The following is a 121,896-nucleotide window of genomic DNA, read 5'->3' as shown; positions in this document are numbered from 1 at the left end:
TATCCTTTAGTAAGTTGCATGCTTAGGTTAAGGTTCATTGCCGGCCACATACTGGTATTCTTAACGTCTTATTTCTTTATTCATTCGGAAAAGATAACACTGCTGTTTGTCAGTGCCGTGCCGTGGAAAATCAGCGCCCAGGGTGAGAGTACACAACGGCGCCCCCTCCCCCGGTACATATGAGTGAAAATGAAATTTTTGACTTTTATGTCCCATGTTTATGCCGGCTAGGCTAAAGGAGACGGTGTCGATGAGAAATGAATGAAATGGTGGAATGAAGAAAGTGGGAGGAAATGGGAGAACTCCTAGGAAACCCACGCACATGGTGTTTGTCTACCACATAATTCACTTGGCAGGCGCAGGGTTTCAACCCGGGACCCAATGAACCAGAGGTGAATTCTCTACCGCCTTTTATATTGCAACTTAATATTAATACAAGTCAATAACCAAAATAAGGAAGGTGATATAAATTGGCAGGGAAAGGAAAAGGTACATCATGTATGTAGCACTAAAAAAAATTGCAAATAACATATTGTGCGTGGCAAAAGAAATTTGGGTTAGTTGAGCATATGTATAAAAACATAGTATAGGAAGTTTGAACAAGCTTCTGAGATTCTGCTAACAAATATAAGACAGTGTTTCCAATCAACCAAGTAACAGCTTAGTATTTAGTTCTTGGAATAAAAGTAAAGTCGGTAAAAAGAATTGAGTCTATTGAAATAGCCGTGGGAGTAGAGCGACACATGTGCGCCATATGGCGACAAAACTGAGGCCACACCACTGTTGCCTCACCACATAATGTAAGACGATGTTGAATAGTGTCCTTTACATTGCAAAAAGCACAGAGATCAGAGTCATTAAACCGAAGTGAATGTCGTTGGCCTACATTATCAACACTTTGATGCATCGCAATAAATCACACGGATCTTGTATACCACTGAGACACCGCGGCCCCTATGTAATATTAGTGAGGTCGACAGAGCAATCGCGAAGCGCCATCATGCTTGGCACGAAGCGTAAGAAAATTTTCAAAAATAAACCCTGCTTTTCCTTGATTTTGAGCACTTTTTATTACTTTTCATTCCAATATATATATATATATATATATAATCTTTTTTTCTTCCAGAATTTTGCTCCTTCTTACTTCGGCGTCTGAGGCCGTCGCCCCGCTCGCCCTCCACATGGCACGGTATTGCAGTTTGTTTTTGGTGGCTTACGTGGTTAATGTTCGTCATTTTTGCTGCTGGCATGGTATTAGATTTTGCAGGTTGTGCTTTATACAATACCAACGTTATGAAGAACAGGACCTAGTACTACTGTGGACTCCAAACTATGATGGGGGCTTGAATCCAGTCGAGTTGGCGGGTTGATCACAACTTACAATACTCTACCAAAACCGGAAGTGGTTGAAATGTACTACTACTTCCGGTTTCAAAACTGATTTTTTTTCTTAGAGCAAAATCCTTAAGAAATATTGATTGTGTTTCTTTGCAATTGATTCAGCATCCCATTGATAGGTCCCGTCCCTTCCGTTAACTCTTTATTCAAAGCGGAAGTGGTTCAAATTAAGGATGTCCGGTTTCAACATTTATCGTCATGGAACAAAAATGGTAAGTTGTTTTCTGCAAGTGTTTCAGGGTGTTAAGAGAACTTACCACCACAACCTACAACACTACCAAAACCAGAAATGGTTGGAATTTAATAATACTTCCGGTTTCGATACTGATTTCCATATCGCCAGAGAACAAAATCAGTAAAACGTAGCGAGTAATGGCTTTTGATATGGATTCGGCGCCCAAGAAACAGGTTCTATCTTTGATATTATTAATCTATTGCAACCAGTAGATTATAAGTGTAGGCTACTACTTCAAATTTGAATATGGAATTCCCATAGTTTGGATATCTACCGTCGTTTCACACTGTTAAAGGACATGCATTTGCTTTCTTCTAATTATAATTGGTGTCTAGTAATACTGCGATATTATTATTAGCTTGTCTTAAACGATATCTATAGTTTTGGAATGTGTTACTGAAAATTCTCTCTCATTTCTTAGTTGATCACATGAAAAAAATAATTTTAGGTCACCAGGGATTTTGGGGGTGGTTTTCCCATATCTTGCTGAATTCAATACTCTTGAGAGGCAAGGAAAACTTTTGTGTAGTATGGAAGTCTTCTGGGATATTGGAATGCTTCTAGTTACAGGTAAAATATAGTACGTTTTATATTTGTTTTTGCAAGAACTTTCTATTGAGTCATAACAGAAGTTTGATTTCAGAGAAACACAGTTTCTTATGTTTAAAAGATAGGTAAGATCTTATTATACATTTTACAAATGAAATGCAACAAAATACAACATGATATATTTTACACAACTATATGTCATAGATTCAGCAGAGCGTTGAAGATGTGCAGGTGAGGCAAATCCGTCCATAGCAACATATGAGCGTAAGTGACTACTAGTTTGAGAGTCATGAACAGATATTTAGTAAGAAGTAGATTCACACACACATGTGAGCGAGATATTCAAAAAACGTACCAGCGGTCTGATTACAACATTTACACCGATATTTCAGAATTCTACCCGTAGTTATTAACAGCTTAAATCCGATTAATCTAATTAATTGATTTCATAACGAACAAAGACCAGAGACGGGAAAAATGTATAGAAAGTTGATCTACGAATTAATAAAAGGAAATAGTCTAAAGACAGAGGAATACACAATAGAAGTAAAGGTGACAAGAGAAATTTAAAAAATAGTAAAATTTTAATAATGTAGATGAAGGTAAATTTCATAAAAATAGAAGCCAGCAATGGGAAACTACAATGTCAATATAGGAACTAAAGATAGAAATGAACTTTTAATGAGAAGATTGCAGCTTGAGAAAGATGAAAAGAATACACTGAGAAACTGGATGTTAGCAAAAATAAATTTCATATCATAGTTATTAAAATGGAAACGAAGTAAATGAGGATACCAAAGGAATAAGGATGTTAAATGACAAGTTCAAAACCACATAGAGAAATTTAGGACGAAAAGTTAGACAGCATACACTACTTCATTAAGAATACAGATTAAAATTTCATCACTATTACACTAAACCTAAGTGCAAGGATCTAAAACTCACATTTTCGGTTCCAAACAATGCATTTGGTACGTACAGAAAGCGTAGTCTAGTGGATGTTCCATATTTTCATGCAAATAAATTTCCCAACTTTACTTATCTTTGATCAATTTGATCTTCAAAGTTCCCTCTTTCAGAAACTGAAAAAAATGTAATTCTATCTCATAATATTCATAGGTCAAGTAAAATATAAAGTTAACCAAGTAAGTTTTGCAGCTTTGTGTGGAGGTATGTATTCAATTCGACCTCACACCGGGAGTTGAATACAAATACAGATAAGGCGAAGGTCAGTTGTTGGTGTGGGTATATCCAACACACTACCTGGTTGAGGAAGTTCAGTTACAACTTGCGTAATGACAGAGTGAACATGGGATAACCACAGAGCGCCATATGGATATGTATGATGTACGAGTTCAAACTGGGGTCAAACAATGCTGCAGCGGGGCGGAAGATATGCCAGGTTTTTGGTGAGGGTGTCGTGACTACGCGGACAGTGCAGCGATAGTTTAACAAGTTTAACGACGGTGACGAAACACTCGAAGACGCACCACGTGTCAGAAGACCAACACATCTACAAAATGAAGATCCTCAGGCAGCAATTGAGTCAAACAGTGGCCATACAAGTGAGGAGCTGAGACTACGATTCAATGTGACTGGAGAAATCATTCGGCAGCACCTCCATCAACTTGTATAGCATTACAAGTTGGATCGATGTGTTCTACATGATTTGACTCCGGACCAGAAGCAAACGCGACCAGACACCTGTGTTTCTTTGCTGACTCGTCTGAGGAAGGATCCATTTCTGTGCGGGGTGTCGACATGTAATAAGTAGGTCGTGTACGAAGGTCCTTGGCGCCGTCATCATTGGTTAGCATCCCATGAACCCGTTCCGAAACAGCCGAGAACAGTTCTGCACCAGAAGGAGGTCTTCATGTGTGTTTGGTGGACTGCTCGAGGCATCGTGCATCGCTACCAGCTAGTTAGATGCATCCGGAACTGCTACCAGCTGGTTAGAGCGTCAATGCAACTGTGTACTGACAGCAGTTGAGCCGTGTTCAACAAAAACTCAAAACTCTGGAGCCAGCACTTCTGAGTCGCAAGGTATTCCTCCTGTTACAGGACAACGCTAAGCCCCACGTGGGTAGGATGACCGGGAACACCATTCCTTGGATGGAAAACATTATTGTATCCACCATACTTCCCAGAAATTGCACCGTCCAATTATCGCCTGTTCCATTCCTTGGATAATCACTTTAGAGGAAGCCAGTTAAAATTTCTACTAGAGGTGCAAAATGCATTTGATAACTTCTTCGCTTCACAGCCCACCAAGTTCTACCGTGATGGAATTCATCGCCTTCCAGAATGTTGGCATTAGGTCGTCAACGCTGATGGGGACTACTTTTGAACTTTCAGGTAAATCTCTCTGGGTTAGTGAGAAGGGATTGACATGTAAAAGGAATAAAAAACTACTACATTATTGCGAGGTATGAAAAATAAAATGTGTGATATGTCTGAGATTAGTGTCGAATTAATAATTTGGGTTCATTAAGCTATTAGATTACAATCACAGTGACATTTGATGCCACGCTTAGGGATGGACGAGCATGTCAACTGGATTTTGAATTTACAGGGACGTTTCTAGCATAGTTCTAAATATTTTAATTTATATGTGTAAATGTATATTCCAGAGTAACTCCGGATTGTCTGGAGTAACTTTTACCAAACGCGGTAGTCATATTGCATTCAATCTAAAAAAAATATACTGTAGTACTCCAAAGGATGGAAGTTGGGCGAAATGACATATAAAAACAATGTAAAACTACTGATTGTAGCGTGTTATCCATAGCTTTCTGGGCCGTTGAGATAAGTAGTGATGACCTCTATGGCTTTTACGTTCAAATGTTTCTCCATCATCAGAGGATGAGGTCTGGGAGATCTTAATATTAGTGCTGAGGAGCTCGGAAAAATAAAATGTTAAAAATTACTGAAATATTTGTCGAATTCATAGTTTTCGGGGTCGGGAAATCATTTCCAATAACTTTGGAAGGTAGTTTACTCACTTCAAGATGGGCATTTTAATCATAAAAATTTCTTACCGTGAGAAGAAATGATCATCTCAACTAATTTATGTATCAAGACAATATTCGTAATCGAGAAAAAATGTGTAGATGTATGTTACGTCTTTGAAATGAAGTAAGACGTTAAAATCAGAGTTGGATTTTGTCGGTGTGACAAATGGATCAAGATTTGGGAGTAGGTCAGTGGTTCGTGGGTCAACAGAACATGGCCTACTGCGAAACGCCATTCATCGTTACCCACACTGACACACTGTCAAAGTAAATTTATATTACCCATCGACCCATTCTACTCAGTGTATTGTAGACAGCATCTTGTGAACACTGGTGAATTTGTCTACGTTTTACTTTCAAGAATCCATTTTTCTTCTTTTTTTCAATTGTATTTAAGGAAAAAGAAGTTCAAGCACTTTTAGATTTTGATATTTGCAATTGTAATAATAGCAATAGGACTTACTACTTGGCTTTTGATATGCAGTCTGTGAGTTTTTAGAGAAGCTAACTACTGGAAAAAATTGTGTTATTGCAAGTGTAATCTCTTTAGTTAGTGAAGAGGAGGGTGTGAATCGTGGGTCAGAGTTGATGAAGATGGGTTTTAGTGGATCTGAGTTGGTCACAATGAGTCATATTCTTTCTTAGTGTGTGGTGGGTCATCGTGGGTTACGATGGGTCAATGAGTCACGGTGGGTGGTGGGGCATCGTGGGTCACGATGGGTCATGCGTCACGATGCTTCGTGGGTCAGTGTGTCGTAAATCGTTTTGATTGTCCCACGCCATCTCTGGTTGAAATTGTATTAAAGAGGAGAGACTCCGAATGTGCACAAGCGCGAATTTGCTCAAATTTTGCATATGAATGGTATCCCACCAAAAAGCAATAAATCTGAAACAGTTCAAGGTACCACCTCATAAAACTTAAGATTTAGTGATTTGTCTGATTGCGTAAATTAAGACCTCAATGATTTATCCTTCTATAAGCGAGGTTTGGGCATCAATCATGATGGTGTAGCCAAGTGCTTGAGAAAGATAAAAGCAAACAAATATAAACAAACTGTGGATGTTGTTGAATTTTGTCGAATTGTCTCTCCTGTTGATAAATAAAACTCGCCTTGCCCCAGTATTCTTTCCATTTCTATATTATGCCAGTAATTTCATCATTCATAATCACCTGGGTCCTTTAGCCTAAAGGACGCAACCGGGAACAGAGAATTTAACATTAGTAATATGATAAGCATAAATGGGGTACTTTTTGTTTTACCTTGGTACATTATACTTTTCCAATGATACGATAAGTATTTACCTCTTCTGATGTCGATTTCACAGTCTTACAATTCTAAAGGTGGCCACGGAGTTTTCAATGAATTATTTATTACCATCTTGAACGCTCGCTGTTTTGCACTAGTTTAGCTTAGATACTCGAGACTCTTTCCGTCTTCTTTCTTTTAGCAACACTTTTAGCAACACTCTTAAACGATATACTTTATTCCCCTTGCCATTTGCAAATTTTGAGTCGGACCCCAATTGGGACCGTCCGGGGAACTCTGGGGGAAAAGTTTCTCCCTCGATACGGGATATTTCTTGAAATGATGAAATACGTGTTTTCCGGCTTAGACATCTGTTTAATCGTTTCAGTCATTTACACTCTGTACACACATTAACCAATATGAGTTTTTACATAAATTGTTTCAGGTTTTTTATATGCATATAATGAATTTATATCCATATATTAGCAGCTATGTGTGTTTCCAGCAAAAACTGCTGTGTTAAGAACTATACATAAAAGTATGAAAGATCAACAATAATAGCACAAAACAAAAAATGTAATTTCTTAAGAGTAAGATATATTGTGTACGAACATTGAGAGATACAATACATCTAACTAGATTTCATATATGGACCATTGGCTTTAGGAAGTGCAGGGAATCGTCCAGGCAGGCCTTTTGGTGACAAGGCTATTGCAAAATGCAACCTTGATTTCATGGAATCACTCCCGGATTATATGTTCCGTGAGTTCCATTCTATCCGAGATAGTTGTCTATTGACTCCTCCGCTCATATTGATTCAAACTTTACAATTGGATTCATGTTAGGTGAATTTGGAGGCCTGTATTCGAACTTTGGACCCCTTTACCTCCAGCCCTGTTTACGGTCTGCCCCTAAAAAGTTGTCTTTCTCGGTTTCTTTGGGTGCTGCATACGATGTTAGCAAGCATTTTCAGAAATCGAATTGTCAAAAAAGGAATAGTCCCTTGTCAGTACATTGTGGACGGCATCTTCTGAACACTGGTGAATTTGTCTACGTTTTACTTTCAAGGCCTAAATTTTTCTTCTTTTTTCATTTGTTTCTATTTACTTACGTGACAAGGAAAGATCACGCAGTGGCTCCGCTGAGATCCGAACGAGACAATTGTGTTTGCATTTGATATGTTATAACTGATGAATCCCAAAGTTATACGTGCCACAGGGCGGACTATCGTGAGTTACAACATATTTTGTAATGTAAGAACTACAAAAAATTACCTGGCAGAATAGTTTGAACCGAGTCATTTGTTCGGAAACGGTTGTGTAAGTGGAAAACTCGGCCAACACGTATCCCATCATTTTCAACGACAAACATTTTGGAATAAAAAGCTTTGTCCCAGGGTCCCCCGCAGAGTCCTAAACGGGGTCCAACTCAAAATTTTCAAATGACAAGGGGGTTAAGTAGCACATCACTTGAAAGCTGTTGTAAAATGAAAGAAAATGCAGCAAGTCTCGACTTTCTACAACAAACCTGAGCAAAATGGAGACGGGTCAAAATGTAAACAAAAACTTAATTGAAAAGTCCATGGTTACCCCTATAAATCGGAAACGGTGAGATAAATGTGAAAATAGGAAAGGAAGTGTGGCATTATTATCCAAGTATAGCGATTTAAGTGAGAACGTTGTGTCCCAGGGTCCCCACATGATCCCAGGTGGGGTCCAACTAAAAAGTTTCAAATGGCAAGAGAGGTCGTTTAAAAGCCGTTGTTAAATGATGGAGCAAGTCTCGACTTTCTACGACAACCCTGTCTAAAATTGCGGCTGCTCAAAATGTAAACAAAAGCTTAATTGAAAATCTATGGCCACCTTGAATACAAGATGGCCGCTTAAAACCTATAGCGAAAGAATAATCATACCAAACTGCTGAAGCTAGGAAAACCAAATTTGGCGTTAATGTTGATCAGTATGTGAAAAAAAAATATGCGAAATGTTCAAAAACGCGACATCTTGAGTTGAAAATGACGCATTATGTATCAAACACATGTTCAGCTAAAACCACTGGTGTTGGAGAAGCGAAATATGGTGTTTATGTTTATGGTTAATAGTAGATATCCACAAAGTATCAAAGAGTATATCTGTAATCAAATATAGCTTCCAGCGTGAAAAATGAGTTTGTACATAAGCATGTTATTACTTGGAATACTGTGACCCAACCACCAAAGTTTGACGCAGCTCGATGTACTGAAATGACTTACACATGGCTTGGTGCTACTCGGCAATCTTGCAATTTTTTTTTTTTTTTTTTTTGTATATTTGATATTGCTTGAAGTATTATGATCAAACCAACGAATGACATACAAATGTAACCATCACGAATACGTTACAAAGGAGCCCCCAACCTACTGGTGCAGCAAGTCCTTTATGCATAAACTACCTATGACAAAATTAGAAAAATACTCGAAGGTATTCAACTTTTGTTTAGCAGTATGAGTAGGAAGTCAGAGTTGTGTGTTCATCGCATATTCGTTATATTCAAGTAAATGATGTCGAGAGAACCGAGACGAACGTGCATTAAGAACAAAACATATATGTGTTGTTACCGAATGAAATAATATTTGAAGTGAATCGAAATTCAATTGTTCTTTAGTCTTCCTATTGTTTCTAAATACATAATAGAGAAAAATATAGATTTAGATTTGTACCGTTATGAATGGCATAGGTTTTAAGCGGACATCTTGGATTCAAGGTGGCCATAGTTTTTCAATTAAGCTTTTGTTTCATTTTGACCAGCCGCAATTTTAGAGAGTTTTGTCGTAGAAAGTCGAGACTTGCTGTATCTACTTTCATTTAACAAGATCTTGCAAACGATGAGCTACTTAACCCCTCTTGTCATTTGAAACTTTTTAATTGGACCCCACCTGAGAGCTTGTGGGGACCCTGGAACAAGACGTATTGACTTAAATTATTGTACTTTGAAAATTTTCTTATTGGTCTCACCGTTTCCGATTTATAGGGGTGATCAAGTACTTTTCAATTAAGTTCTTGTTTACATTTTGACTCTCCGCCATTTTGCACAGGGTTGTCATAGAGAGTCAAGACTTGCTGCATTTTCTTTCATTTTACAACAGCTTTAAACGATGTGGTACTCAACCGACTTTGTCATTTAAAAATTTTGAGTTGGACCTCGTTTGGGACCCTGCGAGGACCCTGGGGCAAAATTTTTATCCGTAAAAGTGTGCCCTTGAAAATGATGGGATATTTATTGTCTGAGTTTTCCATTTATCCAACTGTTTCCGAACAAATGGCTCGGTTCAAACTATTCTACCAGCGTTGTAGCTTTTATATTACAAAATACGTTGTAACTCATGACATTCCACCCTGTGACACGTATAGCTTTGGAATTCGTCTAGTTACAACATATCAAATGCAAACACAATTGTCTCGTTCGGATCCCAGCGGAGCCACTGCGTGACCTTTCCTTGTGAGATGAGTATATCACATCACATCGATAAGGGAAAAAATGAACTTCAGACACTTTTGGATATTGATATTTGTAATTGTAATCACAGCAATAGCATTTACTATTTGGTTTCGAGATACAGCCCAATTTTACATTGTTTTTTTCTTCCTTTACATAGGCCTACTTTACCTTGATTTGAGACTTTCAAATTGCATCCTATTTTCTACTGAAAAGTATCTGTAACGCAAGAAGGAAATAATTATATATGATAGTTAAGTTGAAATTCGTCGTAATATGACACATGATAAACAATTTTTCATCTCATATTGTAAAGATCAGATCCACCGGTATTGTAACAGAGCGGTGCTTAAACGATGGACCGTAGAAATTCAAATTCCGATTAGTGATAAATGATTTATTACAAGTGTAAAGTCCTTAGTCAGTGAAGAGGAGGTCATGGACCATGGATCAGAGTTGATGACGATGGGTCTTAGTGGGTGGTGGGTCAGAGCGGATCACGGTGGGTGGTGGGTCATATATATCAAGTTTTCATTGATCCACGTCATCCCTGAAGGGTGGGACACCAGGACCAAAATGTACAATTCGAGACTCTCTGGTTCACATGAGATGTATGGTACTACTATTTTTATCACATAAAAAACTATTATTTTAATGTATATGTAGATGCCAAATATTTTTTTAGTGTTTGCATACTTTTGGATTACAGTGTATACCTGTAATTAAAATTTACTTCCTTTTAATTGTTGTAGGAATTGCATGGTTGACAATACCTCGACAACAATGGTTAACAGAGATATTTAGTTTCCATGTGGCTTCATGGAGAATTTTCGTTTTATTGATGGGCATTCCATGCTTAGTCACGTGTGCTTTACTATTATTTTTTCCGATGTCACCTAGATTTCTTTTCAATAGTGGACAATACTCAGAAGCCCTTTTAGTATTGCAGAAAATGTATGATATGAATAACAGGAAAGAGAAGGGAAATTATAAGGTTAGTAAGTTAGTTATACTAATACTATTGCAGTTCAATACTATAAGTAGTTTGTGTATATTTTCTTCTTTAAATTTGGTTAAAGAAATATTACGCAATTTTTTAGTAAGGCTTTCATGTTGATCAGCGTAAGATTTGTGTAGACTTTGACTCGCTACTGAGATAGTTCATAACTTTAGTGAGCTGGGAAGATGTAAAAGCCACTTACATGTTATAGTACGGAAGATATAATGTCGTTGGTTTCCCGCAAAAAGTTGTAGTGACGTTTATGGGGAGTTGCCAGCTTGGTTATTTGTGGCTCGCTGAGCGCAGTAGACGGTTGAGGTTGACTGACCTTGCGATGAATAAGTTAGGCAAATATGTATGGTGGTAATTGGCTATCCTCTTACCACACCTCCAGTGACAAGCAGGTCTAAGCGCAGGAAGCCAATGATTTTATGCATTCTGGATTATAGTGGTGTGTTCCGGATTTGTTCCCTCAGAAATTGCAGTCTTCGTCTCACTTCCTGAGTATCACCTGCAAGTGAAAAAGATTGACTGGACGTCTCAAGGGATGGTATCATTTGATGCATTTCCACCCGTCTTGCTTTCTTGTCTGGATGAAATGGTGCATCATCCAGGTGAGATCTATTGTGGTTGACCTGTCCGGTGATCCGGTCGTGAATGTTGTCTCTAGACGTTTGCATTAGATATATCGACCTTAGGCAGGAAGGCAGGAATTTGTTTGACTATTTTAGATAAGGGGTGGAAATTGCTCTTAATTGAAAAATTTGCCTGTGTATAGCACACGGCCAGTTCGTACGTTCGAAGCAATAATTACATTGCAATGTACTTCATGCATAAGACTGTCAAGTCGATGTAATCATTCCTTCGACGTTTTACCGTTGATTTTTACAAGCACATCAAATATATGTCCGTTCTGTTCGGATGCTGTAGTCATTACATATTATGAAATTATTAAACACTAATTTATTGGAGATAATAAGAAAATTGTGAATCTACATTAAACTTACAAACTATACTAACTCGAGTTCCAAGGCAGAAAAAAAGCTATACATGGAGTCCATTCTTGGAACACTGAATTCTCATATAAAAATATATCTATCTATAATTCATTGTTTTAATTATATGAAGATTGGTAATTCCACTTCTGGTTTCAGTATGACACGGAAGGAGATGGAAGCTATTCATGGTACGCTTATTCCACATCTTTTGTTTTTAATCTTGCAATATCTTAACGTTTTTGTTACATGAGAATCTATTATTATAATACTCCCAGTTTCAATACACACAATCACTCAAATATTTTTGTATTTTGATTATTTCTTTTAAAAATACTTAAATGATTGAAAACTATTACACAACTAGTGTGCTTCAAAAAAAATTGAAACCAGTTACAAAAATACTGTGTATGTACAATCATAACTAAAGAGATTTCTGTTGGAAATAGGAAAAGAACGCATTTGTGTGCTTTCGGAGCATACTTTGGTACATATGTTGTGTACATCCACTTATTTGTAAATTTCTAATATAATGTTTCCTTCTTTTTTCCAGGTTGAGAAGCTTTATGATGTTTTACCTGGTTTAAAAATATACACTAATGGCAACACAGAAAGTTCTAAAATAAATGGACCAGAAGTAACTGGATGTTTAAGAAATACTATTTTAAAACAAGTTCTTAAAAATATCTGGATTTTGATCAAGGAACTATTTAGTCGACAACACATTAAAGCTATAGTAATAATATACATTATATCATTTTCTTTGTACGGATGGTATGTATTATATAATCTATAACGATATAAATATTTTAATACTATATTCACTTACTTGTATGCTATGTAGAAACGTAATGTTAATCAAACTGAAATGTTGAAAACCAGAGTCCACCTTATCTTCAGTTCAATATGAAGAATATGATAATGTACTTGAAATTGAACATTTGTACAACATTGTAACTCTAAAATTGAGAAACTTGTTAATAATTTTAGCAAACCTGTTCACGATTCGCAGACAGAGGGTGGTGATTCTGTGTTGGTGGGTCAACCGTAATAGTACCGGTATTTACTATGTAAATAGAAAATGTGGTATCGCTTATTTAGAACGTTAGAACAGAATTTACCTGAGACCCAAAAATTACATTACGTTTTACACCACTGAACGGAGGTCTTCACATTGGAACTTGCTCTGTAAATAAGCGTGTACATTCCGAATCTGGAAACCGTTTACTCTTTTCGTTCTAGAGATGATTTGTATTAACTGTCATTAAAGACATCATAGCAAACAAAACACCATAACAAGTGCAAGAGCGGATTTTTCATTCCCGACTCACTAGAGTTGCTAACTGACCGCTATTTTTCGTTGTGCTCAACTATATATTTCAAGGCTTAAAATATAATTGTTCTTCGTCTGTTTTGTAGATTATGAGCGAGTAATTTTTATTCTTCAGAGCAGGCAACCCTACCGAGTCAGTACATGGAACATTGCAAATCGTGATTATAAATTAAATACTTCAAATTAAGAATTAAGCCTGAAAAATAAAACAATTCTACAAATAATCTGTATCAAATAGTGCTATACTTGTAATAATTGTGAATTATAGATACATATTGAGCATAAGGTACAGAAAATCAATCTTTATACACTTAGCAATTAATTGTTAAGATTATGTAATCTAATTTCTGGAGAATGTTGATATTGAACAGTATTTGAACTGCTTATAAAAAAACGATATATGTGATCTTAAACGAACAGATTTTAGATTTAGGTCCATATATTGCGTAAAGTCTTGAATACCAACAAAATAACTAATAATTTCATAGAATAAAATACTTTGAACAAACAATCAAGGGGTAATTAAAGTAGGAAGAAAGTGCCCGCAATATAGCAGAATATACTATCCTATTTATTTTAGCTTATCTATTGTATTTTATAAAATACAAATCATAAAGAAATTTATATTGAGTATGCTCTACGTTATGAATGTGAATATGAAATATAGGCCTCCAGATTTAACAAGTATATTCTAATTTAGTACGTAAAAATGTATAATATAATATTTTGATTACAGAAATGTCAGTAATAAATTTCATTGTTCTTATAATAAATCGAAGACGTTTATACGAATCGGAAATTAAGTATTTCAAACGTAGATTAAATGTTGGTTTAGTATCAAGTGTAATACCCAAATCAATAACGAAATCGTTCTTTTCCAGCTGAGTTTCATTGATACTATATTTATATTTTATAAAGAGGTTTTCTAAGTAAAAGTCAAAAAGGAGCATAATTTGTTAGTTGTTAATTATACTCCAATGATAACATGAATTAAGGCCCTGTTGTAGTTTGTCAGAATCAATAGTTGAATTAACCTCTTATAAATTTGTAGATCATCAGCATAAAGTAATGATTGATTATTTATCAGCAGATGACAAATCGTTAATAAAAGTAAGAATAATAAAATGTCTAAATTAGATCTTTGAGGAAAGCTGGATGATGCAATATATTAGAACACGATACATTTATTTTATTTATTTATTTATTTATTTATTTAAGAAGAACATAAAAGGTAATTCTACTCAATTTCAGTGTTCATATCAGAGTTACATAGAATAGCTGTAATATATTTGCGAAATCTATTGATTCATATCTTGTATATCCAGAACTTTTTTACATTTACTCAGTTTGTTGTACACTGCACCCATCCTCCACGTTGGTGGCTGTTTCCTTGCATTTGTTCGAGATTTCTTACAATAAAATAAATTTCCATTGCGCACACATATGTTTCCATTGGGTACCCTGAGGCGAAAGGCAGAGACCAAATCCTTACTATTTAATTTGTTATTTAATATTTTGTACAAGAATATCATGTCATTTAACATTCTTCTGTGATTGAGAGACATTATGTTAAAATTTTCATTAAGAGAAGTACCATTTTCATATCTGGGGAAGATGCCTGTTCTCTTGTACATCAGTAACCGCAGAAATTTATTTTTATTTCTTTTTATTCTAATAGAGTCTTTCTTCGTGTGGGGGTTCCATATAATAGACGCATATTCTAATTTTGATCTAACAAATGAAAAATATAATTCCAGTAAAGCATTCTACTTATTAAATTCCCGTCCCATTCTCAAAATTAATCCAAGATTCCTGTTTGCGTCATTTAGAATTTGATTTATATGATGCACAAATGATAGTTTGTTATAGTATATTACACCTAAATCTTTGGCAGTTTGACACTTTGTTCCCCCTTTTATTGTTTACCATCTATCTTATATTGATATTTAACAACATTCCGTTTCTTAGTGAAGGACACGGTTTTGTATTTATATGAATTTACGTTTAACAAGTTGCTCTTGCACCATTCATTTACTCTGTCTAGATCCTCCTGCAAACTGACAGTCCTGTGCTGTTGTTATTCTCCTATATAATTTTAGATCGTCTGCATAGAGTAGTTTATGTGATGTTTTAACACAATTAGGAAGGTCGTTAATGAGTATTATAAAAAGTAAAGGCCCTAAATTAGATCCTTGTGGGACTCCAGAAAATTGAATGTATTCGAATGATCTACAGGATTTATCTAAGTATAAACCACTTATTGTTCTCTGTCCATCAAATATGACTTCATAAGAGCAATTAACTGATCAGAAAAGTTAAGAAATTTAAGTTTATTCACTAACAACGTGTGGTTTTCCTTATCAAATGCTTTCGCATTATCTGTATAAACTACATCTATTTGATTATTACTCTTCAATGTATCAACTAGATGGTCAGTGAAGACAGCGAGATTTGTTACGTTGGATCTGCCAGGAACGAACCCATGTTGATAATCCGATATTACTGGTTTAATGTTATTTTCAACTCGCCTATAAATTATGCTTTCAAATATCTTTGCCAATGAGTTTAGAATACAATCCGACCTATAATTTTGAATTTCTTTACTGTCATTATTTTTAGGAATAGGGCACACTTTTGTAAGTTTCCATTTTGCTGGAAACGTGTTGGTTTGGATTATTAGGTTAAATAGCATGTGTAAAGGTAATAAGAAACTCTATTCACAACCTTTTATTACATATGATGGTACATCATCGATACCTATCAAACACTTTGATTTTAGTTTTCTGATTTGCCATTCTAATCTCGTCCACTCCTATTACCGCTATTTGTAACATATAATTTTTTTTATACATTTCAACTAATGCCGAATCATCTCTTTCAACTAGCAGTGGCGCTCCGACTGCATACACTGATTTAAAGTAAGTTGTAAATGCGCTTACTATATCTTTATCACGGGATACGAACAAAATCTCGCGGCCGAAACATCGCCGCACAAAATCTCACCAGGCCAAAACTTCGCCTTGCCAAAACCTCGCCACCCAAAACATCGCGTGGCCAAAACCTCGCCGCGAATGAAACTTTTCTTTAAAATCTTCTCTCTGAGTTTCTTAATATGCAATTCCACATTACAAATAATAATAATAATCAAAATAATAATAATAATAATAACAATAAGAAGAAGAAGATACAAAACATCGTGTGCGTGGGCTTTCTCGGGTTATTCCCGTTTCCTCCCACTTTCTTTATTCGATCATTTCCTTCATCCTGGTCGTCTACGTCTCCTTTAATCTACAGGACATAATCAAGGGACGTCGTAAAAACTCATATATTATTTCATATTTTCATAAATATTATTAGATTTTTGTTAAACTTTTAAGTTTGTAGATGTTCCAAAGTTCACGAAACTAACCCCGTTAGTTGTCATTACTTTCCTTATGCAGACATTCTTTCCCTATTACCAGTTTAAAAACATCCTCTCGCCCTACCTTAACATTGAACTCCTCTATTCGCTTTTTCACAAACCTTTGCACTCTTCAAAAACAAACCGCGTAACTCAATTTGTATCACTCTTCGCACGAGTATTCAGCGATTGGTGCAGGAGAAAATGCTTCGTCTGTTTCCCGCAATATTTCTGCTTCTGCACGTGCATGTAATCCTTCACTGGTAACCTTCCTGCCTGCATGGTCATCATCAAATATAGCGCGCGCTCTGCGTATTTGTCAGTGGATGTAGCTCTTTTCCTGTTAAATTTAAATTTTTGTGTAAGATGTCAATCCGCATATAAAAATGTGCTTTTAATTGAAACTAAAATGTTCTTAGTGTGATTTAAAAATACAATAATTGCTACTTAGGTTGAACAAGTGGAATTTCTTGGGGACTATTTTCTTATGGAAGAATAATGGTCATTTGGCTCATTGCAAGTGTTGCTCACTTCTGATTATATTTCGTTTTTTTTTCGTTTTTTTTAAGAATCGTAGACTGTTTAGTCAGTTTCAGAGAACTGGGATGCAAATGTTCATTATGTTACCCAAAAGAATAACTGAGCCCTTGTACTAAATTTCTATTTAATATATTAAATGCATTATACTTCAAATAATTGGAGAGCCTTTCATTGGATATAAAAAGTTGTAGGCCTATTATTTTAAAGATAAGTAAGAAATAAAGATAAAAGCAATTTCACCGATTCGAAGTAGCGTAACGTCTGATGTTAATTCTGTATGTTATAATCAGGGGTAAAAGTGGATCTGAAAAGGTAGGGGTACGGTAGCAAGCGGCATGACGTCACGCCGTTCCCCCGCCTATCCTTGCCCATTTTAATTTCTTAAGAACTGGGGGACGTCGTACATATTTTTCCGAGGTCAGGGATGGCGTTCTTCCTCGTTCTCCCACTTTTACCCCTGGTTATAATTCGCATATCGATTAAAAGAAACGATCGGGTTTAACTCTTAACATACCAAGCGGGGTCCTCTAGGAACCCCAGAGGGCGATATTTGGTGATACTCCTGCAACTATAATAATCAATTTATTCTGGATGTTTATGTGTGTCCTGCATCCGTTTGGGATATACTATCTATTACCTAATTAGATCAACGATGCGTTCGTTAAAAAAAAAAAAATACAAGAAAAAAAAAGAACACTTGAAAATGTAAAAGCTCCATTGTTAAACTTGTATTTCAGATTTACGAACACAAAAGTATAAAATTGTACGAAAAACTGAATATTGCTCAAGTAAACACAATATTTGATGTAAACAATGCTCATTTAACTTATGTGTGTTTTTAGACATCCAAAAAATAATAATTTGAGTTGCATTAGTATGTTGAGATATTAAAATAATACTTGGGGTCCCAAGAAGACCCCAGCTTGGTAAACAACGTTGACGAGTTAGGCTTGGTACGTTAAGAGTTAAATGAACATTTAAGAGTCGTAAGAATGATTGTCCGTTCTCAGGAGTAACAAAATATCTGAAAAAATCTTCAAGGGATACTAAAATTGTAATCCATTCAATAAATAAACTCTTTCGCTTTTTTTTTTAATGAACAATTATCCACATGTTCTCTTGCCTCTACTTGAGAGTCACGTAGTGATCCGAAACACAGTTTTGAAATGAATGGGGGTAAAAGAGCATATGTTTTAGTACATCTGCTAGTCAAGCTAATAAATATAGTAAGACAACAAAGACTAGAGAACATAGTAAGATCCAATAGCTATGATTCTAATTTTCCATGTTATCCCTTGACGCTATGGGCAGGCTAAATAAAATTTAGTAGTGATAGATTGAATATTTTGAACAATTAATGCGAACTCCCTGATATATAGAGGACGAAGATTTATGGTCAACCACGATTAGCCATGATTTGCAGTTACAGGGAAAATTTAAGAGATTGTTCAGCCCGGCTTCCAGGCATGGAGGTCCGCAGGACTTTTTCAAGGAGGTAAAATACTGATTCCACGGGGGAAGGGGGGACAAAAGACCGGCACACAAACTCAGTCGCGAATACACAATATTTTGACACACGAGGGCACATAATACATCAAGTAAAACAACAGTTATTTACGCGCATATGCTTATTAACTACAGTAAATAATCTATAATACCAGATACTATATTATTTAATATGAATATATTAAGTGTTATAACATTTAAGTAAGCAAATTAGTATCTCTTGACATGCACTTCCAAAAACCTTTCAAAACCCTGGGAGGCAACATCCCCTTTGCCCCTTCCCCGCTGCGGGCAGCCATGCTTCCTAGTGTTCTGTGTCTATATTTATATCCTGCTTCAAAGATTCAGGAGAGAGAAAATGCATCTTGGTAATCTATCAGAAGTCCATGCCATTTCATTTTCAATCTCCCGCTCTTCGGTTTGTTTCTTAATTTGTTAGCTCGAGGTTTTCTATAAACTTTTTAGTCTGTTAGTTGGCAACATTTACACACTGCCGTCGGCGTTGTTTACAAGAGCTGCAAAGCTTCGTGAAAAAACGATTAATAATGAAATAGAATTTTCATATGGTATCGCGGGACTTGGTCAAATACCCGTGATACTTCTTCTGAAACAGCGTCTTGTATACCGTCATCCTTATCATCTGTTGGAATAACATTTACATTTTGATCAGGCGAGATTTTGGGTATGGCGACATTTTGGGGCGCGAGGTTTTGCAAGGCGAGGTTTTGGGTGGCGAGGTTTTGGTCCCGCGAGATTTTGGCCCGCGACATTTTGGGCGGCGACGTTTTGGCCAGGCGGGATTTTGGCCAGGCGAGATTTTGTCCCGCAAGGTTTTGGGCGGCGAGGTTTTGGACGGCTAGGTTTTGGCCAGGCGAGGTTTCGGCCCGGCGAGATTTTGGGCCGCGAGGTTTTGGGAGGCGAGGTTTTGGTCCGTGAGGTCGCTGCGAGGTTCTGGCCGCGAGGTTTCGTACCCAAACCCTTTATCACATGCTAACTCTTTACCCTTTACCCTCTTGGATTGAATATTCCGCTGCTTAACGAAGTTTGCGTATGCGACTAGTATATCTTTCTTAATTATTTTTCGAAGTTTATTAAATTCGCGTTTATGTAAATCTATATTTGATTTTCTGAGTCGTATCGCTTTGCGGTGACGAACTTTCATTTTAATTTTTTGTAATGTCTAGCGTGAACCAACTAGGATAGATTCCCGTGCTCTGTTTCTTTTTCGGAACGCATTTGTCAAATATATTATATAGAAAGCTGGGCCTTTTAAAACTTGCCGATAGACGTGATTTGCATCGACTCACACTTCTCTTTAAGACTTTGCGCTTTCAACAACCTTCCTACTTATTTCAACGATTGCAACCACTAAATGCTTACCACGACCACAATACAAGATCAGGTGTAAATAAACTACTTTCTCTTCCTCCACATTCGTCAAAATTCTACTCGAATGCGTTCTTTGCATCCACTATCTGTGCGTGGAATGACTTTCCATCCAACACAAGACAATTTCAGTCAATCAACCTATTTAAGAAGTCGGTTGAGCAGATCCTCCATAAGTCTACTAAGCAGAGGCTTACTAATATCTGAAAAAAATGCTGGTTTTTATACTTCGTACCTTTTATTTCTTTTGTTCGCTAAATGTATGTGATTATATTATGTGGTTATTTGAAGTAATCTAAGTAATCTAGGTGTGCATGTGAGGTGATGCGTGTGTGTGTGTGTGTGTGTGTGTGTGTGTGTGTGTGTGTGTGTGTACGTTTGATTGGCAGTGTTTTATATATCTTATTATTTTTATTGTATTACTAATTATGATACTATTGTATTGCATGGTCAAGTGGGAGACAAGGCAGGAGCCTTAACTTCGCCATGTAAAATAAGACTACATAAATAAATAAAAATAAAATAAATAAATAAAAACTTTTCACAGTGCCATCAACGTTAGTATAGTCACCCAGTACCTCCCACTTTACCTTTCCCAATTCGTGATATAGTAGATTGTACTTGGCCATACTGAAATTATAACCTATTACTTTACTTTGGCTTTTTATCTTTACCTTATTGTTCTGTTTGATTTTAATTAATAGCGCAGGGTGGTGTTTATCCTCTCTAAGTACGGGGTGTTCTTCTCTTTGAACCACTTCATTATCTAAATTTGTTAGTATCAAATCTAGTGTTCTACCTAAACTATTCTGAACATCATTGAATGATTTCAAGTCGTATAATGACTTGATTGAAGATAACTGTATATTTCCGATTGAGTAAATATGAAGATAGGAATTTAACAAATTATCAGATAAATAAAAGGAATCTAACTTAGTCAATAAAAGAGAATGGTCCAGTTTATCAGATACTGTAGAAAAACAGTATATACCACATCAACCGTGCGATTACCATTTAATGATTATGATAGGAACTGAGTAAATGTAAGAATATTGGTTAAAATTGGTCGTTCATGATGAAAGCTATACTAGGATGAAGTTATATAGGATTACACCTGCTCAAATATTCTATTATGTAGAACTTGTTCATGATTTTCGAAGTGTTGAAATTAAAGCAATAGCCCTGTAATTTTCAATTTGGTTTGGGTTACCTTTCTTAAGAATTGGAGTAACTTTGCTATGTTTCCAAAGATTAGGATAAGGACCTATGAGATTATAGGTGAGAGTTAGTTAATATTGAGGAATATGCGCACAAACTTCAAAAATGTAAGAAGGAACGCCATCGGATTTACTAGAATGAGATGCACTCCATTTCCTTGCTGATTCTATACATTCTTTAACAGATATATCTTTTATATTGACACATTGCAGAATTTTTTTTTCAAACATCTTTCATCTCTGATTAAAATGTTTAGGTATAAACACACTCCCAAGGTAATGAGCAAACGCATTAACTGTTAGCTTGTCACTATTAAGAACAGTTGAAGTATTTTTCATTTGATTACAAGTTGTATGTTGCTGTCCCTTACCCTTTATAAAGGATCAAAATTGTTTCGGATCAGTTTCAATAGATTTCTGAAAACTATGTATACATATATTTTCTATAAGCAGAAACTATCATCGACTATGTTACATTTTTTACGCAACTGAATAAAATTCTCCTTATGAAATAATGATGTATGTTTGAGTCGTCTATTGTATTCTTTAGATTCTGAAGTTTGAATTATCTCTTAAATAAACCAGGGAGGATAATTCATCTAGACTTTGATTCATCTAGTTCTCAAGCAGTTCAATGGTATGTTACCATTAGTAAACCTATCATGGTCACCCGCAGAGTAAGGCAACTGTGGAGGTCGATATTGTCCTCTTTGAATTTTCGAATGGTGTTTAGTTCTTCGAAATGTGTGTCAAAACATATTAGATGTGCTTACTCACACATATAGCATTTAATATTGATATAAGATATAGATACTATAGTTATTGTAATTAATAAAGTTTGCAATAGTTATACAGTGCGTCCCACTAGGAGACTAGGCGAATAGGCGAACTCGAAAAAATGTTATAATTTCCGAACAAATGTACCTAAGAAAATGAAATTCACAATACACGTACCTTGCTTCATGCTAAACACGAGAAAGGGTTGAACATAAGCGCACACGTCAAAACAAAGGCGATAGGTGGCTTCAGGGGAAGTGCTGCTTGGCGTGGGCGCGTGCGTTAGTGTGACTCGAGTCGCTGTATCGCGAGGATGGTTCTGTACACCGTACAGAAACGCGTGTTCATTGTTAAAAAATATTGGATATCGGGATCGTATCAGACCGTTCAACGTGAATTTTGCCGTGAATTTGGATGCCGAAAAGGACCATCGAAATCATCAATACATTATTGGGTGAACAAGTTCGAAACAACAGGCACGTTGCTTACGGGACATGGAGGCGCGCGTCTACGGATGTCCGAGGAGACAGTACAGAATGTGCGGCCTCCTGCGGAACGTCTTTTGCAGTCTCCTAAGAAGAGCCTGCGTCGATCATTACAAGAGATAGGGATGTCAAAGTCAACTGTGCAAAGATCCGCCAAAAGAGCCAAGCTCTTTGCATATCGCGTTACAGTCGTCCAGGAGTTGAAGACTACAGATTGGGAAAAGTGCGTGATGTATTGTAGTAGGTTGCAAGCTTTGTTGCATGACAATCCAGGAATCCTAGACTATACTTGATTCACAGATGAAGCTTGGTTCCATCTCTCCGGTTATGTGAACTCGCAGAATACTTGGGTGTGGGCCGCCGAAAATCCGCATGTGTACCATGAGATTCCACTTCATCCTTTGAAGGTGGGAGTTTGCTGTGCAATTTCCCGACAGCGTATCATTGGACCCATCTTCTTTGAAGATACAGTAAACACACAAGTTTACTTACACATCTTCAGTGAATTTGTGAATCAGCTGGACGACCAAGAACTGTTATTTCCAACAAGACGGAGCAACATGCCATACTTCCAATGTGGCCATGGCAGAAATTGAGTCCTTTTTTGTGACAGGATAATCTCCAAAGGATTGTGGCCGCAAAGATCCCCGGATTTGACACCACCTGATTTCTTCTTATGGGGTTTTCTTAAAGGTTTTGTCTACAGAAACTACCCACGATCATTTCAAGAGTTGGGAAACAACATTGAGAATGCGATTCATGAGATCACAACGGTGCAACCTCCAAAAGTTCGTCCCTCCTATTACTAATTCACCATTCCTCATTTAAAGGAATCACCCCGAGAACCGAACTTGTGTCCACAGATTAAAAGCGGCTCATTAACATCTGTGTGCACCCAGGAGGAATAGCATAATTGAATAAAACAGAAAAATCAAATAATAACGAGCCCCCAAAAATCTCTCTCCAAGCAATGTACCGAATCCGGTTTAGATGCACCAGATTCAAACAAAAACTTTAATACACCAAAACAGCAATCAAATAGGTAGATCCAAAAAACCTTAATGAGGAAGTTAATAATAAGAAAGGATTACGCCCAAGGGTTAACTTATAATAAACCTTTATTCATACTAATAAATAAAAAAATTCTCGCATCGTTCATTTCGAAGAAAAGAATCCTGGCCTTTATAGGAGAGAACCATTTTTCGCGCATATCTCCCCAAAATTGGCCGAAGGATGCTAAACGAACTATTTTAACGAAAAAATTGGGTAAGTCTAATTTCGCCCCCTACGTGAGGTGTCAAACGGGACTTGAACCCCTAGCCTCTCCTCCCACTAAAGGAGTGGCGTGGCCCCGAAGCCAGCTAAAAAAACGGTTCAGTGACTTAATTCGCTTCCCCCTTCACACAACCCTCTTGCTGTGTGGTACAGTTTAAGACCAACAATTTCCGTAGCCCCCCAGACTCTCTTCCTCTTAAGAGAGTTGTGGTCTGAAATTATGTCAAAAACTAAACCTTTTGCATCGCGGCGATACAGCCCTCTTGCTGTACCATGTCAATCTCTAGCCGTCTCTTCGGCCAAGAATCTGAGAATTCCAGAAAAGAGATCCCGTCCCCTCTTTGGACAGAACCCTAACCATCTACCTCTTTAGACGGTCGAGCTGGAATCCTCCCCCACCTATGATTCTCCTGCTCTTATATAGAAGATACAACCAACGATCACCAGACAGACGCTTGGTTTAAATATTTTAAAATTAACGAAGAAAAAATATAAACGGGCAAGATAGCGTTAGTTTCTGGCTCTCCCCTAAATGAGCTGTTTAAAAAAAAAAAAGAAATCCTGTTGGGAAAGAAGGAAACTGCATGTTAGTTAAGAAGCAATAGAAACAAAATCACACAAACACAAAAATAAAAATATAGATTATATGAAATGTAAGAATAATTTTAGCCGGCCGGGATTTCTCTCTAAATCTATATTAACCGATAATACAATACACAAGAATAATTAAACAAGGTAGTAAATACAAATATAAATAGCAGCTCCCTAAGAGGGGACTGCATGTTACTTACGTTCCAAAAAAAAATGATGAAAAAGAAACACTTAACTTTGCACTTATAAAAAAGAAAAGAGCCATTAGTCCAAATCTCTTGTTCAGACTCTTTTAGTTCTCTGAAATATCGAAAAGATTTTCTTTTTTTTTTCTAAACACACACACAAAACACAATTAAACGAGAGCCCATTGTCCGCAAGCGTGCACTCTCTGCTGTCCTTTTTGAATATGTATTATATATATATATATATTTGGTCTAGGAATTATTTCGTGCGGGTGGACAAGAGATGGCGCAACGAACGGAGCGTCCCACAGTTCCGTGTATCCACACATGTGTTGCAAACCCCTGTCATCGCGTATCGTTCGTAGTATAGGGCAGTGGATTAAAGCGTCAACAACACCAGTTTGTAGTTAAGTGAACATGGCGCAATTTGTGCCTGATAAAGTGTTTGCGGGGTGTCCTGCTGCATTACTTTAACATGCAGAAAAGTGCGACTGAAAGTCATCGTATTTTGGTGGAAGTGTATGGTGACCATGCTCTAGCTGAGCGAACGTGTCAGAAGTGGTTTGCACGGTTTAGAAGTGGTGATTTCGGCTTGGCAGACCAAGAGCGAGCTGGACAGCCAAAAAAATTTCAAGACGAAGAATTGACAGCATTGCTCGAGCAGGATTCGTGTCAAACGCAGAAACAACTTGCAGCAGCATTAGGCGTTGATCAAACAACAGTCTCCAAACGCTTGAAAGCCATGGGAATGATTCAAAAGATGTCACATTGGGTTCCACATGAATTGAAACACAGAGACGTTGAAAGACGAAAAACCATTTGCGAATTGCTGCTTCAACGACAGAGCAGAAAGGGGTTTCTGCATCGAATTATTACAGGTGATGAGAAGTGGATCCATTACGAGAACCCTAAACGAAAAAAGGCCTGGTTGAAACCAGGTGAACCAGGTCCATCACAACCAAAATGAGATATTCACTGTGCAAAGGTTATGCTGTGCATATGGTGGGATATGAAAGGTGTGGTGTACTATGAGCTGCTGCAACCGGGTGAAACTATGAATGGAGAACGTTATCGACGACAATTAATGCGTTTGAAGCAAGCTCTGGCCAGAACACGACCAGAATGGGAGAACAGACATGATAAACTTATTGTTCAACATGATAACGCTCGCCCACATGTCGCAAAACCGGTCAAAACCTATTTAGAAAATGTCGGATGGGAAGTTTTACCCCACCCGCCGTATTCACCAGACGTTGCTCCTTCGGACTACTACTTGTTCGATTGCATGAACAACGATTTGATTGGACAGCGGTTTACTTCTTCAGAAGATATCGAAACATGGGTCTCTGACTGGATCGCTTCCAAGGATGAGGACTTCTTTCGCCACGGAATCCGTACATTGCCTGACAGATGGGCGAAAGTGGTGGCTAGCGATGGACAATATTTTCTTGAGGTATTTATGTATTTTGTGTTTGTACTACAGCTTCAATGTGTGCGTACCAACCGCACGAATTAATTCCTAGACCAATATATATATATATATATATATATATATATATATATATATATATATATATATATATATATATATATATATATATATATATATATATATTCACAAAATCAAAAAACAAACAAATCAAAAAAGCACTGCTATGTCCGATCCTTAAACACATCACAATTTTGAGGTCCGTCCAGAAATAGTCCTTTTTATTTTAAAACTTCAGTCTCTTCTTCGCCGGGCAGGCTTCCCAGTGGTCCCCGTCGTTCACTCCTTTACCTGGAGTGAGTCGGAGTCCCTCGCCATTGGTAAAGATTTCAATGTAATCCACCGGATCATCCTCCTGGCAACTTGTCGATGGTTCGGAACACGAACCCGGAGCCTCCGCTACCGATGCAGGCCTCTTTTGTAGTGTTTGATATTCTCTCAGGTCCTTGAGAGAAAAGTTGCTTGGGTCACCTTGCAGAATACGTTCTGGGTTCGGTCGCGACTTCTGTCTCGCGGCCCGGTACTGGTCTCGCTTCTTATTGCTTTTCTCATCGTTGATGTTGAACATCAACTGAAGTTCGGTGGGATTCCACGCCTTTGGTCTGGCCCCGCAATAAACACTTCTTGTGGGGCCCTTTGGTTCCTTAAACTTGAAATCCATCGGGAACGTGCAAAAACTAGGAAAAATCTCTAAAAAGACGTTCTTCTTCACGAAGCTGAATTTAACTGGCGAAGTCAAGTATCCTTTCCTTGTTCATTTCCATTTTATTGATTTATTTTTTTAACTCTCCCTCTCTCTCCTTCCCTCTACCAGCGTGGTTGGGCCAATCTGTCACCATGGGTCAATGTCTTGCTCTGATGTTAAATTAGCAACAAAAAAGCGGAGTTCCAAATCTCTGCGGAATAGCCTGAAAACAAGAGCTAAAAAAAAGAAAGTCTTTCGCAGCCTAAGCTGTATCTTCGGGAATCTCTCTAACACAGGAGATCTGTTGTTGTTTTACATTCCTGGCAAAAGCAGGGGTGGAATAACTCTCTTAAAGGAATCCACATTATCTTTTATCTCTCGGTTACTAAGAGAGTGTCGTAACATAAACGTGTTCTCTGCTAATTTCTTACAAATGACGTATGGTCCCCCAAATTTGGGGAGCATTTTTCGGTTATCCCCTTGCTAGCATCAGAAGATCTAACTGCACGGAGCCAGACAGAATCCCCCTCTCTGAAAATATGGGGTTTCCTGTTCTTGTTATATTCTCGACACATTTTTTTGTGTCTTTTTTCCTGAGTTCTGTTGGCTACCTCCATGGCTTTCTTTATGCTCTGGATTCTTTCATTTACGAAGTCAGGGATCGGATTCCCACCTTCACCCACTACTTCTTCTCTCTTCTGGGTTTCAAATGGCAATTTTACATGTCTTCCCATATGCAAGAAAAAAGGTGTATGGTTTGTGGCTTTTGAGACTACTGTTAATGGCAAAGGAAAGAAAATCAAGGTTCTTTGACCATTCCGAGTGTTTTCTAAAGTACATGGACACCAGTTTTTTAACTTCCTTCACCCCCTCTCGGCCCGATTCGCTTTTGGCCTGTAAGCAGATATGAACGTAACTCTTGTTCTTAAAATTGTGAGCAGGTTTCTCCAGATCTTTTCCGTAAACACACTTTGGTTGTCGTTTACAATGCGGTCATACCATCCATTTCTCGAAAAGAAAGTTAACAAACAATTAGCTACAGACCAAGCTGTGACCTTTGGAAGGGGAAACAAAGCAACAAAACGACTGAAAGCATCAATGATTATCAAGCAGAATTAATAACCTCCCCCCTTCGACCTAATTAAGGGCCCCATAAGATCCAAATAAGCAGTAGATCCTGGCTTCTTCACTAGACTGTTGGCCATAAAACCTAACTTACTATTTGACGAGTCCTTATAAATTGCGCAGGGAACAGAGGATTGACAAAATCTTCTAATATCCTTTCCCATCCGAAAGGACTGAATTTTATTATCATCTTTGTTGAAAGAAGAAAGTCTCGGCCCATGATAATACACCTCGAAAAATTACTAATTACATGGAATTTCTGCTCTAACTGTAGTCTAAAAAAGTTAAGAGGAACAACCATAAAACTAATTGTCTTTGCCCCTCCTCTAGCAAACCTCACATTTACAGAATGATCCTGCAACGTTATTCCTAGCTTTGACCATTTTCCCGCAATCTCCTCATTTATAGCCGACAGCGAGCTTCCCGTATCAATATACAATTGATACTTATCATTTAAAATCGAACAATTTATTAATAGCGGCCTCTGGGGTATGGATCCTTTGTCCCCCCCCCTCGACAGCGCCATTCACGTTTTTTGAAGTAGTCTTCTTAACTCGACTAGCTTTGGGTTTCCTATTCAAAGAATCATTTACGCTGTGGTCTGAAAGATTTTTTCTTTCTTCTTCTTGTTTTCCTCTCCAAAATGATTTTTTCCTGTTCGCATGTCGAGATTTACGACGCGGACACTCTTGGGTGGACTGTTTGTCTTTTTCTCCCCCCTGACCGCTCTTCTTACCCCTACCCCTTCTCCGTCCTGTTTTATTGCAAACGAACTCGGTAGGGGCGGGGATAATAGACAACATGTGGTTTTCAGCTAAAAGTTCCTCACTTTGGTCTGTAGGATAAACAAAGTGTGTTCTTTCTTTTTCATCGCTAAACATCCATGATCTGCTTGCCATATCCAAACTAATTTTTGCTTCTCTTAGGATATCTTGGCCAACGATAATGGGAGTTACGAGGTGGTCCAGAACGTAAAAGAAGTAGGAGAATTTTCTTCTCTTGGTACAAAAATCTACAAATATCTTTCCCACAGTCTTTACTTCTCCCGTTGCTAGGCTTAGGGGCAAAGAACAAGATTCGAACCGGGCCCCTCTCCGTCTCCACTAATCGGCTACTCTCTTGTGGACGATGCTAATTTCAAATCCAGAATCGAGGTAAAAATAATAACGTTCACGATGTACAAAGCCATAAATAAAAGGGTTCTTGTTTCCCCTTCTTCTCCTTTCTTTTTTCTCCTCTCTGTTTCGCACTACGGCCAAGACGGGCTTCGAACCTGAATCCTTTCTCTTTAAAACACAATCCGCTGCTAGGTGATTCAGTTCTTTGCAATTGAAACATCTTATTGACCTTTTTGACTGACTTTGCCTCCCACCAGGCTTCATATCCTTTTGGTCTCTTCTTCGAGACCGTGCTGGATCGAGAGCGCTTAACGGCGGTATCGAATCTCTCGAAACTGCTGTTGCGTCTTGTCTCTTAAAATCCGGAGCCGAATATCCCTGACCTCCTGTCCAACCCCTGGATAGTTCCATGTAAGACAATTCACCCAATAAAATGGACTGAATATGCAGGGACTCCTTTTCCAATTCCTTAACATCTTCAAATTCTTTTCCATACAGGAATTGCCTAAAACGAGGGTGCGTCTTCGAAATTATCTTTCTAACCTGATCCTTTTGAGATGGTACGGATTCTAACCTCTGAAAGAGTTCGCTCATCTTTTTAATAAAAACAGAGACTTTCGTATGTATATTTAAGTCTATTGGCAATCATATTCTCAACTTCCTCGGCATAGTTAAAACTGAAAAAAGCTTTCAAAAATGAGTCTCTGTAGGTCCCAAAGGACTCAAATGGCCTCTTAAACTCCCATCACCTGCGAGCTGGACCAAGAAGTAGCCTAGGTATGAGAATGTTCAGTCGATCACTTTCGCTAATACAATTCTGAGAAGCGTAAGACTTAAGCGCCTCTAAAAACTGAAACGGACAATTATCTCCTTCACCACTCAAACCGGAGGTTCTAACCTAACTTCCTCAAGCCCAGATTTCTGAGAGCAACACCCTGTATGAGACGACCTATTTTCAGAACGACTTTTTAGTCTTCTAATAGCGTCTATTGCTATATCAGAATTAAGTTCGACGTTCTTTTCTATATCCAAGAGGTTACGTACTGTTTCCTCTTAAATTGGCATGGTGTTCTGCCTGACCATTGAAGCAGCATGCTTCAATCTTGTAATTTCAGCCAAAATAGTCTCCCGATTCAAATCCTGTTCCTCAGAAAACCCTAGGACCTCTCTAAGACTATCTACTTCAATATGAGAGTCCATCTTCGAAAAAGTGTACCTTCCTGATCTCAAAAACATAAACGTAAGAATCCAAAGGAGAACTAAACAAAAACTCTAATGAGAGAGAACCAAAACAACAAAACAAATCCAATCCCGGACGAGCTAACCCACTTTATGCAACCTCCAAAAGTTCGTCCCTCCTATTACTAATTCACCATTCCTCATTTAAAGGAATCATCCCGAGAACCGAACTTGTGTCCACAGATTAAAAGCGGCTCATTAACATCTGTGTGCACCCAGGAGGAATAGCATTATTGAATAAAACAGAAAAATCAAATAAAAACGAGCCCCCAAAAATCTCTCTCCAAGCATTGTACCGAATCCGGTTTAGATGCACCAGATTCAAACAAAAACTTTAATACACCAAAACAGCAATCAAATAGGTAGATCCAAAAAACCTTAATGAGGAAGTTAATAATAAGAAAGGATTACGCCCAAGGATTAACTTATAATAAATCTTTATTCATACTAATAAATAAAAAATTCTCGCATCGTTCATTTCGAAGAAAAGAATCCTGCCCTTTATAGGAGAGAACCATTTTTCACTCATATCTCCCCAAAATTGGCCGAAGGATGCTAAACGAACTATTTTAACGAAAAAATTGGGTAAGTCTAATTTCGCCCCCTACGTGAGGTGTCAAACGGGACTTGAACCCCAAGCCTCTCCTCCCACTAAAGGAGTGGCGTGGCCCCGAAGCCAGCTAAAAAAACGGTTCAGCGACTTAATTCGCTTCCCCCTTCACACAACCCTCTTGCTGTGTGGTACAGTTTAAGACCAACAATTTCCGTAGCCCCCCAGACTCTCTTCCTCTTAAGAGAGTTGTGGTCTGAAATTATGTCAAAAACTAAACCTTTTGCATCGCGGCGATACAGCCCTCTTGCTGTACCATGTCGATTTCTAGCCGCCTCTTCGGCCAAGAATCTGAGAATTTCAGAAAACAGATACCGTCCCCTCTTTGGACAGAACCCTAACCATCTACCTCTTTAGACGGTGGAGCTGGAATCCTCCCCCACCTATGATTCTCCTGCTCTTATATAGAAGATACAACCAACGATCACCAGACAGACGCTTGGTTTAAATATTTTAAAATTAACGAAGAAAAAATATAAACGGGCAAGATAGCGTTAGTTTCTGGCTCTTCCCTAAGTGAGCTGTTTTAAAAAAAAGAAATCCTGTTGGGAAAGAAGGAAACTGCATGTTAGTTAACAAGCAATAGAAACAAAATCACACAAACACAAAAATAAAAAGATATATTATATGAAATGTAAGAATAATTTTGCCCGGCCGGGAATTCTCTCTAAATCTATATTAACTGATAATACAACACACAAGAATAATTAAACAAGGTAATAAATACAAATATAAATAGGAGCTCCCTAAGAGGGGACTGTACCGGAGACTCTACATCGGACTTTTCACAATATGGAACGCCGTGTACAAACATGTCTTGACGTCCAGGGAGGACACATTCAGCACCTGCTGTGACGGTCATGCATTCAGCATGAAACAAGGTACGTGTATTGTGAATTTCGTTTTCCTATATATATTTGTTCGGAAATTATATCGTTATTTCCAGGTTCGAAAGCTAGTGGGACGCACTGTATTAACATGAAGTACTATGCACATGGGTGCACCAAGGTGTGTGTGTGTGTGTGTGTGCTTCTGTGTGTGTGCATTTGATGCTGCGTTTTCGTGTTTACATCATTAAAGTGGAAGAATATACTTTTCTGAACTCTATGAAACTTCAGATGTGATTATAACATTACATTTCATTACATTTCCAAATTAATCCTGTTAATTCTTTATAGTTAGGAACTGTATCTGTACTGCTATTTACATTTAAATTGGTGGATATGTTTATCTCTTACAGTTACATAACAATAGCTATGTGGATACCAGACCTTTTTCAAAGATTCAATGCGTTCGATATGGAACATGGAAATGAAACAGCTGGAATGTGCGACATGATAGATGCAATAAGTAAAGACAATAATATTTGTAAACGTAAAATGGAAGATCAAGTATTTTCGAATGTAATGATAACAATCATGGTAAATTTACCTGCATCATTAATTCTTATATATGGTATCGATAAGATTGGGAAAAACGTAATTTTAGGTAAACATTTTATAATTTACTACATTTGATGATATTTACTAGTTTTGTATCCTTATAAAAATCTTGTGGCGTATGTAAGGCTCCATGATTTTCAGACTAAAAAGTCGGAAGACTCTATGAAAATATACTCTGAAAACGAGGACACACTATGAAATATAGTCATTGTTATGCACTCGCTTTCTGCTGAAATATCAGAACATTAATATCAACATTCACCAAGAGTACGTGATAGAGAGTAGAATATTTCTACCAGTTGAGTATCGTTGACCAAAGCGGGATTTTTAAAATGTCGCAGAAATATTAAGTTATATTTTGGAGAAAGCCTGACATCTGCAATTTTGAACAGCTGATGTAAATCCGAGTTAAACTGGAACATCTAGGAGCCTTAGACATATGTAAATGTAATTAATATGTTATATCAAAGTATGTTGGTGTGACAAGTATCTTGATAGATAATAGACAGTGTGTATATACAGGGTGATCTGGAGGTGGGAGTACCCCCTTTAGTTTCAACAGTATAGTGTTAGTTATGGTAGAATATTTGTACACAGTTACCTTGAAGTCCTAAGAGTCTTAAAAGTCATTAACATCGGTATGATCATCCATGTCGTAACACAGCTGAATTCTGCGCGATTGTCATCCGCAATTACCTGAATCAGACGTTTCCTGGCCGCTGGATTGGAAGAGGTTGTGCATCATCACCAGCTCCCTTTGAATGGACTCCAAGAAGTCCTGGCCTGTCGACACCATACAATGCTCTCTGGGATTTCATAAAGCAACAAGTAAGAAACATTCCATATCACACAACGCAGGAATTACGATGTGGTGCAACATGCCCCCACCGTCGTGACTCCGGGGTATCTCCGCAAAACATCTGCCAGAACTTGACGCAGAATTAAGCTGTGTTACGACATGGATGATGATTTGTTTTTTATGTTAGCATCTATGTTTTAAGGCCTATTCACTTGCATAATACATAAATCCAAATCAAACCTTTTTAAAAAAGTACAAAAAATTCAGCTAAACAGAATAGCATGCCAAGTATAATCTTGTCTTTCTTCTAAAATCACAAAAGTAGTCCGGTGGAGTTGGGATGTTCTGCAATTCAGGTCTGCAATTATATCTTAGTCGATATGTTATGTCGATTTCGCCAACAGAAACAAACCCAAAAGTTAATATAAGAAAATCTTTTCTAAGTTCAATTGTATATAGGATGACAAGGGTACAACAAAAATATATCACATATCATATGTTAAAACTATATCAGTAATGAATAAATGATTTGTATTCTAAAAAAATAACTCCCATGACTGTCCACTGAGACAAAAAGAGACGGTGATGACGATAATAAATGGAACGATGAATGAAGAAAGTGAAAGGAAGCGATACATTTCTGAGTAAACACACGCACACGGTGTTTGTTTACCACAAAGTCCACTTAGCGAGAGTTTGCATCGAACTAGGGACCACGCACATCAGAGGTGAGCACACTACCACTGAATGCAAGCAGCCCCACATGATTTGTAATGTTATAACATGCCAATTATTATTTTAATTACTTAAAATATATTTCAGCAATTACGACGTTTACTGGTGGAGTTAGTATATTAGCCTTGTATTTTGCGACGTGTACAACTGATGTGCTGATTATGTCTTGTTGCTTTGAGGCGTCACTTTCAACAGCAATAGCAGTTCTTCCATATGTGGTCGTCGACGCCCTGCCATCTTATGTCAGGTAAGAATCCAATCATAGAAGTCATTTGAAGACCACAAAAGAGGTCATCCCTCAATATAAAAAGCAGTCTATATCTGTACTAAAATCGTTTCCCAGCCTGCATAAAACTATCAAAACCCACTCCCTGAAATGTCTATTTCTTTTACCTCTTTTCAGTTAAAAAGTAACATATCACAAGATTAAATTGACAAGTTCTAGATATCTATGTTGAAAATTTTGCAAGAACTTGGTACTGGTATTTAATTTTCACAACTTAACATTTATAGACCCGAAGGGGGGGGGGGGAGATTTAAACGTAGTAACGCTTGGATCCCGATCATTTTAAAGGCATTTTTAAAATGTTGTTACTCAGAAACTACTCGTTTAAAGTGAATGAAACTATTAGGTTCAATAGATTAAGAATGTACTACTATAACGAAAAAGCAATAGTGCACTTAGCATTGTTATCCTTGAATGCACAGTGTTGCAAACTTTAAGGAATATTTTTTGTATGTTGGAAATCTAATCGAAACATATATTGTCCGATAATCTCCTGTAAATTGAAAACGACCTTAGAACTAAATATAAATAATTTTAAATATACACTATATTTCATAATATGTCACTCCTCTCCTCCCCCTCCTCTCCCTTTTGGTGTCATGTTGGGTGCGAGGACGTCTAGAAGCGCGGCGCGATGGTTGAGAACTAGTGCTAGGAACAGCATCGAGTGTTGTTTCTGTGTCACTGTCGGAAGAATCTAGTTGTTTTAGTATTGTATCAATGTCTAAATATTAGATTCATAGTCCGTTTCAAAAGCATCGGAGTCGCTATCATTTATTATTTCCGTAACTTCTCTGGGCGAAAATACGCAACTATCATGAGAACCACGAATTGTCCCGGTAGTATTCATGGCCCAAACCTCAAATAAAAAGAGGAAGTGAACCCTAAGCAAATAACACGAAGGATGTCAAACAACCACATACACTTCCATTGGCTTATAAAACATGAGAACAAAGATAGCTACATGATTTTTTTCATTCTGAGTACTCATATCCTTTTAGGGAATACAGTAGAGCGTCGATTATCCGAACGTCGGTCAACCGAACGACCGCTTAACCGAACTGTGTACTCGCTCGCACCTGTTACTCTCCCACCCTACCGTCCATCATCCCCCTCACTCCCAAACCAAGTTTCCCACAGTAGTCGCCGCACTGAGCCACCGCTGGCGGAACATTGCTTCTAATGGGACCTTCATAAGGCGCTGCTGACCGGCCAAGCCGCCAGTCGCTGTGTTTCAACAATCAGCACACTTCTTTTTATGAATAAATTTACTGTACAGTACTTCTTTTTGGCAAATAAACATGTACAGTTCGATTATCCGAACAAACCAGTTTTCCGAACATCCATGTCCCCCAATTACTTCGGATAATCGACGTTCTACTGTATATACTTTACACAACATGTCATTTAAATCTATTCAGTACGCGACCTGTAGGCATGAAGGTGATAAATATTCGTGAAAACTAAACAGAAGGTACAGTTGTACACTGCGGTTAATTTCTTTTATCAACTGCGTGTTGAACTGCAGGAACTGACGTTCATAGCTGCATGGCAACTGAAGTTGTCTCCGGGACTGAACGCATTGTAACAAGAGGGCAACTATAGTTGCCCATGGGTCTTTAGGTGTTTTAATTTACAAGTCAGCTTATAATGTGCATTTACATTCTCTAAGATTGTACTGGTTTATAAGGTCCACTGAGCTCCTTCGTGGCTAAGCGGTTAACTTATGCGCATTTGGCGTGGGAGACTCGGGTTCGAATCCCGGCGGGAGCTCATGTGGTTCGGATTCCACGTTAATCAGTCAGTACTGTTTCATATAGCCTCGCTGCTGAAAGGGACGTTACACTTAAACTCAAACCAACTCAAGGTGCACTGGTAGGCTAAATAATCTTTATATAAATAAATGAGCAAAAGTGACCTAAATAAATATACCTGTTGTGTGAGATCGAACTGTGGAAACCCGAACATAATTTATTGGATTAGTTTGGAGTTAAGCATGCCTTTCGGCAGCGGGGCTATATAAGACGTAGTTCTACAGCTTAACATGGGATCCGAAAAATACGAGCTCCCGAGGCGCATACACTTTCCAAATAGACACAATGAAGCTCAACATAATTTACAGTCAAGTAAAAAGAGCAAAATAATTCCTGTTCATAAACGGCGAAACAAGTTATTTTTCATCAGAAGATACTAAATGTGTTTTTACAATGATTGCTGGAATTCATTGTCCATAGTCATGGGATTCCTTAAACCTAAGTGGATCTGAGTACTGCAAGTGACCCCAGATAGCATAAGTCAAAGTCCTGCAAACCTTCTCTTGAAGGCGAAGTAGTGTTGTGATAAGAGGCATACAAAATAAGGGTTGATGGTGTGTGCACCTACCAACTGCACCTGATTCAAGTCGAAGTCATTGTTCGAAGAGTCCTTATTAACAGCGAAGTAACTACTATGCTAGTAGGCTAGTTGTCGCTCGGGGCAAGAACTCACCTTAGGGCACCCTGACCAATCAACCAAAACGTTCCCTCAAATATTTGCCCAAATTTGCGCCCCCCAAATCAGCCGCCAGGAGCACAAGCCTCGTTTGCCCCACACTAGTTACGTCAGTGCTTGTTAATTGTTGTTCCAGCTCTTCATAACTTTGGTGTTGTCGGAAAAAAATATGCAGGAGTGTCCCCAGGTAGATGTTTCTTTTTCCTTCACTGTGTGGAACGTTTTGATTCGTTTTCTTCTTAGTTATGTTTTTGGCTGAGAAAACAAATATTCAGATGAGGAGAAAAAGCGCAATGGCACCAGATCAAAGCCACTATCTTCAACAAATAACTTATTGCACACTTAGACATTCACGAACTGTCTTTCCTTGAAAGCACGTTTTCTTAATTTCTGAACGCACTTTCCAATCTCATCTGAATTCTTGGTAAAGTAATAAATATACAAATAAACACAGAGAAGTAGTCCTTGGAAATAAAAGATATCAAGAAACTAGGATCGTTAGACGACATTTATCTAAACATCTCCCTTCCCTGTTTAGGTCATATCTTTAAATAAAGAATGCTATGCCGCATCTTTATTTCCTCCTGAACCGAAAAAAAAAAAGTTTGAAAATGATTGTATTGATTCTAAGGTTCATACCTGTGATTGAAAATGTCTACTGTCTTGTGCTCTTTGTCACTTTCTGTAGCAATGTTTAGCATTCCTTTTCTGTTTCTTAAAGATCATAATGGGTAGAATTAAAAATAGAGAAGTTAATACGAATTATTTTAATTTTTGCTCTTCATATTCGTAAATTTTGAAATCACTGGCAGGTTCTTTGAAGAAGGTAAATAATTTCATAATCAAATTAAAGAAATCCATAATTTCTTTTGTAGTTTTCTTTTTAATTTAATAGTACCATAGGATATCCTCAGAGAAAGTGTCACAGAACCCCATCATAGAGTTCGGAGTACATAAGAACTACGCTGATTCCCGTAACAAATGCGTTCAGTCCATACGTCAATTTGTTGCACGTAATGGCATACTCTTCCAGACTGTGCATCAGAAAATACCCTGTGAACGGTGTAATTTGTTTGTGTTTGTTAGGATCCTTCTGCTTCTCTTTATGCGTAGCGAAACATTGTTTGGAGTGGTATCTTATCTCCCTTTTGCTACTCTTTTCATATTGAACAGTTTTGTTTCAGTACCAAGGTAACTGCTTCTTCCACTTGTTGCACTACATTCTTCCCAATCTTTCTTGGTATACCTCGTGTCCTTCCAGTAAAACCGAAACAAGAAAATTTTACGTGACAAAGAAGTAAGTTATTTCATATTACTAAGCGTCCGAAATACGAGTGCAGGAAAGAAAGTAATGACGCTTGTCAGCGTATCACAGAGAAATATAAGCGCCTGGTAATATGCTATAATAAAAAGGCAGAGCTATTCAACATAGCAAGTGTTGCTAATGTAGCGTGCAGACAAACGAACATGAAATTGTGAGGTGGTGGTGTGAAATTTCACCCCCATAAAGTTATGATGTACTCATATTCTTAAGATATGGGCTCATTCTGATCTCTTCTTTAAACCAAAGGAACCACTAAAATGGTAGCATCTCCCACTAGACACGTCATCCTGCAAGGAATACGATGCTTTTGCGTGAACATAAATTAAAATGGTAGTGTTATTAGTGTCTAGCATATAGCAATGAGGCAGTGGGTGAAAATATCGCTAAGGATTACATTGAGGAGGTATAAAGGGCATATACGGTTGAAATGATGTGTACAGACTTTGGGAGAGATTGCTGAAATTCAGCTCAAATGAAGAAGATATATTTAGATTCTATATTCCCAGGGGTGTAGCCAAGGGGGCTCATCGGGGCCAGGCCCCCCAAATGATTTCCGGGTCCCCAAAATGACCAGCTTTTAAAACATCATTGTAAGATTACCTCGCTTCAGTCACTTAAAAATACAAAGTTTACATATAGTTAATAATTTATGGTAAAATAGTATGAAAAATATTATTTTGCCGTACCAATCGAAAACTAGTATGACATCTCCTCCTTATACCAACCGGAAAACAGTAGGGTTTATTTCTTTTCAACAGATTACACAATTTACTGCGATTCATATTTGACAATTTGAAGACAAACGTTTCAACAAGGTACTATAAATACTACCATAAAACAATGGTACTAAACTGATTTGTAAGTAGACCTGCATTACATTTTTTCTATGCTCTAACTAGTATTTAAAAAAACATATTTATATAAAATTTGGTGAAAAACAACGTTTTTCAGTATGGATTTCGATTAATCGGTAATTTTCAATTATTTTTACATGTCAGCATTTCCTTAGGAGTATTAATGGGGACTGAATTTGTATTTAAACGGCATGAGAAGTGGCACTGTTCATATCAATCACTCCGAAAACTATGATTTGACATAAATATTGGTCATTTTCGATCATTTTTGTATATCTTCCCTTCTCTTCAAAGTGCACCTTCAAAGTGAAGCTATAAAAACCATCCCAGGCCCGAACCTCATCTATGTTGAAAATTTAATCGAATTCAGTCGGGTGGCTCAAGAGCTGTTATAAATGTAGTCAGTTCATTATATATATATATATATATATATATATATATATATATATATATATATATATATATATATATATATATATATATATATATATATATATATATATACTAGCAGCGTTCACCCCGCTTCGCTGGGGTCACCCCGGAACGCAATAAACCTTGTTACTTAGATAATTTTTACTTTTTCGCTTTCAAGTGATATGATAAAAACCATAGTAGATTGCAGTAAATGTTAACATTATATCGCCTGTCATTTATGTTAACCCGCCGAGTGACACGGTCATGCAGGTTGCATATAAATACGTTTATTTTTACCTATGATGAACTAACAAAGGATTTGTACGTTATGGACACTTGAATGGTCAATTATCTCAAGACACTGGTAATTAAAAATTAAAGTGATATGATAAAAACCATCTAGGGTCCAAATCCTAATAACCCCCCAAAAATGAAAGAAATTGGTTCAGCCGTATTAGCGTGATGAGGGAACAAAGGATTTGTGCGTTCTCTTTTATATATAAGATATATATATATATATATATATATATATATATATATATATATATATATATATATATATATATATATATATATATACACGGGTTGGACAAAAAATCTAAAACATTTGCAAAAGTGTGAAAGTAATACCTAGTATGGTGTGGGGCCTCCTTTTGCGTCCAAAACTTGGATCCGACGTGGAATGGACGTATACAGCTCGTGAATCGTGGTGTGTGGAATTTTGTACCATTGTTCCTCCAAAACATGCTCCAGTTCCTAAAGAGATGCTGGTGGAGGGTAATGAGACCGAACACGCCTTTCTAACTGAGACCACAATTGTTCAATGATGTTCGAATCTGGTGATTGTTGGACCCACGGGAGGTGAGATACCTCCTGGTCATGCTCCTCAAACCATGATTTCACCGTTTTTGCAGCGTGACAGGATGCAAATTCATCTTGGTGGATGCCATCACCATCAGGGAACAATATTTGAGCCATGGGTAGAACCTGGTTCCCCAAAATGGCCTTATACGCCTTAGCATTCATCATTCCATGCAGGGCTATGATGGGACCTGCAGAAAATCACGATATCACTGCCCATACTGTAACAAAACCACCCCCATGTTTTATAGTTGGGAGCAGACAATCTGTATCATAGGCCTACGACGGTGTAATCCATACATAAACACGTCCGGTCGTTGGAAACAAGGAGAAGGTCGATTCATCGGACCACATTGCGTGTTTCCACTGCTCATGAGTCCACGCCTTGTGGTCCTTGCACCACTGGATACGCCTCTTCCCCTTTACCGTTGTGACCATGAGTTTGGCGATAGCGGTTCTGCCATGAATTTTTATTTTTATTTTTAAAGTTTACGTCACACTGTTTTCGACGAAACCGTGAGTTCAGACGTAATTTTTATTGCAGCGGTCTTCTTTTTAGCTGCTATAATCCGTTTTAATGTCCTCCGGTCCCTATCTTACAGGATTGTCTTTCGACCACTGTTGTCCTTTGCAGACGTCGCTTGCCCATGAATTGTGTATGTCGTCGTGACATTGGACACAGTGGATTTAGATACCCCTACAATGTTCGCCACTGTTGAAACTGAAGCTCCAACCAGACGGGCAGCAACGATCATGCCTCTTTGGAAGTCTGTCAGGTCGCCCATTTTACCACACCATTTTCACACCACGACACTCACAGACGAACTGGTTACTGCTGACGGAAGAGGAAGGTCCACATTACACATTGAAAACAAAAAAACGATCGCCAACAGCAACACATGTTATACAGTGGAGGGCCAAACTTACGTGTCCTGTATGAAGTGTTTTTAGATTTTTTGTCTATCCCCTGTATATATATATATATATATATATATATATATATATATATATATATATATATATATATATATATATATTGGCTGAACGGTAACTACGTGGACAAACTTGGGCGGGTGATAGTACATCTAATAAGAAGCAAAAAACTCCTAGTGAACGTGGGGGAAATTCCGTCCCGTTTAGGAGTGACAGAGTGTTGAAGGCGTGAGAACATGAACTTCAGAGGCCAACAGCTTAAAAACAATACATCATAGAGAGTGCGGTTAAAAACGTCACTTAGAAAGTTATACCTACTGTATTGAAAAATGCATTTTGGAAACGCGGCTATGCGTGCGCACGGTGTTCCCCAAAGGAACGGAGGGATTCCCGGACATGCTGTAAAGGAAAGAAGTGTTACACGTTGTTAATCCCGTGCGCACAGGTAGCTGCGTTTTCAAATATGCATTTTTCAATAGAGTAGGTATGACTTTCTAAGTGACGTTTTTAACCGCACTCTCCACGATGTATTATTTTTAAACTGTTGGCCTCTGAATTTCATGTTCCCACGCTTTCAACACTCTGTCATTCCTAAACAAGACCGAATTTCCCCCATGTTCACTAAGACTTTTTTTTTATTTTTTTAAAGGATGTACTATCACCCGTCCAAGTTCGTCCACGTTGTTACCGTTCACCCTGTATATATAGATATATAGATAGATAGATAGATAGATAGATAGATAGATAAATATTTCCATTATTTTGGAAAGTTGTGAAATATAGCCTATATAAATTGAATCATTCGAAGACGCACTAGACACGAGCATGACTGGTGAAGAACCCTGTGTGTATTACAATATAATAAAACTCCGTTTTGTGGCTATCTCTGCATTGCATTTACGTCACACGATTTTCTAGAGTTAGTTGTTAGTGATCGTAACCACCGCTTTAAAATTCCTTCGCGTTCCCACTTGTATCGCTATTTCCGAGAATATTATTTAAAACTTCTGATTCGAATCATTACCCACTCTTTTCTTCGAAGAAGTATCGCATGTGAAACAGAAGAAACATTTTTTTTCGTAAAATAATATTTTCCACGACGGAACGATGCACGATTTGCAGACCCAAATATATTTTAAAAACGTAATTCGGCGGATATTAATGTCGTACTACTTTTTTATTATTATTTTTGGATTTGAATATTTCTGAAGAAGTCGAGTTTATTCGCATTCTCGCACTGATTTAGGAAAAATAAGAATTTGTAAAGTGGTAAACTGAAGTCCGAAGTCCAAAGAAGATGCTCGAAAGCTTGTTTACAAACGAATGTCCCTGCTCCTTCACGTGTGCAGCCACTTCGAATCTGTGGTCGACGAGGTACAGAACTCTGCATCTTTAACGCTAGCGAACTTCAAATGCGCGAAACATCCTGAATCTCGGAAGAAGAGGTCGATGTTTTTTTCTTTAAATCCTGTTTTAACTGCATCTCCCGCAGTACTTTCTCCTTGCCAATCACCAGTGACGTAAAATGATGGGTGCGATCTCCTTGGGGAAACGACAGTAGTTTTGAAGAATTAGGATTGGTTAATTAAACAACCTTATGGGGATAAAATATTATTACGAGTCTACCATTTTCTAATACTTTGATTTGTTGGCGAAAAACGCTACAAATATATTCACAATAATATAAGCATTTTGTAATAAAAAATTCTACCATTAAAAATAGTTTTTTTATTGTAATAACCCCTTAAATAATCAAAATAATGAACAAACAAAAATCAAAAAGTGTTATGTAACAAAGGGGAAGGGTTCGGCCTTGCGTTACGAAGTGTGACAAGTAGGAGGTAGGGGGGTAAAAATTTGTCAAAATAGCGTTACGTAATATGTGGACGGCCTCTAGAACAGGAAAACCTTGATCTTAATAAAATAATTATGTTTTATTTCTATTTTTTTAGTCACGAATAATAAATAAATATTTTTGTCAGGAAATCTTAAAGGAAATAAGTGAAATTTCAAAGAAAATCAGCCTTATGTAGATAGGTTCTGTGTACAAGGGCTTAAACTAAAATAGTTATGCACAAAGGTATAACGTTTGATCCGGGACAGTAATTATTGGTTAAACATAAGAAAAACTATTTGGAATATAATTTGTGGAGAAAAAAGCGAATAATAATAATAATAATAATAATAATAATAATAATAATAATAATAATAATAATAATAATAATAATAATCTAGAAACCGGTGTTTTTTTCCGGTAGGAAACAAAAATTTTCCATTTTTTTCAGACCTCAAAAACACTAGCTGCAACAATTTCTTTTGGTTTTGTAGCTGCCCCCCCTCAAAAACGACGGGACCCTCCTACACAAACCTGATGGCTACACCCCTGTATATTCCGAAAGCAAATTGTCCTAAAATGAATGGAACGTAGTCAAGAAAGTAGGAAACATTAACAGTAATGCCAATGGAAAAACGAAGAAAGACAAATAATTCCTCCACTTACCTCAAAAACCAAAAGAGGGAAATTGCTGAAATTTAGCTCGAGTGTAGAAGAGACCACGTAGATTCTATATTCCATACGCAAATTGTCCTAAAATGGATGTGGAATAATCGAAAAGCACGAAACGTTAATGTCAATGGAAAATCAATGCAAAATAAATAATTCCCCTACTTACCTCAAAATTCAAAAGAGAGAGAGGTGGTTGAAATTGATCTTAAACGCAGAAGAGACCATGTAGATTCTATATTCCAAAGGCAAATTGTCCTAAAATGGATGCAACATAGTCAAAGGTCACGAAACATTAACAGTAATGTCACTGGAAAAACAATGAAAAACAAAAATTCCTCCACTTATCTCAAAAACCGAAAGAGGGAAAATGCTAAATTCAGCTCAAATGTAGAAGAGACTATGCAGATTCTATATTCCAAATTCAAATTGTCCTAAAATACTTAACGATATATAACACATAAGGTAAATGTGGATAGAACATAGTGAAAAGTCAAGTTGTTTGAGTAAAATCAATAATAAAGTATATGCATCTTCTGCGAATTACCTAGGGCGACCCACGCGGAGGTTACGTATTTGAAATATCCCGTATTTGGATTTGGAATCTCCAGACTCGATTTAGCATCCAACAAGATTTTTGACACATTCACGTGACACATTCTGGGCCTTATGGCAAACTGGATAGGCCCTTTCGTTTGTTCAACAAATGGTTTGCACTCCTTGAATGTGTTGCCGTTATACCTTTCCAACTTTTGTACTTTAAGAAAGGGATAAAAACAAACAAACAAAAAAAAAAAAAAAAAAGTTACGATAAAATTATAGACTCATAAATTTTATCCAAGTACCAATAGTAGCTGATCTAGAATACATATGAAGATCAAAAGGAGATAAAGATAAGGTTCCAATAATTACACTAATGAGAATCACAAATTTCTTTTTTGACTATACACACTAGTTTTCTTTGCGCTTCATTTGTGTTCTTGAATCATTTCTTTAATAGTTTACTTCCGCGTTTCAGTTTCATACTTATATACGAGCTCCTTCGTGGCTAACCGGTTATCGTAGGTGCCTTTATTTTGGGAGACCCGGGTTCGATTCCCGCCGGGAGCTCATGTGGTGCGGATTCCACGTTAATCAGTAGATCCTGTCTCATATAGCCTCGCCGCTGAAAGGGATGTTAAACTCAGAACCGACTACACTCATATTTATATGCTAGAAATTTGAAATACCAATTCTTTGGAAAATATAATATTCAGTTATTCAATATTTCTCTACGAAAAATTTGATCCTTCAAAGGAATTCATTAAAGTATTATGTACATCCAATAGTTTTAGTTTCATGTTTTACATTTTTAAATGAACACCGTTTCACTGTGTACCACGTGCCTGTGTGTCAGTGTGATAGGTTACGGTAGGTAGCTTGTTAACCACTACGGTAGGTTAACAAAATATGGCTGTCAAATGAAGAAGAACGAATTGAATACTATCTCTCTTCGTGAATTAAAAGGAAACATGTATCTTTCGAAATTTATATGCAGAGTAACACAATACAAACAAAAAGGAATGTTAAAATAATGTCTTAAAATCTTCAACATAAGTAACTTTTGGTGCATATAAACACAATATTACCTGTAATTTCTCGTCCATTTAACCGTCTGATCGGCGAACTCAGCAACTAAATGCGTACTAATAGAGCTCCCACTGAGCGAGACATCTTGCGCCAGACACGGAATGCGACCGGAAAAAGTCGAATGTCTCACTGTGTTTTACTCTTGACTGTGTCAGTGACTGGTAGGAGTATGTGAATCACTATTAGGAGTATGTGACTCACTTTTACGAGTATAAGAGTCACTGCTACGAGTATGGAAATCATTGTTGTATATGAGACAGTATTAGGAGTATCGAGTATGTGAATTACAGTTAGGAGTATTTGTGTCACTATTAGGAGTGCGTGTGTAAATATTAGGAGTATGCAAGTTACTATTAGGAGTATGTGAGTCACTGTTACGAGTATGAGAGTTATTGTTAGGGGTATGTGAATCACTGTTACGAGTACGAGAGTCACTGTTAGGAGTATGTAAAATACTGTTCCGAGTATGAGAGTCACTGTTGAGAATATGTGAATTACTGTTAGGAGTATATGAATCCCTGTTAACAGTATCTGAATCACTGTTACGAGTATGGGAGTCACTGTTCCGAATATGGAAGTTATTGTTAGAAGTATATGAGTCAGTATTAGAAGTATGTGGATCACTGTTAGGAGTATTTGTGTCACCATTAGGAATACGTGTGTAAATATTAGGAGTAAGCATTAGGTCCGTATCCAGGGGGGTCTAGGGGGACCGGGCCCCCTCTAAATTTTTGCTGGCTCCCTAAAATTTTCACAGTAGGCTTGCAAAAGAACTATAATATGGTGATGAACTATCATATGTTTGGATCGGGCCCCCCTAACTTCAGCCGGCCCCCCCCCTACATTTTGGGGCTGGCTACGGGCCTGGTAAGCGTGTTACTATTAGGAGTATGTGGGTCAGTGTTAGGAGTATCTGAATTAATGTGAAAGTTATGTATATCACTGTTACGAGTATGTGAATCACTGTTAGGAATATGTATGTAATTGTTGGAAGAAGACAGCAACAATATATACAATTTCTTAGTTAAGAGTACATTACATATACATAAATATATAAACAATCTGTTGTAGAGGAATAAAAACTATCAATTATTGTTGGCAACGAACGGCACACATTTTAGCGCCATTAAAAGTATTTTTGAAGATTTTCTCGAGAGATACGCGTGAAAATTTACCATGGAGCATGTAATTTTGTTCAGGGGTGGATGTCATTTGTTGATTTATATATATATATATAATTACTTGATTCAATTAGTTACGAACCTTTTATGGCGCACAACATTTTATCACTATTAGAAGCAACAGGAAGACACGTTCAGATGGATAAATCACTTCTTGCTACAATATCATATCTTTCCTACTGTCTGTTATTTATAGAAAGCTGATTCATCATTCTTCATTCAACGAATGAAAAGAAAAAGTCTTGAATTTTCGTGTTCAAAGGCTAATGATCTGTCCAAGGACAAGTAAACTACAATTTTTCATTTCCTTGATCATTTTTCTTCTTCATTATGAATTACATAACTGTTACTGACATTATGCCATATAAATGTTATACAGGGTGTTCAAAAAATCAGGATCGCAGTTGCATTGTACAGGATGTCCAGGAATTCAAGCTCATCATTCATTGTTATTATTATTATTATTATTGAAAATTGGATTTTTTTAATTTACATTCGTATTTAGTGCAAATACTACAGAAACATTATATATTATACAGAGTGTCCAAGAAATCATGCCGTTCGACTCACAAACTTTTTAGTAGGGTTTATTGGTCACTTTCATATTGCGGTGCTAATTACAACTTCTCTATTTTTCACAACTTTCTTTGTTTTATGCATATTATATCGCTGTCTTCGCTCAACACCACAAACATTAAGTGACCTCGCCCAAACATATCACCACCAATTCCATTATATAGTATTAACACTGCTCCTAATGCACAAAATATCAACCGACTACAACATTTTCATCAGCAGTGAGTTAGTGTACATATATTTATTATAAACGCCAAAGCTTAACGCAGCCTTTTCTCGAGGGAAACGACGTGAGATACCGATTCTCCCTATGATAAATGACTAAGTGTTTAGTGCTTTCTTCTACTACCTTCTTAGTGCTTCGAAAGAGATACTTTTAGTGTTTAGTGCTTTTAGTGTTTTCTGTGTGCTCCCTACCTGTCTCTTTCCCCCACAAGAAGAAAAAATAGCCTTTCGGCTTATTTTTTGAGCTGGCCTGGGGGTGTAATGTACCAAGTACTTCTGTGTACAAACAATGTCATATGCTCCTCTTTGTAAACATTACCACATGTATTTACGTCGGAGTACTACACACCACGTGGGATAACTACGAGAAGCAGACGACTTACCACCAGCACCTCCTACAAGTCATATGACTTGTTGGCAGCAGCAGAACCACAGCCAGGAAGCCTATGTATTGGACAGCAACCAATGGACAGGCACCAGTCTTCTGGTCTCACTCCTCTTGCTTGCTTGGAGCATTAGGAGAAACCAACCTCAAAGCCTCTAGTCTGCTGCGGGGACTCGTGGCAATTTCTTTCCTGCTTGCTTAGTCGGCCTCGGAGCTCTGTAGAGATACTGTCCTCGACCGCACGGTTTTGGGCTCCATAATTTCTACATATTTATATAACTATATTTTTTATCTCTGCTCCATAAGCGTAGTTAAGCAAAAGTTGCAGTGTAAGAAAAGCATTTTAACCGCCGATTAAATGGGCAAATGACTTCCTTCTTCACCACGAAAATGCACTGCGTCACATTTTGCTTTTGATCTGAGAGTTTTTGAACGAGAAAATAATCCTGCCTGTCCATTCGTTTGCTCTCCAGATATAGCACAATGCGACTTCTAGCTTTTCCCAAAAATGAAAACGGTGTTTAAAGGAAAAGGTTTTGATACCATGGGCCACGACAAAGCAGCTGAATTGTCTTCGAAAAGAAGCCTTCCAAAAATGCTTTCACTGATGAATTCAACGTTGAGATAAGAGAATTGCTATCCAAGGACAGTACTTTGAAGGAAATTAAATAAAATTGCAAGTAACAAATTACTTATTTTCTAATAAAATTATTCATCGTGCTTTTTGATCACATCTAATTTTGTTTGTTTTATCTCATCTTTGGACATAGTTTTCGTAATTTGCTATTTATAGTTATGTAGAAATTAATTCGCTATTTATAGTTATGTAGAAATTCATAAATAACATTTTCGAATGCAATCTTAATTCACGCAAATGTTGTAGATGTCAGTAATAAATTTTTAGATGCTTATTAAATACGGCAAAAAATGTTTTCTCTACTACAAGTAATTTGATCATCTTCCTAACCATCCAGTTATGTTAAACGTATTAAGATTAGTTTTTTAAATATTAATAACTGGCAAGCAAGTATGTGCATTAAGACAATATTAATAATAATAATAACGTTAGCTGTGCTACATCTTGCCTATCTGACACTTATAGATGTCACTATCCATGCCATTGGGGGATTAAACTGCTCAATCAATGCGCTGATTTAGAACTATTATGATGACTTAGTTGCAACTTTAAAACTGTATTGTTTCAGAATAGAGAAAGGGCCGTAACGATATTTTTTTTAGCATTAATACTTTTGTAACCGCATGTTTAGCCACGTATTACCCTAGTTATATATATTTGATACAGATGTGGTATAGTTACTATAACCACTGTCAATTTAATCTAAGGTGCAAGAGTAAATTAATATTTGAAGTATTCATTTTACCGTACTTGCACGTACGTTTTTTGAAGTGTTGCTTTTTGGTGATGCAACCAGCCGAAAGCTTGAGCGGAACAACTAGTGTTATTAATATCAAATTTAAACTTTCAACGAAGCTTCCACACGTACAGGCGTCTATGAAACGTATGTTGCAATACAATAACCTCTGTACCTAGCTCTTTATCTCTGAGCAATCTATAATTCCTTCCTGTTACTTATTACATAGGTTTGACAATTTTGTATCTGCACATTCTTGTTATTTTTTAGCTTTCTTACAAAATTGAAATTGTTGTTTAGCACTGCATGATATTGCAAATAGACTTACAAGGGAAGTACTTGAAGTGGTACGTAGGGATCTGCATGTTGGAAAGGTCACACCTAGTACACCTCACATGTGAAATATTTCGCTTGAATGGGATCTGTAGGGGGCGTGGCGATCATTTGCAAATCAGAACAACACACGCTCCGAAAACCAGAAAATCGTGGCCAAAATAGGAAGCCATGATGTAACTATTTTGTGACGTGGTATATATATATATATATATATATATATATATATATATATATATATATATATATATATAGGTTTAAAAGATAGCTGAATATGAATCTGACATCAAAAATTTACAAATCAAAATGACGGATCCAGCATGGCGGACACAAATTACGAAAAATGAGCTATGGGTGGATCTGAAATTGGGTATATAGAGGTATTCAACGTCGCTATGTAAGAATCGGATACCAAAAGTGTAAAATTCAAAATAGTGGATCCAAAATGGCAGACAAAATGCAAAACACGCTATGGAACAGAAAGCGGGTAGGTAGAGGTTTTCGTGCTTGCGGAGTATGCATCCAATTTTAAAAGTGATAAATGCAGTATGACGGATCCAATATAGCGGACAAAAGTGCAAAAGTACAGAATGGACATATGTGTATCGAGACGAGCCTGGGCTCCGTCTCGATTTTGAAAAGCACATTTCGGTCTCGAATTAGAGACGACATTGAGACTAGTCTCGGTGTCGGTACCATTCCTACTCTTGAGAGTGGACATTTGTCATACATATGGCTCGCAAATATACACGGCATAATATGAAACCGGAAAGACAGATGTGGAAGCATAAAGATATTTTACACTTCAACACACACTTTTCACTGTCGTTGTTCGGATCTTCTGATGATATACGCACGTTATCGCAACGTACCTTATAGGCGTCATTCAAGAGAGACGTTAAAGATGTAATGTATACTCGGTGCGAGCTTCCCAAAGATATATGATACATGCATACCAATCCAATCCCGCTTACCAATCCAAGTACTTCCCTTCTTAGCTTTTCTTAGTAATTCATTTGTAAAATAATTATGTATCGCCAGCATATATAAAATGTTTTTTGTTTTAGTGGAATAGCTGTAACCCTAATGATGGGCGTAGGTGTTATTGGATGCATTTTGGGAAACTTATATCTTGGACTTTTAATTGAAATGTTTTGTCTGCTTCCCATTTTTACCTTCGCTGTTCTTCTATTAGGTAAGCATAACTTAAGAGAGACTTGAGGAAGATTATATTTTCTGCATTAAATGTGAACTCGAATCCAAAGTGACTTAATTAGACTTTTCTCTAAAGAAATTAGATATGTTTATGCCAAAGTATTATGTTGTATACTAACTTCGCTGGCTAAAATTGCCAAAAAATTCTAAAGGAATACTTCACATGGTTGCAATCCAAGTTGACTATAAACATGTTTTTTTTTTTCTTTTAAGTTTAATTCCCACGATTTGTGCACTGAGACTATAGAGATCGTTCTGATAAGATGGATAATAATGGTGGAATGATCAAAGTCGGAAGAAATGGAAGAACCCAGAGAAAAACCCACACATACGATGTTTGTCCATCACAAAGTTCACTTGAGTTAGGATTGGACCATGGTCCCCACACATGGAGATAAGCACTCCATCACTGAGCCACCTCGTAGACTGGGCCACGGTGGTACAAACATTTCTTATATACGAGGTCTGTCAGGAACGTAATGAGACTGTGTTTATAATACATGTTTATTTATAATGCATTATAAAACCACATGGTCACCTTCGAAGTAGTTCCCTTAGGAAGCTACACACCGAAGCAGACGTTGCTCCCACTCACGGAAGCATTGCTAGAAGTCCTCAAGTGGCACTCTTCGAAGTTCGTGTATCACGACCCTTTCAATGTTTACTACAGACCCAAAATGATGGCCACGAACAGAATTTTTTATTTTGGGGAATAGAAAGAAGTCACAGGGACTGAGATCTGGGGAATAGGGGGGTTGTGGCAAAACAGGAATGCCCTTATTCGCAAGATACTTATTGACAGTGAGAGAAGTGTGGCACGGCGCATTGTCGTGATGGAGGATCCATGATTGCGACATGTCAGGACAGACATTCCTCAGTCTTTCAAGGACCTGGATGTAAAATTGTTGATTCAATGTTTGTCCTTGAGGAAGAAATTCCTAATGGATCACGTCTTGATGATCAAAGAAGCAAATCAACATGACTTTGATTTTTGATTTCCATTTCAAAGCCTTCTTCGGTCGTGGTGAGCTGCTTGTGGGCCACTCAGCACTTTGTCTTTTGGTTTCAGGGTCATACTCGAAAACCGATGTCTCATCACCTGTCAAAACATGTTTGAAAATGTCTGGTTCTGTTTCGATGCGGTTGATGAGGTCACGACACACAGTCATGCGATGCTCCTTTTGTTCAATTGTCAAGTTTTCTGGCACCATTTTCGCACAAATTTTTCTCATTCTCAGATCTTCCGTAAGAATTTCGTACACTGCTTGACGATTAATGTTCAATTCATCAGCAATCATCCTAACCGTTAAACGCCGATCTGTTCTTATCAGATCCCTCACTCTGGCAACATTTTCATCATTTCGTGTCGAGCTTGGTCTTCCTGAACGTGCCTCATCTTCAACTTCGTCTCTACCATCCATAAATGCCTTATGCCACCGAAACACTTGTGTACAGGACATTGTGAGGTCCCCATACGTCTTTTTTAATTTTCTAAATGTTTCTGCTGCATTGTCCTGGAGTTTTAAACAAAATTTGATGGCGTAGCGTTGTTCCAGTTTTGTACTCGCCATCTCTCCGACGAGCAACACTAACACACCCTCACAAAATATATTGTATACTCACTTGTGTTGACCGCCGGTACTTCAAATTTTCACTGCTTGTAGCCAAAGGACGCCTCTATCAGCTCCACTGGTTTCATTGGCCTACTGTGTGTAGTTCCTGAAATAGAGAAACAGTCTCATTACTTTCATGACGGACCTCGTATATAAGAAATTTTTGAAAACGAAGCCTTCGGAATAGAGTCACATTTTAAATCCTTTCTAACTTTGTTCATATTTAATCGAAATACATCACATAAATGATAATAGTATTCGAAGTTAAGGTTTCTTAAATATACATTGTCCCCTCCGTACCTTGCGTTGCCAGATGACTTCAAAATTTGGATGTTTGTGATATTGTAACGCCCTTGGTTTGTAACACTGAATAATAAGCATGATAATGTAAAATTTAGTTTCACACGTAGATTTGAAATATGTAATAATCTGACATAGTCCCATATCAAAAATACAAATTTATATTGCAGAGTATGTCAAATAATTGATTCTTATCCATATTTACATTGTACAAAATTTCAGCAATTTTTTTTAAAATCAACTGGTTTAAATGTTAGAGGGTCAATTTAAAAAAATGATTAATCCTGTTTGGAATACTGTTGCATAAATTAAATATAGCGGGAGTACAGAAAGAAAAATCTTTTTCTTCAACTGCTTGATACATAAGCACAGTACTTTATATTTACGGAGTGTTTGATACCTTATACTTCGCTTACAAGAAATTTCGGAAATTCAAGTGAGTAAAAGGAAACGGCTAATATCAATATGATTGGCTTAGCAAAGAAGAAGAGAAGTTTTCCTGAACCTGAGGTCACAAAGGCACATAATTTGTTCATTCAGGGCTTTCGTATACAGGGATGATGAATAGCTTATTCAAGATGGAATTTTGGAAATTCTTCCAAGTAGAAGATCAATTTAGTTCTGTGGGAACAGAGATGCAGATGGAATTTTTCTCAAGTATTCAGCATAATTTGGTATAGTCAGCACATTTTTTATACATAGAGTTCGACTATATCACTCACTTGTATGAATTCAAAATGGTATGTGTAAATTTTCTTTCAATCACTGGTAATTCAGCAGCGTCCCATAAACTCGACAGAATGTTGACTGAGAGGGTGACAAGTTACCGAAAATGTCGAGTTTTACGGAATAAGGGGTGAGTTATTCACAACCAGTAATATTCTAACTGAATACTTCTCTAACAAAAGTTCTAGAACTGTGAAAGACACATAAAAATACAAGAAGACCTGAAACAATTGTTAAAAGTAAAAAAAAAAAAAAAAAAGACACACGAAAGTAAAAGAAATGACTAGTTCTTTATAAGATAAGTCTTGTAATGCTAGATTGTGTCTCACATTCATTTTGACTTCATTTGCACCGTATAGGCGCTGTTAAAAGGCACGGGACTTTATGCCCTATAAAACTGTAAAATATGTATGTAAATATGTGACAAAAACTTGAAAAATGTTACGAAAATTAAAAAAGTCAAAAAATGTCATCTCCTCAAAACACAGAAAAAATTAGAAAATACGTACTTAATTTACAAACTCATTTTTAGGGAGCATTTTGTGGTTTCATTTTTTGGTATTTTTTAAAATATTTTATTTGAACTTAGTTGACAGGTACTCCCATGCGCAATAAAAATTGCGCGTATACTGTAACTCACGATTTTTCGCGTTTATTCCATTTTCCTTACGTTTATGGATAAAATTCAGTTATTAGTATGTAGAGATAATAGAAAGCAATCCATCTAAGCAGATATTTCAAAAAAATATAATAAAATAATAAAAATAAAAGCAAAAAACAAAATTATGCTCGGTTTTGTGTATACTAGCAATCATGATTTCTAGGGATTTTTTCAGTAGCAGAGCACGATTGCGGAGGGAATTCAGTAGGGAAGTCGAGGAGTTGGATCAAGGAAGTGGATAATGGAGTAAAATGTTGCATTTATTGGTTAAAACCTAGTGTGTAGATTGTGTGCCAAATATAAATTAGCTTCTGTAACCAAGAAGTCGTACAGAAATATAGAACCAAAGAGGAAATACCCTGTCTTGAGGTTGGAAGTAACATGCGCTATGGATATTAGCATTTATTTTTTCAGAAAAAGGGACTAAGCAAAGAGTAGTTTCCGTGGTTAGGTGGGTAGCGTGGTGGATTAGTAGTTCTAGCATTATTTTGACACTAGATCGAATCCCATCCCATTCCATCCCTTCCTTTTTTTTCTTTTCTTTTTTCTTCTTTTTTTTACAAATTATAATTTTCATGTTAATAAGAACCGAAGCAATATAATAAGGACATAACTTATTGATATTTTGCTGTAATTACGTATTTATCCAGTATTAGAGTACTATTTTTAATAGTTATTGTTTTCAGTTCATGCTGTTGTATAGCTTCTCTCATCCTGTTTTCTTGGGGAAAAAACAATTTTGTCTCCAACGAAGTGTGAAGGATATATACGGACAGAAAAAGACATCTTAGTACCAAACGTGATTTATCGTGATGAAATGGACTAGTTTGCCATTATTAAAAAAAAGAAAGATAGATAGAAAGAAAGAAAGAAAAGAAAACTAAGTAAATTATTGAAGTTTGCTTCTCTTTAGCTTTTAGTTTAAAAAAAATATTTTTTCTTTATAATAATATACTTTATAAGGCAAGGTGTGTGATCATACCCACAAATTTAGCTAGGGAGTGAAAGATAATTGTTTCTACAAACATTTTACAGATTTAGGTGCGTGAAACACCAATACACCATGGTCTCGCTTATCTGAACTTCCTTTGTTCCACATACCATATGATCCGACATATCATTGCAGATAGCACCAATCGCAAGAAGAACTGAGATTGTGGTCTTAATCTATTTTTCATGCTCTGGAGTCTATCGCCTAGCGCGCCCGTCTACACCTTGACTCATATGTCTATCATTCAGTACAGACACGTATCCAGGTGTTATGTTCGGAGGGGGCCTAACACGAATCCTCGTAAGCACGTAATTCTAATGTTTTAAAAAATATCAGTAATAATAATAATAATAATAATAATAATAATAATAATAATAATAATAATAATAATAATAATAATAATAATAATAATAATAATAATAATAATGTAACAGTTCTGTATTTCTCTTAAACATTTTCCTACTTTTCATTTACAAACCGGTTTACTTTGGAAACTGCATTATAGCACAAACAAAATAAAACATATTTTCGAGAGAAATGTAACTAAAGAAAACTGTCTGCTACGTATATCACATATCAAAAATAGCAAGAAGACATTGAGAGTATCGTTCTAATATATTAAAGTTAAAAACAGAACGACAACGAAATGTTAATCCTATTTAAAACTGTTCTTTAATTCCACCTGATATAATGACATTATGGTATATTCTTAGAATTATAAGAAGACAACAGCACATTGCCCAAAGTTTAGACACTGACTCCAAGTAAACTGATATAAAAGAACCTAAAAAGGGTATAAGAGAGTTTATTAAAAAGTGCTTGAGTTTCGGAGGGGACAGCCCTCAGGCCCTCACGCTGGATACGTCCCTGACTCAGTGCAGTACATTTATTTGTTGTAAAACATGATTATTAGTTGCGTAATATGTAAATATATATCATATTTTACTTTTAATAGCTCTTTTCTTAACACATTCATATTATCCGGCGCTCTGCCTGCCTGTTTATGTCGGATAAGCGAAACTCTACTGTATTTCCAAAGCTAGCATATACATCAGGGGCGGATCCAGGGGGGCGATCTGGGCAATCGTTCCCCCCAGAAGAGGAAAATTTCTTATTTTATATATATAAATAAAACCCATCCCAAAGATTGGAGCCCTTAAAAGTAGCAGTATGACAACCCACCGCCCCCCCCCCAGAAGCCGGTCCTGGATCCGCCCCTGATATACATGAACTAGAATTGCATCGTCCTAGAACAGACAATAGTGTTAAATGCTTATATTAAAAGGCTGGAATTAATAAAAAAAAAGCATAAGTACTGTTTTGGTAGCGTGAGAACAAATTAAAAACAATTCAATATATTTCCTAGGTATCAGATTATCATCTTATTGTGTCGATGTGTATTCTTTTTTAAACATAGTTTTAAAAGTCGTACCATTCGCAATATTTCTAAGGAAATCGAAAGAAAAACTCCTATGTGCCTCTTGTGGCAAAGTGGCTTAAGTGCATGGTCCGAAACCGATTCCCACGTTAAGGTATAGATAGAGCTCCCATATTTCAAAGATGCAAATCCGGGAGGCTACTAAATTACGAGAATCGTTGAAATGCTTAAAATTGAAAGAAGTGTTGAATACTAATTTACTTTCCCCCATTAGATAGAGTTGTTCAAGTATTACGTTATCACATTTTTATTCATTTCACTAGACCTTCTTCCAAGGGCGCCGATTTCTCTGTAAATTTGGCGGGGGCACTCAAATGCAGAAGATATATATATGAGGATTTTAAGACAAATTGCACTCAAATTATGCCAAATATTGTATATTCATAAATACAAAGGAGTCCAGCATGAGCTTTGGGGGGCCCTTGCCTTCTTTCTAGTTAAGCAAACGTAAGCAGATGATTTACTCCCTCCCCTGGTAAGTAAAATTGTTTTCTTTTTCCTCAAGATCTGTCGTGTTTCGTGAAATAACAGCAGCAATTTCCTGATTACTTAACCATGTAAATGAATGTTTTCACTTAGAGTCATCCCGTCGAGTCGCGTTGCCTAGGACTAAAATAAATTAAGGGTCAATAATGAAGGTGAGACTTCCATATCAAACATGAAGAGACATGTGGATCGGAGATCTTTCTTTGTTCGAACTTTGAGTTTTTCAAAGCCATGATGGGAAATTAAATTATGAGTACAATTTTCGAAAGTAATAGTATACGATCGTAAAAATATCTTACAAAACAATGGTTTATTGCAAAATACTTTGACTCAAAGAATAAATTACAAGTAATAAACTTGTTACTTTTCCTGAAGAGTCTAAGTCTTGAATGAGACGGAGGGTATCGAGCGTAGTGCTTCGAACGATTCTCTCACTTGTTCTACCTTCCCGTGGTGCAGCCTTAATTCGACTTGATCCTAAACGGATTATTCAGAAGTCGAAGTCGGAAGATGTTCCCCATTTTTGCAAAACACTCTTGGTCGATTACAATCTGCCTCACTTGTGAGGGGACAACCCCATGCCGTAAGCGTCGGTGGACCACCGTTAGGCAACTAGCGACATGTCCCCAAACATTGGCGGTCCCGCAGCGACGATCGGCGGTGGTCCCACTTCCGTTTTGAAAATTATACCACCAGCGGCAGAGAAGCGATGGAACGCCAACGAACCACAAAATTATTCCTCTAAGATACGTTAAATCGCCTATATGCGTAATTTGTTTTCATTAAGCTGAGTCTAAAAACATTTTTTAAAAAGTAAAAAAAAAGTGGCTTGAGTTGGGTGCGAACCACGAACCTTAGGGTTACTAGCTGCGTGTACTTCCGAATTCGCCACGGAGGCAATTACGAGAATACAGTTTGTAGAATGATAAATCTTTGACGTCTTTTTAATATTTCTAATCAGAGTGCTCCTTTAACCGTGTATATTTGATGATAACTGTTTGGAATCAGATCAAATGCACCCGCCATGTAATTTTATAACAAAATGGCAAGCGTCTATTTACTTTTTTCATAGTTTTCCCATATTCACTTGCTACTGATCGGTGACAGTTGCCATCTAAATTCATACAACTATACGCACCCATCTGAAGATTTTTCACTTCATGATTTAAAGGCAGGAGTTACTCTTGACCCCCGGAGCTCAAGTATTGTCCTTATAATAAAAATTCGTAAGGGAAAAATAATTTATTATAATAACCGCATGCACATGACTGGCGATAGTTCGTGTTGGTCCCTTTGCGATTCTCCGTGACAAATCAAAGGAGCGCGGATCAAAATGAAGTACTCTCTGTTACGCGGTGGTAACTTCAATACCCCCCGATTCTAGATATCTGCTTCGACTCGACGAATCCCTGCCACTAGTGGCACACTAGCGACAATCCTTCGACGCGTCGCTATATTGACGATCGCCATTTACCGGCAAGTGGGCCACTAGGTGTTGGCGACGTTTACGGCATGGAGAAGCTAATAAACAAAAAAATCAATAAGTAAATCTAAAGCCTTATAAAAGAAGTTTTCCCAAAATTTACATCTAGCAAAATCATTTGTTGGTATTCCAGAACTGTAAATTCACCTTTATTCATAATTTACTTCTATCGTAGTTTTGATATGAGAATGATATGTCTGAAATTGTAACGCAGGTCATTAATGCTTTTTTTTTTTTTTTTTTTGCTTTAGTCAAATTTAGCAGTTTTACCTAACAATCAGTCAATTTCGATCTGTGATTTCAACGTTTTAGAGATTTCCTTAAATTTTTCATTTCTACAACAGTTTGCAACTAACACCATTAACGTATCTCTTTCGATATTTCCATAGGTAATGGCTTGGTCACTCCCAGTGTATTTCAAACAATAAACTACGGTGTCTTACTCCATTAATCCGAACTACATTTAATATCCAACAACTCTGTGCATTTTCCCTTAAATCTGCAAACTTTCTACTAGGTTAAAACTGAACAGTTTCTATTTTCTTCCTTTCTTGCTAAAACAAAAATGTTCTTTAGACAACCTAGAAATGATGACTCTATACTACATTATGTTGAATAGGGCATTTTATGTAGCATATCATTTGACAGTTGGACACTTTCTTCGTATATTGAAAGCAACAGGGATTAAGTCCTTCTACACTTACATGAGAAGTAAATAAATTCCTTTTCGTGGAATTGTGCCAATACACTAGGTCCAGAGAGTTTTTAATTTAAGATTATTATTATTATTATTATTATTATTATTATTATTATTATTATTATTATTATTATTATTATTTTATTGACTTAAGTTTTCCTGAATGTTAAACAATATTTCAGAAAAAGCTGGTATTTTTAAACAAATGTGTTCGATATCAGGTTTTCATAAAGTAGCCACTCTCTCCTATAAATAATTTCAGAGGGGCCGCGTTAGCTCAGTGATAAAGTGCTCACCTTTGGTGCATGGGATCCTTGATTCGATCCCAGCTCGGACCGAGTGAATTTTGTAATGGACAAAGACCATGTGCATGGGTTTTCTCGGGGTTCTCCCGTTTTCTCCCCCTTTCTTCATTCCACCATTTCATTCATTTCTCATCATCACCGTCTCCTTTAGCCTAGCCGGTATAACCATGGGTCGTAAAACTTAAAGATTTGATTTCAAATAATTCCAACCCAAACAGTTGCAAGGAAGTATGTCATTTCGAATAAAACAAACTACTCTATAAAATTCTGAGTATTATTATTTTTTATATATACAATTCTAGAGGACCTTATTGCTAAATCGAAGGGTAAGAAGACTAAATTCACTCTCTTATTATTATAGATTCATTTCAATTGAAGCAATTAAAATAATTGGGAAAAATTAGAAAGCCATACCCAATATTCCAGTGTGCGACAACCAGATAACACGGCACACTGGCGTGCCCAGCAAAATTAAAAGTGTGACGCAAACTTTTACCTATTATTTACAAGAATATTTGTCGAGTTTATTTTATTTATTATTATCAACGATTCTTCCATGGATCAGCTGTCTGTATACAGTTAAACAAACAAGTATCACATTGAGGGAATGAGTGTAATTATTTACTTTAATAGTAATAGAAAGGTATATTTTCTTGTATATTCTACCGGGAATAATTGCATCCGGTCTAGAAAGCTGGAACTAACAACAAAGGAACCCGATATGCCAACCACACACCACCCTATAGTCGTGAGTGTCACAAGTTCTTTTCTACGTCTTGGCACCCTAAGGGTTGTTGCCTTCAAAGAGAGAGAGAGAAATAACTTAAGTCCATTGCACTTCCATGCTTAAATAAATAAATTATGTAAATAACTGTTTCGTTTTCTGTTTATTATTATTATTATTATTATTATTATTATTATTATTATTATTATTATTATTATTATTATTATTATTATTATTATTATTAATTTCTGAGGAAGTCGACTGCCATATGTATGCACACGGTCTACCGTGCAGCGCCTCGTGTATGATTTTCCATACACAAACTATAAATTCCAAGTTTGTTGTGTTCGTGTTATAGGTGTATTTGTAATTAGATGCATGTGGCGTAGAAGTCAAAATTTAATGTCCACGCTACCTATATGCAAAACCATAGCCAAAGAAATTTATGAACAAAGACATTTATGGCGCTAAAACAGAGGGCAAAAATAAAGAATTACTGGTGGATTGTTGCTCATAGTGTACAGGTGATAATGGTTAACAGTGTTAAATTTAAACATATAGAATTTTAATTAAGCACGAATTTAACTTATAGCGTACCATGAGGAAGGCACAGGAGTTCGCTAGGATCGTTACAATATCGAACCCCGTGAAATGCACTGCAAATCTGTCTGCAACCCCCCGTAATGTTCAACAGATATTGTGTATTAATGCTCATTACAATGCAAACCTACATAGGCCTACGCACTTCAATACTCAACGAAGGTGCAGACTATTCATGAGTTGCAGCATTAAACTCTCTCACCCACTGTATTCTCCTGACATGTCTCCCAGCGATTACAACATTTTTTGGTATCTCAATCACTTCCTAGTAGGATAGCTTTACCTAGAGACCACTGATTAACCTGGTATTGGATGTTTCACTTTCTTACCTTTTGGAGTTGACTGTCATCGGTTGGACATTTCACACGCAAATATCTAATATTAACAACGTTTCTTCTATAACTTCGTAATATTGTATTATTTCTTTGTATTATTCATTAGCTTGGTTAGGCTTGTTTAAACAGTTTTCTCTTTGCACCTGCTTATTACCTATACCTTAACGTTGGATAAAAATACACTAGCTCTCCCGGGAATCAAATCCAGAACCAATGCACTTGAACCATTTGGCCACAACGAGGCACATTTAAAAACAAGTTTCGAATGCTACTGAAAAAATCCCTAGAAATCATGATTGCTAGTATACACAAAACCGAGCATAATTTTGTGTTTTGCTTATATTTTTATTATTTTATTATATTTTTTGAAATATCTGCTTAGATGGACAGCTTTCTATCATCTCCACATACTAATAAATGAATTTTACTCATAAACGTAAGGAAAATGGAATAAATGTGAAAAATCGTGAGTTACAGTATACGCGCATTTTTTTTTTTTTTTTTTTTTTTTTTTGCGCATGGGAGTACAAAAGTAACATTTTCCAGTTGAGTTTCTAAACAAATTTTTTGAGGAAAGTTTTATCGTATTTTTTAATGTTTTATTTCAATAAAACAACTATAGAAGGTTTTTCATGTTAATTTGAACAGTTTGTAACGAATCTCTAGAACTTGTGATTTCAGTTTCTTTTAGTTGAACACACACACACAGAAAGGGAGAGACACACAAATGTAGAGAATGTATATATTTCAATGTCATACTATGCTACGCACTTGAAAATGAAAAATAAAGATCGGACAAATCAATAGGCAAAAGTAATTTTAAGCATTGCATTGTGACACGAAGACCTTCTTCAGGTTCTCTTCTGTGAAACTTCGCCTATTATCTACAGGCAGCGACTTGTAGCGTGAGTATGTACGTTCCACATAGCACGAAGTCAAAGTAGCAAACCTCAAATACACTGTATCTGCAGGTGCTAAATCTTCTTCAACATTTTGAGAGTTAATTCTCCGTCGTCACTCAGAACAGCGGCGATGTTGGTGAAAGTGCCATATCCAAGATAGTAGTTCAGGATAGGAGTCAACTTGTCTTTCACCAAAGCTGCTGTTGGTCCCTTTGCTGTTAACAACTTTGTTCTAACATCTTCTTCGGTTTCAAGACAGTCTCGCACACTGAGACCATTTGTCTCCAATCCCTCAATGGATGATACCAGAAACCAAAAATTTGCAGAAATGTACAAAATATCATCGTTTAATTTAACATCAGTAAGCAATTCCTCAACAACACTAACGCATGCTGCATCTTCAGTTTGAAATCCAGCAACTATTTCGGCAAGAATAGGCAGATTGGCGCAGTAATACTGAATTGCTTTAAGCCATGTTCCCCACCGTGTCACCACCGGCTGTGGTGGCAAAACAATATTCGGGGCAGCCTCCATTAGGGCCTGGCGTCGTGATGGTCACTTCAAGAAACTTTTCTTCATATTTGGCACAAAGCGATCTACGTTGGGGTATCTTGCTCTAATTTCTTCACTTAAGCTATGGACTCCGTGTGCCAAACAGGTAATGTGGATCATTTTGGGATATAGAACTTTCAAAGCTTTCCCTGCTTTCACCATATACCTAGCTGCATCCGTTACAAGTACGAGAATATTGTCACGTGGAACGCCTTCTGGAAAACCCACCTGCATTGCGTTTTCAATACAGCCAGCATTATAGAATGGTTAACCTTCTCTTACTGCTGAACATGCACAAGGAAAATTACTTCAGCCTGTTCCGGTTCCAAAACAACAAGCACAACATTGGCTATATAACGTCCGCAACAGTCTGTCGTTTCGTCCACTGATAACCAGAAATTTTTATTTTTCACTTTCTGCCGGATGTTACACATAGTTTTACAAAAGATATTTTTCACATAGGCCTTCCTAAGTCTGAATTCGTGAAGGATTTGCTTGTCGCAGTACTTCTCGACACGAAGATTAAGATTTTCCAACTTCCGCAGAGGGATATCAGATGCGATAAATGCTTTACACAGGTCCTTGGAGAAAGAGGACATTCGACTGCTCTGAGACGATGTCACATGTTGAAGTAGCAATTGTTATTTCGCTTTCTTCCCACACGCACTTCTTTTATGCTTCATTGTATCTAAATATTGCAATTCAGAAGATCTCTTCCAATATCCCACAATGGATTCCCAGAATTTACAGAACAATATCTTGTCATCTGTAGAGAACACATCGCTCCCAAATTCTGGGATAAATGCTCTCAACTTCAATGAAACAGATTGCTTCAGAGGAGACATTCTCTACTCTTGCTCCACTGCACGACTGGCTGAAACTACTGTTGATTTTGACTGACGTAAAAATAACTATTTTTCAGCACAAAATGCTAATTTGTCAGTTTTTGTTAAAAATGAAATATGTAAAGAAAAAAGAACTGTTGTGATTGTCGTCCGCACGTTCAGGAATGACCAGACAGCTTGTTGTTTTAAACGATTTTCGGCATTATAACGCAAGGCGGTATTATTTATCCCATACTAAATTTTAACCTGGAAGAAAACCAAATTCGTTTCGCATAGTCTGATGCAAGTTCAATCGATCACAGCGAGAACGCGGATTTTATTACTTTGCCAGAAGGCATATAAGAAAAAGTTTAAAAATATCGATTTTGTGCAAGTATGTTGCAAAATATATATAGAAATATGTATTATCATTAGAAAGATGAAAAATATGTTTCCAAATTGAAAATGGGAAAAAAAACGTCATATTTATGCCCTATCAGCTTCGCATATTTCAGCTGGTTTTCGCCTAATACCTGAAGATCTCACCCCATTATTCGATTTCCATGCAAAATAAATATATGTTATTAAATAAACTCCCAGGCCTTAGTTATTTCAATAAGGCTATTAATCGATCATCTCATTACTTGGAAGATTTTATTCTGCTTGACTAGCAGAAATCATTTAGAGATTAAAAAGAGATCGTCGAGTTTGCGGGCTAATACTTGTGCTTTTTGAATCATGAATTTTATTAGGTACTTAGAATAAACAGTAACGAACATAACATGCACTGACCTTGTATATATATATATATATATATATATATATATATATATATATATATATATATATATATAATTTCGCTACAAAGTAGTTGAAAGATGAAGGCAAAAATCAGTGAAAAGTAAAGCTGAAACCAGAAACTATTCAGTAAAGTAACAAGTGGAAAAAATGTGCTAAGAGTAGATAGATTTCTGCTTTTACATTTGTATCTGATTAAGTTAGAGTCATTTCCAGCATCAAGGTTATATGAGACGTGAAAATATCACTTGAACGTGGAATCAGAATCCCATGAGTTCCTACCGGAAATCGAACCCGGGTCTTCTGCGCCAAAATATACATTACTGCTCTAGCCTACATTCTATCAACTATTATTAACTTGAGTAATACAATTCCACAATGAAAGCGTAACTTAATAATTAAATATATCTAAAATCAATAAGAAAATTTAGAAGGATATGATTTTAAATTTATCATCTTCTTTTCTTTAAGGTTCTGCTGTTCTGTCACTGTTTCTACCAAAAAACACTTCCGTCAAAGTCGACGTGAGATGATGAGACATAATTGAAGAATATAATTGATTAGGCATTATATCCTTATTTGTAAACCTTAGGACAAATAAATATACATTGTTTTTGTAGTATCCATAATGTAGTATCCAACATTTGTGGTACTGTTATCGTGGACTGTTTTTGTTGTATTATGAATGTATATGACGTTGTACACATTGGACGTTGTAAATTAGAAGTCTTGTTTGAATTGATTTTGATGTTAAAATATAGGTTATTATTGTTACACGTAGTATTCATTTCATATTACTTTCAAGGTTTTTTTTATCTATATCACAAAAACGGTTAGGTTATGCTTTTGTATTGTTGTTCCTACCAAGATCATTGGCACTAATTATGATGAGATGATGTCATGGAAAAGATGCATTTGCATTTATGTGAGCCATTTGATAAAATGGATAGAATCTCGGTGGTAGGAGCTTATATTAACTAGTGAATACTGAACGCTATAATTTCCAATAAGAGTCGCTAGTAAGTGAATGATTGATTGCTCACGTCTGGTGCGTGGGGTCTATGGTTCGATGCCAGCTCACGCTAATTGCACTTTGTGATGGGAAAACACCATGTGCGTGAACGTACGGAGTAAGTTCGGAATGGGTCTTCTTTTTTCTTCTTCTGATACTGCGTTATCATCAACAACTTTTTAAAAAATATAGTAAACTGTAGTGTCTATATCTTGATATATTGTCACTTACTAGTCTATATCTACTTTTCCAGGGCGCGCGAAGTTTAGGGAATTCCATTAATGATTCAATCATGCTAACATCTCAGATTTTTTTTTTAATGAGATGAAACCTAATCTTTTAGTATTAAGTCCCACGGTTGTGCAGGCTAGACTAAAGGAGACCGTGGTGGTGAGAAACAAATGGAATGGTGGAATGAAGAAAGTGGGAGAAAACAGGGGAGCCCTGAGAAAAACTACACACACCGTGATTTTTTCACCATAAAATTCACTTGGTGCGAGCTGGGATCAAATCAAGGACCCATGCACCATAGATGAACGGTCTACCACTGAGTCACCGCGGCCGCAGAATTTTTTAATTTCTTCTGCTATTGTGTTTATACTTTTTCTAGAAACTTTTACTGATGTTACAATGGTATATACTATTCAGGTGTGGTTTCAAAACCATTATCATCTATATATTTGGAGAAGTATTCAATCGGAATCTTTACACCACCCGAGTCTGAAGTCTTCGGTGCATCAACACAAGCAGAGCCTGAAGTCCTAGTTGTATCATTTCCAATGTCCTGTCGATCCTTGAAACTAAAAATTTCATTGAGATTTTGGTACCCTACCTACAAAAGATTCGGTCTATTCATCTTACTTCTCACGATGGCGCCATTCTGTTGGGCGTTTCGGTGCATCCCTGCACCTTTGGGTAGCATACCTTTGTTCTTATTCATCTTCACTAGATCTTTCAGAGCTCATATCTGACGGTTTATAAGCTAAATCGTCACCCGACAGTGGCTCTTCAATATCTGAACTATTTGGATCAAGAGATTCAACAAGGTCTCTTATTTCTTTATTTAATAATCCTAGAAATAATATTAAAATGGTTACATGGTTTCAACTGATGTAAAAATGTATTATCTAAAAACCACTCATCAGAGTGGGGACATGACCTTTGTTTTATCTTTCAAAATACCGTAACATTAATTTATATGAATCCGATTTTATAAAAATACAAACGGGCACGTACACTGGTAGCCCATTTTTTGGTACTCCCGAGGACTTTGATTCCATCCCCGGAGGGACGTTAAATACCAAAATATACATAAATATTGACATTTCAGTAATTGGGGGCTGATAAAGGCAGCACAAGCTATACACAATCATAGGATTTTTTCAGAGAAAACGGGTTAAAGACAAAGTTACCTGAGTATGATTCTATAAAATTGTACATCCCTAAAATTAGGGGGACAAATGTCCTCATGCAAAAGTCCATGACTCACTCTCTTTAACCATACTTGGATAATGCCCCCACGTTATAAAATGATGAAATCCCAATTCAGTTGGCAGAATCCCATTACAAAACGAACCTTATAGACAGTCATACTTTTCGAGGATGAACGGGTCAGGTCGGAGCTAACTTGAGGGTCCAAAAACAGCATAGGGGGAAAAACATTTGAAAAATTATCTTTTACTCCTCAAAGTATACTAAATTTTATACACGTCAAAAATTTCAGGGAGGATATGCACTCCACGGAGGCTCCCGCTGATACGACACTGCCAGAATTCCTAAGGAAAACAAAACATACGCTTGACAAGTAGGCAAAATAACTGGGAAAAATCCCTTTGTAGGACATACTCTACAATCAAAATATCACAGTAATACATGCGTGTTTTTACAGTGATTCAACACATCGATTTTGATTTGATTTTGAGTTTAACGTCCCGTTCAGCAGCGAGGCTATATGAGACATGGACCTACAGATTAACGTGGAATCCAAATCACATGAGCTCCCACCGGGAATCGAACCCGGGTCTCCCACGCCAAAGGCACATATGCTAACCGCTTAGCCACGAAGGAGCTCTCAACACATTGAATACTACATAATTAAGTTTGTGTTTCTTATGTATAAGAAACACAAATAAGCAATTATATTTATTAGAACTGGTAATAAATTTATCATTGTTTCTCGACATAGCACAAATGCGTCGTACAAATTTATAATAACAACGACATGCATCTGCAGTATACGTATAGTAACAAAAACACATGACGATCACTTTCCAACATGTGTATATTTGATGTTACAGCGAGTTGAGTGATATTTGATTGACGGCAGCAAGCGGAGAAAAAGTAACAGATGTAGAGTATATGCTACACGGGATCGATAGAGGATAGGGAGAATACACGTAAGACAGCCATACAAAAAAAAAAAAAAAAAAAAAAAAGAATCTGAGCAGTTAACTCCAGGGTATACATTCGATGTATTGTGTTATACGGAATCCAAATTTTGGAACCCAAGACAATCGACTGTCTTTTTTTTGTGGGGGGGGGGGATGGGCGAAAAACTTTAGCGATTTTGGATAGGGAGAATACACGTAAGACAACACACACGTTTTTCGCCCATAAAACAAAATTAACAAGGTCAATAGTCTTGGGGTTTTGAAATTTGGAGTCTGTGTAACAAAATACATAGAACCAATGCTCTGGGATATGCTGCACAGAACTTTCGTTTTTTATATAGCTGTAAAGTATTACGTGTATCCTCCCCATCCAAGATCGCTAAAAATTTTCGCCCATAAAAAAAGTTGACACAGTCCATCATCCTGGGATTTCGAAATTTGGGGTCACTGCGCAGAACTTTTATTATGATTATTTCTCTTTATGTGTGTGTGGCGGCGTAATCTTTGTTTTGACTTCCTTCAAGAAGTCAAGGTCAAGCTCAGTCAATACAATATATCCTGATTACGTGTTAAATTATAGAATAATGAATGTATATTTTTATTATATCATTATCGCCCAACCAAATTTCACATTCGCCAATGAGTTACAAAACCAATCTGCATGTGCAAAGATAGGGGAGAATGGGGGAATGGCGGTCACTTAATCAAAAATCGTTATAATCTAGCTCGTAAAGCACGAAAAGTTTCTGCGATAAATCAATCCTATTGGTAATTCTGTCTAGTTTCTTGTGACCAATTTCAAAATACATATCTTATTTCATTGCCAAGCTAAAAACGAAAATATGAACATACTCAGTTGACCGTTATTTCCCACACGGTTGGGTAATGGCAGTCAAGGATTTCCCCATGCTTTACATATGAAGAACTTCAACATATTAAGATTTCAAATTTATTCATTAACTTTAGAATAGTTGGGTATCTACAGGGACAGGTAATAAACCGCAGTTTCGTGTAAAGAAGATTTAAAAAACTACTTATTCACTGAATTTACATATAGGGTACGGCGGGGTAATTTGAATAATTTCAGACATTTTCTCATATATCTCGGAAACTGGAATTGGTATTCAAATATAAAATTGTGAACAAAAACTTTGAACCTTACTATTACTTAACAATTTTTCCCAAGATAGTATCTGAGATACATCATTGTGAAATTTGAGTATTCAATTTCCCCGCCGAAATTTGGAAAAACGTAACAGTGAGGGGCAATTTGAATAACGAATGGGGTAATATGAATAATCAACAAAATAAACAAATCTTATATAAATAATGTATAAACTATTCAATAGTTAGATTGCAATTTCAACCGTAGTTGAAATATGCTGGAGGCCTACATAAATTGTAAATATTCGTCACCTATAGCTATCTTTTTGAATGTAGGCCTACACTAAAAAAAATGTTCAGAACACTGTCTAAGGCAAAGAGCCGTAATTGGTTAATTCATCTTCCATCGTTCGTATTTAACGACAACGACAACAGATAAACTGTTTTCGACCTTCTGCACCGATACAGACTTCGTAAAACTGTCTTAACAACGCTGGGAACGAATCCAGACTCCCTTTCTAGCAGAACGTTCTGAATAGTAATTAAGAAGGCAAAAACAGCAATTCCTTGTTTGACTTTCATTACCTGCAGCCATCTTTAGACTTAGGCCTACATTTTCGTCACTGGAAGGGGTAGATGATATCAGTTTCTTTCGAGCATTCATTTGTTTTTTTCTTGGCAGGTTCTGTATTAGCACTCTTCTTTCTTGTAGTGCTATTGGATTTTGTTGCACCCGATGCTTGCATCTTTCATCGGAGGTGTTTTATTCTCATTGCCAGAATATTTTCAGAAGTTGAGTGGCATGATTTTCTTGCGACACGACGTCTCTTCTGCACACAAACTTTTTCTGGGGAAGGACTTGTTGTATGGGTTCATCTATAGACTTCGTTGGGACAAAGTTTTGAGAGCCATGACCGGAAAAAGAAGGCGCGTTGTTAAGATCTTCTTCCCGAGAAGACTGCTCCTCAAAATGTATAATAAGGCCATACGTTTCCGAAGGGGCGAATCGAAATTCTTCAATACCTTGTGGACTAAACAGGTAGATACCAGTACATGAAAACCCATTAACTGCCAGTCCAACAGAAGCTGTCAACTTCTAGGCTTCAGTGAACAAAATGCAGAACTGAGATTTACTAATCACTGACCTCAGGTTTTAGTGAATCCAGATAGTTGCCTCTTGGTGGTAATTGGCTTTAAGGGCCTTAAAAACAGAGCGATCGAGTGGTTATAATACGTGTGTTGTGTCTGGACGTAGGTAAAGCATTTCGATGTCATGACTTTGGTAGAACTCTAAGGACAAAAGTTGTGAGTGAGATTTTGGGTTTTAAAGTCCGGATTTAGGCGTACACCTTTGAATATTACTACAGGAGGTATAAAAGACCTTCTGGCATTGCAGCATGCTATCACCGTTACATTTCCCCTCGCTCAACAGATATTAAACTTACCACCTCTTTTCTACCCTTTTCTGCAAAAATTTTAGGGGTCTGTTATTTAGAGGAAGATTACTTTCGTCCATATTATAAATACGGTTACGATGGTTTATGGAGATCATACTCGTTCATTAATTTTCTCAGTAAGTCAAAATAAGAATTCGCAGTTTCCTTGTTAACACTAGAAGCTTTTGCGTTTGACAAACAAATATAAAATAGTAGGCCTATAGTTCTAATTTCACTGCTATTCAAATTGCCCCGTTTTGAATTATCCAAATTGCCCCGCAATCGACGAACTTTCCATTTAGAACGTGATATGAAAACTGCTGATTAGTTGACGCCAGTGTACACTATATCAATGCCCCACATGTTACTGATACGATTATAATCCAGAGCGGTTTCATTTTATTCAGTTAATAAGAAGGAAAGCTTAAGGAAACAACGTTGAAAATTATAACGACCTAAAAATACACACATTCGTACTTACCTTGCAGCAAACAAAAAATCGTATAAGCCTTCAGAACCGAAGGAATAGTTTGTATTTCTGAGAGCGACTTCTGCAAACCACCACCTACAAATCCACCACAGGTTCACTAACATGGCGTGCCGCGTTTCCACTCCAGCTGGCAAAATGCTTAACATTATTCAAATTCCCCGCCTATTCGAATTACCCCGCTGTACCCTATATTTTCAACACCTTAATATATTTGGAATATAAATCTATTGGTATTGGTAAAGAAACAATCATCAAATGAATATGTACGTTGTTCCTTGTTTAACTTCATCATCTCTGACCTCTGGGTTAGGTTACACTTGAAGATCTTTGTTTGGGGGTGACTGTCAAGACTTATTTATTATCATTTATTTTAATGTCGGGGAGCCCCGGTCACTGACTGCTATTACCCCATCCGTTTGACCGGGACTACCCAAAATGCATGTTTTGAGTAAAACACGGTCAACACCAACATACAAACAAATGAATGTGATAATTTATAGATTTTTTAGAACTATACAAGCACAGTGTCTACCTAAAAAGTCACTTAATAAAAATATCGAATGGAATTGTACTTTCAGTGCCCAATATTTTGCCTAATATTACGTCAAACGCAGCGAAAAAACAACACGCCTTCATTTAATACCTATCACTCCTACAATGGCGTCGCTCTCAAATTTACTTTATCTGACAGCTGCCAGTAAGGCACCGTCATCTGCTTCTATTTACGACAAGTTTTTCACGCTATATCGAACTGATCGGGATTACCTTTTGACCGAGGCTACCTCTCTCCCCCCTATTAGTGGCAAGTAAAATGGAAGTCGTTCACAGAATACTGCTTTTTGGGAAAACGAAAGTGTATTTACACTTATTATACAAAAGGACTCAGATCTTTAATATACACGCAACATTTCCTTCAGGGTATAATTGTTAGAACACGAATAAATATATACCATGACCAAAATACCTATATTGCAAGCACGGACAACAGGAAATATCCATGTTAGTAATATGAAAGCACTACAAAAACACAGATTATATATATGCATGGGAGCCAACGTTGCCAGACTCTAGAGATGCAAGGGCTTGGAAAACAGCTTTTTTTGAAAAAAAAACTCGGTTTTTTCTGCTTCGCTTTTTTCCTTGGAAAATTTTGGGCTTTTTTGAAAATTTTGCTTTAAACTGATAAAGCAGATTTTGTTTCGCTTCTCTACAACAGAAAACTCACTTAACTAGCGGTTGGTTCAGATAATAATATGAAATCTCGAAAATAAACCATACATTATGAATTCCAAAGGATTAACCGATATAGGTAATAATATTTTAACCTCTCATACAATAAGTACTTAAAAAATGATACACAACGACTAGCAAAATTATATGTAGTATTTTTACTTCAAAATATCACACACCCTCATTTAAAAGAAAATAAAGAAAAACATGAGAGAAATTTGCACATCAAGAGCTTCGTTTCGGGTGGTTCTGTATATTCTTGAATATTTTTAGCTAAGTTTTAACTTTCATATACATTGAATGAATATTTCGAACAAATTTTTCAGTGATGGATCACATACGTAATAATCTGTTACCACCTATAAGGTGCTTCGGATCTGCAAAATCGGTAAAGCTCCAAATTCTGTAATGCACTGACTGTTCCTTAAGCTTGTTCAGAATCAGGAAAGTATCGAATTTTCTGTTCATGGATCATATACGTAATACACGGTTTATCTGAGCGTATGGTTTCCTACGGGCTGTAGAATATACAACCACCATCACGTTTACCCAGTTCTGAAGTTTTCTAAATTTTTAACAACAAAATTCAACATATCGTTACGAAACTTTTTTTTTTTACAAAAAAACTATGGAATACATTTCAAAAGAGTGGAAGAATCAATCATTGTTCCAATTCACAAGAAAGACAAAATTGATTGTAATAATTATCGAGGCATTTCTCTTAACAGTCTATTAATAAGATTGACCCCATACGCAGATGAAATTATTGGAGATTTTCAGTGTGGATTTAGTCGAAATCGACCAGATATTTACCATTCGACAAATACTCGTAGAAAGGCTTACAGCTCGGTTACAAGGGAAACATTATACAACATTCTTACAGAATTTGGAATACCGGAAAAGCTAGATTTATTAAGTGTTTAAATGAATCCCAGAGTAAAGTCCGAGCGGAAAATGCAATTTTCCATGTCTACAGTGGCCTGAAACAAGCTAATGCTTTATCACCGTTATTATTCAGCTTTGTTCCGGAGTATGCTATAAGAAAAATCAAAGATAGGAACCAGGGCCTAGAGTTGAATGATATTCATCAGGTCTATGCTGGTGATGTAAATCTGATAGGAGAAAAATCGAAAGAAATGCAGATTCTGTGAACAGCACATGAGCTGTGTTTATATAATATTTGCATATCAAATTTTTGCTTCATTTCATGAATATTTAATCGTTTAATTAGGGAATTTACATATATATTTTATTGGATTTGCATACGTAGCAGCGGGAGCAGATAACTTTTATTGGTATGTTATGTATATATATTGTTTATTTAGAGTATGTAATTAAACATAGAGTAACAACAGGACTGGGCGTCATATTGGTGCAGCGATATTTTAATATAATTTAAATATTACATTGGAGAAGATAGAACATTCGGAAGTTCACATATGCTATTTCGCTAGCAATAGAGGCAGAGAAGTCCTCAGAGAAAAATAAAAACTTTAAGAAAGCTTGCTTTTCTAAAGGAGCCCTGTTCTTCCACAGCGTGGGAAAGAAACAGTGGGCCAATGTAGCTATCTTTATTTGGGTAGAATAACTATGAGCTCCACTCTTCGCATATCTGCAGAGCTAGTCGAAATTTCTAGTGTAGTTATAGTTAGGGACATACACTGACACTATGGAGACACCAAGTCCGCCTGCACAATAGTTTCGAAGCAAGCAAAATTTTAGCGTATCTGTAACGAATTGTTGGTACAATGGAGTGTGATATTTTCAAGACACACCTCTTTTTCACGTCCTAATTACAGGAAGCATCGCTTGGTCAACGAACTTCTATCAGTGAGGAGAAGTTTGACAAATTTGAAATTTTGGACGAGTTCATTTTAGGCCTGGTTGTAGCCGTTCAGTATCCTGATTGTAATAGTGCAGAAACATCCGTCAGATGTCTCTGTTGATGGATCATTGGCGTCTGCTCTCCCGTGCATGATTTGCTACAATAGTATGATTTATAATATGTAAATAAACTTTCTGGATGTATTCGTATGATTTAGATATATTTAGATCGATATTTAGTGTGCTTTATGTTAATGGCTTGTACTAATAGTAATTATAAGCCTGGTTGATGGTTGTGAGAGGTAATCGACAGACAAACACAAACCATTAGTTTTTTTTTAACATCGACCAGACTCAATGCTGAATGGTGGAGAAGAGAACTCTCAAACCATAATATAATACTTGTTTTAATGTGTCAGACCATGACAGCCCTGGTTGGGACTCATTTAACAAAATAGCATATGTGTAGTGTATTTAAATTGTATATTTACGATGAGAAATCATATTACAATCAAAAACCTTCAATGTATCAATTACAGGTTTATGCGATTTTCAATGTCACTTGGAAAAAAAGTTATGTTCGTCGCCACTAGGTGGCTCCACTTGTCAACACAAGTACGCGAACATGTTGAGTGACCAGTTTACTATAATGTTGTGTGTTTATTTAAATATTGCCATTTAACCTGGCATAGTGTTCGTGTTATACACTATAGTAAAGCTTATTAAATAAGCTAATAAGCACATATAGTGACATTTAACAATTTAATTGGCGTGAGATAGAAAATGCATAAAAAGAAGAAAACCTGTTGAATGTAAGAATTAAGTAGGTCACTGGAAGACTTCCGGTGAATGATGTACCTTCCCCACCTATTTTGGAAGAAGCTGGTAATAGTGGTTTGACCCAACACGAAGTTCAAGCAAACAATGAACTTGGGTTACAATAAAACAGTAGTGTAGAGAACAAGAGGGACAGTTAATTCTGAAACTTCGAATCGGAAACATCGGTCGCAAAACTCTTAGTTTTTTTAAACGGACAGTGTTTTCTTAGTTTATGAATCGTAGACATCGTCAACGATAAGTTCGTGTTTGAGAGAACAGTTTATTTTAGTTTGAAAGTAAACTCATCGTGTGTGTGTGGAACTTGAGCTGTGTGAAATGACCGCTAAAAATTTAGTTATCGTAATAGGAACTGCATTTACTACGAACTCAGTTTTCTGTAGTGCTGGTGGAATGAGAGTGTAGGAAGCACACTTAACATTTGAGAAAGTTCTGATGTCTGATATGTCAGTGATTTAATATTTTATTACGTAGAATCATGTACGGCAAATGCGGGTGTGAAGAGACATTTCTTCATAATAATTTGTGATGTTCTTCGCCCAGACTAAACATTTGAATATTACTTCGAGCGCCGTAAACATGATTATCGTTAGTCGCAGTGATTATTAAGTTCTATGCTATATTATTGGTCAAATCAAACTCTATGCCTGTCACTTTAGGCTATGACCAATGGGGAATTACCTTGTTGTTTGTTTAAATGATTTTCAGTAACAGAGACTTAGTATTTAGCCTTGTACATATTAGGCGTGTTTTGGCGGTATCAAATTTAAGTGCTTCAGGTAACGGCGAAATAGTGCGATCTTTCACTACACGTACAAAGGTAACTAGTACCATGACACAGAGGACAACCCGCCTAACCGCCACTGACAGAGCATAACTCAGGTGTTAGATGGACAATCACCGGTAGAAAGAGCCTAGCAGCCACCCGGAAGCAGAAGGAGGATGGTAGATGCAGAAAACCTTCGTCGCCAACTTCGGAGGAAACACCACAGTGCAGTGTAAGGAGTGTTGACATGCAGGGACACTTCAAGAAAGAAGAAATCAGCGCAATTAAAGAAAAGTGCACAAACAATTAAGCGAGATCTCTGCTTTTAAAAAAAGGTGATTTAAAATTTAAAAGAAAATAATTTTTTTTTCTTCGTGTCTCAGTGTGAGACTGCGCGCGAGTGCTTTTGTATGATATTATATTCTTTTCGCACTTGGAATGTGGATCTGCACATTAAAAGGATTACACCAGAAAATTTGGGATTCTCTTTCTTGTCATCAGTGTGGCTGCCAGGTATGTGTTACCATTTCCTGTCTATTTGCTTGCTTTTCAGGCCAGATGCTGGGATTATGAATGAGTCGTGAATACGGTGAGCGTGTTTCATGCTAATATTGGGTAATTTTCACACTCAGGATGGCTGTTAAAACTACGAGGAACCTGTAAATTAGAGTTTCATGTTACAGATGACATAGTTTAACCTTTCAAAATTTAATTTTTAGTAAATAAGACTCTACCGACTGAACTAAATACATTTAATCAACTTTGTGAGTGGAGGGTGTGCAAAATTAGAGTAATTTTCTGCGTGCATGTGAAGTTTCCTCCCACATTTGCATTCTAACATAATAATTATTTTCTAAATTATTCATCACATGCATTAATCCTTCCCCCCGTTCACAAGGCCTTATTAAACGCTTGCAGGGACATGAGTAAATGCAGAGAAATCTAAATACAAGGAAGTTCACAAGGATCGTAATACGGCAAATTATGAATGCGTTAAAATATCAATGAATACTTTCGACACAGTGTATAGTTTCAAATATCTTTGGTTCAGTATTACCAGACCAAAATCATACCAGAAAGAAGTTAAATGTCGACTGAAATCAGGAAATTCTTATTATTATTATTCAGTTCAAAATATTTTGTCGTCGCGAATTCTGTCACGGAATTCAAAGCTTAAAATATATACAATGATAATCATGCCTGTTATGCTTTATGGTTGTGAAACATGGTCGCTTAAGCTGAGGGAAAAAGCAGACTGAATTATTTGAGAATTAAATTCTAAGATGAATATTTGGACCCAAGAGGAACGGGAATGGGAAATGGCGGAAACTTTATAAGGAGGTACTACATAATTTATACGGTTTACCAAACATCGTTAGAGTCATCAAGTCTAAGAGGCTCAGGTGGGCAGGTCATGTAGGAAGAAAGGAGGAACGCTTTAAAAGTTTTAACTGGAAATCCAATCGGGAAACGTCCATTAGGAAAACCTAGGCCCAGATGGGAGGACAGTATTAAGATGGATCTAGCAAAAATAGGAATACAGAGTAAAAAATGGATTGAATTGGATAAGGACAGAAGTCAATGGAGAGCTTTGGTGACCATAGAGAAAGAGAGGGAGAGAATGCATTTAAGTTAAGCACAACTGCACAATAAAATGAGTGAGCGGTTAGCTTTCGCGTTTCTATCGTGAAGTCCCCCGCATTCGACCATTTTGACAAAAGTTTTTATTAATTCCATCTGTGAATGTAGAGATAGTGCGTGTACTGTGAGCAGGGTTGGCAAGGTAATTTACTTGTTACGTATTTTACATAAATTACGTGTAATTTACTAGTAATATATGTAATGTAGAAAACCAGTTTTTTTACGCAGACGTAGAAAACTATGTTTCTTTCATTAAAACTAAGATCATTTTGAATAGTCGGTTATATTGTAAGCTTAGTTTTATTATTTAAGCATTAAAACATTATTATCTTTTAAACATTATATTTAAAAATAATGATTTCATGCCAAATCATAGTAATAAAAGATAATTTTGGATAGCCCCTCGCCGGCCCACTATCACTTTCCACCTATTAGCGCGCGCACAAGCACAACCAACCAACATATAAGCACACACATTAAAAATATGTGTTGGTTCGGATATGTTTGAAAGTATCAAGTAACCTTTTGATTATAACAATTTATTGTTATACCTTTGCAGGTTTTAATATAAAACTCGAAACATTTCAGTATAGTTTGAAACTTCTATTAGAAAAGAAAAATAGATTGACTATTAGGCTCATTTTACCTTCATATTACACACTAACACACATATAACTGATACGAAAAATACTGAACAGAATATGGAAATAATGAAATTTTAGAATAAACTGATTTGTTTTTTCTTCTTCCACGTCCCAACGATACTATATATACCACTTAACTTAGCACTAAAACATATTGAATTTTAGATGTAAAAGTTATTAGATTCTCATTTTAAACACACACAACTGAAAAAATATAGGGTGCGGCAGAAATAGACGATGTTGTTTTCTCTAAATTAAATATTTTAATGACCTTTTATGAACAAACATTTTACATGTCCAGAATGTACATACAAAAGCATTACATATGGTAACTACGTCTTGAAAATTATGTCAGTGTCATGGTTATTCAAACAGATCTCTGCACGTCGCCTCACAGCACTCACAGCTCGTTGAACCATGTCCAGCGGGGTTTGGTGGATTGCATGTTGAATGGATTCACGCAAATCCTGTAATGTTGCAGGTTTTGTTGCATACACTTGTTGCTTCAAGTAACCTCGTAGTAAGAAGTCACATGTCGCTAGGTCCGGCGAGCGTGCAGGCCAAGGAACATTGCCGCGACGAAAGACAACCCGTCCTGGAAGCATCGTCCAAGAATGTTCATCGATGCAATTGCTGTGTGTGACGTGGCCCTGTCTTGTTGGAACCTCATCTGTCTAAGGCGACGCCGTCGCAGTTCTGCGAATAAAAAGTTTTCGAGCATGTTCACATATCGAGCACACGTGACAGTTACAGTGTTATCACCCTTGTCGTTGAAAAAATATGGTCCAATAATCCCATCAAAATAAACACGTCACCATACTGTTACTTTAGGGCTATGAAGAGGCACTTCATGCAACAACCTTGGATTTCTGGGTGCAAAGTAACGGAAATTCTGCTTATTTATACACCCATCAATGTGAAAATGAGCCTCGTCGGACATGATTAACCTCTGTAGAAAGTTTGGGTCCTCATTAATCATTTGCAACAGCGTATTGCAGAATTGTACGCGAGCATTAAAATCCTCAGGGAGCAACTTGTAAATCATCTGAATTTTGAATGGGCGGAAGTGTAGGTCCTGGTGTAATATTCGCCGCACACTCCTATCTGACATGCCAAGTGACACAGCATGCCGACGAACTGAACGCCTTGGACTTCTAATTAATGCTTCTTGAACCCTCTTTATGTTGCCTGGTGTTCTCACTGAAAGTCGACGGCCTGGGAATTTCTTTGATCTTGCAGAAGCCGAAGCTTGGAACTTTTTCACCCAATTAAGAATAGTTTGTCGTGTCGGTACTTGTCCATTTCTGTCAATGTTAAAATGACTCCGAAACTTACGCTGCGTAATTGTCGCAGAGTGTTTGTTCTTGAAGAAACACTCCACTGCGAAAGCGCGCTGTTCGTCCGACCAACGCTCCATGGCTACTGACGGAAGGCTTACGTAATTCTTCCAATACTGCGCATGCGCATCGAACAGTCGAATAAACCTACATGCATACACAATGCTTTGAACCACTTTATAAAACAAAACAACAATGACCACGTTATCTATCGGGTTACGTTTTCTATTGTCTATTTCATTTTACATTGTCTAAGTACTTCTGCCGCAGTCTTTATAAAAGCAGCCAACAGAACATTATACTACATTTTTCGGAATTAACTAATTTATTTTGCTCTTTTCTTCCAAGTCCAACAACAACACTAAATATATTACTTCCCTTAGCACTTGACTATTATTTGAACTTTTAATGTAGAAATTTTTTATGCTCATAATAAATAGACAAAACTGAAGAAAATACTCAACAGAATATTGAACTACTTGTTTCTTCGTTGTTTTTGGAAAGAAACAATTTTTCTTTCTTCCTAGTTCGAATACTGAATATATTTCACTTGGTTTCAATAACACTGAGTATATCATTTCATTTAAAACTTAGCCATAATTTTAATTTTAAAAAAATGTTACATGCCATTTCCATTATAGTTTAGTACAATTCGAACACAATACTCTTAATCACACTAATATTCATAACTTGAGTGGTATTTTAATTTAAGGGTGTAGTATATTTGAAGTAGTTTCTTCGAACGTTCGAAGCTGAGCCGGTTCCTTGTGAAGTTATGGACAAAGGACCAATTTGAGTAAAGTCTTTCAATTTGCGCTGAAGATGCTGGAATGTTCAATAACTTCATAGCAAATCTCGACAACTCCTTATGTTGCCGAGTAGCGAAATACCAGAAAGTGCGTGGTGTTGTAATTCCCTTATTCATAAGTTCTTCAAATTTTCCCCGATATTGCTGGTAGTTATTTATTCCTGAAGCGCCGAGGTTTTCCAACAGAAACTCCTCTACTTGTTCGTGATGCTTTTCTCAGACATTGCAGAAAGTCGTCACAAATGGAGACCACGATGGCTTACCATTGTTGTTGTATTGCACAATAGTTTTTTCCACGGCTTCTCTAGCATAAAACTTTTCTCGATTACAGAGGGTTTAAAACATGAAACATAATGAAATGGGTTTTCAAGTCACGTGTGCAAACCGTATTATACAATACTACTTTACAAAGCCAATACAAAATTCTCATTTATGCTTACGGATTAAGTTTTGCAAAATCCAGCTAAATTCCGTACAATTTTAGGAAGAATCTTTTAAAGCACAGCGCGTAGAAGGTTTCCTTTTAATTTGTAGATCTGTTTCTAATTTTTTACGTACTTTACGTACTTTGCGTAAATTACCCGCTTTAACGCGTATTTTACGCGTTACGTAGAAAACCTTTTTTACGTGTAATTACCCAACCCTTACTGTGAGTCCTGGCAGAGTTCCCTTCTAATCGTTTTTAAATATTTGTTATTACTAATTACCAGCAGTGATGGATTAGCGAAGAGGATTAGGATGGGGATGTCTTTCGAATTGAAGCCTCTACCCCGAAATTACAGAATTTCTAAAATAAACTAAATATTAGTTTTGCCTTTACTCATAAACTTCAAGCTGTCCTCAATTAAAAAAAAAATAGGATTCTTTTTAAAAACTAAGCATTAATAAGAAAATCCCCTCCCAAATATTTTTCTAAATCCGATGTTGATTATTTCTATCAAATGGTATTCAAGGTTGTCCGGAAGATTATTGTTGAATGATTGCACAGGCTACAGTATAACGGAAATGTGGAAGGACGCTCTGACAGACATATTGAAAAACGTACGCTTTGATGGATATATTGAAAAAAATAAGTTTAATTATGTGCTAGAAGCTAAAGAACTAAGCTCCAAGAAGTAAACCACGGGTGACTAAAAAGAAATGATCTAGAGAAGTAAGAAAAGGCCGATAATTCAGAAGTTAAAATATAGTTAAATAGCTTCTAAAATTGCCCTCAAATACTATGTACTTTATGTTTACTTTAATTCATAAACCATGTGCTCCATCCAGCATGATGGTGAATTCCAGAGCGAAATATGGCATTTAGGCCATGGAATCTTAGAGTATACTATAAGAAAGCTATTTAAACAGAAAAATCATGAAAATGAAAAAGCCAAAATTTCAAAATTTCTCGTTTTTTAAAAAAGAAGCCGGATTTTTATGTGCAAAAAAACCATCGATTCAAAAAAAGCCGGCTCTTTTGCATTTCTACCAGACTCACGAAACGCAAAAACCGTACGGAAAGAAAGAATGGACCATTTTATCCAGCGAAGAACCGTATAATGAACTTTAATATTTAAAAGACTTTACTTTCTAAACATACACAACTTTTCCTTTTCTGTATCCAGAAGTGTCTATAGTCTTCCTTTGAATGATAAAGTATAAGAGAATTATGTAAATTACTTTAAATTGTAAGCCTAGTTTTAATATTAGTTTACAGCATGGGAAAATACCAGAGAAAAACACACCGATTTATCATCTATCAAAACTGAAATTATTGTCTTCATCATTCGTCGTCACTCTCTGTTGTTGAGTTGAAAGCGATTTTATATTCGAACTATACAGCAAACAACTTTAATGTTGTATTTTGGGATGGTGTGGAATTGTCATATGTGGCTCCATTATCTTGCACAGTCATTTGCTAAACGTGCATTCCCTGTCGAGGCAATACGCTCATTTCGGTTTTATCTCTTCTATTGCAATTATTTTGCTGAACAAGAAAAATAAATTAATCGCTCAAAGCACCACTAAAACGAGTTGCAACGAATTATGGACCAGTACTCATTGGGAGATGTAAAAATGACAGAAGTTAAAACACTTTTTTCTTAAGAAGGAAATATTGATTCAAACTGTCAGTAAAACCGTACATAATTAGTGAGGTCAAGGAGAAGGAACGTATGCCGAACAAAAAGGGCAACTCAGCATATTTGCACGATCAAGCCCGTACGTCTGGCAATGCTGATGTTAGCTTTGTGATGTTTTTGGCAACTTCGGAGAATAGCTGCAATCGAAGAAGTATGTAGACTACAAGGACAAAGTCCGCGTTTCATGTACGAAAGAGTTAGGAGAAATAGTTTTCACGAAATTGAATCAGCATGTATGAGCACAAAAAAAGAGATATGTATTTGCATTATACTAGGGGGGATCAAATGAAAACCTTAAAAGTTTATTAAATTTTCCAATGTTGTGCTATTGTTTTGAAAGTTGGCAATATTGATTCTAACAGCATTCTTCATCTTCAGTAATTGGCAGAAGAGTCTAGTCAAACAAGTGCCATCACAGTAGCAGTTTCATGATGACCGCCCCACTGTCAACATGCACCGCATTAGAACAGCGTTCGGTGATCCGGTTTTTGAGTAGTGAAGGTATGAAACCAATTGAAATTCATCGCAGGATGGCAGCAATTTATGGTGTTTCGTGTTTGTTCCTGCAGCAAGTATACGAGTGGTGTAGAAAGTTTAAAAGTGAGTAACATCTGTGGAGGATGCTCCTCGACCGGGACAGGCTCACCGCGTAGTGACCGACGACAACATTGCGCTAGTGAAACAGCTTGTAAAAGACAACAGGCGTATTACCCTGAAAAAAATCGCAACAATAATGAAGATTAGCTTTCTTTCAGCTCAACACATTGTGCGTAACGTTCTGCATTTCAATAAGGTATCGGCAAGATGGGCCTCACGTCAGTTGACTGCTGAATTGAAAGATCGCCGCGTCGACGCCTGTGAAGAAATTTTGCGTTGTTTCAACGCCGAGGGTGATGTATATCTGGACAGGATTGTTACAGGCGATGAGACCTGGGTTCAATATCATCAACCACAAACCAAGAAAGCGAGCAAGGTATGGCGGCATAGCTCCTCGTCGAAACCAAAAAAATTCCGACTCAACAATCGGCAGGAAAGATCATGCTCGCTCTCTTCTGGGATTCTAATGGGATAATTTTGGAACAGTACATGGAAAAAGGAGTGACAGTAACGTGTCTCGTATTCAGACATGCTGAAAAATAAACTTCGCCCAGCAATCAGGTATAAACGGCAAGGACTTTTGTCCTCAGGAGTACTCCTACAGCATGACAACGCCCGACCGCATACTGCCCGTTTGACCGTTGAAATTATCGATGACATCAAATTTCAGTGTCTCATTCATCCACCCTATTCACCAGGCATTGCCGCCAGTGACTTGCATTTGTTTGGACCAATCAAAGAAGCGATGGGCGGCAAACATTTCAATAGTGATGAAGAGGTGAAAATGCGGTGCACGAGTGGCTACAATCTCGATCAAAAGAATTCTTCCACCGAGGTATCCATGCACTTCCAAAACGGTGGAATACTTGCATTGAATGTCAAGGGGAACACGTTGAAAAACAAGAGGTAAGATTTCCTTTCCATTGTTATATTCTAACATTTATTACATTTTAAAGTTTTCATTTGATCCTCCCTCCTAAGAATTTAATTTTATAAGGAAAAATATTTAAAATGCAAATTTATTTAAATTAAAAATATAATAAAATTACTAAAAAATCCGCCAGTGAGAAAAGGAATAAAACACAATGATAAGGAACACAAGATACTCTGTAGCAACATATATCAAACAAGTTTTTAAATGCTAAAACTCAACGGACGGAGGAAGAGAAAATAGGAGAAATATAATACTATTACTACTACTTCAAGAACATTAACAACAACAACAACTACTACTACTATTAATGCTAATACTAACATTAATACTAATATTAATTATTAAACAATTTAGTATAAATTGCGACACGGACTGCTGTCTGCAACGAAATAAACGCTATTTGTTTTGAGGAAAAGAAGATAATACCTATGTAGAATAGGTACAAAATGTACCTTGCTCCGTGCAGCTTTGCCAGATTTATTGAACGTAGTAGGAAAATGTAAGTGCTACGTTAAACAAAAACCGTATCTCGAAAGTGATGAGAAAGAGGTATGTAGCTGCGTATTTGTTTTACGTATTATGAAATATACAGTGTGGAAAGAAGATATTAAAATACGAGGTAGCTTTGTACTGAAAATATATAATTTCATTGTATTTAAGGTAAGTTTATCTAATCGAAACTAAATGTAAGTTAGTTACCCTAATCAACCTAAGACGATTTAAACTAAGCTTTTCTAATTTAAACTAACTATACTAAGGTAAGAAACCTAATATACTTAACTTTATCTTACGGTTAGTCGCACCAAGACATTAGAAATTCTTTGTTCTTCCAAAGCTTGTCCAGAATTTGGCTGCACGATAGCGACATATATTGGTGGGGTTAAGTTCCAAAGTTGGTCTTCCGTTTCTAGTACCGGTAAAGTTTTGAAAATTTATCTTATTGAAATAGATAATTTGCTCGTTTAGTGCTTCATAATGGGTAAGGAGAGCGGGAGTTGTTTATTGTTTGTATTAAAGGCGGTTATAAACATGGAACTATATGGCAAGTCAAGGAAGCTACATAGCGCAATATTACCGCATGATTGAGTTGTAGAAAAGTAAGGAGCATTTGTATTCTGAACATGGCTCCAAGTGTACAGAGACGCTCCATTTAGCATCCTTACTCAGAGACGAGAAATTACATTCTATTAATTTTAACAAAATGGTTTTAAACTTCCCTAACCCTAAGCTAACCCGACCCTACCTTACTTTACTCTACTCTACCCTACTCTATTATACGGTACCCTTTTAAAGCTGTCCTAAAAATTGATTATTTTAAAATTTTCTTAGCTGTTATTACGCTTTTTGCCGAAAGTCAGGTGGATTACCAACTTCGGAATAAATTCCTATTGGTGTCATGTAGGAAACAGTACGGCTAGTGACAACTATTAACTGAATGTAAACTATTAGGAGCGGGTCTGAGGGGCTGAGACGTCTTGCTTTGGTAATAAAGATATCTACTTCAATAGACGTTACATCTATAATCACATATAGTATAAACAAAGGTAGAGAATTAAGGTTTACGTACAGATTAAGAATGCGAAGATAAATTAATACAAGAGTGAAACTCTTACTTCTTTGTGATATTTGTATCCAGAGACCATTTATACTCTTTTCCTGCTACAGCATGACGATACTCCCCCCGTAAAAGATAAAGTTGAAGGGGTAGAAACGATTGTTCGAAAATTGCAATTTATTTTATTGATTATGTAGAGAAGCTTCTTGGGCGTATATTTAGTAGAAGGGGCCCAGCATTTTTTCTAAAAAATGTTATTATTTCGGTAATATCTATTCAGATTAGGTTAGTTTAGTTTATATTACATTATGCTAATGTAGGGGTCCAGTAATTTTTAAAAAATGATTAAATTTCGCTTAGTTCTAATAATATAAGGTTAGATTCGGTTAGTTCAGGTTAGGTTAGCTTAGGTTAAATTTGTTTACGTTATGTTACGTCTAAGTATATGCATAATCCATTTTCCTGTAAATTTTGTAAATTTTATGTGCTTCTAAACGCCTTCTGCTAAACAAGCCCTCCTCTTGAGGCTAGTTTTTTTCGCAGCTGTCCCCCATCAGCGTACAAGTTTATAAGATGTCTACAAACTTGTACGCTGATGCCTGTATATACCCTAAAGAATACTCCTAAATACCTACATACTTATATGACACAAATAATATACCTGCATATTTCTTGCTTTTAAAACCATGAATTAATGCTAATTGTTGGGGGCTAATACAAACCACGAAGGTAAATACAACCTAACCTAACCCAACGTAAGAAAATTAGGTATAGTTATCAGAAAAGTATGAATTCTTAAGAAGAAATTCTGGCCTCCCGTAATTAGAATTTATCCAAAGCCATTACTCATGCCGAGCAATATATCGAGTAACCATTAATATAATCGAGAAGAAACAAGCACCAACTTCTACTAGGTGGTCACTACAAGCATGATGTCTATCTATTCATTTATAGAGCAGGGAGAAGATTCTAGGCCTGTGCGTTTGTAGGAAGTAGGCGCAAAGCGACAATAGGCATACGCTTAAAGGAAGACAACTGCTTAAAACACGCATCAACGTGAGCCAAGTGGTCACTACAATCTAGTTTCGCATTGTAATCGCTTAGACTCCGGATTGATATGCACTAAACAATGTCAAAATGTGGAAGCATTTATGTACTGAAAATCGCGAAAATATGCATTCAAATGTGCAGTAAAGAGATAAATATTCAGTAAAATATGAAGTACAGTGAAAAATCCTGCTCTACCTTTTATTGTAAAAGTTCATTACATTTGTTAATGTGAGTGAGTGAACTACAGTACTAGAAATTTGTATAAGTTGAAGAAATTATTACAGAAGACTTTGGATTCATTTGTGTTAAAATAATGATGGACCTATTTACTGAACTTAAGTTGATTTGAATTAATTCATTAATTTTGACTTTAAGGTCCCGTTTAGCAGCGTTGTCGTACTGATTAACGTGGAATCTGAACTACATGAGCTACCGCCGGGAATTAAACCCGGTTTTTTCATGTCAAAGGCGAGTGCACTAACCGCTTAGTCACGGAGCTCGCTTACTGAAATTTTGAGATGCACCACATTTTTATACACAAAAAATGTTATTTCTGTCTGAAAGTTTTTACAGGGTAATGTTTCAATAATGATTTGGATGGTATTGTTATTTCAATAATGAAGTGTCACTTTCTGGAAATTCAGAAAATTCTTGATTCATTTTCTTTGAAGAACATAATTTATTATACATTTGATACAGATTTTAGACCCGAATAACTTTTTCGAGGTTGATTTTTCATTGCTTTCCAACAATCCTTGAAAGAATTTGATTTTACTGGTTCTAATATATTATACCGTTCAGGCTAAAGAAGACGATGATGAGAATTAATTAAAATAGTGGCATTAAGACAGTGGGAGGAAAGGTAGAGCTCCGAGAAAACCCACCAGCAATGTGGTTTTCCACCACAAAGCCCACTTGGCGCTGGCTAGGATCGAATCAGAGACCCGATAAACCTTAGGCGAACGCTCTACCACTTTTGTTATTGTTTTATCTTTTCATTTCACATAAATGTTGACTACTACATTGTATAATACAACAAGTCAAGAGAAGGAAGTAACTGAAAACAATAATTAACTACATTATTGTTGGATAAGCAGAATGCGTAAGAAGTTTACAAACGTTTTTGTCTATATTTGAGTCACATGAAACAAATGCAATCTCCGAGTTTGTTATTACCAAATAAAATCGAAATATGACAACTTGGTAGGATATTGTAACATATATAATATAAAATGTCAATTGAACCGATTAATTGCATTTAGTTTGGTCTGCGGGTACCAGTGATAGTCTGGAAATCGTAAGATGGAGAGGATGGATGGAGAGGAAGTAGATTACAAAAGTCTACAAACTTCTTACGCATTCTGCTTATCCAACAATAATGTAGTTAATTATTGTTTTCAGTTACTTCCTTCTCTTGATTTGTTGTATTATACAATGTAGTAGTCAACATTTATGTGAAATGAAAAGATAAAACAATAACAAAAGTGGTAGAGCGTTCGCCTAAGGTTTATCGGGTCTCTGATTCGATCCTAGCTAGCGCCAAGTGGGCTTTGTGGTGGAAAACCACATTGCTGGTGGGTTTTCTCGGAGCTCTACCTTTCCTCCCACTGTCTTAGTGCCACTATTTTAATTAATTCTCATCATCGTCTTCTTTAGCCTGAACGGTATAATATATTAGAACCAGTAAAATCAAATTCTTTCAAGGATTGTTGGAAAACAATGAAAAATCAACCTCGAAAAAGTTATTCGGGTCTAAAATCTGTATCAAATGTATAATAAATTATGTTCTTCAAAGAAAATGAATCAAGAATTTTCTGAATTTCCAGAAAGTGACACTTCATTATTGAAATAACAATACCATCCAAATCATTATTGAAACATTACCCTGTAAAAACTTTCAGACAGAAATAACATTTTTTGTGTATAAAAATGTGGTGCATCTCAAAATTTCAGTAAGCGAGCTCCGTGACTAAGCGGTTAGTGCACTCGCCTTTGACATGAAAAAACCGGGTTTAATTCCCGGCGGTAGCTCATGTAGTTCAGATTCCACGTTAATCTGTACGACAACGCTGCTAAACGGGACCTTAAAGTCAAAATTAATTAATTAATCAAATCAACTTAAGTTCAGTAAATAGGCCCATCATTATTTTAACACAAATGAATCCAAAGTCTTCTGTAATAATTTCTTCAACTTATACAAATTTCTAGTACTGTAGTTCACTCACTCACATTAACAAATGTAATGAACTTTTACAACAAAAGGTAGAGCAGGATTTTTCACTGTACTTCATATTTTACTGAATATTTATCTCTTTACTGCACATTTGAATGCATATTTTCGCGATTTTCAGTACATAAATGCTTCCACATTTTGACATTGTTTAGTGCATATCAATCCGGAGTCTAAGCGATTACAATGCGAAACTAGATTGTAGTGACCACTTGGCTCACGTTGATGCGTGTTTTAAGCAGTTGTCTTCCTTTAAGCGTATGCCTATTGTCGCTTCGCGCCTACTTCCTACAAACGCACAGGCCTAGAATCTTCTCCCTGCTCTATAAATGAATAGATAGACATCATGCTTGTAGTGACCACCTAGTAGAAGTTGGTGCTTGTTTCTTCTCGATTATATTAATGGTTACTCGATATATTGCTCGGCATGAGTAATGGCTTTGGATAAATTCTAATTACGGGAGGCCAGAATTTCTTCTTAAGAATTCATACTTTTCTGATAACTGGCTTTCAATTTGGCAAACTCTCTTATTATTGAGTCTGTATCCATTTCATTGAGTATGTCTTTTCACTGGCCACTAAAGCTAGTCCATTTATTCGTTCTTGAGATGTAGTTGTTCTCAAATGTTTATAAATTTTAACTGAACTTGTTTGATACACAAAAAAGACAAAATTCTGTCCCTTAATTGATATTTTATTTGTCTTTGATATAGTGGCGGAACTTCAAAATCAGGTCCCCCTGCAAAAATTCTTAATCTGCCTCCGCAAAAATTCTTTGTGGGACTACTTAAGTTTATAAAACAATTCAGACCTTTCATGTCTCTTTCCAACATAGACATTCGAAATCAGGCAATGAGTAAAACAATGTAAAAAAAACAGTGGCGCACCCAAAATTTTTCTTTTGGGTCCAAAGAGTTTTCGGAGTAACCTACAAAATGCAAATAATTGTGTGTGTTTGCTCCCTAAAATTGTGCTAATTTTCTTAAAAATTAAAAGTTCTGAGGGATCGAGATTCTCGGATCACCTCCGTCGGTGCATCCCTGAGCACAAGGAACTAATAATTAAAATTCTACTTTGCATTAGGACTATTACGAAATGTTTAAAAATATCGCTATATCTAAATTTAATACGAGAGAATGGATTAATAATGATTGTTACACTGTTATAACACAAGAGCATATGTATACCTTGCTGTGGTTGAGAGTGAGAGTTCTTTAAAAAAATATCACTTATGATTCTAATGACCTTTCGATTCGATTTCGATTACAGTTACCCTTTTGAGTTATATATGCATATACTGAGTGAAAAGTAATTGTATTCAATCAAATTTTTAAATACATTAAATTTAACTTAGACCCGTAAGCGAATAGGCTGTATCCATTCCATTTTAATTTAACAGTAAATTACTGCAATCAAGTAAAGTAAACTTACAATTTCAAAAGTTCGTCGACTTGCAAATTCTTTGTTAACAGTAACTGGAATTGACAACTCTTCTACCCCAACTTTTGTAAGATTATCACTTTCGAAATTTTGTCCAGAAGTCAAAAAACTGTTAACTGTTTTCGGTAAACCGAAGCACTATACGAGGATACTATTTATGACAAGGAGGGGCACCCTTGAAGACATTTCTTTCTACTGTGATAAAACCACCCAATCCATAAGCAACATGCAGTTTACTTAATTTTGTTTGTTGATCCATTTCCATTTCAAAGACATATTGGGTAATAATATTCTCCAGCAAGGTCCCAGAAGGGTAATTTTGATAGGAGTGTAGAGTGTATTATATTTGTATTTTGTATATACGGTGAAATTGTGCAAAAAATATTTTTAGTCGTACTGCCGTAGTGCTTAATATAACATCTATTGAAAAGCTAAATTTCCGTACATTTTATATCATATTCATAAAATCTCTCTTTTTCCATCTTTAAAACAAATCCTAAATCTTCCTGCGCTGCGGGAAATTTTCCTCAAACTAGCATCACTTGTAAGTGTGGCATTGGCGCCAATTGTTGTTCAAGTCCATTTCAATTCTAAAGAGATGTTTAGAGCCAACCACGCAAAGATTCGACTTTATTATCCTTTTGATATATTTATATGCATCTCAGTCTGTGCAATATTTATAGAAGCTATTTGGAAAATTTGATCACTATAACATTTTCTCTAATAAATATTCACATTTAAAGCACAAAATTCAGTTTCTAGTTTAGTGCCCTCTTCATCTGACGCCTTCTGCGAACGCGTAGTTATTAGGACTCACGATCCGGCCCTGGTTACGTTGAAGGAGCATTTTATTATATAATTCACATAAAATATCCCGTAAAATCCCTCAATAATGCTTATAAAGTTCATAAGGAATGCCATCAGGCTCTACACATTTGCGATCCTTGCAAGTTTGAAGCACAAAATAAATCTCTTCTTTCTGTATAGGCGCCATAATGGTATTAAATAAAAGTTCAGGTACTTGAGAAAGCGACACTCGTAAATATTAACTAATAGTTCGCTGATCCTTGGCAATCTTTCCATACATGTCACTAAAATGATTAAGAATACTCTGATGAATTCGATGAGGGTTTGTAAGAAGTCTTCTACCTGAAGAGAGTTCATATATATAGAAAGTCGCTGTTTTTGGTGACGCACATAATGATAAAGAGACGGTTGATCATTTGGAATTACATCACTTGTGTCCATTTTGATATAATATTTCTGAAGTAATTGTGATTGTACACTGAGAATGCAGGCTTTGATATGATTGATCTGATGACGATTGGTAGGGCTACTAGGGCGATCCCATAAATCATTTAAAACACGATAATAGTATTTCAGTGTATTGTGTACATCCTCTTTTGTGTACATCACGATCTTTAGACGGAAAAAACCTATTTTCGGTTTGACATAACGATTCCACCATTGAATGATATTAGAAAAATGTTTTTTCTGTTTTTGCCAATATGTCCAACGCATATGAAAGTCTATACACACTCCACTATGCTCTAAAAGTGTAGTGTTTAATTTCCAATAGCTTGATCCATATGTTGGTCTAATATACGTCTGAAATTTTAGAGTACAATAAAATAAAGCATGATCAGTGAACGCTGGAACAAGAATATCAATTTCGATGACCTTATACATTTGCGTATCCGTGGTATAGAACCAATCCAACCTAAACCTCATTTCCGAATTTTTGTACGTGAATTTAGAGAACTGCCAATGGAACCAACACACGTCTCGAAGCGATAAGGATTTCACAAAATTCTGAAATGCCATGTTAGGACGAAAGTGAGAAATCGTGTTTCACTGTTGATCCAACCTGTTTAGATCACCACCCACAACAACGCAACTAGAATATGCCGGTAATAGGAACAATATATCTTCAACATATCACTGTTCATTATAAAAAGTTCGCGTCCAGCACGTTTTTTATTGCCTGATAGACCATACATATTTATCACATAGATGCCATCAGTGTAATCATTGATACCACATCCCGATGAAATTCGTTTCACTTGAGAGTAATCAATACCATCTTTCCCTAGGATCGCAGTTCCACGGGCATTGTTGCCTACATTTACAATCGCACTATATGTGGGAAGAAAACCAAAGTATGAAAAACTGACTTCTTGTATTAAAACGTATTCAAAATTATGTTGTAGAATAAATAGTTTAAGGTTCTGCTTATAACAGTCAGACTTTATACCATTTATATTTGAACAACAAAATGTTCTTGCATTCGTTAAAAGAAAAGGGGAGGGTCTGACATCACAGCAGGATTGAACTGTGGAAACTCATATTGGATGTAAACTGAGGTAAAACATATCATAATTGACATTATCGGAACGTAATTCCCTCCAAAGCGACATAACGGAGAAACCAATAATGTTAAATGCAAGATATAAAGAAAACACTGCTGCACAGAAATGCATTACACGGTTGTAAACAAAAGGATAGTCGCAAAACACCTCTAACATACACGCATAAAAAGGGGAAGGAACACACCAAAGCTTGTTACATAAGAGACTGCTTCGTTGCTTGGACATGTAGTTTATCGCCTGACGAAGTCCCGTGGTTCTCCAAGCTGGTTTCAACGTCGGTATTCTGAGTCATTGACTTGATTTCACTTCCACTCAGGGGACTCTCGGGATAGCTTTTCTGCTCTCATTTTTACCAGGATACTTTGCGGTCAGTGACGTCACGTGGAGGTATCGTGGTATTTTTCAAAATAAGTGAAATTCTGCATAAACAATAACACTACTGTTTCAAGATGGGGAAAGGTTATCTTACTTGTGCAATAGCTGATTCTAATAACATAGGAAGCAATACAAATGAAATAATGTTTCATCGATTCCCTAAAAATGATGAACTTCGAAGAAGATTGATTTCCCGCTGTAAGCGAAAGAACACTTCTAATGTGGATAACGCACGAATATGTTATGCAAACTTTTCACCAGAGGATTATCAAAGAGTTTGAAAAAACGAACTTCTAAGTTTCCTGCAAAAGTAGTTTTTAAGATCTGACGTTGTTCCTTCATTATTGATACTAAACTGGCATGGGGAAAAATAAACTAGACACTAGTCAAGTTGAAAAACAGGTGTGTAATAACAATAATTAATTTTACTTTTATGACATATGTTTCTGAGGGCCTGAAGCTTAAGGAGTTTATGTACGTAAAGCGAAGTGGAAGGGGGTACCAACGAGAATATAAATGTATACTCTCATATGTTCTTTAGTTTAAATGATATTCGTAAGTTTTGTTGAGTATCTGAAACATTATTATAGCAAAGTGCTCAAAGTGCACTTTGAGCAGAACATTCATAGGAAGCTATTACGAACCGAACCTAACCTAACTTTACCTAATCTAACCTAATCTAATCTTGTTTAACCGAACCGTACCTGTTAGGTACAAATCACATTGATTTTATTCCTTCTCGAATGCCACATCGTGTGACAAAATCATTTGTTTTGATCAAAGTGCACTCTTACCATATTCTTATAATTAAAGGACTGGCCGAGAGAGGGGGCTAAGCCACAAAAACTAAATTCCGATAAATCGAAGGGCACAGTGTAGGACAAATAACTGCAAATTTTCGTCTGTGAAGGTGATTCTTTTATGTATGTATACCACTCTATAGATATCTGTGCAACTTATAATCTGTAATACATAATGTAAAATGTGTTATATTGAGTAATAAACAAATATTAGTAATGTAAAGGAAATATTTTGCAGTCACGATTTCTGACATTTTGGTTAATACACACTAAATACAACGGGTTAGGTTAGATTTCTAACCTGACCTAACTTAACCTAACCTAATCAAATTAGGTTAGTTTAAATTCTGTTATAGTAAGTTAGGATGGATTAGATTTCTAACATAATCTAACCAATTTTAACACAACCTAACCTAATTTGTTATTACATACCCGGAATCTCTGAAATTTTGATAATGTTTGCTTTATGTGTTTTACTACCTGAAATGTTCTTATTGAGAGGATTGATTTATGGAAAGTGTTTGAACTCCTTCCACTCTTAGAATCCACGTTTCAATGAAAGTGCAACGACAAAAATCCATAATGCCATCCCTTCCCCGGTATCAGTGGTCACTATTCAGTGACCCTGAAAATTGTGGACTGGACACCAATTTCGATTGTTTTTGATTATTTGTCACCTCCTTCCTATCTCCTCTCATCCCGAGCGAAAAAATGATAAGATCCTAAGTTAGGCCTGGTTGCATTAAAGTACCAAAAATTGTTAAAGTTGATCGAGGAGAAGTTAGCAATCAAACATTGTTACAATGAGTAGAAAATGACCCCTCTACCCCTTAAAACGGAAAGTTTCAAAAACAATGGGACATGTTTTTCTTTAAGCTTAATGAGGAGTTTATATACCGAATTTCATCTTTCTAACTTGATAGGTTCTTGAGATACTGTATTTTAGGTACAAATTTTGAACCCCTTCTACCCCTTAGGATTCGCCCTTTAATCAAAGTAATAAGGGCCAGGTCAACTCATGTACGGTACTAAAAATCATAAAAATCGATCCAAAGCTCTAAAATGAATTAGAAAGTAAACATTATATTCATTTATATTTGTATAGATAATTAATCATTATTGGCGGTATTTATATATTAATTACATTATACTGTCTCATCTGTGAGTAGAAATAACTCATTATTTGTATTTAGAAATACAAAGAATATCATAATTATGTTTTGAATCCAGTTATACGAATAATGCGCGAAGTGTAACAAGCAGCCAAGCGAAAATAATCTTCCCGATACCTCCACATGACGTCACGGCCAGGGAGCCAATCAGAACGTTAATAGCGAACTGGGGCTACCTGTTATTTTATATACCTTGACTTCCACTGTCTGTAACTGTACGGCTGTCCATGGACAACACTTTCCTCTTCTTCCCTGAAGAGCATTTAGGTAGTTGGGAAGAAGTCAGGTTCGATTGTTTTTCGGAACGAGAGGTGTATCATTAATATCAAGGGAAGCTGAAGTAGGTTTTTGATTCTTCGTATTTTGGAGGGACATGGCATATGTATTTTTACTGAGTGGTAGGGCATGCTTCGTTTCAATATCTGATGTATGCACTAAAGGGTCTGGGCTCGAAGCTGAGAACAGAGATTCTGCGGAGGGTTTTTCACGTAACGGCGGTTTGAGAGCAGGAAATGCGTTAAGATTGGCAATTGCAGGCAGGATATAATTTAGAGACACGATTGGTAGATGTAAGGGAGGAACATAGTTAGAAGGATGTCCTAAAGCATGCGTTCCTATTTTCCGTTATGTCGGTGATCCGCTAGTGGATAAATCTGTCATTTTTTAATTCACTCGGTCTAGAATCTGGTCGAGTTGAAGCACAGGATGGTACTTTAGATTGAGAGAGTACATGGTCAATCCCCAGACATCGGAAACACGTTTTAGATTGGTTAGAATAAACATCGTATGCAGAATATCACTTTAAGTTTTGAATTGATTGGTTTCTTCAGAATCATATACAACAGATCGAATCCCATTTCAAAATGGCATATTTATAAGTAGCACTACACTTTTCGTTAATAATTTGCTCGATTTCGCCATATTCACTCAGCACATCATGAAGAAAACTGTTGTCTACTTCTAGAGGCAAATCAAATAATCGAACTTTGATGTAATTGAGTTCAGCGTTCGATACACGAACAGTACTGCGTTCTCCATTTGAATGAACATAGGGAACAGTTTCAGGCAACTAAGTCAACACTTCATTAAATACAATGTCATTTTCAAATTTAGCATACAAAGCACATGCAGCTGTTAAGCAACTGCTTTGTTCATAACATCACTAAAGTTCTCAGATCCCAAACATGAATCTCACTCGGACTAGGTTTTACGCATGAAGGGGTCGAATTAAAATTTCATGGTATTTTTACGATTTGAAAGCATGTCTTTCCAATAACCACAATCCACACTATAAAATGGCTTGTAAAACACACAAGAGTTAGTAACTTATCGTAGCAGTACAGGGACAGGTAGAAAGCACTTCCACACCTTTCGACGTTCACTGGTGAACTGACCTTAGATAAACCCTCTACCACTGAGCCACATCTTCCTTTACTATTAGATTGAGATTAGTTTTGTATATTGTGATGTGTTCATATTAATTGTGGAATCCAGCACAGTATAGCACAATTGGTAATTGAAGGAATATCTAATTCAAAAAGACTGAAAATTTCTGTCACGTTAAGAAAAGCGTATTTTAGTTTAAAAGTCCAAAAAATAAAATAAAATAAAATAAAATGTACTTGAGATAGTATGCCAATTATTCATTACACGATAACTCTATTACATTTACAGTATTTGGATACGTTTTGATCAACGTGACACTAATGGATGTAATGTCACTGAAAACCATTGTCACATGATTTTGGTGATACTGAAGATGGAGCAATATGAAATATTGATACAAAGCTTAGCGAAGAATACGATCTGCATACGCTTCCATCAAAACATGTGCTTATTTAACCATAAGGACAGATAGTTTCTTATAACTTATTTCCTACTAGCTGTAAACACGCATCATTGTCGGGTGTTAATTCAAAAGAAAAGTAACAAGAATTTTATGAATGATCCGAAAAAGGGATCAAAAGATTGTGATCTTGGCGGAGAATTTTTGAAATTTTAGAAAATTTGTTACTTTTTCTCTTCTTTTCTTTTTTCTTTATTTTGCGGAATAAGCACATCATACTGAGTTAAGTGATAGTTTGTGTTGGTTACACTATTTGTAGTTTTCCAAACATAAGGTGTTAAAAGAAAATTTTTGATTGAAATATATATGATATTTTGATTCAATAAAAAGCGAGGGAAAAGAAGGTCCTTAAAATACGAGGTAATGTGTCCACAACGATTCCATTACCGGGCATTTATAGTCTGTTGTTATGTAAGTCTGCATAACAAACATGTAATGTTGGTTGCGTACCGTGAAGGCATTCTTAGAAATAACCAGAAACGTCGATTAATTTGACCCTCCATTAATCACGCGAGCCAATATTTGTGAAAACTCCGTACTCTATTAGATCTCGTAAAGCTCTATCTGTATACAACATTTGGGATCATAGGTGGCTAAAAGCTAATTACAGACATACACACATACTCACAGACATTATTATTTTATTATTATTATTATTATTATTATTATTAATATTATTATTATTATTATTATTATTATTATTATTATTATTTTATTACTATTATTATTAAAGATTTACTTGCAATTTCCATCCCATGTCAACATCAAGATAAATGAAATTTGAGCTTATGATTGAATATAGAATCCTACCAACTTGTACTTTGGAATTGAACCAAAGAAACACTGAGCTGCGGTAAAAACGCTACTGAAAGGTAAGGCACAGTTAGGGATTTCAAAATAGCTATAGACGTTAAGTTTAAAAAAATAAAAAAAAATAATTATTTATTTGATTTACTGACTAAACCTGTTTAAACACGCATTGTATTGTTGTAGAGTGAATATAACGAGCTATGATTTTCCTTACTTCCTAATGTACCTACCTATGTCTAAATTTCTTCTTTTCTCTTGTTCATTTCAGGAGCTAGTTACGAGAATAGAAGTAGAGAATCACTGAACAATGGCAGATGCTAACGGGCCTAGTGAAAATAGTTCTCGCAAGTCTTCGATCAATGAATCATTACTTGACCCAAAGTTGGCCTCTCGTATTCCCAGCAGATATAAAGAACTAGTGAATAAAACATTATTATTATTTAAGTTTATACAGAGAGAAAGACTGTGGGAATTTACAAAGTGCATAGAAAATGGTGCACTAATTAATGCTCAAGTTGGTTCGTACCGTATAACGCCGTTACAGGTTGCTGCTGGGTTTGGACTTCCCGATTTTGTCGAAAAGTTGATTAGGTATGGTGCCGTGATTGACTATGAAGATAAACTAGGAAGAACGGCTGTGTACAATGCTGCAAATGCTGGAAAAGCAGAGGCCTTAGAAATTTTACTGAGAAATCATGCAAAGGTTAACACCAAGGTTCACTTCATTACATCCCATGACACGTACCAAAATGGTTTTTCTGTCCTTGAACATTCCATACGAGAACAAATTGACGTTATTTCGGCACTAAATGAACTTACGTCTTTTGATGTTGTAAGTAAAGTTAAAATCTGTTACAGGTTATGATTGATGTGAGTAGAAAAAGGAGAATATTCCACAACAACTTGGTTTTGGAAAACGAAAAGCAAAGCCACTTAACTGAAATATCATTGTTCACACAAAAATATTTATATTGGACATTTGTAGTGTATGGAGAGATCTTTTATTTCCCAAAATGTCAAAAGTGTATTGAGATTATATGTTTAACTATACACAAATTACTGTCGCGGAATATTTTCCTTTAATATTGGTATATTCACCTTTCTTCACTTACAGATTCATTTTTTTTTAAAACTTTTTGATATAATAGTTTCCAAGAGGCTCATTTTCATTACCAATAAGTATTAACCTATTCTATTCTCGTTTCTAGCAAATACACAATGTCTTGCATGAGATTTCCAGTGCATGACTTTGTATGACAAAAGATAAGGAAGGATGTTTGTCAGCCCTGAGACCTGGACCTGAATTTATATTCGCACATACGACAACAGTTTCTTAAATACTATAGATTTACTATAGATTTAAATACTATAGATTTAATACAACGCATTAAACTCTGTTCATATAGAGTCCATTCCGGCAGTCATAGGTAATATTGCATTTCAATATCAGTAATATAACTTTCCATATTTTCTTTCTGAAAAACAATGTTAAATTCACGGAATACTTATATAAGGGCTATCGACAAATGGTGTGTGCAGTATATTTTATGGAACATAATCTACATATCTTATTCTTAGTGGTGTCCACGAGACGAAATTAGATGAGAAGTAAGGTTTTACGTCTCGTCTCGAAAAATTTCCAAAAACTTCGTCTGGTCTCGATTCTCGAAGACTCGTTCAAACTTTGGGCTCTAATCGTTTTCTTAATTTAATGTAGAAGTTATTACAATTCTTCTGCAACACCAGAGGTCCACCAAGGATGTAATTTGGTTATTTTTAAACCATATTTATTATAGGATTATATTGTGTAATGACATGCTTATTTCAAACATTGATAAATGCTCCTCATTATATTCGTACAGTCATTTTATCAATATATAACTTTTGCACTATGAATTACTAACACTGAAACACTGTTTGAGATCTAAGACATGGATAAATTAATGTTGCCTACAAGATTTGTGAAATTTATTGTCCTATCTAGAACACGAGATGAGAATTGTCGTTTCTAGACTTGAATTTAAAACATGAACTTTTTGCCTTGACTCTCGTCTCGTTTTCGAAACGAGATCCTTCTCGTCTTGTGAGCAATACTACTTACTGTACATGTTTATATATTCGTCATACACATGAAAGGATGTACTATAATACCATCTCAGACAGCAATTTATACTTGCTGCAAGCTTGTCCCAAACTTGCCGTTGCAGGTCAGTTAGCTTGCCGCAAGCTCTACTATGCAAAACAAGCTAGTTAGTTACATCAGGCAAGGCTTGCAGCAAGTTTGTCTTCACAAGTGAAATTATCTCAAACGCAAGCCAAGTATAAGCGTAGCTCATCAATCGCAAGCCTTATTAAGCCTATTACAAGTGAAAGACACGCCAAACAAGCTCGCGACAAGCGAATTTAGATAAGTCATAAAAAAGTCAGAAATCCGAATATATCCATTGTCTGACTAAACCCATGCTACAATATATTTCTCCCTTATCTTCCCAATTACTGAAGCAAATACACAGCCGTGAAAACATCCATGACTTCAATCTGTTTCTTCACAATATCAAAATATTCATAACTAACTAACTAACTCTATGGCCTATGGAACCCGGAAATATTCATAATAGTAACGGTTTTATTATGACAAGCAACGCGACGTTGCTTCTTACCAATATCCAATATCTTGCTATATTAGTCGCGAGTACTTGAAATAAATTTCTACCTTTATATATACTGTATATGCTTACACTTTAAACACAACATTCAGATAAAGTTTATACTGTAAGTTAAACTTGAAGTTTATATTAAAATATCTGCAACAGTTGTATTGTTTCGCGAAATACGTAAGCTCAAATCTGCTGCCATCTATGTTCACATTTATGCTTTATACATACATACTACAATTTGTTATGCATCATGGTTACCGAAATACGAGGAAATAAAGAGCGATATTATAGGTACGCGGGATTAGAGTACTAGACAGCACAATTAAAAAAATAATTTAGATTGTCCTTTATTCAAGGAGAATGCTAAAAAGACGCTAACTACGCGAACACTACCTTGTCGCCGAAAGTTAAGAAGTCAGCGTCACGTGGTTTTTGACAGCAACTGAAAATCGAACGCCCGTTGGCTTTTTACTTCAATTTAAAGAAAAGCGTTTCGCAATTGAAGCGTGGGTTGCCCGAACTACAGCTTGCGCTAAGCAAAAATAAGCTTTTATGTATAGGCTAAGCGAAAGCGAAATAAAATCAACTAATAGCGACAGGCAAGCTTTCGGAAAGCAAGCATGCTGTCTGGAATAAGATCAGTCTTTCTGCACCGTCGGTATACTCTGTTGAAGCTAATGTCTTCAAAGCGTCTTGGGTTCAACAACAAATGGGAAGGTAATTCTGGAAAGAAACTTTTTTGACTGTGACACGTATCATACTCCACTTGTGGCATATCACTGCAGTGTTGCCAGGTCCACAGATTTATCCATGAATATACAGATTTTTAAAAGCGATACGGAAAAGAATAATATTTGGTATGATCTACAGATTTTTGTATTATTTTGTAGTTTTATATTGTTGTATATAGCAGAGAGTGAAATAAATTTAATTATTTGGAATGCTTTTTACGTTTCCCGACTTTGTCTGAACAGGTCTCAACGAATTTGTCATTTGTTATATAACGGATTACTTTTCCAACTTAAAACTTACTAAATAAACTCTATGTACTGAAACATGAGGAAAATAACGGTTTAACCCTTTCACAGAGGAAGTCGACTTTTGTCGACAGAACCAAATTTCCTTAACATGCGAATGTCGACGATAGTCGACGTGTTAAAATTTGTTTGTCCGTATCTTGGCTTTGTCGAGAGTAGTCGCCAAAGTTGTACCGTTCATTTTTGTTTGTGTTCTATTGTTTTCGATAAACAATAGAAATCACACAGAAAACCTTTGGCGACTACAATCGACAAACCCAAGATACAGACAAATTTTAACACGTCGACTATAATCAACATTCGCAGGTTAGGGAAATTTTTTTCCGTCGCCTTCCACAGTGAAAGGGTTAATTATTTGCCATTAGAAGCAGTAGTATAGAAATCCAACTAACACTCGACATTGACAAAAACATGTCAAGCGTGACTCACATCGTCCTAGAATGAACAGGATTAAATGTCAAGAGTCCTATTCGACAAAGAGCCGGAAAAGACTAAACTATTCGATTGAGAAAAAACAAATTATTGTGTATGTTATTGATTTTTTTGATGCCTCTCAATGCTGCAAGAAGAAGAAATTTCATATCGACATTACCTGTAAAATAGGTCTGCTGTGCTGAGGAAGTTGCAGAAAGATGTGGTAAATACATATCCTACTAAAAATATAAATGTGCAGAAACAGAGCCAGGTTCTCGAGCATTTATTAGTTTGTTCGTTCAGGAAAAGAATAGAGATCTGAAAGGATGCCAAGTTCTATCGAAATCTGAAAATCGGAAATTGAAATTTTACACCTTTGCACTTCCAACTTGAAAGGGAAAGTTAAACTCTAAACCCAGCAATCAATAGGTTCACGTTTAATGTAGTTTCCGTGATGATTTTGTTTTTTTAAAAAGCATACACATTTAGAACCTTTAAGAACTTAATATGAAATGCAAATTTCGAATAGAAGTCACGTCAAGGTCTACATATTATGGGTATCACCTGTGAAACTAAGACAGAAGGTGGAAAATTCTGCTCCGAAGAGAAGGAAGAAGGCCAATTTCTATAATTATGACATTTCCGTTTATGTCCAAAGGGCCGAAGGTGGAGATTTGCTTAAGTTAGTGATGAAAACTCGGTTTATAAACTCTTATATAAAACTATGGGAACACATGTTTCAGCATTTTCGAAAATTTCCCTCCTAAGGAGAAAAACGGGTCTATTCTGTAATATCTAAAATTCCCTTTCTTTATTGAGAAAGTGTCTATTGTAAGCATTTGCTTAAGTGTGAGATATCAAAATCGATATATAAACTCTGAAACATAAATTAAATATGTATCTAAACATTTGCGAAAATTTCGCTTCTTGCAGGGGCAGAGGTAAAATGTACAATTATATGGAAGAAGAATGAAAGCGATTTACTGAAAATTCAGGCCATGTTAAGTGATACTTGGAGAGAAAACTCCTTTTGTAACGAGAAAAAATGAACGAGAAAAGGCTTTTTTGAGTGTGTATTCTAAAGGAGATAAAGGTTGATGCAAATGTTTTACCCAGAATGGATTATCAAATAATGAAGTTAAGGAAGTGAAACTCGGCGTAAAACTCCTAATCAAAAATAAGTGAACGCGTCACCCAGCGTTTTTGAAATATTCTTTTTAAAGAGAAGAGGGGCATTTTCTATTATTTTCCTTTCGTATTGGAAGCAATGGTGGCTGTTTTTTACGGGAAAATAACTGAGAATTTTCAAATTAATTTTGTAACATTAGTAGGCTATCTACCTGAGATAGATTTCAATCCCTACTTTGATTAAAGGGTTATCCTAAAGAGATATGGGGTTCAAAATTAATGAAATACATTAAGTATATCATGAACCTCTCAAGTTAGGAAGATGAAATAATTATATGAACTCTTTATTACAAATAATCGTACACATGAATCAGCATTTACCAAAATTCCGGTTTTAATAGGGTAAAGGTGCAATTTGTATTCTTTTTCGTCACATTGGTATATACGTTGTCTAATGTTTGTGATCGCAACACGATGAACGGTTTACCCGTTTGAAAAGAATCTTCGAATATTACTTCTGCCTCAAGGTTTTCCAGTACGTCTAAATAATTAACTGCTCTGACTCTCGATTCCGTAGAAAAAAAGGTTCAACGACGGGATCGTGCATAATACCACATCACACATTGACTTTCGGAGGGTTTCTCTCCACTTCACAAAAGCTGTGCGGGTTCTCGGGTCCCCAAATATGCATATTATAGCGATTCCAATACCTGATAAATGGAAACTGTCGTCGTCTGAGAATATTATATGTTTAAGAAATGCGTTATTTTTCTCTATTCTCCGTATCATGTCAATTTCAAATCTTGTTCTTTTAACCTTACCATCCGGTTGAATGGCGAGTACAAGTTGAATCTTATATAGATACAGCCGTAGTTTTTTCCCGCAGAGTTTTGTGAACTGTTCAAACAGCCATCGCCAATCTCCTTGGTCCTGTTAGCATGGATTTCCCAAGGCTGCGTACGACTCTTTCTCGGAAACGTTCAACAGTTTCATTGCTTCTCATCTGATATGCTCCCCGTTTCAAAAAGGTTTTCCCTTCAGTGAAGGAGAGGCTACTGTCTCGAGGAGGAGGATCTTTGTGGTAACGTTCCTCTGCGTTTACGTCACAGATTTAGTTTCCAGAAACCAGCACACAGCTTGAACTTACTTCTGCGGAGTTGCCTATTTATATTAATTAGAGTAAATTTTCCTTGGTAAGATCGTCTATAGACTCATTTGTGATCTGGAAAGAAAGAAATAGACTTTTTGAAATGAATTATTTCAGTTTAACGTCTCACGATTATGACCTTTTAGACTTAGGGAGAGGATGATTAAAGCAAGCGAATAATGATGAATTGGTGGAATGAGAAAGTAGAAGGAAACGGGAGTATCCCGATAAAATCCACGGGCACGATGTTGTCCACCACAAACTTACTTGGCCGGGGATCGAACCAGGATCCCCATGCAACAGAAGTAAGCGCTCTACACATCAGTGATAAGCCACTGTGCCCCCCGGGAGAATTATTGTGAGTTGATCAATCTACAATTGCTATCAGTTTATTTGTACCTAGCTATACTCATTAGTGTCTGAATTAATAATGACTAAAGTGTGTCAGAGAATTTGTGGATATGCGCTATGTTTGCATACGATATAATTACACGTGTTAGTTTTGAAGTGAAAGATCATAATGGAATTACTTCAACACAATAGGAAATCAAACTCACTTTTTGATTCAAGATTCATTTGAGTTGTCCAAATTTACGTTCATTGTTCACTATGTAAATACATGATAACGGAATGTATTGCCAAATATTCAGTATTTCCAAATGTTAAAAATATCTATTCGTAAAATATTTAGTTTTATACAACAACGTTGGCCAACGAAAAGAAAAGTAAATATTGCACTTTTGGGGTAGAGGGAAAAGTGGGTGAAATGTCCCCATTTACACAATTAATGAAGAAGAGTAATCCCAAAAGTAGAGTCTCAAACTACACAAGTGGTGTAGGGCGTTTAGAGCTAGCTGGTCGTACTGACCTTCACAACGAAGAAAGATTGCCAATTTCGGACAAACCAGCTGTGAAGGTTGACCATACTATGACTAGCATCTGTTTCCTAAGTCCAAGCAGCATTTGGCAGGAGCACACTTCACCAACGATGACGATCTGAGAGATAAAATTCAATGATTCATCAAACACATGGCGGTTCACTGATATGCCACTGCCACAGCCCATACAAAAATGCATTGGCCGAAATGCCGATTAAGTTGAAAAATAGATGAAAACACAAGCTCTAAAATTATTTAAACTTTATTTAACATGAAGGCTTATTTTCTTTTGTTAGTTTTGGATTTACCTTCCTATTTCTCACATATGTGACTAGGCTTTCTGTTTTCTTAGTGCAGTTATTTTCAACGTAATGCTCTCTGACATCAGAGCATGCTTCTTCCCTTATCAGTACCGCATACGATGGAAATTAGCAGGATGGTGCTGAAAATAGTAGTGGTGACAGTCAAACGAGAACAATGAAAGCATTGTCGTTGGCTTCGTAAGCACATTAGCCCTGGATTCACGACCACTTGTATTGACAACTCCGAAAGTGCATTACCACATGCAATACTCCTTCTCCTGCAATAGTAAGCAACCAAAAAACTTGATAGTTGGGGTGGTTGAGAATTAGAAAGGCGTTGTTCCAAACCTCGATTTGTTACAAAAATATCAGTATAGCAAACTGGAAATAAGAGAATAAAATAAATCGTTAAGAATGATATTATTATCGTGAGGGCAATTGAGGACATAAAATGTTACAAAATAATCTTACTTAAGCACGTCAAACAAGACGAATGGTAAGAAATAGATATCAAAGGAATGCAGTTTCTTTCCTTTTTAAAAGGGTTGTAAAAAAGAAAAAAGGTTGCACAATGTAAAGGTTTAATATGAAAGCCAAACAGCACAACGAACCCACAAGAAACGGAGAGACAAACACAGACTACGAGATACCATTGGCGTACCCTACATAAAGCTAAAGAGATGGGCCCCTAGTTTTAAATCCGATTGTTCTAATAATAATAATAATAATAATAATAATAATATAGAAAAATCGTTTCCTTTTCAAAATATCTGACTCTGCCAAGAGGACGTCTACATATAGCGAAAATGTGTGCACTTTTCTACAATGAACAGTCATAAAGGCCAAAAGGGATGGAAATCTCCGCGAGGAAGAAAACAACTTTCTTATGATAAATTCTAGGTCAAATTTCGAAACAATTGCTTTTGATAGGTGCTTTTTCTTTCTTTTTTAGGGAACATAAAGCGTTTCTCGCCTAAGAAATTACAGTATTGCAAATTTGCAAGTGGATTTGTTTACATTGTAATTTGTGGTAATAAAGAAACTGTTATTAGAAGAAATTATTGTGAAAATTAAGTTTTATCACTTCATCACTTCATCAAGAAAGAAAAAACAAAGATAGAAAAAAGGCAGAAAGAAGTATTGAACGAGTGCTATATTACTGCTAAATTTCTATCTAGTGTTGCCAAGAGACGAGACGATACACTAGAAATGTCCTCGTTTAGTGGGAACACTAGAGCGGCTGCGGCCCACAGAAAAGAACTGTTTTGCCAAGTGGTTATAATTACAACTTTTAACAATAACAGAGCACAATACACAACACTACTACAATCTTCCAACAACAACAGCTTAGTTTCGACTGAGCCAATAAGGAATTATTACGACAGGAATGATTGTCAATACCGTATATACATTTGAAAGGCTAGTCTTCCCCGGTCATTCTGAAATCCTTTTTTTCAGAACCTCTGGCGCCATTTCAACAAATAAGGACATCTATGTGCTTTACGATTTCAAGAATGTATGGGTTTGAATAACATCTTAACACAATAAAAGACTCAATTTTATTGTCAAACCAGAATCCTTTCAGAACTCAGTACCAAAAGAGGCTGACATGTTCCTGTCTTTGTTCCGTGAACGAGAAAGACAATGAAACAATGATTAGTTACTGGAAAACCTGACATTAAGAGAACTTGTACTTCTAGAACAGAATTTTTAAACAAATATCCCCACCAGCCCCCGGATTGAAATCTGTAACACTGATCTCGATAAATATTTTAACATTGCACTGTGATCCGAAAAAACTTCCACTTTTTCATTAATAACTCAGTCTTTTTAATTTATTTTTCTTGTGCTTTCTTTAACAAAGCAGTGTAGTAATGAATAATTATTTAAGATTTTGAGAAAAAATAAAGCAAAATAAGAAAATTATAAGCAAAGAACTTTGATTGTTATGAAACTTTAGTCTGTCAGATAATTACGCAAAGAATATTCCGGGGAAATTTGAGGCAAAATTACTCGGCAAACTTCACAGATATTAAAAACACTCACGTAGATTTGAACAACAGAACGTAATTATTTTTGATATGAACTTACAATTCACACTTCACGCAAAGTTCCAATATGCGAAATCAATCAATATCTTTAGCTGAAATTACTGAAAAACACAGAAAAGGCTATTTAAATATTCTAGAGTAAACCTGCGCTTGGGACGATTCTATTAGCAATAGCTATCACAATGTATTTTCCTAAGTCGCCTCTGTGTTCAAGCGTGTTTTTAATAATGCTGTTGAAGATCTAGAAACAAAAGGCGGCTGTTCGAGCCTCATTACAGTAACTTCTTTTTTCTTCAATATAGGGATGGCTTTTTTAAAAAAAGAATATAAAGTTCTGATTTGAAGTGCTTCAAAAAACAAAATCAAATGAACTGTCACGTTTGAAAGCTCAGTCGTATTTATTCGTCATGTTCATCAAATTATACAAAGACGTTAAAATAGGAAACGTTAACATTCTTATAACGAGAACAGATTTCAATTCCAGGCGAGAGCTCACGTAGATCGGTTTTTAAGTTAATCTATACGTCAAATCAACTCAACTCATTAAGACCAGATTTCTCAGTTAAAAACCAACTTGGAACCATACGTCCAAAATTAAAATTATTCATGTCCTTGATACCTATTCCTATATAGAAGTATGTATATATAAATAATGTGAAATAATAATGCTGTTGAAATATATATATTAACAACCTCCTCACGTCGTGCCTTAAAAAATGAAATTTTGAGTTTTACGTCCCATGGTTATGCCGGTTAGGCTAAAGGAGACGGTGATAATGAGTAATGAATGAAATGGTGGAATGAAGAAAGTGGGAGGAAACCGGAGAACCCCGAGAAAACCCACGCACACGGTGTTTGTCCACCACAAAGTTCACTTGGCGGGAGCACGGTTTGAACCCGAGACCCCTAGCACCAGAGGTGAACGCTCTACCACTGAGCCACCGTGGCCCCACGTCGTGCCTAAATTGCATGGGTATGACGTTATTATTGACGATTGGAGATTGCTACTACTCACTATCTGAAATGAGTAGGTTGAAGTGGAAGCAGAGAAAAATCACACAAATTGAGGTTTCATTTAAATAAATGTATTATTCAATAATATCAAGTGTGTGTGTATGTTCATGTTGATTGAGTATAACTAGTCAGATCACATATCAACAGCATCTAGAAATTCTGTCACGAATAATTCGTACATAGCTGAGATACACATACCTTAATTTCTGATGAATGCCTCGACTGGATGGTAATACTTTTACAATGCAGGATCTCTTAATGCAGATAGTCAACGTTCTGTGGAATCCGACTATAAACCAACCATACTCCAAATTTTTGGTTGAAGTTGTAGAATAATAGATCTCCCTTGATCGATTCAGGTAGACTGGACTTGCAGCTCACTGCTCAGCTGCCAAAGGCTCTCAAGTGGTTCACTCTAACGATCCTCCACTTCTGATCACTTCTCCTTTCCAGACACTCTGGAATTAACTTCGTTGATCTTTCTGTCTATCTCAGCTATTGGTGAAACATTGGTTTCAACCCGAATTACATCGTGACCAAATTCCCAGACCAACAATTTTCTGCAAGTCTGACAGTTATGCCACAGTCAAAGTGTGTCAATGTTACATACATCATTTCACATTGATGACATTTCATTATTTTTGTACACAACATTACAAATCACAACAAACACATAAAGTGATGACTTAGCGTCTAGCCATAACATTCAGTAATTACATTTAACACATTTACAAATTATTGACGTAAGTCAACAGATAAACAAACGCACGTGTTTGTACAACATGACAATATTTCATTATTGCTATAATTCAGTCTTTTAATTTAACTTTGAATAAATGTGATTTTCCATCACCTAAAATAACATGACCAAAACCATATACCTCTACATATATATATATATATATATATATATATATATATATATATATATATATATATATATATATATATAAATATATATATATATATATAGGGAGAGAGAGATAATAAATGTGGTTGTATTTTTATAAAGCTGCGGAGAGCTTTTACCACTGGAGCATGAGGTCCTTCGTTCGACCCCAGCTGCACAAAGTGAGATTTACGGTAGAAAGACACCGTGTGCGTGGGCTTTCTCGGGGTTCTCCTGTTTCTTCCCACTTTCTTCATTCCCGTATTTCATATATTTATCATCACTATCTCCTTTACTTAGTAGGCATAACGTGGGAAGCTAAACTTAAATATTCAATTTCATTTCATTGAAAAAAATAGTGTAATTCATAATCTGCATCTTTATAAAGCGATTCGAACAATCATATAGATGTATACTGCTTTAAGTTGAATTGGATCGCAATTTCAGTAATCTGTAATATTTTAGGCTTATCATTTAGTTATATCAAATGTTTAGCTATTTTATACTTTATAGCAAGAGCATTAACTGCTGTTTAAGACACAATTATCTATATCTTTGGCGTGGGAGACCCTGGTTCGATTTCCGGAGGGAGTTCATTTGGTTTGAACTCCACGTTATTAGTAGGTCCCATCTCATATAGCCTCAAAGGCTGAAAGGGACGCTAAACTCAAAATCAACTTAACAATTATATATACATTGAATTTAATGAGGTTATCTGTATTGTTATCCTAAGAGCAAGTTTATGAAAATGAAATTATAATAATGGTTGTATATAAAATAGAATTTGCGCAATATGTGAAATCGAGAGTGGATGTTCGGAACGGACAAATATTCAGAAATGACTAGAAAATGGCCCCCTTTTTGGTTATTTCAAGAGAGATTTTATTTATATTAATTTGACACAAAATTCTTTTTCACCCTATAATCCTTCAATTTGTCTTATCCACGTATAAATTGAGAAATATGCAAGATTTGCTACGTATATAAGGAACCAACATCCAATTTTCCTTTTAAATATTTGTTACTTCTCATTATGATACAATTTGGACTTTTATTATAGGCTCAGTAGTCATATTGGGAAATGTAACCTTCGTGGGTGTTCTTTATGCATTGAATAGCCGACCAACACCCTTTATAAACGTGAGAGAAGCTCTTTGTAAGATTGTCACGTATTTTCATCATTGTGTCAATTAAGGAAGTAACAAAGTGTCAATTTAATGTGACATATGGATGTTGCACAATACTTTAAATGTTGGAAGGCAGAGAGACACGTCAAATAAATTTTAGAAACATGAGAAACATCAAAGAAAAGCTTCTTGTAAGTGTCACGTAATTCCATCATTCTGTCAATTAAGGAAGTAAAAAAGTACGAGTTGAAAGTGAGATATGGGTGTTTGAAAATAGTGTAACAGCAGGACGTGAGAAAGTCATGTAACCTAAGAATGGCATAGGTAGGGAGAGAATTCTTTGATGTGTACTAAAGAAAGAAAGAAAGAAACATATACACAGGTGTACTGTAATTTTGGGTGGTCCAGTTTTTTGGACATTGCTTAATGAGGGGACTGTGATTTTTAATGCATGGAAAAGAAAGAAATAGGAGACACCTGCTTGTATGTGTGTGTTCCAGGTTTTTTTTTTTGGAGGTGAAGGGGGTGTACTGTGCTCTGGACATGGGTTAATTGGGGGCACTGTGACATGCACCCTATGGAGAGGTACCGCTCATTATACTGAAGGAGAGAGAATGTAAGAAATACCTTGAAAATGTTACGTGTGACTTTGTGAGAGTTGTTACATTACCCCATATTGAGAGACGCGGCATAGAAATGCATAGGGAAAGTGTAGTGTCCTTTTGACCAAAGGACCAGTTTAAATTAACGTGGGAATAGTTAAAATTACTACAATAGAAAGCGAAACTTTTTTTGTGTGTGGATGAGAAAACGCCATGATACTTTCAACCCATCTGTATGTCTAACTCTTTTTAGAAAAGAAAGAAAGAAAAAAAGATCTTTTAAGTTGTTAGGATATAGAAAGTTATTTGAGAAAAACGTATGTGACATTTATTGTTGACGGATGGGACCCCCTGTAATTTTGAGTTGAACGTAACTTTTTTTAGAAAAGAAAAAAAAAAGATTTTTCTGACTTAGACAGAAAAATGTTCCATTTAGCATGCCCTGTTAGAATGAAAAAAGAAAGAAAGAAAAAGCCATTTTTCTGGAAAAGATTCTTGTTAACTTTAAAGAATAGCTATTGTACTTGTTTTTGTGAAAAAACGGAAGTGTGTGTGTGTGTGTGTGTGTGTGTGTGTGTGTGTGTGTGTGTGTGAACGCTGGAACCACCCAGGTTAACGAATATATATAACGAAGTTTGAAATGAGAGTAGATTATATAGTGTGCTTTTGGCGTTGTGGAAACTTGCCTTGTGTATTTTTTCTGTGAGTGTGTTGTTTGGAGAATAATTTTGGAATTACCGGAAGGAAAAAAGTAAGTTAAAATTTACCATTTATATAAATAAATATTAAACTTTGATTTTAAATGTATTTACATGCATTAAAATGACTTGTGTTTGCTTTTATTTATTGAACAAATGTCAGATAGAACCGTTGTTACGGCAAATTTAAGATTGAAATACGGAAACCAGAAATGTTGTGTATTTTGTGGATATTTAAAACACCAAGAAGCCCAATAGTGAACGGATAGGTTACCTACCATAAGACAGCGAGAGAGAGAGAAATAATATGGGAAGCATGCATATACGCTGAATGCATGCTATGAAGCGAGGGCGGGAGGGGGTGTTTGTAGTTTGGCGAAAAGAGCAAGAGAGGGAGATAGGGAGAGAATGTTTGCAAGGTTGGATAAATGCGTTCGGTGCGTAAGAGGAGAGGAGAGGGGTGGGAGGATTTTGGTGTTTGTAGTTTGGCGAAAAGAGCAAGAGAGGGAGATAGGGAGAGAATGTTTGCAAGGTTGGATAAATGCGTTCGGTGCGTAAGAGGAGAGGAGAGGGGTGGGAGGATTTTGGTGCTTCTACTTTGACGAAAAGAGGAAGAGAGAGAGAGAGAGAGCAAGGTTGGATAAATGCGTTCGGTGCGTAAGAGGAGAGGAGACGTGCGGGGAACAGTTTAACGAAAAGAGGAAGAGAGGTAGAGCGAAGCATGTATACGTTCGCTGCTGAGCGGAAGACAGGGGGAAGGCGCGGGGTTAACCTGCTTCAGGCCTTTTTTTTTTTTTTATTCTTAGCTGAATGCAATGGAATTTACGGTGTTTAAAAGGAACGGTGAAATCTTGTTTTGAACACAGAAACTGCAAAAGTTTGTGTAAGCCAAGAGAAAAGAAATAGCAAATGAACGAAAATAAATAATTTATATGTTGATATCAGTGGCGTATATGCGTGTGGTTTATTGAAATTCTAAGTGACTATTTTTTTTTCTTTTTAAATATGTAAAGTTAGATTATAATGTTATGATGTGTACTAAAAAGCACATGTAAAGTATAGAAATGATAATACTTACCTAACACAGAATGTGATCCTTTTCAATGTTTGAAGCACATACGAAGCACTAATATATGGCGGGAAAAAAAGATGGGAAACGACAAAATGATTTTGGCGGTAAACGAATGAGGAAATGCCGGTTGTACAAATAACAGGAGACCGATACGATGTGATGTAAACCGCACAAAAGCATGTATGCTACTGACACGTGTTGGTATATAGGTGGCGCTGATGCATAAAGACTAAGATTTTTTTTGTATAATAACTTTAAATGGGCGTAGCTCCTAAACGAATGATTATACGATAAAACGGACAACAGAAATCGATTTGTTAGGTCGAAATCTATATAGAAAGACACCTTAGATGATAAAATTGAACAATTTTTTGTGGGGGGGGCTAACAGTGCCGGGTGGGAATGTATGGCTTTAACATTACATTTTTGGCTTTTTTCGGCTAACTATTGGTTGTAGAAAGAAAAGAAAGGTATTTTCTTAATTGTTAGGACGTAACGAACACTACTATACAGATTAGAACAATGTAACTTTAAAATAATTTTAAATGTTCGTAGCTCCTAAACTATTCATCGTAGGTGAAAATGGACAACAGAAATCGATTTGTCAGGTCAAAATCTATATAGAAAGACACCCTACATGATACATTTGAACAATTTTTATTTTTTTGAAATTTATATACAGTGTGTTTCAAAAGTATATGTTTTTATTTTTTTGCTTTTTTTGGCCAAAGTATTGGTCGTAGAAACAAAAGAAAAGTATTTTCTCAATTGTTAGACCCTAAGGAACACTACTATACATATTAGAACAATGTAAATTGAAAATAATTTTAAATGGTCATAAATCCTAAACGGTTCATCGTAGGTGAAAATGGACAACAGAAATCGATTTGTCAGGTCAAAATCTATATAGAAAGACACCCTACATGATACATTTGAACAATTTTTATTTTTTTGAAATTTATATACAGTGTGTTCCAAAAGTATAGGTTTTTATTTTTTCGCTTTTGACGGCCAACTATTGGTTGTAGAAACAAAAGAAAGGTATTTTCTTAATTGTTAGGACCTAAGGAACATTACTATACATATTAGAACACTGTAACTTTAAAATAACTTTAAATGCTCATAAATCCTAAACGGTTCATCGTAGGTGAAAATGGACAACAGAAATCGATTTATCAGGTCAAAATCTATATAAAAAGACACCCTACATGATACATTTGAACAATTTTTATTTTTTTGAAATTTATATACAGTGTGTTCCAAAAGTACAGGTTTTTATTTTTTCGCTTTTGACGGTCAACTATTGGTCGTAGAAACAAAAGAAAGGTATTTTCTTAATTGTTAGGACCTAAGGAACATTACTATATAGCTTAGAACAATGTAACTTGAAAATAATTTCAAATGGGCGTAGCTCCTAAACGGTTGATCGTAGAACAAAATGAATTACAGAAATCGATTTATCAGGTCAAAATCTATATAGAAAGACACCCTACATGATACATTTGAACAATTTTTATTTTTTTCGATTTTATACGAGGCATGTTCAAAAAGTACATTTTACATTTTTGGGTTTTTACGGGCAACTATTGGTCGTAGAAAGTAAAGAAAGGTATTTTCTTAATCGTTAGGACCTAATGAACATTACTATATAGCTTACAACATTGTAAATTGAAAATAAAAATTTAATGAATTTACATAAACAATATAGCGTCGATTTTTTTTTGAAACTTTGGAAATATGTTTATTAAAGGGTATATTTTTATATGAATAGGTAAAATGAATAATATTACTAAAATAAATACCTTTTTTGCGCGTTTTTTACCGCAACCGGTGCGCGCCGCGCATTTTTTACCGCAACCGGTACGCGCCGCGCGTTTTTTACCGCGACCGGTACGCGCCGCGCGGTATTTGCGCCCGGAAAAAGGTTTTCGCGACGCGGGACGCGTAAAATATTGCCGCCCGGAAACTGCGCGGGGTATTGCCGGTTATAAAAAAACAAACAACACTCGGTAACTTGTTATGGCACATGTACACACACGCACAGTGTTATACACACTAATGTGAATGTTATGGTACAGGTGGCGTTGTTTCAAGAAACAAACATGGCGGATGGATTTTAATGTGCATTAATCTAGTATACATTATTTTTAAAACACTAATAATTAAAAATTTAAACAAGTTAACACGAACTTAACCGAAGTTTCCCGAACATTGCCGAACATAATCCTAAGAGTTTATTTACAATTTGTGTACATGTATTACACAAACTTAATCAAACATAAACATAAAAATGTAATATGATTTACCATACATGTGTAGTATACGTATACTTTGCATGAAATATAATTTAATTACCGTCAAAAATAATAATTATAATATTAACACGAAGTATAACACTATTACCTGTATAGGCTACAACACAATTTGTAGTCTCGTACCCAAACGCATTTTGTTTTGTAGTCTCGCACCCAAAAACATTACGTTTTGTAGTCTTGTACCCAAACGCATTTCGTTTTGTAATCTCGTACACAGGTACTTTAACATATTTTAAATTTAGTAACAGTAACAATATTGCACAATATGATGTAATTTGTACCTTATGTTACTGGTTTTAAAAATTCCTTTGTTAGTAATGCTAGGAATTTCTTTTGTTTGCTTTGCTACAGGTGTTTAATCCGGTTTAAACTGGTTTTATTTTTTTTGTTAGGCATTGTGTATATATACCCCCGTTGCAAAGGAAATATTATCATATGAATGTTGGTAACCGTACCTTAAACACAACATTTACTTACTGAATAAATTTATACAACCATATAATAAAAGAAATATTAAAATATTATATTTACAAAAGAGTATTAATATTAACTGTATTGTTGCAGTTGTTGAAATTCAAAACAACAAAAGAAGAAAAAACAAAAGAAGAAAGGAAGGAAGAAATCCTGATTTTTATCAAGTTTACAAGACATAGCAGATTTACTTAGAAGATCATCGTAAGTATATTTACATACTATACATATTTGAATGATTATGTTTTTATACTTTGATTAAATATTCGTATATAAAGTATTATTTTTAAAAATTGTAAACTGATAAATATTTATAATATTTTATTTAAAACAAACTAAATTTGTTTTATCATTACACAAAACGTGTTTTTAATAGATTTACACTTTATTTTATGAACAAAGTTCTTGCAGAATTTTAAAAATGTTTACACTCTATTTTAACAACGAAGTTCTTGCATAATTTTAATGATGATCAACAGAAAAAAATAAGTAGAGCTTCTTAGAAGAAAACTAAATAATATTGTTAACTGAATAACACTATATTTTTATATATTGTTGTATTTATTTTAATGTATACTAATTTTTGTTTTTATATTTTACAGATGGAATTTCTGGGTGCATCATACGTAAACGAGTTTAACGAAATTGACGAAATTTATTTGGCTGGAGTTATAGAAGGCCTGCACACTAAGGAACGCGTGTTGGAGACCTGGTGGAGAATTATGGATAAGCAACGCCAGGGATTTCGTGGGAGTGAAAGGTATGATACCTTGTTATCAGCTCTTTTTAATTTTTATTATGATAATCAAGCACTTATATTGCAATATGCAATGTCTAGTGCTGACATTGTTGAGTTATTTGCACACGGATTTTTCCGTGAGCAAATCATGTACCAGTGGGCACATGATAAATTCATTCATTTTAATTATTTTAATTGCGCACAAAGTGATAGGATAAATGCAGCAGAGGTAGCCGAATTTTGTAATTATGGATCGCGTTTTATTTCGGTTCATAATAATGTGTTGCCATCTGTTGAAAATTCCGTAACCTCGGTCCACCAAGAAAGTCAACCCTTGGAAAACATACTTCAAGAAGAAGATTTTAATTTAATTGATGAAATTATTAATGAACAAATACAAAATGAAGCATCAGATGGTACACAAACAAATCAAAATTCCGCAGTTTTAGTAAATTCCGATGAGTTTGGAACATCTGATTATGTGGAGGCTTTATTAAACGAGTTATGTGAAAACGGACAAAATCCTGTGGATGTTGTAAATAATGAAGTAGAGGTATCAAGTGTACAATGTTCACGGGATACTCGTGGTTACGGAATGGGCTCTCCACAACCAAGTACTTCCGGTTACGTTCCTCCAAGTGAACGTAGCGGACACACAGATGTTCAAAATACAGGGGAAGGTAATTTCGAAGTAGTACGTGAAAGCAGAAAAAGTTTCACTAAGTTTAACTTGGTGGGACATGAAATTGCGGTAAGGCCAATGGGAAATGAAGAAATTAGAAATCCTGCGGCCTATATTGAAAACCTAATGAACTTCGCATTGGATAATGTATTGAACAATGCGAGACCTAACGATTTTGTTGGAATGTACATTGATTCCTCCAATAGTAAGGATAAGAAAGCAGTGTATGTTCCATGGAGACGCCGCAAAGACATTTCTGCTAAGTCCGTTTTAGCTTCCATTACTAGAGTGTTAAATAGTAATGAAGACTTCCTTTTAGGTAATCATATCCTGTTTCGATTTCATATAGTAAATTCCATGTTTGGTGCTGGAAGAACACGAGATAATAATTCCACACTAAGCAAATATTTGCCGTTAAATGAATTTTTAGTACAACATTTGGTTGAGCTTCCGGGAACCGATAATGACAAACTTTGTTTACCTAAAAGTATTGCTTGGGGTATAGCAAAGCATACCGAAACACGTGGAAATTTGACTCATTTAACAGATCCAACTCGAGATACATTAAAAGGTAGAGCTATTAAGCTTTGTACTGAGGCAGGTGTTAGCGTTAAAGATGGTTGCGATTTGAATGACGTAGAATTGTTTCAGAAACATTTAACTCCAAACTATCAAATTATTATTTATGAAAAAGTACCCGAAAGCAAACGTGAATTTAGAGTACGTTACCCGGAAACAGAAGTACAAAGACCAGAGTTACAAGATGCAAAACCCATTTATATTTATTACAATGAAAGGGGAAGTATTGGACATTTCCGTCCTATTCGTACTATAACGTCATTTTTAAGAAAAGAAAAGTATTGTTTACATTGTTTAAATGGTTTTAATGGTTTGAATCGTTATCATAAGTGTGAGTTAATGTGTTCATCTTGCGAACATATGCATAAACTTGATGTTACGATGTATAAAATGAAATGCAATGCATGCAATAGATATTTTACTAGGGGTGAATGTTTCGACAATCACTTAAAAGGTAATAAAATTGGCAAGAATGTGTGTGAATATGTGAAAGTTTGCATCAACTGTAATGCACTCTATGATTTAAGAAGACGTAAATCTGATCATACATGTGGTGAATACTTTTGCAGTACGTGTCGTGAACATGTACAGGAAGGTCACTCATGTTATGTGAAGAAAGTAAAACCTACTCATATCAAGAGGTTTCTTTATATTGTTTTTGACGTAGAAACCATGCTCAAACCGGAAAATGAGCGTGGGGAGCGGGAACACGTTGTTTGCTTGGTATGTGCTAGACATGTATGCCATAAATGTATGAATAACGGCATTGATGAAGCCTGCAGTACATGTGGTGATGAAAACGGTAACCGCTCGTTTTCTTTTAAAACCATTGATGAATTTATTACACATATTTTATTAGATAGACCGCAATTTAGTAAAGTTTGTGTCATAAGTCATAATGGTAGTCGTTTTGATAGCATTTTCTGTTTGAGATCTCTCATTGAGTCCCAGCATATCATTCCAAAAACTTTAATTCAGGGTCAAAAGATTTTTAGTATTTCTATTCATAATAAAATTATTTTTAGAGATAGTTATTTGTTTGTTGGTGTAAAATTATCAAAATTACCTAAAACGTTAGGCCTTTCAGAAAATTTAAAGAAGGGAGATTTCCCATACTTGTTTAACACAGTAGAGAACCAAAATTATGTAGGACCATATCCCGGAATAGAGTACTATGATCCTGAATCGCGAACTGGTGAAGAAAGAAAGCGGTTGGAGGGATGGCACCAAGAACGGGTGCAATTGGGAGAGCAATTTAATTTGCAAAAGGAAATGCTGGAGTATTGTGAAAATGATGTGAGAATTCTCACAGAAGCTGTTATTAAATTTAGTAATATCATAGAAGAGAAAACGGGTGGATTACAATGTTTTCTAGTATCGTCTACGATTGCAAGTTTAGCCATGCAAACATATCGTACATCATATCTTCCAGAAGAAAGTATTTCTGTTATACCACCTTTGGGGTACCATTATAAAACAAAAACCAGTGAGAAAGCAATGAAATGGCTAAAGTATATGGAACACCAAATGGGTATAGAAATCCAGCATGCTGGACGAAACGGAGAACAATCTTTTGGAAGGTATAATGTTGACGGATACAATGCAGAGCTTAATGCCGTGTTTGAATTTATGGGATGTTACTGGCATGCCTGTAAAACGTGTTTTCCAAATAACCGTAATGCCATAATAGATAATGCACATGGTCCGTACAACACATTTGAAAAAAGGTACGAACATACGGAAATCCGGCGAAAATATTTCACAGAAATTCTAAAAATGAATTTGTATGAAATATGGGAGTGCTCTTGGGATAATAAAGTACGCACAGATGTAGATTTACAAAAGTTCCTTAAAGAACAATGTGATACTACTGCCGACTTTCTTATTCCTAAGAGTTGCTACAACGGAGGTCGTACTGAAGTATTTCGTTCATATGTGAATTGTGCGGACGATGAATCCATTTTTTATTATGATATTACATCGTTATACCCCTACGTAATGGCAAGGAAACCTCTTCCGGTGGGGGCACCTAAGGTGCATAAGGGGCCGGTTTTCCCAGATGTGGGAAAAATTCATGGGATTGTAAAATGTACTGTATTGGCTCCTAAACAACTCTTTTTTCCCATCTTACCGTATGTAGCGCAAAGCCGATTAATATTTGGACTTTGTAGGCTATGTATGGAAGGAGAAACTATTGATAATTGCACACATAGTGATACTGAACGCGCATTAACTGGAACTTTTTGTACACCAGAGCTTCACCGTGCTCTTGAAAACGGATATAAAATCGTCAAAATTTATGAAATATGGGAATTTGAACTCATGGGTTCTGAAGATCGGAATTCACCTAGTTTATTCCGGGACTATGTGAATACGTTTCTTCAGATGAAGCAGGAAGCTTCAGGCTATCCTGCTTGGTGTAAAACTGAAGAAGACAAAGATAAGTATATTGACGATTACTATGCTCACGAAGGCATAAAGTTAAATAAAGATAATATTAGGACGAACCCTGGACTTAGACAATGCGCGAAGTTGTACCTCAATTCCTTATACGGAAAATGGGGACAACGTACAGATATGACACAGTGTGTGATTATTGATAGTGGGACAGAGTTCCATAGGTACCTTGCTACACCGAGATATGAGGTTCATAGTGTTATTCCAGTTGGTGATGAACATCTTATTCTAACATATAAAGACTTGGAAACCGAAAATGTACCTCTGGAATTTTCCAATGTCGTCCTTGCCGGTTTTATTACTTCATGGGCCAGGCTACAATTATATGATTTACTTGTGACTGTAGGACCTGAAGACGTAATTTATTGTGACACAGACAGTATTATGTTTACGTGTAAAAAAGATAGGGAACCTCCGTTGAAGCTTGGAAGCTATTTGGGTGATCTTACTGATGAAATTGAAGAAGGGTGGGAGTTTGTAACGTTTATAGGATTAGGGCCAAAAAATTATAGTATGCGGCTTAAAAATGCCGCAGGGGAGTTTCGAAATATTTTCAAAATTCGGGGAATTACACTAAATGATAGGACCTCTCAAAGAATAAACTTTGAGAGTTTCTATGGATTAGTGACAGAAAATATTAATTGTACAATTATAGAAAATCCAAATAGCATTGTGCGAAAACAGGGCTTCACTATCTTTTCGCGTAAAGAGACAAAAACACACCAAGAGGTAAACAAAAAACGTAAACGTATTGACGATATACAAACTGACGAACCAATACCAAAGACAAAAAGTTTACCTCATGGATATGTATCATAATAATTTTAGCTTGGCTTATAAGTGATTGTTTTTATTTATTTATTTATTTATTTTTTAACAGATCATTAGTAGAGTATGACTATTTATTTATTTATTTATTTATTCCATCGTTTGCTGTGCAAACTTATAAATTGTAAACCAAAGTACACATTTCATTCTAGTCATTCAGTTATTCTAGTCATTCATTCATATTTTAGTCATTTCAAGCTTTAATATTTATTGTTTAACTTATTCTTAATTTATTTTTAATTTATGTTGTTAATTGTGTGAGTGAGTGTGTGAATGAGTGTATATAAAGTAAAGTATCTATTGTATGCATTCAGTTTAATACAAGATGTTAAAGTTTCAACATCCATCAACCATTTTAATTGCTGGTCCTTCACGTGCAGGTAAAACATGTTTTGTAAATCGATTATTAAATGAACGTGATCAAATGTTTACTATGAAATTTAATGAAATTGTTTGGTGTTATGGTGCAGTCATACCAAATTTAGATGCAAGTTCAAAAATTCGATTTATAGAAGGTATTCCAGATATGAATAATTTTGAAATAGAAGAAAATTCATTATTAATATTAGATGACTTAATGTCTGAAACCAATGGTGATGTTGCAAACTTATTTACAAAATATGCACATCATAAAAAATTAACAGTAATATTTATTGTTCAAAATTTATTTCCAAAAGGAAAACATGCTCGTGATATAAGTTTAAATGCACATTATATTATAGTATTTAAAAATCCTCGTGATAAATTACAAATACAATATTTAGCAAGACAAATTATGCCACGATATAGTAAACAAGTTGTGAATGTGTTCGAAGATGTAACACGTGAACCTCACACTTATTTGTTATTTGACTTAACTCAAAAAACAAATGATGCATTACGATTACGTACAAATATTTTTCCTAATGAAACACTGCATGTATATGCAAATGTAAAAGACAGTAATTCAGTCATTTACGTTTAGTTTAGTTCAAGATGTTGAAGGTGAAACAACACTTTGATACTCTCCGTGCTTTGTGCAAATGCAAAAGCGCAAAGCGAAAACAAATTATACGACATGCATCTGGTGATTTAATACGTACTATTTCACAAGTTGCTAAAAACACAATAAAAGGAAACATTCCATTGAATTCGCGTCAGAAGCAACGTTTACGTAGACATAAAAAGATCTTGCGTGCTTTATCTGCACAACGTACAGCACTTAATAAGAAAAAGAAAATTTTATTGCAAAAAGGTGGGGCATTTTTACCATTACTTTTAGGACCATTACTTGGTGCAGTAGCAAGTAGTTTGTTTGGAAGATAACTATGTCGGAATTTCGTAAAATGATATTAGTGCCTGAAAATGCAATGCAACAAATGCATGCCAATATAAAATCAATAGATTCACATCAATCGCGTTTAGATGAAGAAATGAATAGTATTTTACAACGTCGTAATCTTAGTATTGAAGAAAAATGGAAATTGTATCAGCAAGCATTACAACAATATTTAAATTATACTTCATCAGTTTCACAAAATCCAATTACATTACCTATTATTGAAAAAGATGTTCCTCAAACATCATCTTCATTATTATCTCAAGAAGAAGAAAAAAATAATTCTATTTTACCCTTTGTATCAGACATTTTACAATCAGTACCAAAAACACAACGAAGGAAAACAGATCTATTATTAAAACAGTTAACAAGTTCTGATAAAATTCATTGGGATCAATCAGGAACAGTACGTATTCAAGGGAAAATAATACCAGGTTCTAATATTATTGATTTAATAAATGATGTTGTTCGTACACGAAAATATTCAAGAAATCCGATAGGCATTCACGAGTTTAAAAATTTATTGGATGATCTTAATGTACCACGTGAATTTATTTCTACTCCTATAGTGAAATCACATAGCAAAGTTAAAAAATCACAAAGTCCAACACTAGTAACAAATATTTTTAAAAACTGGAAAGAATATAAAATGTAAATAAAAAATGGGAAAATTGTCAAAATTATATTATGATTATACAAATCCTGCTTCTTTATCAAGTATTAAAACATTACAAACAAAAACAAAATTATCAAAAAAGAAAATTAAAAATTGGTTAGCATCTCAAGATGCATATACATTACATGCACC

General features: G+C 36.0%; 2 protein-coding genes across 2 annotated transcripts; one reads left to right on the top strand and one right to left on the bottom strand.

The window, feature by feature from the left end:
• Positions 1–2,087: 2,087 nt before the first annotated feature.
• LOC145662177 (uncharacterized) lies at positions 2,088–64,581 on the top strand. The gene is made up of 7 exons (XM_081727510.1): positions 2,088–2,203; positions 10,667–10,908; positions 12,463–12,683; positions 32,111–32,358; positions 33,934–34,093; positions 50,281–50,408; positions 64,335–64,581. The coding sequence occupies exons 1-7, from the start codon at positions 2,164–2,166 to the stop codon at positions 64,394–64,396; spliced, it is 1,101 nt and encodes a 366-aa protein (XP_081583636.1). The 5' UTR covers positions 2,088–2,163; the 3' UTR covers positions 64,397–64,581.
• A 13,467-nt stretch (positions 64,582–78,048) lies between these two features.
• LOC145661779 (uncharacterized) lies at positions 78,049–78,654 on the bottom strand. Its single transcript, XM_081727116.1, has one exon. The coding sequence runs from the start codon at positions 78,652–78,654 to the stop codon at positions 78,049–78,051; it is 606 nt and encodes a 201-aa protein (XP_081583242.1).
• Between the last annotated feature and the right edge of the window lie 43,242 nt (positions 78,655–121,896).

The sequence above is a fragment of the Thermobia domestica genome, chromosome 10, assembly GCF_964235325.1.
Source record: "Thermobia domestica chromosome 10, izTheDome1.hap1.1, whole genome shotgun sequence".
In the NCBI taxonomy this organism is placed as follows: domain Eukaryota; kingdom Metazoa; phylum Arthropoda; class Insecta; order Zygentoma; family Lepismatidae; genus Thermobia; species Thermobia domestica.
This window is presented reverse-complemented; position numbering and strand designations above follow the sequence as displayed.

Coding starts and splice junctions, on each gene's coding strand:
- LOC145662177 (XM_081727510.1), top strand. CDS start 2,164: ATGGAAGTCTTCTGGGATATTGGAATGCTTCTAGTTACAG. Junction 10,909..12,462: donor AAGAGAAGGGAAATTATAAG/GTTAGTAAGTTA, acceptor TCTTTTTTCCAG/GTTGAGAAGCTTTATGATGT. Junction 34,094..50,280: donor GCCCTGCCATCTTATGTCAG/GTAAGAATCCAA, acceptor TTTTTGTTTTAG/TGGAATAGCTGTAACCCTAA.
- LOC145661779 (XM_081727116.1), bottom strand. CDS start 78,654: ATGGAGCGTTGGTCGGACGAACAGCGCGCTTTCGCAGTGGAGTGTTTC.